The following is a 143,271-nucleotide window of genomic DNA, read 5'->3' as shown; positions in this document are numbered from 1 at the left end:
TGCCAACCAGAAGGTTGGCCGGATCCTAATAGACACCGGGAGCTCGTCTGACTTGATCAGTTATCAGTGCTTGACCAAGCTCAAGTACACATCCGGTACCATGCACCAGGCTCCTCACCCACTAGTTGGTTTTGGGGGTGGAGTAGTGCATCCGGTCGGAAGCATAGATCTTCCGATCCGGCTGGGTGAAAAGGGGCAAGGACGCCACATGGTAGTCAGGTTTTTGGTTGTGGAAGAGTTGTCCGCCTACAACATGATATTTGGCCGTCCTACCCTCAACGCATCTAAGGCTGTCATCATCCCGTCCCTCATGCTGGTCAAGTTTCAAAAGGATGATGGTACAGTCGGTGCCCTAAGCGGGGACCAGAAGACGGCAAGAGAGTGCTATCTCTCTGACGTCAAGACAACTATGGGTGCAGCCGGCAAGGGTGAGCCCATAGATATTGATAACTGCGACCCAGCAGTCCCGACTCCAAGGGCAGCCGGTAAGAAAAGAAAGGCGGACCAACTGGCATCCGTCAAAAAGGAGAAATAGCAATCACTAGCCGGGGAAAGGTCAGATGACCAACGACCTCAGCCGGCTGGTGACTGCCTTGATGTCATCCTAGATGACAGCCGTCCCGAAAGAACAGTCAAGGTCGGGACGGTAGCCTTCGAACGGTTGGGAGAAGGCTTGCTCCAGCTGCTGAAGGAATTCAAAGACATCTTTGCCTTTGAAGTGGAAGAGATGCCAGGCGTCAGCCCGGATCTTGCTGTCCACAAGCTAGCCGTAGATCCCAAAAAGCAGCCGGTTAGGCAGAAAAAGAGGGATCATGGTGGAGAAAGATCTCAAGCGGCAGCGGCTGAGGTCAAAAAGCTGTTGGATGCTGGGTTCATTAGGCAATGCTACTACCCGGATTGGGTGGCAAATGTCGTTCTAGTAAAGAAGCCGAACGGTACTTGGCGGATGTGTGTGGATTACACAGATCTGAACAAAGCATGCCCAAAAGATAGCTACCCGCTTCCAAAGATTGACAGCCTAGTCGACTCAACAGCCGGCCATGCGTTAATGAGCTTTATGGATGCTTATTCCGGCTTCCATCAAATACCCCTCTGGAAGAAAGATCAGGAGAAGACGGATTTCGTCACTGATCAGGGGTTATTCTGCTATACGGTGATGCCGTTTGGGTTGAAGAATGCACCGGCTACATTCCAGCGCATGATAAACACCGTTTTTATCAACCAGATTGGCAGGAATGTAGAGGCGTATATCGATGACATGATAGTCAAATCCAAGCTACAGACGGATCACCTAGCAGACCTGCGAGAAACCTTCACCACACTCAGGCGGCACCGGGTCATGCTTAACCCAAAGAAATGCGTATTTGGTGTTGAGTCTGGGAAGTTTCTCGGATTCTTGATTGACCAAAGAGGCATCGAAGCTAATCCGGAAAAAATACAGGCGGTAATTGACATGAAGTCTCCCCGCACTGTAAAAGAGGCCCAGAAGTTGACCGGTTGTCTGGCGGCATTGGGGAGGTTCCTCAGCCGGTCAGGTGACAAGTGCCTCTATTTCTTCCAGGCAATCAGGAAGAGGTCAAGGTTTGAATGGGGTGAAGAAGCAGAGGCGGCATTCCAGAGGCTTAAGCAGCACTTGCATTCTTTGCCAAGGCTAGTGAGCCCCCTACCCCGGGAGGTTCTGTACATGTACCTAGTCGTCTCTGATCACGCCCTTAGTGCCGTTCTCCTCGCTGAGAGAGACGGCATTCAGCTGCCGGTGTACTTCATCAGCCATGTCCTTAAAAATGCTGAGCTCCGGTACCCCATGATCGAAAAATTTGGGTTGGCCTTATTCGTAGCAGTCAAGCGGTTGAAGCCTTATTTTTTGGCACATCCGGTTGTGGTATACACAGATCAGCCGCTCAAGCGCACAATGACTGCTATAGAGTCATCCGGTAGAATGATCAAGTGGGCTGTTGAAATACAAGGCCTTGAGATAACTTTTGAACCCAGGCGGGCAGTGAAAGGTCAGGCGTTTGCCGACTTCATTGTCGAGATGACTAGGCCGGTGCAACCGGAAAACCCTGATCAGGTCTGGAAGTTAATTGTAGACGGCAGCTCTACGGTGAACGACTGTGGTGCAGGTGTTATCTGTCATTCCCCGGAAGGGGATAAGTTTGAATATGCACTACGGTTTAAGTTCCAAGCCTCCAACAATGAGGCAGAGTATGAAGCCCTGCTAGCCGGAATGCGCATGTGTAAGGCAGCCGGTGCAAGAAAGGTCGACGCCTGCTCAGATTCACAGCTGATCGTTAGCCAATACCTTGGTGACTACGAAGCCACCCATCCGGCTATGATCAAATATTTGCAGGCGGTCAAAGAGGAGGCTGGGTCCTTCGATGAATTTCATCTGCGACAGGTGCCCCGGTCTGAAAACAATCAGGCGGATGCCCTCTCAAAGTTGGCATCATCAGCCTCCTGTGATCCCATTGGAGTCCTGGACAGAAGTGCTACCTGGATGGATCCCATCCGGTCTTTTTTGACGGATGGTACCTTGCCGGATGACCCTTCAGAAGCATCAGCGCTCAAGAAGCGTGCTTCAAGTTTTGTTATGCATCAAGGGGAACTCCTCCGGAAGGGATACCTGCAGCCGTTTTTGAAATGTGTAACCCCGGATAGGGGGAGAGAAGTTTTGGAAGATCTGCATGCGGGGTTTTGTGCCTCGCATATTGGCGGCAGGTCCCTGGCCAGAAGAACCAGGCGGCAAGGGTACTTCTGGCCCACTCTTGAAGCGGATGCCATGGATCTAGTAAAGAGATGCGACAAGTGCCAAAAATTCGCTAAGTTGATACATCAACCGGCAACAGATCTCACGACAATCCATAGTCCGGTTCCGTTTGCTAAATGGGGCATGGACATTTTGGGACCTTATACGCCTGCGACAGGCGGCCGCCGCTACATTCTTGTAGCAGTAGACTACTTCACCAAATGGGTTGAGGCAGAGGCGGTAAAAGGGATTAAAACGAAAGATGTGATTTCTTTCATCTGGAGAAACGTCATCACCCGGTTCGGGGTTCCAATGTCCATGGTTTTCGACAACGGACCGCAGTTCGAAACGCCTGTCCTGAAGACCTGGTTGGGAGACCAAGGAATTTCCCATTGTTTTGCATCCGTTGGCCGTCCTCAGGCAAACGGTCAAGTTGAGGCTTTTGACAAGTTGATCTCAGACGGGATAAAGAAGAAAGTAGAAAGAGCCGGTGGACTATGGGCAGAGGAATTACCTCATGTCCTTTGGGCTATCCGGACAACCGAAAAGAGGGCAACCGGTGAGACCCCATTTCTCATGACATACGGCACTGAAGCAGTTCTTCCCATTGAACATTATGAGCCTACTCTACGCATTATGTTATATGATGAAGAGGCTAACTGGGAAGCCATGCGGTTGGCATTAGACGCTCTTCCAGAGCGAAGGGGGAATGCTGCCTTGCGTCATGAGATCTACCGTCTGCGTATGACTAGAGCCTACAACAAGCGGGTTCGTAAAAGACCTTTGAAAGAAGGAGATTTTTTGCTTCGCAAAATGGAGGCAACCGGTAGGGCCAATGAACAAGGCAAATTAACCCCAAATTGGGAGGGACCCTACCGGATCTTTGAAGAAGTACGAGACGGCACTTACCGCCTGGAAACTCCAGACGGAAGAAAGTTACCTAGAACTTGGAATGTAGATAACCTCAAAAAATACTACTTCTAAGTATTGTACATCTTTTGTAAATTTTCAAATGATGAGAATCATATTCAATTTTGTATACAGCCGCCATGTCTTGTGCCTACCACAAGCGGCACCAGTAACTAATTTTTGCATCCGGTGACACCCATACGGGTGAATTCATCGAAGAGAACATCTCCCATTTGGGTGGTAAATTGTTCTAAGCGATCACACAGGCGGACAAATCCGCCTGACGATCCCTCGCACCAAAAAAGGGCAGGCTAGCACCCCCAAACTTGCAGCCGGCCCACTTTTTGGAAGTACCACTAAAGGCTGTTTCCAAAATTCAGCCGGTACTCAATACCGCCGCCTGACTCTCTAAGAGCAGGCCTAAACATTTGGTCTAGGACATAATTCATTCAGGGGTATGCTTGCAAAAGCCCAACCGGTGAATGGACATCCTAATCTGGCGTGATTCTTTTGCGAAGTCCCGACCGGTAATTCAGTATAAACCGACTGGCTCCCGAATCTAATGTTGGCACTTAGTGTATATATTCGTGCTATATCATATGGATAGCAGCCTGGCTTGCAAAGACCCAGACCGCTATCCAGGGGCAATTACCCAGACGCCATCCGGTTTGGTTTTGGGTCGGAATTTCTTCGCCTAGTTTGCGAAGACCCAGACGGCAGTGTTACCGGTGGGGTCCTCTTGGCAACCCTTGCAAATTTCTTCGCCTAGTTTGCGAAGACCCAGACGGCAGTGTTACCGGTGGGGTCTTCTTGGCAACCCTAGCAAATTTCTTCGCCTAGTTTGCGAAGACCCAGACGGCAGTGTTACCGGTGGGGTCCTCTTGGTAACCCTTGCAAATTTCTTCGCCTAGTTTGCGAAGACCCAGACGGCAGTGTTACCGGTGGGGTCCTCTTGGCAACCTTTGCAAATTTCTTTGCCTAGTTTGCGAAGACCCAGACGGCAGTGTTACCGGTGGGGTCCTCTTGGCAACCCTTGCAAATTTCTTTGCTGTTTGCGAAGACCCAAGCGGTAGTGTTACCGGCGGGGTTCTTTTGGTTATCCTCGCAGAAATATGTAAAAAAAAAATAATAACAAGAATTCTAGTATTGAAGTGCAGAAACATAAAAAGCATTCAAAAGCCAAGTGTGAAAAACAGAGTGCATTCAAAAGCCGGCTCAGCCGGTGAAAATGTTAATATTCAGAATAAAAAATTATTACAGCCGAGTAGCTCCTCTCATCCGCCACTATTACAAGATAATGCAAGGCGCGCAGGCCGGGAGGTGGTTGCTACTCGAGGCGAACAGTGAACCGGTCCTCTTCCGGTTGGTTCAGGGTAGGATCAGGGTGAGCGGCTGCGTCGGCTTCAGGAACAACTTCTTCCTCTTCAGCAGCCTCCGCCTGCCTTCGCGCAATCTCCTCCCTAACCCAAGTATCATAGGGTCCGGGCCCCGGCTCATTCGCCTCTTCGGCCAGAATGGCAAGATCAGAATATTTGAAGGCGAGTTCCCAGGCGGTGAAGTCCGCCTCCGGGTGGATGAGGGAAAACGCCCGTCGCATCCGGTTTGCACAATCATGCTCATGCTCCTCAATGATCCTGTCCTGCTCCGCCTCCAAGGTGGCCTTGAAGTTCTTATTGGCAGCAGCCGCCTCTTTAATCAGGCGCTCATTCTCTTTGGCAAGGCGGCCATTTTCAGTCTCCGCCTTGCTCAGCCGTTGGAGGGGCTCTTTCTGTTTCTCCAACTTATCATTGGCGTCATCCAGGGACGCCTGCAGTTGGTTAACTTGGTTTTTCAGTTGATCAATCTGTTGTTGGAGGGCCTTGGTCTTCTCCGCCTGTTCCATGCGTATAGATTTAGTTTCTAAGCCATGCATGTACAAAGAGTATTCAGCAACACTATGGGCGTCATCAACAACCCGTTTGCTTCTCCTTACCTCTTCAGACTTGCGGGTATAAGCTCGTTTGAGCCCCTCTACGCGCAGCATAGCCTGCAAAAATACAGCCGGTTAATACTGCATATTCAACAAATGCATGTCAAGATAATTACCGAATGGTTGTTGGAGCATACGTCGGCCAGGTCGACCAGCACCCGGTCGGCATTAAAGGAGTTGATCCCAGGGATCGCCTCCTTCTCGTCCCTGGGGACGGCTCTCAGCATGGCCCGGGCGTATTGTGCCCCGTCCGGCCAGCGGGGAGAATTATCTGCACTAGAAACAGACGGTGAGAAAGTCGCATATGCTCTGCCTATAGATTGCCGGCTGATTGGAGAATCCCCCGGCTGAGATCGAGGCTGTGAATAAGACTTGACCCGCATGGGCAAGTCAAGCAGTGTAAGGTTGAAGTTACCTTGGTGGCCCGAACGGCCTTCAGATGGACCGGTTGCGGTCCTCAATGGGATGGCAGAAAGCACATCCGCAGCTCCAGGCCCGCCTGGGACCTTTATTGATTCGTCGCCGGTAGTTGGCCGGTCGGCTGTCTTCTGCACCTTGGATGCAGATTCTTGTTGGGTCGGCGGTGGCCTGACCTGTTTTTGAAGGGACCGGGGCATTTGCTTCCCGTCCTGAAAACGAGAAAATATAAGTTATGGAATAATGAGAAATTGAAGTCAATAAGAAGGACCAGGCGGTTATACCTTCCTCGCCGCCTGGGCAGCAAGTTTTTTCTCGAGATTGGCTTTCCGGATGTCGGAAGCCTTCCTAGCCGGTGTCATCTCGCTGGACAACATTTTCTTGGCTTCTTCTGCAAAGGCAGGCACTCGGTTAGAATAATAAACAAGCAAGGAAATAAAAGCATCCGATTCGAAAGAAACCGGCTGAGTTCCGAATACATACGTTTTTTAAACATGTTGCTTAGACCACAAGCGGACAAGAAGCATTCGTCCCTAAAAAATTCATGTTTGGGCACCCAGTTTCTAGGTACCCTTATTATCTCTCCGGACGAGAGGGTGTCAGGAACTAATTCAAAAAACCCGGAGTCAAGGATGGTCTCTCTATCATCCTCCGGGACAGGGGGCAGGCGGCACTTGGTTCCCAAGAGTTCTGGTTTCCGGTTGTAGATCCGGAATTCTCTGTTCTCTGCCGTAGTTGGGGCCTTAACCAAGTAGAACCGGTGCTTCCAGTCCGACCATTTGGATGGCTTGTCCAAGGTCATAAGGTATTTGGGCTGGGTGGTCAAGGTATACCAGGCTCTCCAGCCGCCTGGGCTCCTACTCAAGTAATGCATGTGGGCAAACGCCTCCCAGCCGGGGTTGAGGCCCTGCATCTCGCAGGCGGCGATATACCCTAAAATATTTACCCATGAGTTGGGGGTTAATTGCCAGAGACCTAGGCCATACCCCCTAAGTATGGCTTTTATTGTGTCGTGGAGAGGGAAGCGGACTCCGGCCAAGAAGGCCGCCTCGTAGCACCCGAACCAAGCGTTCGCGTTCGGTTGTTCATCCTTCCACCATATTGTTCCCAGAGCAAATGGGATTTTTATTGTGTAGTCACCCCCCAGCGGCCGCCGTTTGATAAAATCTGGCAGCGCAGCTCGCATGAGGTCGCGGTCCTTAGAGAAGACGACGATCATGAGAGGATCGTTCCTATTATCCCAAGAAGGCCTCTCCGCCTCCTCGCTATCCTCGGATTAGGTTAAGTAGCTGCTACTGCTACTTTGAACGCGACCGGCATCAGAGCCGGCTGGGGAGTTGGAGACCTCCTTATCAGAGCCTGCCTGCTCTCTGGTCTCATTGAGGGGAGCAGTCTCCTCATTTAAAATGCTATCACCCGGGGTGCTAGGAGTGCCCCCGGGTGAGCCTCTCTGCTCTACCTCTCCTTGCTCTACTTCTCCGCCTGAAGCTTGGACCTCAGGCGGCTGCTCATCTGAGCTCCCACTTCTGTAGTTGGGATCTCTGGCAGTAGACCGGATTCTGGCCATTGTGTCCTGCACAGACACAAAGTCGGTCGATATGGGTGTTGAAAAAGGGTTGTCCCAAAGAACAGAGGCGGCAGACCCAGTTCTAGACTCAGCCGTACTAATAAACCGGCTGAGTTCACAGCTAGGTTCCGGGTATGGGTATAAGGGGTCCATCTACTTATGGGACCAATGAATAAAAGTGCGAGTAAAAGACTCAAACGGAAATATATGAAAAAGCTAGAAAGAATAGAGACGGTACCTAGAAGAAAATCTGGAAATTCTTTGGGATGCTTGCGAAGACGCAGGCGGTTCAAAATCCGGCTGGGTTTCTCTGATTACCCTCGCGAAAACCTTTAGCTAGCTTGCAACGACCCAGACGGTCTGTAGACCAGTTGCTCTCAACAAATTTCAACTCCGAATGCTCTCAACTCTTAAATTGCCGGCTGCTCTCAAATTTTCAGAAATTTTGCAAAGTTTGTAAATGAGAGCTCGGGGGGCATCTTCTCCTGCTTATAGGATTTGTCCCGGAGGGTGAAGAGTCGTGACTCTTCGTCTTCTGCTTTTCCATCCTTCAAAAAAGAATCTGAAGAGTTAAAAAAAAAAAAAAAAAAAAAAAAAATCACCGGCGCCACGTGGCACCCTGCCACGTCAGCACTAGTGAGGGGCAAATGTTTGGGGTAAAAATACCCTAAACACGTGGCCCAATGGCCTAGTGACGCGTGGCACCCAGCCGTTGGTCAGCAGGGTTCCAATCCTCTGCTGACACGTGTCCTCTAAACCCTAAAAGGGGAACCATCCCTTCCCCACTATAAATAGTGGAAGGACCCTCATTAATGGGCATCTGAACATTCATTGCTTACATTGAATACTCCTCATAAAGACAAACACCTACCCCGAGCAATATTAATTGCGGAATTCTCCCATTACGCGAGAAGTAACTTCAACAATACGTGCATTCTACCTCCCGTATCTTTACTAACTTGATCGTCGGAGGCGGAGCTCCTACCCCCAGGAGTCTTCGTGATTTTGCAGGCACAGGCGTCGAAGGGAATTCTTGGAATTGTAACTCTCTCGCAGGACACATCAAAAAACCCCGAAACAGCAGTATTAGGTTTGGATGTAGCTGAGTTGTGTATTTTTTTTGCTGTTTTTGGTGATGCAAGTAGGACTAACTCTAGTAGAAGTTTATGATGTCCCTAGTAGGACTAGCAGTAGTAATGTTAAGTGTCAAAACATGGACCTAATGTCCATGTAATGCAGCAATAGCATAACATTTTGAGTATGTAAAAATTTCTTATGAAATTAATATATATGACTTATTTAAGTAATTTTGGCTTATTTAGTTGGTAAATGGACATTTGCTCGTAGCACATTCACACTGTTGTGACAGAAAATGCTTAATTAAATGGAATAAAATTGGTACTCATTGGACTGAAAATGCATAAAAACATTTTATAAACTGATAAGATCAGTAGCAATAAGTCATTGGCAACATTACACAAATCTCTGAGTTACTTAACACTAGTATTAATACTCGTTGGCATAGATGTTCAAGATAAGTCAAAATATAGTGCATTACACACTAGAATTTGTTACTAAACTATTACACTTGGACTTTAACTAGTGGACCCTTGGCTGAAGTTATAGGATAATGTTGTGGTGCTGAGATCTTGAGGTCCTGGTCCTCCACCTGTACATAAATATTCTTAAGTTAGTCAACACCAAAACAATTTAACTTCAAGTGTATACACACAACTCACACAATGACAGAAGCTTACATTTGTGTAATTGGAACCATCAGCGGTAACCAACACCCCAAAACCATGTGGCACCTGCCCTCTTCCTCTGCCACCGCTTGCTCTGTCACCTCTGGCACCTCTCCTAGTATTTTGACTCCCCTTTGCAGTACTATTTCCCCTCCCCCTGGTGCTTTCCCTTCCTCTGCCACTTCCCCTGCCCCTACTACTGGTTTCTCGACCTCTGCCCTTCACATTTCCTCTTCCTCCTCCTCTACTCACAACCCTTCCACCCTTACCTATCCTTGATGGCTGGGCTGTTGCTGTTAAATGGACAGAGGTGCCAGGCTGCTGTTGTGTTGCTGAATCATCCTGAAACCTAGGTCTGCCCCTAGGTCTTTTTGGAGGAGGTTCAACTGTGGTGGTTGTTCCTTTACTTGGCAGGATCTTTTGTTGTGCCCTTTACTTTTGTAGACACTACATGTCATCTCCATGCCATGTTTAGTGAGTTTTCCTGGTTTTTTGGGGTCTTCAAAGGGATCTCTTCTCCTGTTCTTCCTTGGTCTTCCAGGGCCTATTTTAATTAATGGTGGCTCCAACACCAAATTTCTTCTTGGCCAGTGTCTTTCATCGTACCCTCCACTAGGGGTATTGAGTTTGAATAAGACAGGAGGTACTTATTCTTCTTGTAGCAGTCATCAACAAACTCCTCTGCATTCCTATGTGAGAAGAACATTGCTGCAACAACATGGCAACATGGGATGCCACTCATATCCCATTTTCTGCAGGTGGAACTCTTCTTTTCCAGATCAACAGTCATGGTGTCCCAAAAGTAACTAACTTGGAACAATGTGTTGGTTGAAGGAAGTACATCACACTTGGCAGCCTCTTCTTTCTCCCACTCTAAATTCTTTTGTATCATAGGACAAATTGATGTTTTCCATTTCTCCATTTCTTGTTTCTTTATCATTAATCTCTTCTTAAGGAAGACCTAATGTCTTCTAGAATGTACAGTAAAAGTTTTTCTCTGGCATTTATAATGTATCCATTGAATGTCTCTGCCATGTTGCTTGTAATAACATCAGCCTTGACCTCTGTTTTCATAAAAGCTCTGTAGAATACATTAAGGTTACATGCTTTGAATGCTTCAGCAGGTGCTGGATTAGCTTTTGTTAATTTCTCTAATGCATCATCATAGTCAACTTAACTGTATGCCTTGGCACAGTTCCAAAACAAGAGCTTTAATTCATCCCCCTTGAAAGACTTGTGCCAATTAGCATATATATGTCTTGCACAATGTCTATGCTCAGCATTAGGGAGAATGACTCCCACTCCTATCAATATTGACTGACAAACAAAGCAAACACAACAACTATCTTAAAAAACAACAAATCAGAACATAGTACATGTAAACTATTAGCAAAGAAAGATATAGAGGTACCTGATGCTGATTAGAAACAATCACAACTCCAGATCCATCTCCTAGACCAAGGCTGTTGCTTACGTGTTTTAGGAACCATTCCCATGAACTGTTGTTTTTTCCCTCCACCACAGCCCAAGCAATTGGGTACATTTGATCATTACCATCTCTTCCTACAACAGACATCAATTGACCTCCTAGGAAGGTTTTCAAGAAACAAGCATCAACACAAATGATCTTTCTACACCCTTCCTTCTAACCCTTCTGCACACCCTCAAAACACATACAGTCTTTGAAAAGTCATAGGAGGTTTGTTTTTCTCCATGTAAGTGACCAAGTCCAAGTGTGTGTTAGGACTTGACCTTTTCACAGCTTATAGATATCTGCCTACTTTCCCATAGTGCTCCCTCATTGACCCATGTAGTTTCCTGTGAGCATGCCACTTCACTTTATAAGCAAAATCAGTCTTCACAATGACTCTATAAGCTCTCCTCACAGTCTCCACAATTTCCTTAGCAGGCCAGTGAGGCCTAGCCTTGAATACATCAAGCAACTGTTTTGCAAGCCAACTACATTTCAATTGTTTGTTCTTTTACATGTTTCTGATGCAAGTGTAGTCACCTACCACAGTTTTAACAACAAATGCAGTCCTTTTAGAATCCCAGGAAGCATAGTTACTAAAGGGACAACCCTCACTACACCTTACACCTATCCTTTGCTGCCTACTCTTCTTAGCCAACACAATGTGCAAGTTCCTGCCTTGAAACACTGCAAACTTGGCCACAGACTGCTTGTAATCCTCCCTACTTGTAAATCTTTGACCCACCCTCCACTGAAACACTGAGAAGTCTGCTTCCCCACTAACAACCCTCTTCTCTCCCTTCTTTGTTGAATGGTCTCATCTTCATCCCCACTTCCAATAGGTGTATGTATGTCTTCCCCATAATCCTCATATTCAAATTCAGGGTCACCATCCCCCTCTGCTTCAGTGTTCTCAAGCCCTGCTGATCCCACTTGTTGTGCAGTAAGCCTACCCTTATCAGCCTCAGCTTGCAGTTTATGAGCTAATTCAACTATACTACAGTTGAATCCCTTTACTCTCTCCCTGGCTACTTGTAATTCATCATCACTACTATCCACTCCATCTAATAACTCTGGATCTTGTAATTGTTCTAAGTCATTATTTTCAAAACCTCACCCAAAATTTGCTTCATAGATTCATAGTCACCTAATCAATCCTCAACAATTGGACTTCCTTGATTTACTTCATCAGCATACTAAAACAGATATTCATCATCATCTTCATCCACCCACTCATCTAACCCTATTTCATAATCAGCATCTGACTTATCCTCATCAGAACTAACACCATGCAGCAACAAATCTAAGGGAATGGGACAATAGGGTCTATTGTCCTCCCAGTAATAATCAGAAGGAACTTCAGATCTATGAAATTTTGGTGAAGGTTCAACTGTGTTTCTAGGTTCAGCTAGGGGTTTCTGTGTTTGACTGGGGTTTTCTGTTTACTGTTGTTGGTTTGGGATATTTTCACATGCTAAAGTGTTAGATGTAGAAGCAGGTTTTTTCTTTTTTTTGTCTGATGTGGGAGTAGGGACCAACACAAATATTGTCTTCCCTTCATCAGGGTGTTCAGCACATGATTCCTAAGTCAACCTAGGGGCTTTTCTTGGGGTCAATTTCTTGGGCCTTGTAGGTGGACTTGGTTGTGTTTTGGGCTTCTAATGTGTTGGGTTGTGTTTTTTGATCCAGACTGAGATACATGGACAGTGTTTAAGAATTGAAGCTCATTACCATCATGAACCAAATACAAATCCAGACATCTACTACTAAGCAAAAGTTCCCCCATTGTTCTAACCTCATCATCATTATACACACTCCTTAACTCATCAACAAAATCAAATCCAGGCATCAAGTAATAAATCTTGTACACATCAGCATAATTACCACATTTAGCTACTAATTCCTTTAAATAAAACCAACACAACTCATCAGCATCAATTGCAAAAGTCCTATGCTGCCCTCCTACATATTCCCATTCACCATTTTTCCCCTTCTTAAACAACCCCCCATGGTAAAATTTCAGACACACATTCTCCATAATTAACAAACGAATGCACGAAATTCACTAAAACTATTATATAAACCCTAATTATCACCACAAGCACAATAATTTAACTTAAATTCAACCATTCAACAAAATCGAAACTTAGGGTTTCTGAAATTACCTCGAAATTTCATGCATTCACCAAAATCGATTGAACCCAATTCACAATTATGCATATAAAGTTCCCAGCTTTGCGATTTGGGATTACCAGTTCTAATTGCGCTCTTAATTTTTTTTTAGGGGAATTCCCTTGAGTTTGTCTTTTTACCGGGAAATGTGGTGTTCGAAGAAAATTAGTTGAAGTAGAAGAGGGTTTAGGAGGGAAATGGGAAAGGTTAACCTTTCTAACAGGTAACCTGTAAAATTGTATATTAAAAGAAGATTACTTTCCAAAGTGGGTTTGTCTCGTAAAAATCAAAAGGTGGGTTTGTTATTGTCAGACCGGACAAAGGTGGGATTATTTATTTTCATTTTTCCAAAATAATTTCACTTTTGATTAAAATAAATTCAATTTAGTAAAAATAATAAATAAACAGTGAAAGCCAGCAATTTTAAGGACTATTGTTTGGTAATTAGCGGTTAGTATTGGTAAGAACTGATTACATTAGCTGATTTAACTAGCCAGTTGCATTAGCTATTTTGACTAGCTGATTGGTAAGAGCTTATTATGTAGAGTTGTTAGGTAAAATTAACTTATTAGTTGTAGTTGTTTGTTAGTTGAACACATGAAATGACAATTTAGGATATTAGTAATTTATTTTTACTTGACTAGGGTATATAAGTGAGAGGGTAAGAATGTAAATTAGAGTAACTTTTTAAGGATAAAATTATCATTTGATATCCATTGCTCAATAAGCTAATCTAAAAAGCTCTATTTTTTAGCGCTTTACAAATTAGTTGATTTGCCTTAATCAACTCATTTAAAAAGCTCTTTTACCAAACAACCAAATTAGATGATTTATGACTCTAACTTGGTCAACTAAACTCATTTTTGGTCAAAACTCTAACTATTAAACACGGTCTAAGTATAATTGAAAATCAGTAAAAATAAGTAATCAATAAAAAATAATTTTATTTCAGCAAAAATAATTTCACTTAAGCAAAAATAATTTCAATTAAGCAAAAATAAGGTAAAGAAATAAAACTTTAGTGAACTATTCCTAATATAATTAAAACCAACTTTTATTAAAAAAAATATACTAGTATAAAAAATAAAAAAATAAATAAAAAATAGACATCAATCTTAATGATCATGACGTGCACTACACAAACAAGGGGGACCCACTCATAATTCCACTCTTAAGTCCATACTCTTGAGTATTGACTTCTCTTGAATTACGTTGCACCTTCCCATACTTCATTTCAGCCTACTTTCAATAGAAGGGGTATTTTCGTCATTCCATAAATATTCTCTCTCCTCCCATCCCTCAAATCAAGGGGCAAAATTTGACCACTAGCACACCTAACTGGCAGAGCCCCTAGAATTCTGCAAGATCATAAATCCTACAAGGTCGGATTTACCCCTTCTCTTATCTTGCCACTGTAAAGTGTAAATTTTGGTCTAATCGTAGCTTGCTGGAAACTTCCTTCCCAAAAATAGAAAAGATTTCCTCCCATTTTCATTACTAAATTAGAATATCTCAATCCACCTTTTTCTTGTTTTGTGAAGGAATAATATAACAAACCACCTCTTTTTGTCTAGAACGTATCTATATTGACTATATAGTCGTATGAAAATCTTTTATGGACAAGCTTTTATTTTTGAATAATGGAAGTAAAATGAGTAAATTGTGGAGTAGAGTGAGGTGAGAAACTGATAATACAAAGTTAAGGTGTTAAAAATACAGGTTTAGATGAATTAAACAAAAATCCTACATGGATAAAAACTCCATTATTCACAGTTAAAATTAATGAGTACTTATATTTCCGAAATATTACAAACAAAAAGCCTTTTATGGGACTATAATGTTAGGATATGAATCTAACTTACTCTTTTTATTTGATGTTTGGATGAAGTATAAAAGAGATTGTGCCCCAAATATTGACGAAGAAACTATCAAGGTATGTCAAATTTTATAAATTCATTTATTTGAACTCATTTATAGTGAATTAACGAGCTCATTTTAAGTCGATCAAAATTAATGTGAATTATAAATTTATATATTGCCAACCAAACAAGTTTAGGAAAAATCTTAGAAATTTCAGTTGAAAAATCACTTTTCTTGAAATGTAATTTCCTACGAGATATAATTCCCATTGTTAACTAAACAAGGTCCTAGAGTTTATGTCCAAGAAAAAAAAGTTGGGTATTGGGAAGATATATCATGTATGAGCATTTGAACAACAATTGAATAAGGTACTATCATTAATAGTTGTAGTAGTTGGGATGAAACTTTCAAGTCAATGTATAAATTTGGTGCTGCCACTTAATGAGTTACTTTCTCGTTCTCAAATTACTTGTTCTCAAAATAGTGGATACAAATCACGCCTTTTTCTCAATTTCTCTAATATCTATATGTCTTAATTTATTATCTGTAGACAATTGTAAGCTTCCACTAGATTTCCCCTCTTGTTAAAGAATGTGTCAAAAATGAACATTGCACATAATATGGGAAAAAGGGAATGAATTAACCAATCACAAACAATTTAAAACTTGAGAAGTTACTCAACTCCATAGTTAAAAAAAACAGATAAAAACTCAGGGTTGTTTGAGTGACAAAATAAAATGGCGGAAGTGAAAATTCATGGGATTTTGTAATTTGAATAGTTATTTGGTTGACACAAAAAAGCAAAAATGTAGGAAGTAAATTACCTAGGCTCCTTGGTCATTCAAAATAATGGAAATTCCAACTTTCCATTGTCACAACTGTTCATTTGGGAAATAATTTCCCATAAAATACAACTTTCTATGGTTATTTATTTTCCGTGTCAACTAAATGAGATCTCATAATTTCCGACCTTGCTGTAATTACCACCGTAAAAACAGTAAAAAAATAAAATAAAAAAATACCCTTAGAATTGCTAGAATGACGGTCACCCAACCCACGTACGAACACCACCTCAATGAAATAACATTCTCTCTCCTCGTCATTGGTCATCCCCTTCTTTATATCACCCAAATCTAACGGCACTCATTCCTTATTCTAGACCCTTCCAATTTTCCATCTTTTTTATTTATTCCATCAAAAAAAAAAAAAAAAACAAAAACCTCTGATTAAGATTATTAACTTAAAGAAAAAACATTAAAACCCCTTTTAATTTTATTATTAAGGGTTTAACCATGGTTGAGTTAAGTAAACTAAACCTTTGAGTTTTTAGCGGTCCAGTGTTAAAAACAACTCCTGCTCTTCATTTTTGAAAGATAACGCGAAAGAGAGAGAAACTAAAAAAAATCGAAGCTCAAATTCATGATCGTTTGATTGATTTGATTCATTCAACTTTCTTGAATTTATAATTCTTTGATTCTTCTTCTTTTTTGGATTGATTGATTAATTTCTTACTTGAATTGATTTCCCAGATCTCTCTTTTATTATAAGGTCAGTTCTTTTGATTTTTTGCTGCTCCGTATTTTCTGGGATTTATAAATCTTTCATCTCAAGATTTTGACCTTGAAGATTTAATTTTTCAGCTGTGGGTTTTTCTGGGTTTTTGCTGTTTTTGTTGATTAATGTAAAAATCATGTTTTAAAATGTGGTAAAATGTTCAGGATTCAGTAGTAGTAGTTAAAGAATTATAAAGATAAGCTTTTGGATAGTTTATGTCGGGTTCGTATCGTGTTAGGGATTGCCAGCTCGGGGATTATTTAGATCTGTTAAATAAAGTGTGAAGTTTTATGTATACATTTATTTATGTATGTGTTGGAATATTTCTGGAGTGTTATGATTGATTATTGGTATATCTTTGTTTTCAGATAATCAAAGTATAGAGATCTTACTTAGTACGATGGGGATGTGAATGTAGTGATATTGCTGAAATTGAGCTAGTCAGTTTGGTGGATTGTGAAAAAAGAGGTGGATTTAGGGGTTTTGGTGGGTGATAAATTAATGATTGTGACCTTATTGTGCACCTTGAGTAGTAGTTTCCTGTTGAGGGATATAGAGTTAGGTGGTAGCTTGAGAGAGGAGAACGGGCTCTCTTTCGCGGTCACCGTGTTTGAAAGATTTGAGAGGCAATATGTCTAAGGTGGACAGCCCTGTTCAGACCCAGGCCCCTGTTGGGTTGTTTAAGAACCCATTGTTGAGGTCGGGTTCGGGTTCGGGGGAGTTCTATGGGAAAGTGTCTACCACGGGTAGGAGGAGGGTTTTTGTGCAGACGGACACAGGGTGTGTGTTGGGGATGGAGTTGGATCGGAGTGATAATGTTCATACTGTGAAGAGGAGGTTGCAGATTGCACTTAATGTTCCGACTGATGAGAGTTCTTTGACTTATGGGGATATGGTGTTGAAGAATGATCTTGATGCTATTAGGCATGATTCCCCTCTTCTTTTGACGAGGGGGAATATGCATCGGAGCTCATCCACCCCGTGTTTGTCTCCTCGAGGTGGGGATCTCCAGCAGAAGGATAAGAGTGGTCCGGTGGAGTTGTTGGGGCGGTCTGATCTGCATGAGGTTAACAAGCAGATGGTTAAGGAGATTGGCAAGGCGATTAAGAATGGTGTTGATCCAGTGCCTGTGACTGGTGGGCTTGGAGGTGCTTACTACTTTAGGAACATTAGAGGGGAGAGTGTTGCTATTGTGAAGCCCACTGATGAAGAGCCTTTTGCGCCAAACAATCCAAAAGGGTTTGTAGGCAGGGCTCTTGGGCAACCAGGTCTGAAGCGATCTGTCCGGGTTGGGGAGACAGGCATAAGGGAAGTAGCGGCGTATCTTCTTGATGCCCAGAATTTTGCAAGTGTACCTGCTACGGCTTTGGTGAAGATCACTCATTCTATCTTTAATGTCAATGATGGGGTGAATGGTAACAAACCTCACAAGAAGAAACTGGTCAGTAAGATCGCTTCTTGCCAGCAATATATCCCACATGATTTTGATGCCAGTGACCATGGAACCTCAAGCTTTCCCGTCTCATCTGTGCATAGGATTGGGATATTGGACATTAGGATTTTTAACACCGACAGGCATGCTGGCAACCTCCTTGTTAGAAAGCTTGATGGTGTGGGGAGATTTGGTCAAGTCGAGCTCATTCCCATTGACCATGGTCTTTGTCTGCCTGAAACTTTGGAGGATCCATACTTTGAATGGATTCACTGGCCACAGTCTTCTATCCCATTTTCTGAGGATGAGCTTGCATATATTGAGGGCCTTAATCCAGAAAAAGATTGTGAGATGCTTCGCGCTGAGCTTCCAATGATCCGTGAGGCATGCCTTCGTGTCTTGGTGCTCTGCACCATTTTCCTCAAAGAAGCTGCAGCCTTTGGCCTGTGTCTTGCCGAGATAGGTGAGATGATGAGTAGGGAATTCCGTAGTGGAGAGGAGGAACCTAGTGAACTTGAGCTTGTGTGCATTGAAGCGAGGAGACTGGTGGAAGAGAGGGAGTTGTTTGTGCCGGAGTCTGAAGCTGGTGAAGATGACTTTCTGTTTGACATTGATTGTGAGGACCCTGAGTGGGACTGTACTCCTAAGATGGGAAATGGAGAGGATTATTTCATCAGATCACCAGTCTTTGGTGTGAATGGTAGAAACCCTCTCTCAAAGCTGGAGGAAAGTCCGGAGGAGGAAGAGGAAAGTGAAGATGGTGACAATGATGGGGAGGTGGATGCGGAGGGGAATGGTTTTGCGGTATTTCCTGGTCCTCAAAAATTCCCATCTATGTCAATGATATCAATGTCCCTCAAGAATACTTGTTTAGCGGAAAAGAGTCAGAAATTTCCTGGGGCGAAAGCAGAGAATGGCTATTCGTCATCTGGTCATAGGAGTGCAAATGAGCAGCTCCCTGCTAGTGCTAGTTTTGTGAAGGTTGCTGACATGAACGAAGAGGAGTGGACACTCTTTCTTGAGAAGTTCCAAGAGCTGCTGCGCCCAGCATTTGCTGAGCGGAAGGCTGTGACCCTCGGGCAGAGGCAGAGACTGAGGCTCGGGACTTCGTGCCAGTTTTGAGATAGAGATACTTACAGCTATATGAGAGGGCTTAGCCAGTTGAGATAATAAGGATTTGTAGGTGTTGCGAGAGTGGAGGAGGATTGATAGGATTTATTAGGTCAGGGACACTTCCCAGGAAGTAGTGGTGGGTTGTGGCCTTGGGAGGGCAGCAGCAGTTTGGAAGTGCTGTAAATATTCTTTGAAGGCGGCAATGCTTCGGCGAAGTGGCTGTCTTAGTAGGATTTGTTTGTATTTTTTTGTTCTCTTCTTAGAAAGCCTTGAAGCTTTTGGTTTTAGATTTTTCTTTCACTCTTTGTGGGCTTGTTTGATAAATAATTTTGTAGAAAATGAGAAATCCGTCAAAAAAAGAACCAAAAAAAACAGAAAAAAAGAAAAAAAAAAAAAAGAAAAAGAAAATAGAAACTAATGTATATACCACTGAGACTGTTGTTTCTTGTGAAATTCCTCCATTCCACTTATTACCCTCTTTTTGCATCTCTGTAATTTTTGTACTTCTTTCTTTAATAACTTGTGGAAGTGTGATTACCTTACATACTGGTCCAGAGCTACTGTGCTGATTGCTGATTGTATGTTACGGTATTCATTATTCAATGGCGACATGATACGTACTGATCGGAGGTGATTGTAGAGCAAGTTTATTTTCTGACCGTCTTCTGTTTCTCTAGCTGATTTCAGCAGCTATAATATCAACAGAAACTTTGATAGACTGATAACTGAAGTTTTCTGTATGATTGAAGACTTGAATTCCATTGTTGACTTTTTTCTGATCACGGCATGTTGGTTACCGGTCATTTGGAAAATTTGACAGTTACAGGGCTTCTGGTTGAGCTGCTGAGGCAACTTGGAAAGGGTGTTCATCCTACACCCGAGTGTATACTTGTGCATGATACATCTTCACCCCTCCGTGTGCCACCTACAGGCGGGAAAACGATCATCTGATGTAGTTTAGCGATATAAAAACATTCCCTTTCAGCTAGTGTCATCAAGACCTGGCTGTAACCCACTGTTTTTTAAGGGTCACCATCATATATGCAATTACAATTCTATATGTAACAACTTACTTTTCTGCGGATGTGGATAAATGGCTTTTTCCTTATCCCATCCCTTCGCATTTTATGTCAATAATATTATTTTAATTTTGACGAAAACGACGTTTGCCATGTTCATTACATGTCTTTATGTCACGGTGGTTTAGATTTCACCAAACAGATGAACAATATAAATTCATAATTAAAAAACAAGGTTGGTATTTGCTGACATTATAAGCAAGAAAATCATATTTCCTCCGTTCTATTAATATTGCAACAAGGATGAAATTACGCATCTTAAACCACATTTTATATGCTAAATATCTATAATTGTGTAAGAGTAAAAATTATAAAAAATTGATATTGTGACAGTATTTTATGAGACGAATCCAACAAGATCCCATATGACGATATTTTGCTTAACGTATAAATTATATTATATGGCCAAACAAGAGTAATGAATAGTGTAAAAAAGTCATTGTTGCAATATTAATAGAACGGAGGAAGTATGAAGCTAACAACAAATCCAAATTTGGCCTTTCAGAATTCTTTGGCGCAGCCAATTTAGTGCTATATAGCTATATTTATAAATTATAATGCCTTTTCTAGTATTATTATTAGTTTATATGCCCCTTGATTTTGCATAAAATCTGTGGACCAAATAATGAGGGATTGTTCTGTTGAAAGTGTACCAATTCAGGTGGGGTTGTTTATTTTCTCTCTAACTAGGGTATGATGAAATTGCTGCTGATGATGCAAACTTTGTAATTCATTTTATTTTATAATCTAATTTTGGTAGCTCTTATCTTAGTATTGAATATTGATCACATCATTATTGGTTCTTAGCTCATGGTTTTCAGCACTATATAGCGGTTGAATCAACCAGGGAACTCTATAGTCGCGACTTATTGATTTGCTTGTGTTATAATATCACAAACAGATTTTATCGTCTTCATGTATTTGTATTGTTATTCGTACGAATTGTTGAGATGCAAATTCTTTTGATCAAGGAGTTCATTAGCTTCAACATTGCGAGTTTTAGATACTAATGATTTTGGATTAGGAAAGAAAGTGTCCAAGAAAAACATGCGTGCATTTTACCTTCCTTTGGTATCATTTTCTTGGAGTTATCCACATTAGAAAAAAACATCTTGGTGATTTCATTACAAGGCCCCTCTAATAAACCATCATGATCAAATGATATAATTTAAGAGTTGATTTTTCAATGGTGGTGACATATTATTATAGGTTAACTCTTTGAATTTTTATTTTAGACGAGTCCAAATAGTGGGCTTTTCAGTAAATCAAACAAAGTTTTAGGTGAGTTTTTATCTTATACAAGTACGGATTTAATATTTATTGACAAACAGGTAACCTTAAATTTATCATATTACTAGGTTAGTTCTCATGTCATGCACGGTAATTTTCAATAATCATTATTAAACTATCATTATTAGTATTTATAAACAATTCTAAAAATATAGTTGACAAATTTTGATCAAAATAAAAGATTATGAAAATTTTTGTTATATATAATGATGAAAATTATGTTAAGAATTTTTTATAGCTATATAAATATTTGTGTTAAAGATATGTCAAATCTTTTTTATTTTAAATAATATTGTATAAAGATTAGGAATTTTTTTATTTTTTTTAAAAAAAAAGCAAATTAGGGAATTATTTTTGTATAAGATTTATTATTTTAATATACTTTTATTCACCAAAAAAAAAACTAAAGATAAGCCAGGAGATGACACGTATAATTACTGATGTGTGTTTTAGTATATAGTTATTGATTGATGATTGATTGATTGGTTATCAAAAGTGAATTAAATGAGATTAGGCCCCTTTTCTCTTTCATAAATAAAAACTTTATCAAAGACTATGATCAATAACCAGTAAGGGTGCATTCTCTTTAACAAGAGTGAGTTTTTTTTTATTTTTTTATTTTTTTATTTTTTTAACCTCAATATTTAGCTAAACTAATTCAAACATATCTAGCACACTTTATGAATTTGTGAGCATATATGAACTTAATTAACTAATTATTTCGTCTAACTTATCTGATTCGAGCATACTTCATATTATTTTGTTTTAAATTATCAACATTTTTGTTCTAAAATAAGTGAAAAGAAGTGTTTAAAATATAGAGAACTTAAAAAGTCAAAGAGCCAAAACCATTGATAATTAAAGTTTTTCAATTATTCACGTGATAGTAAATTCTTGTATGAGACGGTATCACAATAACTTATTATGAGATTAGAGTAACTACCTACTTTAAAACGACTTTATGTGTCAATCTTACCGAAGACTACTCAAAACAGTCTAACATGACATGCAACACTAAACAAAGGAACTAGTGGAAATACAAAAAGTACTCATGTCATGTAATATTTGTGTAAGGTTATCTTGAACAAGATAAACATGTATATTTGGTGAAGGTCTTGATTTAGGAGGCAGATTCCCATCTACCCATCATCATCAAAGAAGGGTGAAGATGAAGGTGCAATGAAAGTGCATAATTTGAGAGAAAAACATGCAAGTAGTATTAAAAATTATTTATTTTGGTAAGATGGACCCTCACCAAGAACGTGGCAACCTAATCTTTGTACATGTTTGTTTTATTGTGTCAATTGTATGTATATATGCAAGTTGTAGCTTGGAGTAGGGCCGGGGGCCCGGAAGAATTGCACTTTATTGAAAAATTGGGATTCAAGATAAAATTATGGGTTAATTTACAAAGCTAAATACTGGACCATGGTCTTGTCTAATTGTCTAATTGGACACTTTTAATGTTCTCTTTCAAATCAAATTTAAAGTGTGTCAAAAAGTCATCATCTTAGGTTCTTATGATTAGTACAGTACAATAGTATTTTACAAAATTACAACTCATTTTTAGGGTTTAGCCAATGTTTAAATGATGATCGTCCATGTTAGAATAAAGACAATATGTCGATATTCCTCGTGTCTCATAAGATTGTCCCGTATTTCTATGTGAATGTACTGTATTGTTGTTTTTTTACTCATCCTTTCAGTGGTATAGTTTTTCATCTTAACAATATACGTGCATGTACAAAAAATGAAAGATAAAATTCATATGCTTTTAAATGAACCAACTCTTAAATAAAGGAAAATTTTCAGGACTATCTTATTAATCAAGCAGCGTGGGTACCTTGAAGAGCAAACGATCGGTCTAACAGCATACTTGATTGGGTTGGGCACTAGTAGAGGATGCGATAGACATCCCTTTGGTGGTGGACCAAATGTGATCATTTTCATTACTTGAACTAAAATAGTGATCCCATTTGAGTCCATATCAACGATGACTCACTTGTAAGTTTCAAATATATGTTGAAGAAATTTGTTAATTTTAGCTTAGGAAGAAGGATTATTATAAATAAGAAGATAATGCAAATATAATTATCATTGAATGGTATGTGATTTTTGAAGTTTGGAAGAAGCGTTTGATGTTTACCTTCAAAGTTCCAAGGGTTATGACAAGCAAAACCCCTGATAAAATAGCTGTTTTTTGACAACAATTATATCATAATTATTTTGCTATTTCATGCACATCAACAATGGACAATGGAGACTAATTTTAATTTATATTCAATTTTTTTTTTTTTTTTTTTTTTTTTTTGTATGAGTACAATATAACTTAAATTTCATGAATTTCATTATAACTCATCTTGAATCATGAATTTCATGTAAATATCTTTACCTTGTTATTTATCAATTCCACATCAAAGAAAATGAAATATTAGAAATATACGTTGAAACTATTCCAACAATATTTTATATAATAACTTTTTTTTTTTAATTTTTTTTAATATTACTAATAGAACATAGTATATAAAATTATGCATAATTGCATAAATCAAACTATAACAATTTTTATAAGACGGGAGAAACACATCCTAAACATTTACAAAATTAGTCATTGTTTATGTTTTGATATATAACTAATTTCCGATGCATTTTTGTACCCTAAAAAAACGTTATATGACACTCTTTGGAAGGCCTTATTATGATTGACTAGTCATACGCACATAAGAAAAGTCAGTGTTGAAAATTCTTTTCTTGTCTTTAGTTAGTTAAAAGTAACATCTATTAACATAGTCACACAGTCTACTAATGATGTAATTAAGGAATTTTACCTACTTAATTATTGTCCAACTTTAGAAAGATGAAAAAAGGACCGCAAAGCAAAAGCATGCTAATAAAGTAGTATTATGCATGAATGAATGTATTAAAAGATGTACCTACCTACAACTCTACAAGGTTACAACTGGATTATAGATAGTTAAGTTAGAAAAAAAAATCATAAAAAATGGAAAGAATTAGATCAAAGTTTAAGGAAGAGGAGAATAGTTTGAGTTAGGACTTAGGATATCTATCAATTCAATATTCCTTCTTAAAAGTAAAGTGGAAAACATATTAGTTGGTAATTGTCATAGATTCTTTTTTATTTTTTATTTTTTTTAGGTGTGCTTAATTATTGAAAGGGGGGAGAGTAGAAGTGGATGGTAATTAGTAGGAAATGGGATAATATACAATGATTGCTCTAAAGTTGTATTAGGAGTAAATATTTCTTCCATTATTCTTTTAATGAAAAATTGTCATTAATAATATAATCTTTGGCCCGTTTTTTTTTTTAAATAATACAACTTTTGAATTATACTTGAATATTACAACCTTTGGGGGTCTCTATTTTAAACAAGACAAAAAAACTTGTAATCGGTTAAACAAGTTGTCTATGACACATGTCTTCATATAATTGGTCTAAATTAATATTTTATTTATTTTTTAATAAATAAATATTTTTAATTAAAAAAGAAAAAAGAAAACCCTCAAGCCCTAACCAGCAGCCCCTTTCCCCGGCGACCCTCTTCCCCGTAGAACACCCAACCCCTTCCCCAAGCGACCACCTCCCTGTTGAATGTCTTCATATAATTGGTCTAAATTAACAATTTTTTTTAGGGGAGGGATGGCTTTTCAGGGGGTTGGGGGGAAGGGGGAGGGATGGTTTTTCGGGGTTGCTGGAGAAGGGGATAGGCGATTTTCGGGGTGATTTTCGCGGCTGCTGGAGAAGGGTGGTTTCCGCGGCTGTTTGGAATGTGGATTGCTAAACATCGCCCGCAAATCTCCACATAAAGCCCGCAAACTTATATTGAAGTTACAATATTGCCCTTGACCTTAAAAAAAAAAACACAACCTAAAAAAAAATCAAAGTACGGGGATGTCGAGACGGCAAGGCAAAGAGTTGGCGGCGGCTGCGGAGGAGGGAGGGTTGGCTCGTGGCGGCAAGGTGGTGGTGGCGCCAGGTCCGGCAGCCACGTCCACCGGCCTGGCGTCTGGGCAGGACGCCCAGCCACGGTAAGTGGCGTTTGGGACAGGCGCCAGTCACTGTGGCTGGGCGTCCTGCCCAGACGCCAGGCCGGTGGACGTGGCTGCCGGACCTGGCGCCACCACCAGCCATCGGCCGTCCTGGCCAGGCGCCCCACCACTAGCCGTGGTTGTTTTGTTATTTTTTTTTTTTTTTTTGTTTTTTTGTATAATATTTTTTTTGTTGGAATTTGAGATTTTTTTTTTTCTATTTTTGTGTAATATCATTTTTTTTTTGTTGGAAATTGATAATTTTTTTTTTTTTGTGTAATATTGTGTTTTTTTTTTTGTTGGAAATTGAGAAAAAAAAATTTCTTTTTTTTTTTAATATTTTGTTTTTTTTTGTTGGTAACTGAGAAAATTTTTTATTTTGAATTTTAAGCAAGTCAAATGTAAAAAAAAAAAAAAAAAAATTGGCCGGACCACCACCCTGGTACCGGCGCCTGGCCGGGACGCCGCCACCATGGCGGTGGCGCCTAGCCAGGACGCCTGTACCATGGTTGAGGCTTCCAGGCCAGGCGCCTTGACCATGGTACTGGCGTCCCGGCTAGGCGCCACCGCCATGGTGGCGGCGTCCCGGCCAGGCGCTTGTGACACGGTGGTGGCGGCTCCTCCGGACGCCAGCCGTCTTTTCCGATGACATTTGTCGTCCCCCGGATCTCCGGCCTCCCCGTACGACTCCACATTTTTCGGTGAGTGAAATTTTCGTTTTCAGAGAAAATTGACAAAGGGGAAAAACTATCAAATCATATTAATTTTGTGGGCTTTATGTAGTAATTTGTGGGCGAAGTTTAACTAATCCCGTTTGGAATAGGCGATTTTTGGTGGTGGGGCTGGGGTTAAGGGTTAGTGTCATGGATAACCTGTTTAATAGGTTACCAACCGGTTATGTCTTAAAATTAACACTCCCTAATCAAAAGGTTGTATTATTAAAAAAAAACAGGCCAAAGGTTGAATTATTTTTGACAATTTTTCCTTCTATTTTAAAGATTTTTCTTGTAAAAAAAAAAAAAAAAGATTTTTCTTACTTAAGCATCAAAAACTTAAGTAGTGGGCCGTTTGGTCATTTATTTGGGCCGTGAGCGTGATGGGAATGGGCTTTAAAAATTTTGGGTTTCGTTTGTGTAAATTTTGAATAAAAGGCAGTAGATTACTAGATTTTACTATTTATATTATCCATGTCAAAAATCAATGCCCTTGACTATAAGTCATATATGTCACTACGGATCATCATAAGATTCATAACTTATGGGGTCAATTCAGATATGGAGTTTTTGTTGACTTTTGCTCTACACAAAAGTTTGCTAGTTGGGAAAACATAATGCTATGATTTGTTATTTTCTAGCCCATTGGGCTTAATAATAATCTGCGTTTATGATTTTATAAAACGCATGGGAAATGGAAGAAGAGGAGAGATCGGACATTTTGACCTCTTTGAGCTACCTCAAACATCATATTGTACTTCCTCCGTTTTCTAATACTTATAACAACACTTTCCTAAATAGAAATGTCATAATACTTGCAACACACTAGAGTTGGTTAGTTTTTGTTGTTGTTGAAAGTTGTACTATAATCCTTATTTTGATCTCATAGCCCACTAAATTATACTAATAACAATCTCTCATCCCCATTTTAAATGTATTAAATGAGGCTTGCTTTTCTTAAATACCGTAAAAAAAAAAAAAAAAAAAAAAAAGAAAAAAAGAAAGAAGTGTGTGTTGGAAGTCGTAGATATTTTTGCATTGTTCACATTACTTTGACACGTTCTTTCAGTTTATAACTTTATATAATGAAAAGCCTTAATTTTATTTAAAAAATTGTTAGATTTTATCTCATTATAAATTTTTAAAATATTAACATTTTACATATCAATAATAAAAGGTATTATTGGTTAAAGGCATGCACTCACAAAGTCACAAGCTCACAATTTCATCATAAACGTGAAAATAAAAACGTTACAACTATTAAAAACGAATAAAGTAATTTACAAACTCTAATCAATGTGAAACTGTTTACAAAGTACAGTATGTTACAATATGCCAAGAAGATAGAAAATACAAGTGGGCTTGGGCTTAAATGGTTCTACAATTGGGTGGATTTACATGATGTACTCCCCCCGTTCTTTTATTGAGAGTCTATTTGGGGTTTTTCACGGGAATTAAGAAATTTAATGATTGGAAGTACAAATATGCATGTGGTATTGGAGAGAGATAGATAGAAAAAGTGGTTAAAAATTATTGATGAGAGGGAGAGAGAAAGTATTGGGAATTGATGTCAAAAAAAAAAAAAAAAAAAAAAAAAAAAAAAAAAAAGAGTAATGTTGTCAAAAAGTACAACATTTAAATGGAAATAGGCTCTTAATTTTGATTACCTCAAAATAGAATACACACTCTTAGTAAAAGGACAGAGGGAGTATAACTGAACATTTGTACTGCATGTGAATTCCGACATGGCTTGGGTTTGTCTAGACTCTAAAATTGATCAAGCATTTGTAAATCATCACTAGCTTATTATATACCCATGGCTTCTTGCCTTCTTCAATCAAATCATCAGCAGAATCATCACGATTTTGAAAACTAACAACAAAACGTTTAAATCAACTTTTGCGGTTTTCAATTTATTTAATTTTAAATTTTAAAAGAAAAAAAAAATAGACGAACGAGTACTAGATATAGTTTTTTTTGGTGTTCCACTCGGTTCACCGAACCTTTGAACGAATCTGGATTCGAGGATCAGTTCTGTGTGATTAGGTTCTAATCTCTTTCCAATTGTTATTGCGGGGATTTGAACACGCGGTTCTCTACCAAGTGTAGCCCCAATCACCACTACAACAACAATCAATTAGTACGAGTACTAGATATAGTAAAATTCTCATTCCCATCCTACACTTCCAACGTACCAAATCGTAAGGTAAATCTCAATATACTTATCAATTCTACGGAACGAAAGAACATTCTATTGTTCTTTATTTATCAAAAAACTTACTCCCTCAGATTAGTACAATTCTATTCAAAATAGGAAATCTGCCTTATAACAAAAAAGCATATTCCCTCAGATTCCCGCGCATTTTATTTATCGTTAATCACCTAATTACTTTCCTATAAATCCGTCAAAATTTAGCCCTTGGATTCAATTGTCACACATAATCCAACGATCCTCAGTATATGAAAAGATCCTACGGTACATTCTTTGAAGAACCCTTTAAAACTATAAATACCTCTCCAATTAACTTCTAGGGCATCACACAAAAAACAAATATCAATTCATCAAAGTTTCTTATTCTTTTCTAAGTAATTTTCTTGAGCAATGGAAGGATTAATGGTCGTTTTCGACTTCGATAAAACGATTATCGATTGTGATAGTGATGAATGGGTTGTTACTGAGTTAGGTTTTACACCACTCTTCAATAAACTACTACTCGTAGATACCATGCCTTTTAACACTATAATGGTTAGTATTTTTATTTAGGTTTAATTTAAATGTGTTTTGATCTATTTTCTTGGTTTTATTATATAGTTGACGCAGTTTACATATATTTTATTGATCATAACAGGATACATTGATGAAAGAAATGCATAAACAAGGAATTACAATTGATGATATTGTACAAGTCTTGAAACGAGTTCCGATTCATCCCCGTGTTGTTCCCGCGATCATATCTGCCCATGCTGCTGGGTATTTGAAACTATTCTTGTTTATGTCATCCGGAATTAATAGTCACGTTTGATATTTGATTGATACATTATAGTGTTAATAATTGAATTAGTGACATGACAACTAAATCTTGACCATGATAGTGTATTAATCGAGTTTTCTAGGTATTAATTAGGATACTTAGCTTAATTGTGATGACTAAATTAAATCTTGATCATTGTAGTACATTAACTAGGTGGTCTAGGTATTAATAAGAATTCTTGGGAGTTTATTTTTTCAGGTGTGATCTGAGGATTGTAAGTGACGCAAATACTTTCTTCATCGAGACCGTACTTGATCATCTTGGAGTAAAGGATTATTTCTCAGAGATTAACACGAATCCGGGTTATGTTGATCAAGAAGGGAGATTAAGGATATTACCGTTACATGATTTCACTAAATCTCCTCATGGATGTAGCAACCCTTGTCCTCCAAACATGTGCAAGGTAAATATATATACAAGTATTTTGTAATTTGTACCCATATATTATTTAATTTATGTTATCAAACCTTAATATATAAATTAATTACATGTTATGAATATTCATGTCTAATTTTATGTTATTGTTCAAAAAATTGTAGGGTTTAGTGATCAAAAGGTTACTACGTGAGCAAGAATCCAAGAAAATCATTTACTTAGGAGATGGTCTCGGAGATTATTGTCCTTCTTTAATGCTAAGAGAAAATGACCATGTTATGCCAAGGAAGAACTTTCCTGTTTATGACTTGATCTCAAGAAACCCAAACCTTATCAAGGCCAAGATCCATGAATGGGAAGACGGCCGTGATCTCGAACGAGTCCTATTGTCTATCATCCAAGGTATCATCTCTATTAGAGATGATAGTAATGTTGCTCAATTTTTTAACCATGAGATCTTGCCTGTTACTACTTCCCATCAAGCCTTGCCTCAGGCTCCCCGTATTCCTGTTTAGAAATTGGAAAGAATAGCTATTTTGTAATTTTTGTTTGATTGATCTTATAATAGGTTTATGTTGCTCAATTTAAGAATTGTATTAGTGATTGAAGATGTCTTTCGATATTATATATGACATACGTAGAACATGTTCTTGTCTTATTATGTTACAAGTCTAGTTCAAAATAGTTAATTATATATGTCGGATAGTTGGGTAGGCTTTATTAAGGTCGTGTATATAAGTTAGTTGAAAGACCGATATGACATTACTTTTTCTAGACTCATCCAGCTTGCTTAAGCATGAGGCACGCTGACATGTGGACGGTCTAACCCACCCGTGCCTAGCTCTAACTGGCCTGGAGTATATGGAGAGATATTTTGTTTATATCTTGTTACACTAACAAACGACAATATGCTATATGCATATATGCCTAAGATTTAACAATGATTGGCAAACAACTACCAATGATTGGCACAGCGGAACAACGCGTGAGAGAAGAATCGTACGTAGTCCTATTGGAATTGATCCACTACAATATAATTTGTTTTATAGATATTTTAAGAATATTATACATTAGTTTTCCACTCGTAAAAAAAAGGTTGGAGTTTGCATGCAGCTACTAGACTTAACTTGATTGATTAATTTTCCTCAAAAAAAAAAAAAAAAAAAAAAAAAAAAAAAAACTTGATTGATTAATGTTGACAATATATTTGTGATATAGTTTTTGGATTGTGTTAGTAGACTAGTATGTAGTAATAGTTGTTAGGAGTCGTCCAATGCAAATCCATTAATAATATTAGTTGGTCTTAGAAGTTTGCTAAATTATTCGCGACTTGCTGCTAGGACTGCTACTATTACCTTCTTATATGTATTATTATGCACAAACATCGTAACGGTTGACATAAAATTGCCTAAAACAGAAAGAAGTTCATAGAAAGTCGAAAATTGTAGGATCATATCGTTTGGTTGGCAAAACGAATAATTAATTAGGAGCATCCTATACGGAACGAAGTTTTAAGTAACACTAAGAAAATATATATAGCTAGAAATAAACATTAACACATGTATATTTCATATCTATACTATAAAAAAATTGATATTTTACACATCATGATGAATTAAATAATTAAACAGAATATCACATTAGTATGTTTTTCCTTAGATAAAAGTAATTAAATATTGGATTATTTGAATATGAATCTATAAAGGTTTCAATTAGGAACAACAAAGAAAGTGCCAAACTTGAATTCAATAGCTAGTCATTTTTAGATTTATTGAACTTTATTTAGGGACGTTTTTTTTTCTAATTTGAATTTGATTAAGGTTTTTCTAGATAGAACCAAACTTTAACTTAATTGTATTCCATACATAGTGAATGTGAATTAACTTAGTTGGTTAACCTTTTGAAGGTGATATTTAAGACCTAGGATATTGGATCAAATTTCTTCAACATCATATCACTGCCTTTTGTGGCTATCTCAGCACTAAAAAAAACCTGTACTCCATACGTAACAAATGAATATATTCCCTAGCTAGGCCAAGGATCCATATCTTTTTTTTGAAACAAACCAATTCATTTGTAAAAAGCCAGCATCTACAATAAAAATCTAAATTAACAAATACATAAAATTGAATCAAATAAGGGTTTCCTTTATCAAAGCTACTATCGTTCAATAAATCTTGCACTGTATGTGGTACATCTCTCGTACATATCACTAGAGTATACAACCTTTTCGGAGAGACAGTCTAACGAATTGTTGTAGCCATAAGGATGATTTTCATCTGATTCACTTGAACGTATTTGAAAATTTGACAACTGTTGCAATCCCGAACAAAACTTTACCAACAAACTGATAATAGAGCAAAAGATAATTACCTTTTTGATAAACTCTAGCACAAAAAAAAAACCCTAAACAAAAACAAACAACTAATAACTCCATCATAAGGAGACACTCTACCATAGGAAGATGGCCGAACATCTACACTGCATTGATCAACACATAAGTACATAACACACAATTTTATCACACATCCCCATATTAATACCAATTAGAGAAATATATGAAATGTTTATATAATAAAAAGAAGATTGAATTAGTATTTGGAGGTTTACAAAAAACACACAGTCCTCCCATTTTTCCATGTAACAGAAATATCTTAATCTCTTTGCTCTCGAAAATTTGTGCATGTATATAAAATTACAATAAAACTTACATAGTTAAATAAAAATCCCTCTCTTTAAAAAATTAAATACATATATATACAGATACAACTTAAACATGCCTCCAAGGATTTTCAGCAAGGCTAACACATTCATTATACCTAAAACAATCAATCAAATGATCGATGGTCATCCCAGCTGCTTGGATGAACGACTGAGTGATGACCGGTCCGACTAGCCGGAACCCTCGACGTACAAGATCCTTGCTTATGACTTCAGCTTTTGGAGTCCTTAATGGCACATTCCTTGGATATCTGTACTTGTTAATTATTGGTCTATAGTTGAAATATCCCCATATATAGCTGCAAAATGATCCATACTCCTTCATTACCTGCATAAATATTCAATTACATTGCATGAAATTAATTAGAAATTTGCATTTGAATAATTGTTGACATCAACATAAATCATATATTCCTATACCTCTTACGTAATCTAGACTTATTAATAGACAAAATTTATGTTAATTAACAAATTAAATAATAATGAGTACATCATATACATACATGAATCATATTATGAAAAATGTTGGTTAGTTTTAAAATTCATATATACCAATTGTTTTGAAGATAATGTAACTTTAACATATTTTTTCACCTAGAGGTCACAAAAAGTATAACTACGTGATTATCATTTTAGGACAGAGCGAGTATACATGCGTATTATTTATTTAAGCAATAGGGAAATGCATAAAGAGGTAAATCCAGTATTTGAAGATTTTTAATCCATTCCTTGTGCTTTCTTTTGAAGAACTTGCCTTCATTATTCCTTTGGCATTCTCCACAATGCACCTTGCTCTGCACTCAGGTAATCCCAGCTCCTTGTTCGACGATATCTCTATGATCTCGCTCTCCTCCATGTTAGCAACGAAGTTGATATCAAATCCTCCAAATGATTCTCTATAATATATACGTCATAATGAATAATACAAGTATAATGGTCAGATTAATTTTTCTAAGTAAATAAAAAAGATATATAACAAAAAACTTATGTATGAAAAGGAGCGTTTACCTCAGTTGGCCTCTTTTTTTCAGAATGTCAGTCCAATTGTGATCCATCAACATACCAGACATGGAGAGCAGCTCAAACAATTGACTATGAACAAAACATTAGTACATTTTCTCAAATATACTTTTAGATTAAATGATGTAAATTCCTATTATATAAACTAAAAGTGAAATATATATGTTCAAATACATAGTTCGTTGGTACGTACTTGTCATCATATACCGGTACTCCCCATTGTTCGTCATGGAAGGTTACATACGCGTTATCTGTTCGAACCCCAATAGACAAGAAAAAGAGAGCATTGCTTTAATTTATTCCTCTTTTACATATATAAGATAATCAAGGTCTTTGAAGAAAATGTTCTCTCTTTGTGATGTGATCAACTAGGGTTATTAGGCATTTAGGCCTGAATTTAACATAAAGGCCTCGATTTTCTCCTTATTCAAAGTGTTCTATTCTAAATTTTTAAGGTCAGGTGTGATCTGGTCTAGTCACAATTATTATTTATATAATTTTGTCTGATCTACTCTTTTTTGGGTGTGGTTGCGTTTAATTTGAATTAAACAAGAATAAGTAATAATTAAGAAGAATAAAGGGAAGAAAACAAAGGTTTAATATAAAGGTTTAATCCACACTTAATACGCAGAAAAAACCTAGAGCTAGCTAAAAACTTGATTCAATTCAATGCGCTCACTTAACTATATGGGCACAAGTCGAGCTTGAACTTGGTCTAGTTGAAGTAGCTCAATTAGCTAATTGGCTTCATGTATCATTGTCACAATATATGAAGTTGGTATAACATATATGCGAAGCTTCTGGGTGGTATTCATCATATCATACAAAATTAAATCTTAAAATTAATGATAACATAATTACTAGACAAGTAATTGATGATCAACTTAACAAACTCATCAAAACAGTACAATAGAATGCTTAAACTTAATGTAACTGGAGGTCTAAGATAATATTAATCATGTATTTATAAAAAGTGAAAGCATGCATTACTGTAAAAGAAGTTCCAATAGCCAGTTTTAAACAAGAAAAGTACGAAAATTATATTCCAACTACCACTATTTTGTTCAATTAAGTGTAAATATATATTTATCACAAGTTGAAATAAGATATAATCTTCTTACCACTATTTTTGGTTATCCAATGGCATCTCTTGACCTCACCATTATCATCACAAGGCTTCTTAGGACTAGACAATTGTTCAACCTTAGCACTAGCCACCACTGGAACGTCTTTCTTTTCAGGAGAGGTTGCCGTAACCTTTCGAAGTGATTCGAGTGATAACAAAATCTTTTGATCCAAAGGACATGAGTAATCCGTAAGGGAAGAATCCGTTGAGGTTTGAGACAATGATAATGAGATCGACGACACCGATAGTGAAGAGTTGCTCCTATGGATCCCAAGTGGATAGACCTTCTTGAAGTTTTTGAAGAAACTATTGTTATTTTGGTTTGGATTCTCTTTTGCCTTAAACCACCCTATTTTGCTACTCTTCTCTAGAACATTTTTCCTTACATTTCCTCGTGACATTTTTTTGTTACTTTTTTTTTTTTTTGACTCAATAATATTACAAAATGTATAAAATTTAACAAAGAAATAAAGACATTATAGAAAATAAATAAATATAGTTATATAACTTAGATTGGTTGTGATTTATAAAATATTTGCTTTTGTAACGGAAGGGGTCTTTATAAGAAAATTTGGCTACAAATTTGGTTGGTGAAGTGTGAGTTTCATTACATAGCCTTAAATTACTAATTTTTTCATCTTGGTTCACAAGCAAATAATCTAACTAGTGGGATGTATTAGTGCTTAACAAAATTTATTTTATATAGATTAGATGCTAATCATGATATTATATAATATATCTTTCACTTTTAATTAATTTGGTCCACCCTACCTAATTAGGAAATAAATTATAATAAAATAAAATGATTAAAGGTTGATGCTTAGATCATATATGCACTTATATTGCTATATCAAAGTTTTGACATCTAGCTAGCTACTATCATAATGAATGTAGAACGCATGAAATTTTCTTACATAAGTATTTAGTTTATTATTACTAATCTTTTTAATTAATTATATTTAAGCATATGGTATGAAAAGGGTCAATAAATCAAAATAAGGTGGTTGGAACATAGTTGTTATCGTTTTATTGGAATGATAATGATATATTATTTTATTTTCAGATATTCTTTATGATCATTCTTGTGAAACATCCATATATAGGTATTAGATTCCAATAATGCTTGATTTAGTAACTAGGAGTATTAGTTAGTAGATCTTTTTCAATTTAATTAATTCTGAGTAGTTTGTTTTAGTATTATTATAGCTTGTGGTGGCATTTATTATTTGGATTCACATACACAGTGGCAAGAACCCTAGATAGTCTATTTGTTTCTAGAACTTCAATTTTGAGCATTTCGATGAGAAAATAGGGGACAAATGAGTTAGGGCTGGTTGGCCAGAAACTAGTTTATATGACACTTTGAAGAAAATTTCTCTTACACATTCGCAATCTGATCCCTTTATATTGTTTTGGTGTTTCTTCATACAACTTTCTTCAACAAAAGTGGTAAAACCATCTCGAATAAAAAAATTTTTAGTGAGATTTATATAATATCTTAGACAATAGCTGGAGAAATCGATCATATCCGATCCATTGCAAACATATAAAGTCTACAATAAACAAATCTATCCAATAATAAAAAAGATCATTAACATAATTAAAACCTACTTCCTCCATTTTTTTAGTTTTTTTAGTTTACACGTTTCTTTTGTCACATTTGTCAATGCACAACTTCAACTATTCATATCTCTAATGATCGATAAGCAAAAATTATGAAAATTTGATATTTTGAAAATATATATCGTGACGAATCTAATAAGATCCACATGACTATATTTTTTATTATGTATAAAGCATAAATCACGGTCAAATAAGAGTGTGAATAGTGATAAAGTCAAAACGTGTCAACTTAAAAAAACGGAGGTAGTTTTTTTTTAAAAAAAAAAAAAAAAAAAAAAAAAAAGTCAAGTGGTAGTTTGCTTTTAATTAACGAGAATTTATTCTTTGCCGACATAACCAAAGTCTTGACAAGACTTAATTAGTCACTTTACCAACGTACAACTATATGGGAACGAACATTAATTCTTTGATTAAGATTAATAATCGCATAATAATGATTAGCAAGTAGTAACGTTATTAACTGTTCCCAATTTTCAGGTCCGATGGTTGCTTCATGGTAAGTTAAACTGTTAGAATTAAAGATTTCATTAACGGGGTCCACTAAAAACTTGGGTATTACTCTTATCTTGGAGATTTGAGGCAAACCTTTTGCCCGAATGAGACAAAGATATTCCATCTTTTAAACATTCTAATTTCCTCACATTTTTTAGGTTTTACTGCTTTTTCATCTTCAACCAACTTAATTAGCTTAGTTTTTTGATTGTCACAAACTTGTTCTTTTTCATGAAGCGTGAAACTTGGGATTTAGATCATGGATTAGTGCGCATACCTTTGAAATTAGTTGTCACATTTTTATACTTTTGAGGATAAGAAAATGATATGCTTTTACTCTTTTCGTTTTTAAATACTTGCTCCAATTCTTGGGCACGTATGCCGATGCTAATCTTTGATCAATAATATATTTAATTATCAATAAGTATAAATTCTAATAATTGAAAATTAATAATCTATTCATTGAGACGATTCCAACAATTACCTACATTACTATTCTTTTTTATTTATTTATTTATTATTTTTTTTTTATGTATAAATCACAAACATTGATCAAATTAAAGTAGGACAAATGAACAGTGCAAAAAGTAGAAATGGAGCAAATATTTAAAAATGGAGGGAGTACTGTTTTAGAATAAATGTTACACTTTTCTAAGACTAGGATCGGAGCAACTCCAATGGTTGTAGTTATGGACTTGCTTGCAATTTTCAAAAGTCCCTAACTATTAGCTTGATCATTGAAGCTAAAGAAATACAATTAGCTTGCCCAAGCTAATTTGCTTGAGAAAATATTTTCCAATATTTTATAAATTAATATATTAATATAATTAAAAAATTTAAGCTAATTGAGAAAGTTAAGCTCACTTAATTAGAAAGCCATTAGATAGCTAACCATTGGGGCACAAAATAGCTATAAAGAGAGTTAGCTTAAAATCCTAGCTATGTGGCATTCCAAACTTATTTGACAATTAGCTTACCATTAGAAATGTTCGTAACACTATGAAAGCATAAAAGGAAATAAGCAGATAAAGTGGAATGTTGTAAAAATAAAACAAAAAAAAATGTATATATGACTTGTTCTCATTAGCTTATCGAGTAATTACAAAACTTACGACTGGGTTTTTTGTATTTTTTTTTTAAATATAAGGTCATATTAGACCAAACCAGGTTATATCATACTCCGTAAACTTTTAAATTTAGTTTAAACTATCTTTAATTGAGTATGAATATAACTTATGGTAAGAAAATTATATAGTCAAAAAATACACAATACAACGAATATAGCAAGATCTTATTTGACTATGTTTTCTTCATACATTAGTGCAAAAATAAGATAAAAGTTTAATCAACCATTACATTAGACAAGGCCAAGTAAAAACTTATTAAAATCATACCAAAATACCTTATTTTGGTGAAGAGAGCAAGTTCAATACTACATTCATTTTCATTTGATCTTAACATTTATTATTTGAGTGGATTAAAAAATTAGTGAGTGGGAGTAAGAAAAAGGTATTAAAAAAGTAAAATTGTAAGAGAGACAATGTTTAAAAGTGGGTGAGTGTAAAAAAAATGTGGATAAAGCTTGAAAATGTGAAAATATTATTGGCTAAAAGGAAAATGAAAGAGTTAGTTAAAATAGAATAAAGTAAAATAATTAAGAGATTCTGAAAACATGCCAAAAAGGAAAGGTACTATGATCATTTACTATGGTAATCGAGGTAAAAATATATAAATAAATATATATATATATATATATATATATATATATATATATATATATATATATATATAGAGGAAGGCTCATGTAAGAACCCTCCTCTATATAAGAACCCAATCTTATATAAGAACCAATCTCAGCCGTTTATTAGTTTTGATCCAACAATCTAAAATGATCATTTAGTAATGGCATTTCTGTAATTCTTCTTTTATGTTCTAATTTTTTTTTTTTTTGCCCACTCCTATGTTCTAAATTTGGTCTGCTTATGTTCTAATTTTTTTTCCTATGTTCTAAATTTAGTCTACTTATGTTTTAAAGTTTTTTTTCTATGTTCTAAATTTTTTCTACGTATGTTCTAAAGTTTTTTTTTTTTTTTCTTATGTTCTAAATATTCTTTTACCTATGTTCTAAATTCTTTTGCCTATGTTCTAAATTCAGTCTATTTATGTTCTAAAGATTTTTTTTTTCCTATGTTCTAAACTTTTACTACCTATGTTCTAAAGTTTTTTTTTTCCTACGTTCTAAATATTCGTTTACATATGTTATATTTTTTTTTTCCTATGTTCTAAATTTAGTCTACTTATGTTCTAAAGTTTTTTTTTTCCTATGTTCTAAATTTAGTCTACTTATTTTCTGCTCATATAACTTAGTGCTAATTTAATTTGTTTTATTGGATTTTTTTTTTTAAAAAAAAAAACATTTGAAGTTTTTTTAGTTATTTATAAAGATAACCTATGTAGGAATTGAACCTACATCCTCTATGCATTTGCATAGTGCTCTTCCAATTGAGCTAATAGGTTTTATCATATGTTCTAAATATTATTTGAAAATGTTCTAAATATATGTATGTTCTAAACTATTTCCTATGTTCTACATTTTATTGTTTATGTTCTAAATTTTTCTGTCCATGTTCTAAATATATATCCTATATTCATATTTTTTTGTCTATGTTCTAAATTTATTTCCTATGTTCTAAACCTATGTTCTAAATTTTTTCCGTATGCTCTAAATTTTATCCTATGCTCTAAATTTTTTCTACCTATTTTCTAATTTTTTTTCCATACGTTCTAAATTTTTTCTATCTATGTTCTAAACTTTATCATATGTTCTAAATTTTTTCACCCTATGTTCTAAATTTTTAGTATATGTTCTAAACTTATTTTCTATGCTCTTATTTTTTTTTCCCAATATTCTAAATTTCCATTTTTTTTCCTATGATCTAATTTTTTTTCCCAATGTTCTAATTTTCTATGTTCTAAATTTTTACTAGGTTGCAAATCATTTTCTTATGTTCCAAATTTTTCCTATGTTCTAAAGTTGTTCGTATATTCTACACCTATGTTCTAGCTATGTTCTAAATTTTTTCTATATATGTTCTAAAATTTTCTCTCTATGTTCTAATTTTTTTGACTATGTTTTAAATATTTTTAATTTGGCCTATGTTCTAGTATTTTTTTTCCTATGTTCTAAATATATTCTGCCTATGTTCTAATATTTTTTTTTTCCTACGTTCTGTTCTAGATTAGTTTTCATACGTTCTAAATATTTCTGCCTATGTTTTAAATTCCTATGTTCTAAATTTTTTATTATGTTCTAAATTTTTTTAAATATGTTCTAAATTCCTATGTTCTAAAATTTTTTATATGTTCTAATTTTTTTTTATATATTCTAAATTTTTCTATATGTTCTAAACCCTATGTTCTAAAATTTATTCCTATGTTTAAGTTTTTTTTTTTTGCTTACGTTCTAATTTTTTATTCCAATGTTCTAAATTTAGTCTACTTATTTTCTAATTTTTTTTTTGCCTACTCCTATGTTCTAATTTTTTTTTTTTGCCTACTCCTATGTTCTAATTTTTTTTTTGCCTACTCCTACGCTCTAATGTTCCCGGCAATCCCTGTGAAAGTTGCCCCTTGCATGGGGATTGCCGGGAATAAAAGTTCTAGCGTACTCCAGAATGGGTGCAAATAGTTCCTCTTTCGACTTCATTACCAATTCACCACAATCACTCTTACTCTGGAAAACATTTATTAAAACAATCCATTCAAAGGTACATACACACAATCACTGCCTCTTAGAATAAGCAGTCACTAACTCCTCCACCAACATGTACCAATGAAGAACTGACCAACTCGAAAACCCCAGTTCCCACACAATAAATCATCACCACTGATGTTACAACACAGCAAAGAATGGCACATAACATCTCACTTAGCTATGAAAAATGACGCAATTTCTAAGATCATTTCTTCAAAGCACCTCCAAACAGTAGCCACCCTACCCATGTATAAATTTCAAAAAAAATAATAATAAAACTCAAATTGCAACCAAATAGCAAGTCAAGTTCATGGTATATGCAAATTCGAAACCACACAACGAGTTCGATAGGACATGAATTACAAACCACTAGGATCATACTTACTCAACAATAAAAGTTCAGTAACAAGTAATAACCAGTGCGTTCAAACTATAAACCTATAGGCGGCTGGTGTCCAACACGAGTACCAGGGTAACATAGCCTAAGGCGGCATTACTATAGTAGCAGCTTAATCTTAAATTCTGGAATTCAGTCAGCAATAACTCAATCATCCAACTAGCATTATAAATAAACCTCACTATTAATCTCATACACGCAAATCCGTGTAAATAGATAATCAAAAGCTACCTTTTCATGGATTGCATAATTACTTCAAAACTAAATGATCACAAAGAAACATGAGTAAATTATACGGAGTATTATCACAAAGAACACACAGTTTAAACCCAAGAAAACATCCAATTTTATTTATTAGTACCAACTTCGAAAGCTGATTACATTCCACGCTACTGTCATCCATGGATGCATTAAACTAGAACAAATTATATAGGAAATCAAGTTCAAACCACAAACATCAAACTGCAATAAAAAACTTCGAAAAACAGAAATTGAACTTCTAATTCATCAGCTGAATAGAACTCAAGGCTTAAAAACCATGGATCTTGATCCGTATAATACGAACAAAAAACCCTAGGTATAAACACCAACAAATTAACCTAAAATTATCAATAGAAAACAGAAATTGAAAACCTCGATAGAAAAAACCCTAGGATATCAAACAAGGAAGATGAATTAATGGAGGAGAGAGAGAAAGTACTCAGTACCGATTTCAATGGAGGAAGGAGCAGGAGAAAAGAGAGAAGGGAGACCAGAGAAGAGGCGTTTAGCGGGGTCCACACCTCGAAATTCAACGGCCAGTACGAGGTGGTCGATCGTACGGCGTCGCCGGTGGTTTTCTCTCTCTTCGAAGCTTTCCGCCGCTGCCGCCTCTCTCGCCTTCTCCACCGTATAACTCCGGCTTTAGGAGAGAGAAAATGAGAAAATCGGGAAGAAGAGAGAGAAAGTTAGAGGAGAGAGAAAAGGTTGGGAGGTGGGTAAGGGGTTGAAAAAGTTGGACACGTGTTTTAATCTTAACCGTCTAAAACAACTTGATCCTACGGTTGAGATGGATTTTTATATATCTAGGGTTCTTATATATCTAGGGGTTCTTACCGGATCCCTCCCCTATATATATATATATATATTTGGTGACGGAAAGGTGCTATGAGCCTATGATCATTTAGTATGGTAATCGAGGTAATAATATTGAAGTATTGTAAGAAAAAAAATAAGATAAGATTATATATATATATATATATATATATATATATATATATATATTGGAAGGAAACCGTTAAACGGGCAATGTTATTAAAAAAGATCAATTTCCGCCAAAGATATAAAGCTTTGGGGGAAATCATTAAGCCATACATTAAGTTTACTAGTAACGAATCTAGCTACTAAATGCGCTAAATTATTACCCGAAAAGATTAAACATTAAAGGAGCAACCGTATAAGAAAAAATTAAATTAAACAATGTGGATCATGAATTCAATTCCCAAAAGGAAAGGTGCTATGATCATTTATTATTTTTTACTGTCATGAAGTATAATTTTGCTTGAAAGTTACTCTAACAATAATATATAACACAACAGTACAACATGAACGGTCACGTAATGATAAAATAAAACAAACTTAGTGAAATATACATGAGAACATATATTTGACACGCCCTTTTACGATGAGCATGACTAGAGGTGTCCACCGTGCGAGTCGTGCGAGCTGGGTTAGGGTTAGGTGGGTCACGGGTTGGAGTTTCATGACACACGGCACGACACACGTAGGATAGGGGTGGGCCGGGTCGGAGAAGTTGGACACACCAGGGTTAGGTTCGTGGGTTAGACGAGTCGTGGGTGGGTCGAGTTGGTTCGTGGATTAGACGGGTCGTGGGTGGGTCAAGCTGGGTTCGTGGGTTAGACGGGTTGTGGGTGGGTCGAGCTGGGTTCGTGGGTTGGACGGGTCAAGGTGGGTTAGTTGGTTAGGGTAGGTCGAAGGGTGGGTTAGGGTGGGTTAGGGTCGGGTGGGTTCGTGGGTTAGGTGGGTTAGGGTCGAGTGGGTTCGTGGGTTAGGGTCGGGTGGGTTGTGTGGTGTTTTAATTTTTACAAAATTAACAATTTGATGACTTGCTCAGTTGCTCTAAATTAAGATGCCTACGCATCCTTATATTATAAAATAAGGAATCAAAGCCAACGTAGTTCTTATATTGTACTTCTTTTGGAATTTGGGGGGAGGGGGGGCTTGAACCTATCTTTAGAAAACTAAAATTTAATTTTGCAATTAAATTGTAATTTTCGAAAAATAAGTTGCCTACGTATCCCGAAAGAATCAAAGCCCACGTAGCTCTTAGCGTACCTGATTTAGACTTTTCTAGCCACCCATGTTTGTTGCATCATCATCCCCGGAAGCTGCATCATCCGTTGACGACTCCAATATCATCACAGGATCATCTTCATCGTTTTCGTCTTCCTTTAAACCTTGAGTTCTTTTTTCAGCTTGATCCCAATCTTTCTTACAAACACAAATTTTGAATGCTTTCCGGAGTTAAGCGAGATCTTTTTTCATCTAACACTCTTCTACTTGCACTAAAAGCAGACTCGGAAACAACGGATGAAGCGGGAACTGCAAGTATATCTTTTGCAATTCTCGCCAATATAGGGAAACTTTTTTTATGTTCTTGCCACCATTTTATAATTTGAAAGTTGTTGTTGGTCTCATGTTGATATGACAAATAATCATTAATAGCAAGTGTTGAAGAAGATGATGATGAGAATGATGTAGATGCTTTGTGTTTCTTTTTCATAACTTTATCAAGAAAACTAAATCTAGAATCGGAAGTGCTAGTAGTAGTTGGTGTTGCCAAATCAAAACCATAAATAGATGCATAATGATCATAAAGGTCTCCCAAAATAAATTTGCATTTGTTAATATATTCACTAACATCATAATCGATACTTAAACTTGTATAATAAAATTCTAAGAGATTTTCCAAACCTTCAGCTTTGACACCGGGGTCAAGAATAGCCGCAATTCCATAAATGACTGGAAATTCACTAAAATAAGTATGCCACCTACGTTTCATGCTATCAAGAACGGGACGAAGTCCATCAATCATCATATGCTCTTCGATGGTGTGAACAACTTTAACACACTCAATTATGACTAAATGAATGATAGACTCATAAATATAAGAGAAAATATGAGTTGCATTATCAAAAGCATTTAAAACATCACAAACAAAAGAAGCATTAGTCCAATGACTTTCGGTTATTAACTCAGTAGGATCAACACGAGTCTCATTGTAAAGTTGGGTCAAAATGTCACGATACTTTATAACATCACTCAACAACTTGAAAATAGAATTCCAACGGGTAGGGGTATCAATATACCATTGTCTTTTCTTAAGACCTTTCTCTTTACACATAGCTATGTACTTTCTTCTAACTGACTGAGTAATCCTAATCCATTTTATAACTGTTCTAATTGGGTTTAGAAATGGTTGCAACTCAGCGAGACCCTCTTGAACAGACAAATTCAAAATATGAGCACAACATCTAACATGCAAGAGACTACCACCCAACAACAAATGCAACTCAGAGTCATTTTTCAAATAGTCATTACACTTTGTGCTTGCAGTTGCATTATCAAGAGACAAAGAAAAAACTTTATTATTCAAGTGAAATTCTGTTAAACAATCCAAAATACGAACTTTGATGTTAAAACCGGTATGCCTTTCTTCCATAGCTTGAAAACATAGTATACGTTTTTGAATAAACCAATCATCATCCACCCAATGAGCAGTAATGCAGAGAAAAGGTTCGCCAAAACTAGAAGTCCATGTATCACTTGTAAAACTAACACGACCATCAAAAGTACGAAATAATTCAATCAAACCACTCCTATACTTATAATAAGAAGTTTGTGTATAACGTCTTAGGGTATTTCGGGGGACACGAGTAAATGCAGGTTGTAATGCAACTTTATTAAAATGCTCAACGTTTGCATTTTCATCGTAACTAAAAGGGTATTCATTAGCAATAACTAAAGTACTCATTTCATCAATCATTCTATCTTTATTATAAATGAAAGGTGTACCTCCGCCGGGTTGGTTCATGTATCCACCCAATTGTGTTTGGACGCCACCCACCGAAGGACGGGGGCCATTTTCGAACAAGTCGTGTTTATTTTGCAAATGCCGACTCAAGGTTTCGGTTCCATCTCCCGTTTTCCAATTATATGACTTGACATTTGCACCTAGCGCCTTGCAAACTAGGCATGTACACGTGAACCTCTTTGGTTGACCGGGTTGCCATCCCGGGGGTGTGACCTCAACTCGTTCAAAATGTTTCCACACCCAAGAAAAGTGTGCTCGACTTCTACTTTCACCGCCACCACCTTTCATAAATCAAATTATTGAAATTAATTTTAAACGCTATTCATGAAAATAAGCTTTTAAATTTTAAATATTTTAATTATAATTATTTAAACGCATCTTTCATGGTAATTAACTAATTGTAAATCATAGAAAATTGGAAACTAAACTAACTTTATAATCATTAATAATAGTTTTTATAAATATTCATAACAATAAAAATTTAATTAGAAATTACCTTGAGATGAAGGTTGAGATGTTGGTTGTGATGTTGGTTGCGATGGAGGTGGCATAGTTGAACTCGATGATTGGTAGGAGAAATGTTGTAGTGGAGACGTTTGAATATTTTGCCTATCTCCTAAACCATAATCTCCATATTCATTGACAAATTGGTTTAAATTTTCTGTATTAATTTCATACGAAAAATTTGCACTATCACTTCTTTGGCCACCACTTCGACCACCACTTTGACTCCTTCCCATTCCTCCTCTTGAGCCCATTTTTATTTTTTATTTTTATGATTACTAATTATAATATGGAGAAGAACTTTTTTTTTAGAATCTTAAGAATACTAATAATACTATTTAGGAGATTTTTTTTAACAAAAATAAAACTCTATATAACACTTGAGAATTTGAAAACAATTAAGAATTTTTGAGTAAGAGAGAAAGAAAGCTTGAGTTGTGTGGAAATTTGAGTGAAATGGGATTGGTATTTATAGGGAAAATTGAAGGGAAGATCATACACTAAAAAAACTAGCCGTTACATACAAAAAACTAGCCGTTTTTTTTAAAAATGGATGTTAGGCCGTGCGGGTTGGGCGGTCGTGCGAGTTGGGCAGGTTGGGTCGTGCAGGCCATGCGGGTTGGGTGGGTCATGCGTGCGGGTGGGCCATGCGGGCTGGGTTGTGCGAGGTGGGTTGGGTTAGGTAGGTTCATGGGCTAGGTGTGTCGAATTAAATGGGTCAAGACGGGTTGTGCGAGTTGGGTCGAATCAAACGGGTAAAACCGAGCTGGGTTGAAATGAGTTGTGTCGAAAATTTTGGACCCACGACACAACCCGGGTTAAATCCGAGCTGTGCCGGGCTGTGTCGGGTTGAAACCGAGTCGGACCCACGTGACCCACCAGCTGTGCGGGTTAGGATGGGCTGGGTCCAACCCGGCCCACTGGCCACCTCTAAGCATGACCCTTGCTTAGAGTCATCCAAATCAAAGTTGATTAGACCATAAGCCGAGTAGACAACCCATGACAGTTAGGCTTGACACTAGGCCGCATACTACCTCACCGGATGACTCTCACCAGTCACAGCAAAATGAGTGACTACAAACATGGTCCATAAGTCGGTGTCATCATTTTTCCCATGTAACACCAGTACCTTTGAAATTGCCGGGAATTCAACGGCTTCCTTAAACCCTAAACCCCAAATGCCCTCTTCCTTCTCTCTCTTCCTCTTTCTCTCTTCTCCGCCCCCATTTCTCCCTTCAACCTCTCACCATCTCCTCCTTCTTTCCGCCATTGATAACCTTCAAGCTCATCAATTTCCATGCTTTATCGTCTCCATCAATGTAGTCTCCGCCGCCTTCTTCCTCGCTGTCTCGCTAATTCCTTCACTTCCACTTCCGCCGCCATTATTTCCGACGAACTTCCCCCCAAAACCCTAATCCAAACCCCCAATAACACAGTCTCTGAAATCCTCTACAATTTACGACGTTTCGGCCTCCATCAATTTGTGTCTGGCGGTTATTTTCATGGCCTTTTTGGTTCCAAGTTGGATTCTGATACTGTTGATCAGATTATTGGTAGATTGAAGGTCGAAAGCCCGGGATCGGCTATCGGGTTTTATTCCCTTTTGAAGATTGATTATGGGTTTCGCCATTCGACCAAATGTGTGTTTATTGTGGCTCATATTCTTGCCGATATGCGCCAAATTTGGCATTTGCAGGATCTTATTAAGAAGATTATAGAAGATGAAGGTCAGTTGTTTTAATTTAATGAGTGATTATTTTGGAGCTTTATTTTGTTTGATCAATTAATTTATGTTGGAGATGTAAATTGATCTACGATTGATGATTTTACAGCTTTTAGCAATTCAATAGCTAATGTTCTTATTGCGATTGAATTTCATGTTGGAACATTGACATTTTTCCTGTTTTCGTGTCGGTTTCACGAGAATTTAAGCAATTGCTTTGCAATTCTATACTTGTCTGTATATAGCTCACATTAATCAGCTTTAAATGAATCCGAATCATATTTTGCTCCTATCTGTGCCTCTAAAAGTAGAATCAATCTTCTGTAAGCCTTGAGTTACTGCCAGAAAAAGGCAAATTACAGAGCGTGAGTTATGACTTTTATTTTTATGCTTTAGATTATATAACCATTTTGCCATTGGTTCTCACCAAACTGAATTTAAAGCCTGTCATGATCACTTTCAACACCGGTGTGGAGTTGTAACTTGCATGAGCAACTTGCATGAGCTATACAGTTCATTCTGTCTCTGTCGGGAGATTTTTGAATGACCATCTATTTAATTAAACTATCCGAACTCTTGGTGAAAATCTACTAGCGAAGAACGGTTGTTCTCACCTATCTTAATAACAAAAAAACTTGACTTGAATGATCCTGTATTAAGGGCTAAATAAGCGAAAGGCATGTCTCAGGTTGCTCTAAATATAGGAGTTATGACATAAGTAGATTATAAGATACACCCCCATGGAAATGACGCTCAAAATATGTCATAGTAATCATAGAACTGACCTCTTTGACACCCTCCTTGTAGCCATGTAAAAGATAGACTTCCTATATATACTTCATCTAAATATCTTGCATTGAATATCTTATTTAACATTTGGAAAGGTATTTATGGACTCCTCCCTCAAACAGTCATTCTTCAGAATTTGATTGTACTTGAACCTAATCTATCCACTAACAATGATCTATTCTTCCTTTCAAGCCAACTATCACTACGTTTTGCTTGTAGCATCTATTTACCCTACTGGAAAAAGCAAACACATTATTCTTCCTACTGAGGAGGGTTACCGCTGGGTTGCATTTTTGAATTACTAATAGTATAATCATCAATTCCCTATAACATCCTGACGAAGCAGTCTTTCTACTGAATTCCGTTGGTTGAATTCTTAGAGATAAGATTGCTTGCATTAAATTTTCCCGACCTTCCAATCTTCCAATAGTAACATTGCTATTAGGTTGTTATTTAGTGATGTAGTGATCCATCAGCTTATAGTGTTTATTGTTGTTATTTTCTGCTTAGAGAAGTGGCTTATGAATCTTACATTACTGTTTATGGGTTATTTCTGGTGTGATTAGGGTCAGGTTCTGCGCCTTTTACCTGTGATCTTCTTGATAACAGCTTCAGGGACTGGAATTCGACTAGTCTTGTCTGGGACATGGTGGCCTTTTGTTATTCAAAATGTGATATGGCCCATGACGCCCTTTTTGTTTTAGCAAAGATGAAGATTTTGAATATGCAACCATCAATATACACCTATAATAGCTTGTTGCAAAACATGAAACACACTGATATAATATGGAATGTATATGATGAAATAAAATCCAGAGATATACAGAGCAGATTTACAAATCCCATTTTTATAGATGGCCTTTGCAGGCAATCACTGCTTCACGAAGCAGTAAAATTTTGGCTAGAGACTGAACGAAAGGAGAGTGGGCCGTGCATTGTGTCATTCAACACCCTTATGTCTGGTTTTTGCAGAATGGGACTTGTTCATATTGCAAAGTCTTTCTTTTGCATGATGCTAAAGTATGGGATTCTCCCTGATATATACAGCTATAATATCCTTATTGACGGATTATGTATGGAAGGATCTATAGAAGAAGCTTTGATGTTTATAGATAACATGGAGAAGAATGGTGTTGATCCTGATATTGTGACTTATAATACTATTCTCAAAGGGTTTCATCAACTTGGCTTGGTTAGTGAGGCTGAGCAGATCATTCGGAATATGATGGTCAAGGGTTTGAAGCCTGATAATTTTACATATAAAGTATTGGTATGTGGATATTGCCAGGGTGGCAACTTGGATGAAGCACATAGACTGCTACATAAGATGGTTTGTCAGGGAATTCCACCAAGCATTATCCCCTATAGTATTGTGCTTGATGGTCTATGTAAGACGGTGCAATTTGACAAGGCAATTAAATTGCTTGAGGAGATGGAAGGCCTAGGGCTAAAACCGGATCTAGTTGTTTACTCTATACTTATACAAGGCCTTTGCAAGATAGGGGAAGTTGATAGAGCTATACAACTTTGCGGTGAGATGCAGTCAAGAAGAATTTTTCCAAATTTTGTCTCTCATGGAACAATTCTCTCGAACCTATGTGAGAAGGGGTTGATGCCAGAGGCAATAGTGTACTTTGAGACCCTGACAAGATGTGATTCATCTTTCAATGTTGTTTTGTATAATATAATGATTGATGGATTTGTGAAATTTGGTAATATTGGAGATGCTGTACAGTTATACACACAACTGTTGGAAAAGGGTATTGAGCCAACAATAATCACATTTAATTCTTTGATTCATGGTTTTTGTAGAAGTGGAAGACTAGTGGAGGCTAGAAGATGGTTTGAGACAATTAAGGTGCATGGACTTGTACCAAATTCAATAACCTACACCACACTTATGGATGGTTACTGTAAAGATGAAAATATAACCTCCATGCTCGAGCTGCTCCGGGAGATGATGGCAGAAAATGTAAACCCAACTCATGTCACATACACTGTTCTAATTAAAGGTCTCTGCAACCAAAGGATGTGGCAGGAATCTTTTCAAGTACTAGCAAATATGTACAGCAAGGGTCTAAAACCAGACCAAGTAACTTATAATACCATTATCCAATGTCTTTGCAAAGCTAAGGACTTGAGTACAGCATTATGGCTCCATGATGAGATGATAAGGGAGAATCTTCAGCCTAGTTCTGTCACTTATAATATTCTCTTGAATGGCCTCTGCTTATATGGTGGTTTAAAGGCTGCAGACAATTTAATGAGTTTTCTTCAACATCAGCAGATTAGTTTGTCAAAGGTTGCTTACATGACGTTGATAAAAGCACATTGTGTCAAGGGAGATACATCTGCTGCTATCGTAATTTTTCATTGCATGCTGCAAAATGGTTATCAAGTCTCCATCAAAGATTATAGTGCTATTATAAATAGGTTGTGCAAAAGGGGATTCTTAACTGAAGCAAAGCTTTTTCTTTGCATAATGTTATATGAGGGACTTTCACCTGATAAGATTCTCTATGAAGTATTGGATGAGACCTTTTTATAATATGATCTATGAGAAGCAAAGTTTTGTTTGCTCCTTTCTCTCAGAACGTTGAGAACTTGAGATGGTGTTGCAATGAGTTTTCATGTCAGGTATGCAGAACTTGCATTCATGTTTTTCTTTCTACTTTTGGTACATATAGCTTACAGTCTTACACTTTTCTTAATGCAACCACTGGCATGATCTGTCCAATATTTTCCCTCTCAAGTATAGATGGCTAGGTGATATCTTTTACAAGTTGGCTTTTGCATTTGATGTGAAAACTTATTTGCTTTGTAAAGTGTAAACCTTTCATTTATTCATTGGTTTGAACGCTGATTTGCAAACTGCATACATGCTCTGTTCTATAATTTAGAGAAAAAAAAAAAAAAAATACTGTTTGCCTCAGTGGCAATGGAAAGCGAATAATTTATGTGCTCCATAAACTAAGAGCATTAATGAACTAGCATTTTTAAAGTTTTTTTCATGCTTTTTTTGTAAGGTGTTATTTAACCTTTTTAATTGTTCCTTTTTTCTAAGGATAATTCTTGGCAACATATCTCATCACTGTTTTTTTTTTTTTTATTTTTATTTTTAAAGCTTATACCAACTCTTGTATTTTGAAAATTCATTGTTATGTTATGCACTTCAATACTTTTTCAGGGATATGGAGAAGCTGTACCATGACATTGACATTGACATTGTCACGAGACGTTCCTTGGAAAATTACAAATCCACTGTCATTATAATAATTTTCTGTCGCTCGATTCGCTCAATTATGCTGCTATAGAAAACTTAAGTCGTAAAAGATATCAAGGTTTCTCTAAATATTTTGGAAAGTTTAACAAGAATAATCCAACCTTTGCCCCCCGTTCTCCCAAAATAATCCAACCTTTCGATTAGCTCTGAATGATCCTAAGTTTACTACTTTTTCTCCCAGCAACCCAAGTAGGTCACCTTACCCTTTACAACCGGTTACCATCCACGTGCCACTTCCTAATTGGTCAATTTTTAATTTTTAATTCAAAAAAATTATTATTTTAAATTGTTTTTTTTTAATTTTTTTTTTATAAAAAAACTTCTCTTTCCTTCCTTACTTGTTTCTCTATCCTTTCCCGTCCTCCATTTTCACCTACCAAAACCACTCAACACACCATCCACGGGACCACCACCAACACCACCCCACCTACAACCACCTCAACACCACCAACATCACCACTAAACACAACATCCACGACCAACGCACAGCACAACCGCAAACAACACCCACAACATCAACAACCACCCACAACACAATCGAAAACAACACCCACAAATCAACGACGTATGACCATCCCCAATTTAACCCCAAATTCAATTGAGAGAGAGAAGAGAAGGAAAATGTTGGGGGTTGGGGTTTCGAATTCTGGTTAAGTAGGGCTGGGGTTTTGTGGTATGGGTTTCAGGGTATGGGTGGGGATGGATTGGTGGTTTCGTGGTATGGGTGGGGATGGGATTGGTGGTTTCGGCTAGGTGGGGTTGGTGATTTCGAGTCTGGGTAGGAGTGGGGGAAGGGTTTCGGGTTTGGGTGGGGTGGGGTGGGGTAGGGTAAGTGGCGGCGGAGGTGGCGGCGGCTAAGTTGCGAGCTGATTGCGAGGGGGTGGCACGTGGCGGGCTGGTTGACAGGGAGAGGAGGGGGTAGTGGGGCGGGTTGGTTGACAAGGAGAGGAGGGGGTAGGTTGACGGTGAGGTGAGGTGGTGGCGGGAAGGTTCAGAGAGGTGAGGGAGCCATTGTTAATGGCTAGAAGCTTGAAATGGAGTTGAAGAGGGGAGAAGGAAGGAGGGGAAAAATTAAGGAGAAAAAAAAGTTACCTAAAGTTAGGGTAACCGGTCAAATAGGCTTGGTATAAGAAAATAAGTAGTAAACTTAGGATTATTCAGGGTTAGGTTGGATTATTTTGGGAGAACGGGGCAAATTTCCTAATATTTTTTTCTCCCAGTTAAGGGTATATGGAGGAGATTTTACCTTTTCTTAACATTGATTTTCTTACCTGTCTTGACATGTTTATTTATTCATTCTGTTTTATTAAGCTGAATCTTTAGTGAGATTACTGGATAGACATTTATATTTTGGGTTGCATGGAGAATCCGTGGGTGGACATAGAGTGTGTAAACACCTTGGGCTAGTTTGGAATCTATAATTTCTAGCAATTAAGTACTACACACATTTTATTACTAAGTTTCACTACCGTTAGCAATAAGCAGTTTTGATAAAACAAAGAAGTGTTTGGTTCAATTGCAGATGTAGCAGTTAGCTCCTTAAGGGGCCAAAATGCTGATGTAAAAAGATGCTCACTAGAGCATTACTCTATAAGTTTGCACCATGGGTCTGATCTAAAATATTATCACTCCCTAGAGAATCTAAAATGCAACTTTCCATTAGCTATATATGATTTGACCCTGTCAAATGCTGAAGGCGACCCTGAAATCCTGAATGATAAGTGCCCTGAGAATTCTGGCTTTGTATCATTTAATTGGGATAAAGTTAGATTTTAATTCTTGATTATTATTGAGGCACTTTGAAGAGCATGATTGGCAGATTTCATGAAGGCATGAGGATTATCTATTTATCTTGGGCATCTTTCTGAAATTAGAAATTTGGATATATGTCAATCGGAACCTAATATAACCAATGTTAATATTAACCTAATATGAAATTTCAATTGTTACACAGTCTTGTCCTAGCCTTTGTGTATCATGCATTTGATGGATGAAGCCTGATATTCCTGGACAATGAACGCATATCATATTCCTGGTCATTCAGGATATAGCATTTTAGTTTGGTGTAATGTCTACAAAGTAGGGACGGATGTTATTATACAGGCTAGGATTTGTTGCCAATGTGATTGTTTGGGATCAAGTAAACATTCTGTAATTCTTAAGGATAGCCGTAAGGGGCAGTGTATCTAACGGTCTAACCCCACCAACATCATCTTAAGTGCTTTGAGTTAGCTGATATTTTGAAGAAATGTCCTTGATTCATATATAGATTATGTATGCTATTTTTCAGCATTTATATCATCCAGCCTAATCTTGAGAGCTTGTGAAGGTGTGAACTTTAGGAGGCAATCTAATTATTTGCCTGGTCATCATGCAGGAGAACTTATGCTTGCAAGACTGATGTGTTCAAGATATGAATACATATGGCTGCCATGAGAAGAGCAAATCATTAAAGTAGTTGTTGAAACCATTCTTCTGGTTTTACTTGGGACAATGTCCTGCAGAGACTACTATTAATAGCTGGACCTGTGCAATAGTAATGTAGAAATTGTGGAATGTGTTTTATGGTTATCAAGCTGATACTGTTTATAGTTACAAACTTACAACAACTACGGATGTTCAGTATGAGGCCATTGTGCTGGAATTCTTGGGTGTTCAAGATGTACCTTGGCTATCTTCTAAAAATAGGTAATCAAGTAATTCTAATCATATTAAGTTATTGAATTGTCATGTACTTTGTCACCGTCAGTCACTCACCATTTGACTTTGTTAATCATGTTGCAAAGCCATCACTGTAGGATCCAAATAGTTGGTACTTGATGGAATCTGATATCTAACCAGTGGTCAGTTGCATGAGCAACTAAATAAGATTCTATGGTGACTTCTAAATGTAGAATGATTGCACCAGTCCTATCATTCGCTGTGGCATTTGTCATGGTTCATGCATAAGATTTCATTTAGGGGTTCTGGTATGTTATACTGTCTCCATTTCCCAATATTGCAACAATTACCATTTTAGGTGTTTCACAAATATTGCAATATTCCCTTTTTTGCACATGCTTTCTTTCTCTCCCTGTCTTCTCATCACATGGGTTTAAGTCTTTATTTCTCTCAATCTCTCACCCCATCTTAAAATCCGTGCCTACCTCCCTTGTTGCAATTTTAGGGGAACTGAAGGAAAAATATAAATAGAGATTACTAATTTGGGTTTAATGTTTGGCTGGAAATGAATGGTGTTCTACACTTATACACAAACCAAAAGTGAAGTGCTCTAGATTATTATTATTTTTTTTTTCTTTCACATTGGTTTACACTTGATTTTATCTGCTTTCTTCTCACACCCACCTAACCAAGAGAAATTGCCTGGCTTGGTGGGCTTTGTATCTTATTACATTCTTTGTTTCTCTCCAGAATGAATGATGGAGTGTCCCACTGGTGGTCAAATATTCTTAATCAAATTTGATCTTACCCTATGTCAAATATGTAAATTCATGCTCTGAATAATTTAATGGGTTTCCTCAGGAATATGTAATATGTATATCTTTGGAGTTAGATGTTTCATTTGCGGAACAAGTAGAAGGCCACCTGTAATTCTGAGCCTCATGTTACTTCTGCAATCGAGCTCATTGAACTGCGCTCTGATCCAAATTTTCAGAAAGAGTTGATCTGCAGGTTAGTGTGCTCTTTTAAGACGTACGTTGTTGTCCATGTCTTGGCTCTTGATAAATGAGTTGGCTCTACCATGTACAACTGACATTTCTCAACAGTCCATTTCCCTTATGCAGTCACACGGAGAAAGTAAATGGTTTTAGAATCTTCCACCTTCATTTTCTCTTGTTTGACTTTTATTACCCCCTTAATGCATCACCTTTATTCAAAGCATGCCCATAGTGGCCTAGACAAACCTTGGAAAAATGTCATCGCCATCCTGATATTCAAAATGGCTTCACAATAAATATGCTTAATATATACCTTACTGCTTTGAGGAGCCTGTATATGAATTTCAATAGTAGTGTAGCTACGCTCTATGGAGCTTGAATATGTATGTTTCAATTGCACCACATAGCTTGTTTACTTCAATTTGTTAGTTGGTGTGTCTGGACAGAGTAGTTTCATTCGATTGCTTTAGGGAATGACTAATCAAATTAAAACTAATATAATCGTAGTAAGTTCTCTATTTTCGTATGTATTCTCGACCCCCAAGGAAAGTTTATTATGGGAGGAGAAAGGTAAGATGGACTTGTTTGGTGAATGACTTTTAGAAATCATTCCGATAGGGTATTTCCCTTTATCTTGTAAAAAATATCAATTGGTTAGTGTCTCTTCAATTCGTTCATAAGCTGGTTTTTCATCCAATAATGAATAGTATAGTTGATCTGTGAGCCTGTGAGGACCTGGTGCCTGGTGGGTGTCAGGTAGCTTGGCTTTGAGTTGGATATTGGAAATTGTATTACAGGTGCCTCTTTTTTATGAAATCAAATACGAATGAATGAAAATCCAAGTCAATGAAGAAACTTGTTTTTGATGCATGATTGTGTAAATTTCAGGTAGTAACTTCTCTGTGGAACAAGCTGTGCCACAAGAACTGAAGTCAAGAGATAGGTAAATATACTGTTATACGATCTTTATTTCTAATTGTGTCAAGTTCTGATTTGTGTCGAGGCTTCTAATAGCGTCAGATTAAGTTTCCGTAGATAAAAATATTCAATTAAAGTCGAGCTTATTGGCTGTCATTATGTGCACAGGAATATAGGATGTACACGTTTTATATAATTTCAAGATTTGAGGAAAATAGGATGTACATACTGGTCTAAACAAAAATGAAACTCTCATCTGAAGAGTAAATTGTGAGACAAATACTTGAAGTTACTCTTCGTTAAAACAGTGTCCACCTTAGCTGCTTTTATACAAGGTCAATAGGGTTGTCAATCGTCAGCTATCTGCATGTCGTTAATAAAACAATAATTTTTAGCATGCCTGAAAGCCTCAGCATCACACACGTGAATGATTTACATGTGTACAAAGATAATCCTTTGTGCTTACATCTACTCTGCAACAGCCGCAAAGGCTTTTTTTTTTCTTCTTAAAAATCTCTTGATCCTTCTTATAATAAATTGTAAAGGCTTATGACTGCTTATACTTAAGTTTTAAGAGGCTTATAACTGGTGACAGTTTTATTGTTCTTACCATAGCAGCCTCTTTTTTTAAGGTTTTGGTACTCCAAGCTGGTTCAATTCTCTCACCAGCTCATCAAGGCCAACTGCTGAACTTCCGCCTATTTTCACCGCCTCTAATGCCTTCTCTTTCATTGCCTTAGCCCTTACCTTCTGTGGTATCTGTTGACCAATTGACTCATATATGATTTGAGCTATTGAATCCGAGTTAGGCACCGTGTGTTTGCCTTCACATAGCTGAATTGCCAACCCTGCATAGTCTACTAACTGCTTGGCATTTTGGAACTGGTCTGCTTCCATTGGCCAAGCTAAGATCATCACTCCTGCCATTACACTCTCTAGTACTGAGTTCCACCCACAGTGACTCATGAACCCACCTACTGCTTTATGGTTCAGTATCTCAACTTGTGGTGCCCAACCTCTTAGCACCATACCCCGACCAGACACCCTCTCCTCAAACCCATCTGGGACCTGTTGACTTGAGACAGACTTGACCACCCATATGAACCGGGTCTTGCTTTGCTCTAAACCTAAAGCCAGTGCTCTGATTTGAGGTTCTGTCAGCAGCTTTTGACTTCCAAAACAGACATACAGCACACTATCACCAGGGCATGTATCAAGCCAGTTGAGCACATCATATGTGGTAGCTAAACCCGGATTAACCCTCTTGGATAAGCCTATTAAGCTTAACGGGCCAACGCTGTATACATGGCCATGACCCAGTTCCTTCTTTATGTGATCCAAATACTCCCCTTCTAAGGCGTAGAAAGAATTGAAAACATTTCCCCAGCTCTTGGAATTTTCATGCAGGCCTTCCTTAACAATCTCCCAATCAGGATCATCCTCCCTGAACTTCCTAAATATAGATGGTAATTGGTCTAGAGTAAAAGATGGCGACGATGGTAGATCTGAAAATTCAAAATTGTTTGAAATATTTTGTTTGCCCAAGTCCTGCCATGGATGGGTTAGTATACAGGTTAAAAATGCAGAAGATGTAAAGAATGCAATTCTAGGTATGTTTAGTTGTGTTGCCCAATGTTGGGTGCACCCGAGGAAGAAATCAGAGATAATAGCCTGAGGGGGCGAAGGGTGGGACCAGAACCATTGAATGACCTTTCCTTTTAGCTTGCAAAGTGCAGCTGTGACAGGCGCATTACCAGAATTTCCAATGTCTTTTATATTTTCTACCCCTAGAGGAAGTTTAGGATGAGGAGGAAAGGGTAAGACTAAGGGGTCAATGGAAGTTGGGTGGGTTGAGAGTAGTGGGGTTAAGGCAGGGAGGTTTTTTGGGGTGATCAAGACTGTAATTTTGATTCCTCTGAGAGCTAATTGGTGGGTCAGGTCTAGCAGGGCAGGCATGTGGCCTTGGGCTGGGTATGGAAAGACTAAAATATGGGTGGCAGAAGCAGCGGTAACAGTGTCGGCCATGTTTTTTTTTTTTGTTGTATATTACTATATGAGTAGAGGTTGATGAAGGAAATTCAACTACAGGTTTTTTAGAAACATTTTGGATTCTACGCTCTTGGGATGATATGATTCATCTACGAAAAGCCTTGCGCTGGCAAACTGATCAGTCTCCAATGCCCGAGCTAAAGCTATAAAGCTATAAAGCCAGCCGTAATGCTCTTTTGCAATGAGTTCCATCTTTGTGACTAACAAACCCACCTACAGCTTTGTGATTCAGTATTTCCACTTGTGTAGCCAACCCTCTAATTATCAAACCTTGGTCCGAGATGCACTCCTCAAATCCATTTAGAATGTTGTGGCTGGCTGCTGAGTTTGGTAGAGCCTCAATTTGGCGTTACTTTAGCATTTTCTGACTCCCAAAAATATTTACAAAACACTCCAATCTTGCCATTTGTCAAGCCAATTGAAAACAACACAACAATCTTTCTTTAGCCCTTAGTGCTGCATATATTATACCTCTTTAAATGTCTCTTTCAATTGGATATATGTATATAATAGAGATGGTAAGGTAAACCTACTGTAGCTGAATGGAAAATGCTTATTTGGTAGATCCAAGTCTCTGGTCTTTTTAAATTGAAGCTATACATCATAAAAAGACAACGCGGTTTATCTTTCTCAATTATTTTAAAATTTCCTACGGAGTTGTTAAGAGAAGGTTTATTCTATTGTTTTTATTTTTGGCCATGCATTAAATTAACTCGAAGCCTATTAATCAATTGAAGTTTGATATATGCTACCTCCGTTTTCTATTTTGTGCAGCAATTTGTAAAAACGGAAAGTACACATTATGTGCAACAAAGTAAAAATATCTATTTATGGTTTTTTTTTTGTAAAATTACTTTTCTGCCCTCACTTAAAATTTACTAAGTATACTTAAGACAATTAAATAGATTTCATTAAATTAACAGCACAACTTATTACACATAATGATTCCCACCAAAAATTAAATCATTCCCAAATCCCAACTATATTGAATTGCAGATTCTATTGCATTTTAGTTAATGCTTTTGAAGCATCTATAAAATGACATCACATAAGTGTATGTGTAAGAATTCCCGACTAACCATGTTTAAGAAATGTTTACTTCCTCAGGGCTCCGACATAAAGGCTTCCATACGACATACAAGCATGAAAGGTGCTGTTATAGTGTTATGGGTACTGCCAACAGAAGATTGTACACAAATCAAAGATTACATTTCTTCAGGTGATTCAGCTTGTTTACAAAGTAGATTCCTTTCTGAGGTTTTCTACAACCTCTTCTGATAAGAGCTATGAGCGTATGACGATTGTGAGTTCTTAAATTCTGATTCGTGTCAAGGCTTCTAACAGTTTTAGATTAATTTTCCGTTGATAAAAATATCCAATAATAGTAGAGTTATTGGCTGTCATTATGTGCATAGAATATACTCATATAGGATGTACAGGCTATAAAGAAATTTCAAGATCTATAGAACTTACACTTCTGTTTTATTCCCCTTATTTGCACCTATTTGCTTAAAGTCTAAGAAGTGAAGTATGGGGGATTTTAAAAATCCGCATGTGATTACAAAGGAGAGAGAGTGGGGTTCCAATATACTTTCCCTGTTCTTTTTAAATGTCTAATTATCAATAATGAAAAAATATAAAAAAAAAAGTTTTATTATAGCTATAAATTATAAAAGCTACTAGTAGTTAAAGTACAGTATGTAAATAGTGTTAAAAGTCAAAGCGTGTCAACTAAAAAAGACCGGAGAAAAATATTAAACGTTTATAAAACTTCAAAATAACTGTCTATAATTAAATAAAAAAGTTTGGTGTGCCAAAGCATTCCAAAAGTGTGAAAAGGTATCAAATTGAAAATGACGCAATTATCATGCAATGGCCAAAAGAGGCAGTATGAAGCAACACATTGACATTCACTATAGTATATACTATCTCCGTTAATTATTATATGCAACAAAGGCTTATTTTATATCTCACAAATAATACTCCTTTGTTGCACATAATAATTAACGGAGGTAGTACAGAAGTTGAACACATGCAAGAGTTAGTGTACATACAGCACTTAACAAAATTGAAACTCTCATTTGAAGAGTAAATTGTGAGAGACAAATTCTTGAAGTTACTCTTCTGTAGTATAGCTGTATATTATTCGCCTTAGCTGCTTTATGTAAGGTCGTTATAGGGATTGACAATCGTCAGCTATCTGCAAGTCATTAATAAAACAATATATTTGCATGTCATTAATAAAACAATATATTTTAGCACGCCTAAAAGTGAAAACCTCAGCATACACACCTGAATAGATTTACAAATTATAAATTAATTTTCACAAAGATAATCCTGTTTGCGTACATCAACTCTGCAACAGCAGCCGCAAAGGCTTTTTTTCTTAAATTAACTTTGGTTCTTATAATAAATTATTATAAAGGCTGTTGACTACTTATACTTCAGCTTTGAGAGGCTCATAACTGATGATGGTGTAACTATTCTTAATAAATTATTAAGACTTATGATTGCTTATTCTTCAGCTTAGAGAGGCTCATGACTGGTGATAGTGTAATTATTATTGCAGAAACTGCCTCTTTTCTCAACTCGTCTTTGGTACTCCAAGCTGGTTGAGTTCTTTCACCAGCTCATCTAGGCCAACTGCTGAACTTCTGCCATCTTTAACTGCCTCTAATGCCTTCTCCCTCATTGCCCTAGCCCTTGCCTTCTGTGGTATATCTTGACCAATTGACTCACATATGATTTGAGCCAATGAATTAGAGTCAGGCACCGTGTGTTCACCTTCACATAGTCGAATTGCCAACCCTGCATACTCAACTAACTGCTTGGCATTTTGGAACTGGTCTGCTTCCATTGGCCAAGCTAAAATCATCACTCCTGCTATAACACTCTCTAACAATGAATTCCACCCACAGTGACTCATGAACCCGCCTACTGCTTTATGGCTCAGTATTTCTGGTTGTGGAGCCCAACCTCTTAGCACCATACCCTGATCAGAAACCCGCTCCTCAAACCCATCTGGTACCTGTTGACTTGAGTCAGACTTGACCACCCATATGAACCGGGTCTTGCTTTGCTCCAAACCTAAAGCCAGAGCTCTGATTTGAGGCTCTGTCAGCAGCTTTTGACTTCCAAAACAGACATACAGCACACTACTATCAGGGCATGTATCAAGCCAGTTGAGCACATCATATCTGGTATCTAAACCTGGGTTAACCCTCTTGGATAAGCCTTTTAAGCTTAATGGGCCAACGGTGTAGACACGGCCATGACCCAGGTCCTTCTTCAAGTGATCCAAATAGTCCCCTTCCAAGGCGTAAAAAGAATTGAATACATATCCCCAACTCTTGGGGTTTGCACGCAGGCCTTCCTTAACAATCTCCCAGTCAGGATCACCCTCCTTGAACTTCCTAAATATAGAAGGTAACTGGTCAAGAGTGAAGGAAGGCGACGAGGGCAGATCTGGAAATTCAAAAATGCTTGAAATATTCTGTTTGTCCGAATGCTCCCATAGATGGGTAAGTATACAGGTCAAAAGTGCAGATACTGAATAGAATGCAATTCTTGGTATGTTGAGCTGTGTTGCCCAATGTTGGGTGCACCCAAGGAAGAAATCAGAGATTATAGCTTGAGGGGGCGAAGTGTGGGACCGGAACCACTGGATAACTTCCTCTTCTAGCTTGCTAAGTGCAGCAGTGATGGGCGCATTACCGGAATTTCCAATATCCTTTAGATTCTCTACCCCTAGAGGTACTTTAGGGTGAGGAGGTAAAGGTAAGACTAAGGTTTCTATGGAAGTTGAGTGGGCTGAAAGCAGTGGGGTTAAGGCAGGGAGGTTTTTTGGGGTGATCAAGACTGTAATTTTAAGCCCTCTGAGAGCTAATTGATGGGTCAGGTCTAGCAGGGCAGGCATGTGGCCTTGAGCTGGGTATGGAATGACTAAAATATGGGTCACGGCAGCGGCAGTAGCAGTGCCGGCCATGTTTTTTGCAGCGTTGTATATGACTATATGAGTAGAGGTCGATTAAGAAAATTCAACTACAGGAGTACAGGTTTATTGGGGAAGTTTTTGGATGACATGATGTACATGGACCCCTCCATGTTGATTTTTGAAACACCACTCTTCACATAATTCATTTTCTTGGCCTTATTGTTACTCTTAAATCTAAAAAGCAAATGACAGTAGTCCAATACTAGGAGCTGGAACCTTGTTGCCTTGGTGTACTGGTTCAACCATGGTGGCGCTTGTGGACATGTTGAGGGCTCGAGGCTTACCAATCCTTGTTCTGTTTCCTGCAGCGGGTGGTGGGGCGGGGACGGGGATAATAACCATATCCGCCATGGGTGATGGGGTGGGGTGGATTTTAGGTCGTACCCGCCCCATCCCTACTCTATCCCACCCGTCCCGCTCGTATCCACCCCATACCCATCTATATATTTTTAAAAAATAAAATTTTATAATTTTATACTATTTTATATAAAAAAAAAATATGTAAAATAAAGTAGTAAATATATTACAATGTAATATGTTTACATTTAGAAAAAAAAATTAAAAGGTGTAATATCAACAATGAATTTTTTTTTATTTTTTATTGTAATCTATATATGTAGTGTTGTCATATTTGGGAGGCGGGGATTAAGCGAGTCTTGGGTGAGAATTATGTGGGGGTGGATATCCAAGCAGGGGTGGGGCGGGGATGATTTTGGATTTGTACCCGCTGGGGCGAGGATGGGGATGAGTTTTGGACCCGCCGCGAGGATGGGGATGTGAATGAGGATGAGAATGTTAGGCGGATGGGGATGGAAAAGCCAACAACCGTCCCGCCTCGCCCCGCCCCATTGACATCTCTAATTTTGACACATTTTGAATTTTACATTATTCATATATACTGATTTTGATTATAGTTTTTGGACTGGCGATTTTTGAGTTCGGTCCAAGCAAAATTAGTTTGATTTTAGGGTCTTGAATTTTAAAATTTCAGTGGTCTTGGACCAGTGAATAAAATTTGATTTGTAAAGGACGTAGTAGGTGTCGGAGACGGGGTTGCTGTGGTGGTGCAGTGGCAAGAACGATTAACAAAGGGAAAAATTTGGTGTGTATCAATGGAAAGAGAGAGATGAGGATGAAGAGGATAGTTAGTTATTTAACGGGATTTTTAACTAAAAGCTTTCATTAATGCTGTTTATGTAAAAGATAATGATAATTAGAAAAAAAAAATCCATTAATAATTAGAAGTAAAATTACAACACTATCAATGAGAATTTCCCTAAATTAAATGCGAGTATACACTTATATTTGATGTAAAATAAATTATTGGACATGATAGGTTTTTTTTTTAGGTAAGAAGAAGGGGGTTCATTTGAGGTTTGGACTTGATAGGGTGCCATAATATAATGATATGGTATTGAGTTCGTATGACATACATTGTTCTTCCTTCAATAAATAGGTGAAGAGACTGATGATCAATGATTGGCAAATACATAGTATTTTTATTTAGGTAAGTAAAATTGTTTTACCGATTTGGGATGGAGATACAAAGAAACTTCGCACACACATCACAAATTCTTGAAAAAAAAAATGATATTCGTGGATTTCAAGTTCTTGATGCAATATTTTGGCTCAACTCTTTTACCAACTCATTCACATTAGATGACGAGCTGCCACCAAGTTTCACTGCCTCTAATGCCTTCTGTCTCATCACCTTAGCATTCTCCTTCTGCGGTATATTCTCGTTGATCGACACGCTAATGATCCGAGCCAATTCATCCGAGTCGGGCACCGTGTGTTCTCCTCCACAGAGATGAACAGCCAACCCTGCATACTCTACAAACTGCTTGGCATTGTGGAACTGATCAGCTGACATTGGCCAAGCTAAAACCAATACTCCAGCTATTATACTCTCTAGTAATGAGTTCCATCCACAATGACTCAAGAACCCACCCACTGCTTTGTGGTTTAGTATCTCAACCTGTGGTGCCCACCCTTTAATCACTAAACCTTGGTTCGAGACTCGCTCCTCAAACCCTTTTGAGAGCACTTGGCTACCTTCTGCCTTGATCACCCACACAAAGCGTGTCTTGCTTCGTTCTAACCCTAACGAAAGAGCCTCAATTTGGGGTTCTGATAGTAATTTTTGACTCCCAAAGCAGACATACAAAACACTCTCTTCCGGGCATCTATCAAGCCACTTGAGCACACCACAACCAGCATCAGAATCCGGGTTAACCCTCTTAGGTCCACAAATTGACCTTAATGGCCCAACACTGAACACCCGGTCATGACCCAAATCTTTTTTTACTTGATCTATATACTCCCCTTCTAAGGAATAGAAAGAATTGAAAACGTAACACCAACTTTTAGGATTTGTAAGAAAACATTCTTTGACAATCCTCCAATCAGAGTCATCCTCCCTATATTTTCTGTATAAACCAGGTTGTTGCTCCTTATGTAAGGAAGGGGATCGAGGAATGTCTTGCATTTGTACAATGTCTAAAGTACGAAACTTGGCCATGTTTGTCATTAAACGTTGAAAAAAACAAGTAAAGAATGCTCCTGAGGTGACGAAAGCAATTGTCGGTATGTTGAGTTTTTCTGCCCAATGTTGGGTGTACCCTAAGAAAATGTCGTAGATAATTGCTCGAGGAGGAGAAGGGTGGGATTGAAACCATTGTATAACTTCTCCTTCTAGTTTGCTAAGGGATGCAATGATGAGAGGTACTCCGGAATTTCCTATATCTTTAACATTTTCGATACCTAAAGGGAGTTTGGGGTGAAGAGGGAAGGGTAAGACTAATGTATGAATAGAATTTGGGTGAGTTGAGCGAAGTGGGATTATGATAGGTAGGTTTTTAGGAGTGACTAAAATGGTGATAATTAGCCCTTTGAGTGCTAGTTGGTGAATGAAGTCTAGGAAAGGAAGTATGTGGCCTTGTGCCGGGAATGGAAAGGCTAGTACCTGAATGTTGTTCATGGCGGGGGTGGTGGTGGTGGTGGCAACGATGGTGATAGAACAATGTATACTACAAGAGGGGGGGTGAATTATAGTGTATGTAGACTATGGTAAATTTTGCGGAATTAAATCTACTACTAAGAGAAAAGACACTGAGATAGGAAATGAATAAATTCACTATGTAAAAATGATTTACAATCACTAATACGTTGCCTAGACTCAAGTTCCGTGAGGAACTCAAGTTACCCAACTGTGATCCCTCAATCACAGTTTCTCACACTTTGTGATTCTACTCCGAATCACTTGTACAGTGTAAACAACTCTCTCAAGTCTCACACTTTACAACTCTCACAACCCAAACCCAATTACACAATGATTACAAGTATTTCCTAAAAAACTTAAGAGACTAAGGATGGAAGGAACTTCTCTTTTAAACACTTTGAAACTCTATGCTCAGAATACTTAAGATTGTTTTTCCACGCTTTCAAAACTTAACGTTGATCTGTTTTTATAAGGAGTTAAACCAAGCTTCCATCAAGTTCCCACTTCCCCCTTAATCCCACGTTCTCTTTGACTGAGAAGTTGGGATGTAGGCAGAGGAAATTTAGGTACACGATTTCCTTAGCTTGACTCCCAAGTTCAACGTTCTCCTTAATACTAGGAGCCAGTATTTACCAAGTCAAAAAAATCAGTTATTCAAAAAGATAATTATTTAATAAAAAAGATAATTATTTATTTATTAATTAAAAGATAAATAATTAATTAATTTAAAACTTATCTTTTTAAATTAATGAATTATTTATTTATTTATAAAATCTTTTTAAATCTTTTTCAAAGCTGATTTTTATCACTTCCTTAAATTAAGGGATATGAAAACTGTTTTAAAACTTTCGTTTAAAACTTTCTGAGTCAATCGTCAAGTTCCTTCGGGAACTTCAGGTTCCTTCAGGAACTTCGAGTTTCTTCTTAATTCCTTCCATTCCTTCCAACACTTTTGTTTCTTAAGCTCGTACACTGAGTAACTAAGTATATAGAGTTGTGAGGACATCTTGAAAGCTTGCATTCATCATCAAGTCTTCCAAACTCTGTTGTTCCTACTCCGGAACATATATTTGTGTACCTGAATCTTTCTGTTCAACCAAGACTCATAAACATCATTAGTCAGAGTTTGTTTTACGTAAGTCAATCATCAAAATATTAAGGTAGTCAATTCAACAATATTCCCCCTTTTTGATGATGACAAACAAAAACAAACTCGGTTAAACAAAACAAACATCCAAGCAATCAGAGTAACCAATACTTAAATAAAACAATTAAATTATTTAAAGCAATAAAATAAACTAAGGATAAAGAAGTCTGCATCATTCATGAAATTAATAAATTGTGAAATTTATACCTTTACTTAAATGATGAAGACTTGAAGGGAATCGGTTTGAGTCCAGCTTTCTGAGTTTGTTCTTCTCTTCCCCCTTTTGACATTATCAAAATGATAGAAAGAGCATGCTATATATAGTACTAAACTACGGAGGGAGTAGTAAATCTGAATTCATGAACGATTAAGCATGCGCACACAGTTCATATGCAACCAAAATGAGAATGTCAATTCCAAAGAGAAAACTGAGCCAGTTCCATTAGTACAAGCCGAAAGAAAAAAAAATTGTGCTAGATAAAACAGAAAATAAAAATTAAAACAAAACATCACTGTTCAATATAAATTGCAAAAGAGGCTAAGTGATGTAAGGTTAGGCTGAGGGTGTTGTGGAGGTTGTTTAGGTTTGGGCGAGGGTAGATATTCACGAAATGCAGTAAAGCCAAATGGAGAGAAACTAAGTAGGTCAGGATAAGGAACTTGGGGATGTTTCTTTTGAAAAAGGAACATGGTGGTTAGGAATTTCATTGGGATTTTTGTCCTCTGAGTCAGATTGATGAATTAAGTGTATGTGAATTTCATCCCTTCTTCGCCATCATATCCTTTGTCTCCTTCTGTTCCTCAATCTCCTTAAACTTTTTCCCTCATTACTTCCTCTGTATTTCGCTTTTTTTTTTTTTTTTTTTTTTTTGATACACCATCAACTTCCTCTTCTAACTCATCTTCTCCCTCACAAAGATCAGCCCCACTTTTGGCCTCATCTTCTTCAACAATATTTGATTCCCCCTCAGTTTGTTCCCTCGGGTTTTTAACAAAAAATGTTACACCATTTTCTACTTTATGACTCAAGGTGGATGATCATTAATGCAGGGAAATTAATTTGCATTGTATTGGCTAAGAAGAAGATAATTGAAGGTGGGTTTTGATTGGGTTGTTACGGTGGGGTTTTTATGGAGGTTTGGTGGTAATTTGAAGAGGTGAAGGTGGATGGTTTTGGTGAACTGATGGTTTTAGGTGACTTGAATTTAGGTGGAGTGAATGTGGGTTGAGTGTATGGGAAGAGAGGGAATTATGGAGTAGTGGTATTGATGTGATGTGACGGTTTAGGTTTATGGAGAAGTGGGTTTGGGTAAATTGTGGGTGATAATTTATTTTGCAATCATATCAAACAATAACTTAACAAAAATAAAAAATTAAACAAGGATAAAAAAAAATTTAAAGGATTAAAAAAGATAATGAAGATGAAAATAAGATAAAGAAAAAATAAGATAAGAACAAATATTTTTGTATTTTTGAATAGGAAGAATAATAATAAAAAAATAGAAAAAGATAACAATAAGAAAATTACAAAAATAAAAAGATAAATAAAAATGGAAAATAACAAAAGAAAATTTCCAGTAAATTACGTGAGGTGATCTACTAGTTGACATGTACAGAGGTTTGTAACTTTAGCAAAAGGAACTTGGAAACAACATGGCTCAATTTGTCTTCTTCATTGACATAATCATATGATCACACACAAAATAGAATTGCACACTCTTTCATTTCAAGATTCAAGATTATGTTTTTCACACCAAGGTTATATATAGCAATGCTCAGTCGTTTCACTAAGACATACCTTGGGGTTCTAAGAAGAACTGCTCAATTCAGCTTTATCATTCCGAGTTCCAATCGCATCTTTTCGAATTTTTCTCTACTCAAAGGCTTTGTTAGAATGTCAGCAATTTGATATTCAGTTTGTACAAATTCTAGTTTAATAGAACCTTTTTCCACATTGTCTTTTAGAAAATGATGCCTAACATGAATATGCTTTACACGTGAATGATGTACTGGATCTTTTGATATGCAAATAGCACTTGTATTATCACAGTATATTGGAACACATTCAAGAACTATGCCAAAATCACGTAATTGTTGTTTTATCCACAACAGTTGTGAGCAACATGCAGCAGCTGCTAAGTATTCTGCTTCTGCTGTGGATAGAGCAACTGTATTTTGTTTCTTGGAACTCCAAGAAACTAAACAAGATCCTAGGAATTGGACCATACCTGATGTACTTTTTCTATTCACCAAATCCCCAGCATAGTCGGCATCGGCAAATCCAGTAAGATCATATGTGTCACTTCTTGGGTAGAATAAACTCAAGTCGTCAGTTCCTTTGAGATATCTCAGTATTCTCTTGACGGCTGTTAGATGCGATTCTTTGGAGTTTGATTGGAACCTAGCACACAGACCAACACTAAAAGAAATGTCAGGTCTACTTGCAGTTAAGTATAGTAAGGAACCAATCATACCTCTGTACTTTGTCTGGTCCACACAAGTTCCTGAGGGATCTTCGTCTAACCTAGAGTTAGTTCCCATAGGAGTGTGGTTAGTCTTTGCGCTGTCAAGGTTATACTTTTTCAGGAGTTCCTTGACATATTTTTGCTGATGTATAAATATTCCTGATTCTGTTTGTTTGATTTGCAGTCCTAAAAAGAAATTGAGTTCCCCCATCATGCTCATTTGGAACTCACTGCACATCAAGTCAGCAAAGTACTTGCACAAAGATTCGTTAGTTGCACCAAATATAATATCATCAACATAGATCTGCACAACTAAGAGATTAGTTTCTTTAGATTTTAAAAACAAAGTTTTATCAATTTTTCCTCGTTTAAAATCATTTTCCAAAAGGAACTTGGACAGTCTTTCGTACCATGCTCTTGGAGCCTGTTTTAGCCCGTAGAGAGCCTTATCAAGTTTAAAAACATGGTTTGGAAAGTTTGGATTCTCGAATCCAGGGGGTTGACCGACGTAAACTATTTCTTTTAATAAACCATTCAAAAACGCACACTTTACGTCCATCTGATACAGTTTAAAACCCATAAAAGCAGCAAAAGATATTAAAATTCTAATAGCCTCAAGTCTAGCAGCAGGAGCAAATGTTTCCTCAAAATCAATACCTTCCTGTTGGTTATATCCCTTTACAACCAACCTAGCCTTATTTCTTACAATTGTACCATATTCATCAAGTTTGTTTCGAAAGACCCATTTTAAACCTATGACCTTTTTATCTAGTGGCTTAGGTTCAAGATGTCATACCTGATTTCTTTTGAATTCATTAAGTTCCTCTTGCATGGCTATAATCCTGTCAGGGTCTTCTAAGGCTTCTTTATGGTTGCGAGGTTCCAAAGTAGATAGAAAAGCATTGAAGGCACAGAAGTTCCTCATTTGCGATCTAGTCTGAGTTCCTTTGCATAAGTCACTAATAATTTTGTCCAGTGGGTGTGACTTTTGGTGCTTCCAAGGTTTGGGCTGGAAGGTTTGGATAGTAACTCGACTATTCTTATTTTCTGAGCCAGTTGCTTCTTCTTCAGTGATTTCCTCTTGTGTTATTGGTTCCTCGGCAGGTTCTTCAATCTGAGGCTGTTCTGTCGAAGGAACTTCAGTCAGTATGTCGAGTTCCTTCTCCGGATTTTCATGATTTTCATTTACTCGAGTTGGCTGCTTATTTGGAATTATTGCATCTTCTTCTTGTTCTTGAGAACGTACTAGACCAATTTCAAAGTCATAGTCCTCATGTTCCTGTGTACATGGAAGTGGATTAGTTTCATCAAATATAACACGCACACTTTCCTCAACACACATAGTACGTTGTTTGTAAACTCTATACGCTTTACTGTTAGTAGCATATCCAAGAAATACAGCTTCATCACTTCTTTCATCAAATTTCCCTATGTTTCTTTTACCATTATTATGCACAAAACATTTACAACCGAATGCTTTAAGATGAGATATGTTCGGTTTTCTGCCTTTCATCAGTTCATAGGGTGTCTTATTTAATATAGGCCTTAGCATGACACGATTTATAATATAACTGGATGTATTCACGGCTTCTGCCCAGAAGTTCCTTGGAAGATCGCTGGCTATTAACAAGGTTCGAGCCATGTCTTCTAAGGTTCTGTTCTTCCTTTCCACAACTCCATTTTGCTGTGGAGTTCTTGGAGCTGAGAAATTATGACTTAAGCCTTGTTCCCTGTCATGATCGGATCTAAGGTGTATCAGTTTATGACCTGTGGACTTTTGAATTCTCCTGGAAAATGTAACAAACTCGTCAAAAGTCTCATCCTTACTAGACATAAAAATAACCCATGTAAATCTAGAATAATCATCAACAATTACCAAGACGTACTTCTTTCCACTTCTACTTTGAATTCTCATAGGACCACATAAATCCATATGACTTAACTCTAAGGGTTTCGTGGAACTCACCATCTTCTTGGATTTAAAGGATGTCCTGACCTGCTTTCCTTTCACACAAGCGTCACAAATTTTGTCACATAGGAACTTGATTGAAGGAAGTCCCTCTACCAAGTTCCTTGTTCTTAACTTATCAATCAAAGAGAAACTTGCATGACCAAAACGTTTATGCCACAGTAAAGGATCATCCTCAATGACACTGAGGCAAGTTAAGTTGTTCCTCGGAACTGTATTGAGATCCACTGTATAAGTGTTTCCTTTCCGAGTTCCTTCCAGCAAAACTTTCCCAGTGTCATTCTGAATGATGCTACATTTTTCAGAATCAAAACTTACAGAGTTTCCTTTATCACAAAATTGTGATATGATTAATAAGCTATTTTTGAGGCCCTCGACTAAAAAAACATTATCAATAGCTTGGGAACTTGACCTTCCAACTTTTCCTACGGCAACAATGCTGCCTTTCTTGTTATCACCAAAGGTCACTGTTCCTCTTGTATAGGCCGTCAGTGAGAGAAATCTTGATTTATCTCCTGTCATGTGCTTGGAACAACCACTATCGAGGTACCATTGGTTGTTCCCCCTCACTACGACCTGCAAAAGAAACTAAGGGTTAGATTCAGGAACCCCATCTTTCATGGGTTCCTGCGTTGACACATTAGACTCAACTTTCTTTTGCCATACATAGTTCATGTTTTTAGCAGACTTGAGTTTCTTCCTTTTACATTCAGTGTCTTTGTGTCCTGACTTGCCACAGAAGGAACACACAGTCTCACTAGGGAGTTCCACGTACTTTTTATTTTTACCACTGTTCTTCTTTTTGTGGTTGAAACCCAAACCCTCTGTCCTTCTGGTTTGAGCTTCAGATATCCACTTTGGAACTCCCATGTGGATTGCACTTTTGTTGTTTCTAGCTCTTTCTAAATCCTTTTCAAGGGATTCATTTTTGTCTTTAGTAACCTGCAATTCTTTTTTCAAATTTTCAAGATCATCATTAAAGGTTACTAAAGGCAATTGAAGAGCATTATTAGAATCAATGTTAGTGCATAACAATTTATACTGAGTCAATTCAACATTTAACATGATATTTTCATTTTTGACTCTTTCCAATGTTTCCTTTAGCATAGAGTTTCTATCTAGCAAATCAAAGAATCTTCCCTGAACATCTGTTCTTGAACTATTCAAATATTTCATATGATCCTTATAGATTTCTAGAGCTTTTTCATTTTGTCCAAGTTTAAGACATATTTCTTTATATTCATCCAAAGTTTCTATGAGCAAAGAAATTAATTTGTCTTTTGACAGGGATTTCAGAAATTTAGGTTCGAGATTTACCTCCTCTGACTTTTTAGCAGACTCACTGTGTTTAGCCATCAAACACAGGTTTGCCGTCTCTTCTTCCGTGGATTCTTCTTCATCCTCGGAACTTGTGTCTCCCCACGCAGCTATCATGGCTTTCCTGTAATCAGATTTTGAAAAGTTTGGAGTATTAGATTTTCCGTGTTCCTTCATTTTGCCTTTTCCTTTTTCTGATTCCCAGAGAGGGCATTCCTTGATGAAGTGATCTGTGTTCCCACATTTGTGGCATCCTCCAGTTTCCTTGGAATATTGGTTTTTCAAGAAGTTCCTTTTCTTTTGGTCACCAAACCTTTTGTTGCGGTACATCTTTTTTAGCTTCCTGACTAGCATGGCAGCTTCTTCCTCTCCAGATTCGGAATCCTCTTCACTTGGTTGGACAACCTTTAGAGCAATTCCTCGGCTCTTTGAACTTTCTTGGCTTTTGTTTGATAGGTGAAGCTCATGAGTTATTAAGGAACCTGCAAGTTGTTCAAGGTTGAAAGTTGTAAAGTCCTTTGATTCCTGCAAAGCTGCCACTTTGGATCTCCACCGTTCATCTTCAGGAAGACTCCTTAGAATTTTGCGTACCTTTTCATCCATAGGAATAACTCTACCAAGAGAAACTAATTCATTAGTAATATTTTTAAAACGAGTAAACATTTCTTGAATAGTTTCTTTTGAACCCATTTCAAAACGTTCATATTTAGAAATCAGTATATCAATTTTAGAACGTTTAACTTCATGAGTTCCTTCGTGGGTTATTTCTAGTAAATCCCATATTTCTTTTGCTGTTTTACATCCCATAACACGAGTGTGTTCATCTGGCCCTAAACCCCAAACTAGGAGTTTTTTAGCAGTAGCATTAATCTCTTTCTTCTCAAAGTCGCTTCTATCGTATTCAGAAATAGGTTTAGGAATTACCTCGTTTTATGCATTGGTCTTTGTTACCTCGTAATCTCCTACCTCGATAACTCGCCAGACTTGATAATTCTCGGACTGTATGAACATCTCCATCCTCGTCTTCCAATAGGCGTAGTACTTCCCATTGAAGAGTGGAGGTCTTTGTGTAGAATAACCTTCAGCTAGTCTCTCGTCCTTAGACATTGTTCCTCCAGGAACTTGTCTCGACAGGGCTTCTTGCTTTTCCGAGTTCCTTGCTCTGATACCAATTGATAGAACAATGTATACTACAAGAGGGGGGGGGGTGAATTGTAGTGTATGTAGACTATGGTAAATTTTGCGGAATTAAATCTACTACTAAGAGAAAAGACATTGAGATAGGCAATGAATAAATTCACTATGTAAAAATGATTTACAATCACTAATACGTTGCCTAGACTCAAGTTCCGTGAGGAACTCAAGTTACCCAACTGTGATCCCTCAATCACAGTTTCTCACACTTTGTGATTCTACTCCGAATCACTTGTACAGTGTAAACAACTCTCTCAAGTCTCACACTTTACAACTCTCACAACCCAAACCCAATTACACAATGATTACAAGTATTTCCTAAAGAACTTAAGAGACTAAGGATGGAAGGAACTTCTCTTTTAAACACTTTGAAACTCTATGCTCAGAATACTTAAGATTGTTTTTTCACGCTTTCAAAACTTAACGTTGATCTGTTTTTATAAGGAGTTAAACCAAGCTTCCATCAAGTTCCCACTTCCCCCTTAATCCCACGTTCTCTTTGACTGAGAAGTTGGGATGTAGGCAGAGGAAATTTAGGAACATGATTTCCTTAGCTTGACTCCCAAGTTCAACGTTCTCCTTAATACTAGGAGCCAGTATTTACCAAGTCAAAAAAATCAGTTATTCAAAAAGATAATTATTTAATAAAAAAGATAATTATTTATTTATTAATTAAAAGATAAATATTTAATTAATTTAAAACTTATCTTTTTAAATTAATGAATTATTTATTTATTTATAAAATCTTTTTAAATCTTTTTCAAAACTGATTTTTATCACTTCCTTAAATTAAGGGATATGAAAACTGTTTTAAAACTTTCGTTTAAAACTTTCTGAGTCAATCGTCAAGTTCCTTCGGGAACTTCGAGTTTCTTCTTAATTCCTTCCATTCCTTCCAACACTTTTGTTTCTTAAGCTCGTACACTGAGTAACTAAGTATATAGAGTTGTGAGGACATCTTGAAAGCTTGCATTCATCATCAAGTCTTCCAAACTCTGTTGTTCCTACTCCGGAACATGTATTTGTGTACCTGAATCTTTTTGTTCAACCAAGACTCATAAACATCATTAGTCAGAGTTTGTTTTACGTAAGTCAATCATCAAAATATTAAGGTAGTCAATTCAACAGATGGGGAACGAGGGTGTTGACATGGCGTTTGGTGGTGGTTGTGTATGGATATAAATGAGTGGCAAATGGATGGTAGATGGGGTGACTAAAACCAGTGAATGTATGGTTCTACTTATAATGCAATGCAAATTGTGTCAATATTGATTTCTTGTACGTCTGTAGAACACCAAGTAACAAACGATAATTAATTAATGATGGTCCGTATCTTACTTTGCTAACGTCTTGAATTTTGGCAACCCGGTGTTTAAATTCTCCATCCTTTAAAGATTACACCGCTTGATTATTCATAATTTTCAACTCATCTTAATGCATAAACTAGGCTCCTGGTCCGTGTAATACACGAGTTGTTTATAGAGGGATTTTAATTCAAAGTGAGACTTCAAAAAAAAGATCGAAGATGGAGAGACTAGAATTAAAGAGAGAAAATGAAAAGGTTGAATTGAAGATGGGTGATGAAGATGAAGTGTACCTGGGAAATGAAATATAAGTTTAATGAAAGAGTTAAAAGGATAGTGTAATAAAAAAAATTCAAAATGTAAGAAAGACATGTGAGACATTAGATTGGAAAAGAAGACAGAGAAGTGTAATAGGATGGGGACATGTGTCTTTTCCAGTTTGAATTTTTAACTAAACATTATTAAAATTTGATATTATAAGTATATATAGAAGCGAATTTAGCAATATTTCACATGACTATTTTTTTCCTTATGAATTAGTGGTTAATGGTGATCAAACTTCCTAAAATTTGACTTAAAAAATTTCACTGGGACATACAATTTTAGAAGGATGGAGAGAGTATTGTACAATGAGTTGTTATAAAGTTTTTTTTAATAAGTAATAAAGGGTCAGGATCCGCACCATATTAAATGTAATTAATTAGTATTTATAGTCATCAATTAACTACCCCAATTCTTAATCAATTCTCTCATGTATTAGCACGTGACTACATGAGCAATCTATATTATTATTAGAACTTCAAGATAAGGAGTGTTATATCGCCATGTGTCATTTTTTCTTTTGTGTTATTGCGCCACATCATTCCAAGCTTGCCACATAATCGAAGTCTTCTTGGAAAACTCTTCATTGGTTTAACCTCCATGTATTAATGTTTAATTTAATTGAAAAACTCTCCATATGTATAACCACTACTTTATTTAAATTCCCTTCTTGGTAATTGCACGATAATGTAATTTGATTGAAAAGCTTTTCATATGTGTAACCACCCTATTTAAATTCCCCTTGAAATCCTTAGTAATTGTACAATAATATAATTTGTAAAAAATTAATCATTACTCCATTTTTTGTGCATTAATTCATAAAATTATAGTTACAGAGTACGAGCAATAATTAATAGTATATATATATATTGACATCAAAATGATAAAGATTTGATTTATCATTTGTTCTATATTAACAAAAGAAAAATAAATTTATAGTCAAACCAACTAGCTCACAAAAACAACTAACTGCGTACTTAAGATCTCATCTTAAAAAAAAAATACACACTATTTAAGCTCTCGGTGTCGAACAAGGCCAAAGTATAGTTTGATAAAGTAATAAATTTATAATGAACCGGGAATCGCCCGAGCCAATAACTAGTTTATATTCTATATATGGTTGAGCGTTATTATTCTATCTTAAAACTCATAAAGTCATGTGCCATGTGTATTGTATATAATCTATACTAGACGTTTCTAAAAACGTTTATGTGGCAAGTTAACCCTTTCCATTACGCCATGTCACTTACTCAACCTCTCATTATTTCACATCACCACTCAATTATTTTTTGTCATTAGGTTAGGCATTTATTTTCATTATTTAATTCTGTTACAATTTTCACTAATAGACAATTAAAAATATTAATAGTCAAAGTTACATCTCGGCAAATGTACCGATCAAACTGGTGCATTAAAATAAAAAAGAACTTATTTTCCGTTTCCATAAAAGATATATAAGAAAGAAATAGCAAAAACAAAAAGTAGGAAGATAAAAAGATATAGGAGGGAGTACATTGTTACTCCCTCTGTAACTAAAAGAATGACCCTTTTGGCCCAATTTTAGTCCCAAAATGTTTATCCCATTTTTGTATTAAATACCCTCCTATTTGCAATAATATTTGTGCAAAATTAGCTTCCCTATGTAAATTTTTCTTTTTTCTATGTACTTCTATTACTTTCTCTCTATACTTTTTTGCAAACCCCATATAAATTTATTTTTTCAATGTACTTTTATTATTTAGCTTCTCCATACATTTACACTTCCAACTTAAGTTTCTTAATACCCATGAAAACTCTCCAAAAATGGTCGTTCTTTTAGGTACGGAGGGAGTAATTTTCTCTTTACCAAATACGTGAAGAGATTATTGATCAATGATTGGCAAATACATGCAATTTTTTGTTTTTTGCTTTTGGTTAGGGATGTAGGTATAATGGAACTTCTTACACACAAGACAGAACACAAATTCTTAAAAATAGAAGTGAATGATATTCATTGAGTTTCAAGTATTTGAATTTGATGCAACATTTTGGCTCAACTCTTTCACCAACTCATTAAGATCAGTTAATGAACTCCCACCAACATTCCTTGCTTCTAAAGCCTTTTGCCTCATCACCTTAACATTCTCCTTCTGTGGTACATTCTCACTGATCGACATCGACTTATCGATGATCCGAGCCAATTCATTCGAGTCGGGTACCGTGTGTTCACCTTCACATAGACGAAACGCCAACCCTGCATACTCTACAACCAACTTGGCATTTTGGAACTGATCAGCTTCCATTGGCCAAGCTAAAACCATCACCCCGGCTAGTACACTCTCTAGTATCGAGTTCCATCCACAATGACTCACAAACCCGCCTATTGCTTCATGGTTTAAAATCTCAACTTGTGGGGCCCACCCCTTTATCACTAAACCCTGGTCAGAGACTCGCTCCTCGAACCCTTGTGGGACCCATTGGCTACCCTCTACCTTGACCACCCACACAAACCGTGTCTTGCTTCGTTCTAGCCCTAGTGCAAGAGCCTCGATTTGCGGTTGTGTTAGTAGTTTCTGACTCCCGAAACAAACATACAAAACACTCTCATCCGGGCATTTATCAAGCCACTTGAGTACACCATAACCAACATCCGAATCCGGGTTAACCCTCTTGTTAACACCTAGTGATGAGGTTAATGGACCTACACTAAATACTCTATCATGACCCAAATCGATTTTTAATTGATCTATATATTCCCCTTCTAAGTCATAGAAAGAATTGACAACATAACACCAACTCTTAGGATTTGTAAGAATACATTCTTTAATGATTTGCCAATCAGAATCATCCTCCTTATATTTTTCAAATAAAGAAGGGTATTGATCCTTATGAAAGGAAGGGCATCTAGGAATATCTTGCATTTGTACAGCGTCTAAATTACGAAACTCGTTCATGTTTGTCATTAGACGTTGAAAAAAACAAGTTGAAAATGCCCCTGAGGTGCAAAATGTAATTGTTGGTATGTTGAGCGTTTTAGCCCAAAGTTGGGTGTATCCAAAGAAAAAGTCGTAGATAATTGCTCGAGGAGGAGAAGGGTGGGATTGAAACCATTGTATAACTTCTCCTTCTAGTTTGCTAAGGGATGCAATGATGGGAGGTATTCCGAAATTTCCTATATCTTTAACATTTTCGATACCTAAAGGGAGTTTGGGGTGAAGAGGGAAGGGTAAGACTAATGTATGAATAGAGTTTGGGTGAGTTGAGTGGAGTTGGTTTATGATAGGTAGGTTTTTAGGGGTGACTATAATGGTGATATTTAGCCCTTTGAGTGCTAGTTGGTGAATGAAGTCTAGGAAAGGAAGCATGTGGCCTTGTGCTGGGAATGGAAAGGCTAGTACGTGAGTGGTGTTCGAGTTGGGGGTGGTGGTGGTGACGGCGGAGAAAGAGGGAGATGACATGGCTTTTGGTGGTGGTTGTGAATGAGTAGCTAATGTATGGTAGATGGGGTGACTAAAACCACTAAATGTAAGGTTTTTACTTATAATGCAAATGACTTAAATTGTCACGCCATTCCTTTTTGCTTAAATAAATATTGATTTTTTGCACGTTTGTAGAACACCAAGCGACATATGATATTTGATGGTCTCAATATCTACATATATAAATTTTCTAAATATTGGTGTCATGGTTGTTGGTTGTTAAATTCACTGTTTTTAAAATATTACATAATTTGACTTTTCTGTTGAACAATTTTCTTCACTTTCTATCTTTATGGAACTTCGTTTGGACTAACATTTGATGGTATGCGTATCGTTGATTGCTTGGTACCTAGGTTGCCTTCACTTTGCTATATTTGAGCTTACTACCCCCTTCGTAGCGTAGTGAGAGTGTAGCATACTGTTCTTTTGTTCTTTTGATAATGTCAAAAGGGAAAGAACAAACTTCATGGAGGCTAACGTGTTGCCGGGGCTAAACAAATCTCATGAGGTATTTTATTTTTCAAGTGTTTTTGCTAAGTTCCAAGTTAATAAGTTCTTTAAATTATTCTTTTCAGTCTTAGTCAGATAATAAATTTAAGTTCTTCGTTAGAGCCAGAAAAAAAAAAAAAAATGGGTGTATCTCTATTCTCTGGCTCACACTCTCACATCTTTTTCTATTCTTATTCACGTTACATACCTCTTAAAGAATACTCTATTTAGGATGGTCAACTCTAACCTACAAGGATACTCTACGTATACTCCATATAAATACTCCGTACTCCATTACTCCCTCTATCTCTTTATTTTTAATTTATACGAGTATTATACTATTATATTATTTTTTGGGTTAAGGTTTTAAAACTTTGACTATAATTTTTCATTAATTTGTTAGATTTTTTTCCTTTTTTTTTTAAAAAACTAGTTAGATTTTTTTCATTGTACAATATTTCTTTTTTTAATATTACATTTTTATAATTTTACGTGTATAAAAATATAAATATGTTATGTTAATCCTGTAAAAACTCAAATGAGACGAAAAAATAAGAACATAAAGAATATTTACTAATTCAATTAGGATTTGGACCTTATTTATGTATTGATATTAGCCCCTTCATAACTTTGGTAAAAAAAAATTAACTTTACATCTTCTAAAACCGACAACGACAAGTATACTAGTAATTAGTAAATCAAGTGGTACTACACTACTACTCCTACTATCCTACTCGTATAACCTTCCGGACACTTTTATTAAAAAATTAGTGAAATAAACCTTTGGATATTTTGCTTAAGTTGAAATTTTATTGTTGTACATTGCAACCAATCAGTCATTTGTCAATATTAATTAAATCACATTTGTCAAAATAAGATTTGTACACGCGGAATGAAATGGGAGGAACACGATTTATTGATTATATGAGTACTTAGTACATTGCTCTTATGACCTTGAAAATATTAAAAATTTATATTACTTCGTATATGAAAACCAATAGCAATACAAGTTGTTTTTAATACGCGTAATAATTATTTTGAAATCGATAGGTAATACTTATCTAAAAACATTTAACATTTGATTATTTTTTTTTTTTTTTTTTATTACTGAGTTGGTTAAAAAAAAAAACTAGTCAAACTAGAATGAATAGTTAAAAAAATAAAAATAAAAAAAGTTAAAGCTACTCTATAAAATTATTAATGGAAGGAACGACTAGAGTAGTGCAAGTGTGCAACACATTGGATAACATGAAACTTAAGGAGGTTAATTAAGGAAATACACTCAAACTCCTTAATAGTATTCCCTTGTTAATTTTTTTTTAAATGCACTCTCTCTGTTTCAAAATACATGTTTTATTCTAATCGGTTTATTGTTAATGCAAAACTTTAACATATGAAGTATGTATTACAACTTCTGAGTATGAAGTTATTTGAAGCTAACATCTCATAAGACTATATTTTTTCTTAATTATAAATAATAATGTTAGTCATACGGAGATAAAATTATTTTTAAGACCATTTTAAGAATTGTGAAAAGTTAAATGTGGAAAAATATTAAGGACGAAGGAAGTGATACATTAATTAATTAATTAAGGTTTATACTTTTTTTTGTTAAATAAATTAAGATTTGTACTGATCTACGGAGTATGTACTATGTACGGATATTAGCCTTTTCATAACTTTGGTAAAACTAATTGAGCATCATCCATATAAGAGAATGCAATAATTCAGTTATATCATACTAGTCTTATTAACTAATTTCATGCATAATTTAAGCCTCATTGATGTTCAAAAGCATGAATTCAACTTCACATATAAACTGAATTGCGCAATAAGTAAGCTCGTTCATTGTCTGTAAGAAAGACAAAATAAGCCAATCGAAATTAGTTAAGTTCTAATACTACTGACCACAACTAACTCCTAAGGTTTGACAATTACATATTACTCCCAAACACACATCAAGTCCATTACAAAAAGGATTAGAATAGATGAAAATTGACAAATTCTTTCCTAATCTAGTTTGCTAAACCGCCTTTGTTGTTCTCCCTTGGTCCCTTTCATTTATCTCCTTCCTTGAGCATCCCTAATGATTGAACATTACTTTTAGCATCAAACTGAATCTGATTTTGCAATTTTGCAAAAGCAATCATATGTATAGGAAAAACATATTGATACATATGTTGCACTTCTTCAAGTGGAAAGTGTACCTATATTATAGAGGAAAAAAATATATTCTATCGTTACAAATCTATAATTAAATAGACTTAATATTGATAACAATAATTAAATGAAAAGTAAAAATTCACTTACATTTGTGAGTTGGAAGGTGTGTCGATACATATCTCGTAAACGAGTCAATCCTTGCTCTAATATCAAGTGTTCTAATCTCAACTGAGGAGGTGCTCCAATTATACGAGGAGTTGCTCCCATTAAATTTGAACGCCGCCAACTAGGATATGTAGTCTGATGTCTGTTTGAAAATTTGTCACATTTTTTCAAAAAGTCAGAGTCAGCCATCATTTGCGCATGTATTAGGATTGCATTTTTTGAATTACTAATAATGTCACGAAAATTTCTAGTTGTCGGCCTTGACATCTTGTAATTTTCAGCATCCGCAAACGCATCTTCAGCATCAGGATAGGTTAAACATCGACCACTCTCCAAAGCATCATACAACTCAATGATATACTCGATTCTCATTCTATCATTCCAAAAAATCACATTTCTGAAAACCATATTAGCGTCTCTGTGAATAAACAAAAAGACAAATTAAATCAACTAGACTTAGAATCAAAATCAAGTGTATATAAATGTCATTTAACAGTGAACTTTTCATTTCATTTTTAAATGAATAGACAATAATGAACTTTCGCTATAAACCGATCATGGCATAATGGTCATTATCTAATAATAAAATTTTACAAAAATTAAGTGTATACTTTAATTAGCATACGTAGCATATATTATATTATCATTTAACATACAACATGAATAATTAATAAACACAAGCTAGATCACCAAGGAAATATAAATATAAATAAATAAAATATGAATAACTCGTTTTACTCACCCAAGTAGATCACTATGATTAGTTGTAATCAACCAATCACCAAAGGCTTTCAGTTCAGAATATATGGTAGCTGAACCCCTTGCCTTAAATAACCCTATGCTTTTGAAAAATTTGGACAACTCACTTGCTTCAAACATCCAATCATGATGTGCCTCTAATAAAAACAAATTAAAAATGAATGAAAAAATAAATCAATCTTATATTATATTATTGAATCTACAAGAAAGAAAGATGTACTAATATGTACCTCTTTTTTCATAATTAGTGAAAACAACTTTGTTGTCTGCATCAATGTACATGTGCTTTGAATCTAGTATTGGCCTAAAAGCTTTGTCCTTGAATGTTACAACATTCTTGACAATACTTAACATAAGTTTTTTAAAACTCACACTAGAATACAAACGCGCATTGAAGGATTTGTTCAAGTGTGTGAGAACCTTCAATTTTGGAAAAAACCAATTCGCATCAAATTCTGAGATTGGTTTGCCATCAACTACCTTAACCATTACTATATCCGGGTTGTTAGAACCCTCAAAAGTAAATGGAAAAAGAATAGTAGGAAACCACTCATTGTTCTCCATTTCTCTCAAACAATGATGGAGAGACTCCATTGATTCCCATTCACTTAATCTTATTTGCTTGTATTGCAGTACATTATCACCACAACTAATGGAAATTCAATCTTCGGCGACTTGTGCTCTGTAATCATCGGGAAAATCCATAACCTAAATAGTGCATACAACTTTATTACTATTTCCAATCAATACATTTCAAATTAAGAAAAAAACAGTGATAAATTTATAAAACTAATGAAAGATGATAAAGGAGAATTGATGTGAACGTACAAATTCAAACTAAACACAAGCTGGTAATACAGAATTAATACATAAGACAAAAGATAAAATCGCAAAATTTCAATAGATATATCATATCCATGATTTCGAGAACACAAATGAAAAGAAAAGTATTACTAATGCTGAAAAAATCCGACAAACCAATTTAGCATCAACTGCTGAAACCATGAAAAATTCTCGAGTTAGACAATAAAGTTTGAATACATAAGGGAAAATTTATATTAAATATTTTTGAAGTGATATCTTACTATGGAGTAGAAATTATAATGAAGTTATATAAAAAAAGATAATGTATTTGTGAAAATAATATAATGGCTACTCCAAATATCTTAATTTTTCCAATCTTATGCCTATCATGTGAGACATATCTCCTTGTTCATTAGTTACAAATTCAATGTCTAAATATTGGTGCCTAAATATTGTTCATTAGTCTTATGGGTTATGGAACTAGAAAGACATGGAAAACTCAAAGGTGATACATATGAAGAAAAATAAACTCTTTCAAAATCGTTAGAGTAATTTGATAAACATATAAAGCAACAAGAACAATTAGATGCTTTTTCTAGTAATTATTTTGGTTGTGTAAAAATTTCATACACCTATTCTTTCTATCTAGTCATCACTATCAAACTTACCTTAAAACATATCACTTTACCATGAAAATACTTATATAACTAATAAAACCCTATAAACAATATGTGTCAATTGACTTCATTTACTCGCGACAATCTAACCACTTTACATTTCTTACACGGCATCAATTTTTCCTTAGCTTCAAGGGAAGCTCCTTAGCAAACTCAACAAATTTCATACATATGAAATATCGGGTAGTGCAATCCAACTTGTATAAGCTTAATAGTTATCTGGAAAATCCATGAATAAAATACATGCAAAGAAAAATACATGATAAAGAAGAATTGATGAACAAGTTAAACTTAGCACAAACTGGTTACACAATTATTAAAGAATAATTACAAAAGTTCAGAAGATATATCTTATATATGCTTCTAAGAACAGATGTGAAAGTCGAATGATGTGAAAGACGAATTTCTTACAGAGAAAGAGAAAGTGAAGAATAACCGATGATTAAGTAAAAGACTCCAACAACGATCAATAGTTCTCTGAAATAAGAGAAAGACTATAATTAAACAATCTCAAGCAAAAAAAATCAACTAACCATTTTACATTTCATACATTGGCAATGATGGCATCGATCGTCACTTAGCTTCAAGGGAGGTTCCTTAGATGTTTTTGTAATTATTTTGGTTGTGTAAAAACTCCATACACCTAATCTTTCTAAGTTAATAGTACCATGCATTGTCTTTTTTCCATCTCCTTTGAATTCCTCAAAGTAAAAATTCCTTGACTATTAAACCAACCATGAGTATCAAACATACACTCAAGCATATCCTATAACATGAAAATATATGATCTTATACGACTAATAAAACCCTTTAAACAATATGTGTCTTTTGACTTCATTTACTCTTTACCAACTAACCATTTTACATTTCATACATGGCATTGATCGTCACTTACATTCTGGGAGGTTCCTTAGAATACTCAATAAATTTCATGCATATGAAATATTAGGTAGTGCAATTCAACTTGTATATGAGGGTTAATTACCAGGTAAATACATGCAAAGGAAATACCATGATCACGAAGAATTGATGAACAAATTTCAACTAAACACAAGTTCGTATTATAGAACCCAGAAAAAAATATGAAACCGCAAAAGTTGAGAAGACATATGTTATATATGTTTTTATTATGAACAAATGTGAAAGAGGAATTTCTTACCTAAAGTGAAGAAGTATTTGATGAATTAAGTAAGAGATTCGAGGAGCAATCGGGCAGAAGAGGGTTCTGAAACAAGAGAGTCTATAATTAGACAATCTGAGACAAAAAAGTTTGAATAAAGAGGAAGGGGAAATGACTAATTTAATTCCTTGAACACCAAGTTACATAATATAAAGTACAACCTCAACGTGCTGGGCTTTATATATGTATCGTGCGGAACCATAAGTTAGAATCATCAAAAAAGCTAGGTGTAAATTGTCACAAAGCTAGTATATAACAAGCTCTTACAAAATGTATATTATATATGATGACTAGAATAAGAAGCTCTTGTAAAATGTATAACATATAAGACTATTAGTTACAAACTAAGTGCTTAAACAGTGCCTCCATTTTCTGAGTATAGAACAAGAATGACATTGAAAACTCAATAGTATTCCATAGAAGAAAAATAAAGTACATGCTTTCAGGATAAATAAAGTAATTAGATAAACATTTGAAGCAACAAGAATAATTAGATGCTTTTGTAAATGTTTTGGTTGTGTAAAAACTCCAAACACACATTCTTTCTAAGTTAATAGTACAATGCACTCTCTTTTTTCCATCTCCTTTGAATTCCTCACAATATACAAAAAATCTTTGACTGATATACGAGTCACCATTATCAAACATACACTCAACCCCCCTAACATGAAAATACCAGATCTTCAATGACTAATAACAATCTTTAAACAATACGTGTCTTTTGACTTCATTTACTTGCGACCAACCAACCACTTTACATTTCTTACATGGCATCAATCTTCCCTTAGATTCAATGTAGGTTCTTTTGAAAACTCAACAAATTTCATACATATGACATATCGGGGTAGTACAATTCAACTTGTATATGCTTGATAATCATTATGAAAATCCATTACCATAATACATGCAAAGGTATTAATAGAATGATAAACAAGAATTGATGAACAAATTTAAACTAAACACAAGTTGGTATTACCGAATTAAGAAAGAATATGAAATTTCTGAAGTTGAGAAGATATATCCTATATATGCTTTTATGAACAAGTGTGAAAGAAAAATTTTCTTACATAAAGTGAAGAAGTAATTGATGAATTCAATAAGAAATTCACAAACAATCAGGCACACAAGTTCAACACTAACAGTTCTGTGAAACAAGAAGTAGCCTATTATTTGACACAGATAAAAAAGTTTGAATAGTTTGAATAGAGAGGAAGATGGAAAGACTAATTCATTCCTTGAGCACCAAGGCTCCGTTTGTTTTTGATGGAAAACCTTTTTTGTGGAAAATATGTTTTCAAGGAAAACCATTTTCAATGGAATACGTTTTTGTAGAAAACATTTTCCATTCTTTGTTTGATTATGGAAAAATTTAAGGAGAAAAAAGAAATGGGAGTTAATAGAAGAGGAACGATGGAAAGATAAAGCAAGGGGAGTAAAAGAATAGATCAGACTTGAAAATTTGGCATTTGCTTTTCAAAGGAAAATTGTTTTCCTTTTCCGGAGGGCAATTTTTCACCTTTGGAAAATGGCTCTCCTTCCTTTGCCAAAACAAACAAAGGAAAATGGAAAGGTTATGGAAAATTATTATATAGGAAAACGTTTTCCTCCCAAACAAACGGAGCACAAGTTATATAACAAAAAGTACAACCTCTTGTTTATGTGCAGGGCTATATATATATGTGTGTATCGTGAGGAATGGTAAGTTAGAATCATGTAGAAAGCTAACATGTACATTCTTTAAAAGCATATATAATTATATAAAGCTCTTACAAGATGTATATTATACATGATGACTAGAATAACAAGCTCTCACTAGATGTATGACAAATAAGACTCTTTGTGCATTAGTTACAAACTAAGTGCCTAGACTATACTGTTGGTTCATCCATTTTCTGAGTATAGAACTAGTAAGACATGGAAAACTCAAAGTAGTCCATATAAGGAAAAATAAAGTACATGTTCTCAGGATAGTTATAGTAATTTGATAAACATTAGAAGCAACAAAAACAATTAGATGCTTTTTCATAAACTTTGTAATTATTTTGGTTGTGTAAAAACTCCATTCACCTTTTTTATTCATTTCATAATCCTTCCATCTTATTGATTTTGCAACATAGAAAAAAAAAATCTCATACAATTTGCATGGGACGAAGGTAGTAAGGGCTTGTTCTCTTCAACTTAATTTCAGTCCAGTTCAACTCCAATCAGTTCAATTCCTAATGTCCGCCTCTCATAAAATATTCAGTTCAGTTCAGGTCAGCTCCAATCAATTCAGTTCAATTCAACTCCAATTAGTTCTGTTTAGGGTAAAAATACCCTTGACGTGTGGACTAAACATAGTCTGAGGAGAGCCAAAAGTGAACCTACCAGGACTCGACACGACACGTGGCAGGCAGATATTCAAATGGGCTTGGTGGCCTTCAAGGCCCAATACCCGAGGCAGCCTGTTAGTCATAGGTCTCCGTAACCTAGGATGGGCATGAATCCAGAGACCCTATGAAAGGGAGATGTTTTACCTTGGAAACACACATTGAATAACATACACACATTCAACTCAAAAACAGAGAGTTAAACACTCGGATATTGAGGCTGTCTGAGACAGCCGGATGATCACTCCTCTCCTAAGAGGAACCTGATCCCATTTACATTCTGCACTTTTTACATCCGTACACGTTCTAACTTGATCGTCAGAGGCGGAGCTCCCACCCCCCCGAGCCTCCGTTGTTTTGCAGGTACAGTCGTCCGTAGTCCATGGTGTTGTAACTTTCCCGCAGGACATTGAAAAAACCCCAAAACATTTGGCGCCGTCTGCGGGGAGAATACTACTAAGATGGCTTCACAGCAGTCTGTACCGCCTGCTCATAAGAAACGGCCTACGGTCGAAGTCGAGGACCAAGTGCCTCCTCCCCATCCTAAATGTCTGAGTCGACTTCAACGTCGACCTACCCAGACAGCTTTTAGAATACTTCAATGAGATATTCGCAATCAAGCAGAGAGAGTCAGTCAGGCGGCTTGTCCGTCCACACTTGCCCTCGGATAATCCATTCGGCTCCGTATGCGCCTCAACAGTCATACATGCCGTATGGACAACCATACATGCCGTATAGACAACCATACATGTAGCTGGCCCTCTTTGGGGGTCAAGCGGCAAAAAACGTCCAACATTAGGACTAGCAGCTCTGTCTGCTGAAACTTGGGGAACAACCTTCTGCGATCTCCAAGGAAATAACCTTCTGGTGCGAAAGCGTTAGACGACCAAGTACTACAGGCGTCATGAGGCCAACTGTCAAGCACAACAGGCGTCATGAGGCCAAATGTCAAGTACTACAGGCATCATGAGGACGAATGTCAAGAGTCAGACAGTCAAGAAAATTATCTGACTAGGGCAGCTTGGTACCCATTGTCGTTCAAACAGCTCTCTTGTAAGCATTAGACACAAACGGCTCTAAAAAGCCAAGAAGTCGAGATGTGAGCAAGACGTCAGACCATATTGCCGAGTGTGATGCCGAGAGCTTGCTTACCATGTGAACAAGGTGGGACAACTACCTGGTCAAAAGCTTGTCTAAGTATGATTTTCAAGAGCAACCAGCATACCCCCAACCACAAAATTGATGAGTCGACCAAATTAGCCAACCACACTAATCTCTTACTGAGCCGACCACGCATGACTACTTTCGTGAGATGCTTTTATATACCAACAATGAGCTTTCAACCCCACATATACAAGCGGCAACTATGTGCCGAGGTCGATATGAGGAGTTTAATGCCTTTCGCTGCTGCTTGATTATGTACTAGGCGGCAAAGTTCACTGAGAACTTCCATGGCAGAATACACACTCAAACGGCGTAAAAGCCGAGAAAAATGGGCAAGCTTTTTCTCGCAAGTATTGCTGGTTGGAGCAAGTAGGCGAGCTCTTTCCATAACTTAGCCAGGGGTCAGGCGGCAACCGTATGTAATAAGTCAGGCGGTAGCCGTATGTAACTGAATTGCACGGTTGAACAACATGAACGCCTAGCATATTGCTTAGTATATATTATACAAAGGTCAAATGGTATTAAAGCCCGACTATGTACAAGCGGCTCTCATGCGTGAGCAGGGGCTGCCTGGTATCCTTGGGCGTCCAAGTGCTCTATTGTAAGCATAGGGCGCAAGCGGACTTGATTTGAAAGCATGCAGCCGGTCAAATACCTTGGCTGAATCAATGGACTCATCCGGCACTATCCTTGTCGAGAGGGGCTCCAACAATTTAGGCTCGGTATTCAGTGGCTGAGTCACTACAAAAACTAAGCAAGATGTGCCTCTTGCATGAATGAAGGTGCGCTTGTGCGTGTGTTAGCATAGGCGGCAAAATTAAACCAAACGGTAATCAAGCCAAGCAATGAAGCAAGGGTCAGCCAGCACTTAGTGGCCGGATGACCATGAGGATTGCGTATGCAGCCGGCATGAGAAAAGCACAAGGCTATAGCGAGGTTGTGATACATCCGGCTACAACATTGAAGCCGGCTGTGAGTGCTTGAGTTATGTGATGCATCCAGCTAACTTACCACCGAGCATCCGGCCGACTTATAACCAGGCATCCGGCCAGGTTGCTAAGCCGGTTGTATGTATGCGAGCTGAGCCATGAGCTGTCTGGATGGGTGGCGCGTGTGCTACAACATTGAAGCCGGCTGAGGGTGCATGTGTTAACGCCATGATCAGCTATAACCAGGCATCCGGCACGAATAGTTCGGCTGTGTGTATACGAGTTAAGCCATGAATAGTCCGAGTGGCCAACACTATCAAGCAAAGTCTCGTGACTATAAAAACAGCCGGCATTATCACGAGTATGTGACTTTGAAGCTTTTGTGTGGGGCAAGCTATACAAACGGGGTGACATACAAACGGCAACCGGGTTGAGTATCAAGGCAAAATGCCATGAATAGACCTTTAATATTTGCCGAGTGGTGTCACGATGATACAACACGTGTGCGGCTTGAGTGAATCGGGAAATACAAGTTCCTTAACTCTGCAAATGCAGCCGGCACTATCCCTGCCGAGAGCATGCTAACAAGCCAATCCCCGAGCATCCGACCAACTAATAATCAGGCAGCCGACCAGGTTGCAAAGCCGGCTGTATGTATACGAAAGAAGCCATCCGGATGGCTAAGCATTTGAGAACAACCGGCCTTACCATGCATAAGTGAGGCGGCCTGGTGTGAACACAAGCGTGGAATGATTGTTGAATGCCGGATGATTGTTCAATGCAAGCGGCATCCGAGTTGGCCGAGTGTATAATTTTGAATGCAAGCTCATGAAATGGCATGGGTAATGACCGAGTGTGTGGCTGGACGCCTTGCCGTATGGGTAGAGCTTGAAGTTTGCCGCATGTATATCGCTTGAAGTCTTGCCGCATGTATATGGGTTGACAGCCCCCTAGCCCTTGAATTTGAACCTGAAACTAGCGGTGAGCATTACCGGGTACCCGGTACATTTCAGAGGACCCTATCCTGGAACCGGTTGTACCGGGTAGCCAAATCTTGGACCCGGTCCCGGAATCGGTTGTACCAGGTAGCCAAATTTCGGAATTGGTCCAGATTCTTCAACGGATATTCAAATGGGCTTGGTGACCTTCAAGGCCCAAGTCCCTAGGCAGCCTATTAGTCCTAGGTCTCTGTAACCTAGGATGGGCATAAATCCAAAGACCCTATAAAAGGGAGATGTTTGCCCTTGGAAACACACATTGAATAACATACACACATTTAACTCAAAAACAGAGATTGAAACACTCGGATATTGAGGCTGTCTGAGACAGCCGAATGATCACTCCTCTCCTAAGAGGAACATGATCCCATTTACATTCCGCACTTTTTACATTCGTACACGTTCTAACTTGATCGTCGGAGGTGGAGCTCCCACCCCCCGGAGTCTCCGTTGTTTTGCATGTACAGGCATCCGGAGTCCAGTCTTAGTGTTGTAACTCTCCCGCAAAACATCCAAAAAACCCCAAAACAAGTTCAACTCAGTTCAGCTCAATAAATCAGAACATGCCCTAATACTCTGCACTCTCTTTTTCCCATCTCCTTTCTATTTCTCATAGTGTCCAGAAGATCTTTGACTAACAACAGAGTCATCACTATCAAACATAACACTGACATATTCCTTTTTATAAGAAAACCAAATCTCATACAACTAATAAGACACTTTAAACAATTGGAAAAATGAAAAATGGATTTTAAAAATCTCATCTTTGGGTAGTCTTCCGAAATTAATCCAACCTTAACTTAATAACTCATAAATCCAACTTATTACACCCATATTTACATCTAGGTCCTTTACCCTTTTTTACCTGTTGTAGTAGGTAAGTAACCGATTTTCGTTGACTTAATGCAATTTGACCATCACCCCACATGAAACCCACCATTGCAAACTAATTAAAAACCTCACGAACTACTGCCACCCTAAATCAGGACAGCCACTAATCAACTAAAACCACACCACCCCGCCCCCCCCCCCCAAAACCCCATGCAGTGCAGCCACCCTTAAACCACGGCAACCACCAACCACTTAAACCACACCACCCACCTAAAACTATAATCACCGTAAACCATCTCAGCCACCAACCCACTAAAACCACACCACTTGCCTAAAACCTCAACCACCACAACTACACCACCCGCCTAAAACCCCAACCACCGCAACCACCCCAAACCACTGCAACCAACAACGTTAAAACCCCAACCACCATAGCCACTAGTCACCAACCCTTTACAACCACCACTCATCTAAAACTCCAAGCCCAACCACCATAGCCACTAGTCACCAACCCTTTACAACCACCACTCATCTAAAACTCCAAGCCCAACCACCGCTGACCCATCCAAAATATCGACAATGACTGTCACATTACCACCCACCTAAATTTTCACCACCATTGCCACTAACCACAACCTCTTCACCATCACCTAAATTGAAGGTGTTAGATAGAACCTTTTTTTTTTTTTTTTTTTTTTGTGAATTGATTTTAGAATTTGTTAAATATCAATCAATTATAAAAAACTAAACATCAAAGTCATCAATTGGAGAAAGCTACTTGATAATTTTCTCGCTTCTAATAATCGACTCACAACCTTTAGACCACTTTACATTTCTTAAATGGTATCAATCGCTCCTTAGCCTATACGGGAGGTTTCTTAGCAAACTCAACAAATTTCATGCAACTAATGACATATTGGTATTGCAATCCAAATTTGATTCATGCATCATATAGACAAACCAAACAGATTACATTACATCCAGTAAGATATAAATCTAAATCATTCAATTTATTCTTGATATAATTAACTTCATTCCTAAAAGTCATTAACAAGTGTACTTATTTCAAGAAAAAAAAAAGTGCTATCTAGGAGAATAAAAGTAATTTCTCTAATATAACATGAAAGTATTGCCTTAAGATGAGAACTTTTAACTTCCTATCAAATCAATCAAAGCCTAAGTCCTATAAGTGGAGTTGGCTACATGAACCAAAAGTGATTATTCTAGATAATTATACACAAAGATCTTTTAACTTCCTATCCAGCTATCTCCTACATAAGACTAGGATGTACCACAAACCACAATCATACACAAGACTACTAACTTCACCTTATAGAAATCTGCACTCAAAAGGGAATTTCTAAAAGGTATACAAAAATATCTTAATGGAGAGCGATTATGTTTCTGCATTTTTCACAAGTGATAGTGACTTGCATCAAAAAAACAAGGGATAGTGACTTGTTTACCATAGTGCCAACTGCCAAGACATATTTAAAATTCCATTTTTTTCATTCTACTATATATTTTTTTCATTTTTCTTTGATTTTTGGTACTCAAAAAATCGAATAAATTTTGCAAATTTCATATTAATTTTTTAAAATTAAAGAAAAAAACATAGAAAAATGCAATATCATAGTGCAACATCAAAGTTAACCTTAATGTCTAATATTTATAGAGCATTCAAAAATGTCTGGAATGAACTATGAAGTACTAGTGTAGAACTTGAATCAAATAAGGTTACTAGTAATTTTGCATCAACACATGAACACAACTGCATTATCAAAAATAGTTGACCATAAAATAAAATTAAAAAAGATAGATGAAAAAAAGAGAGAGAGAAAATGCGAAAATAATAATTAACATTACAAAAATAATTAACCACAAAATCTCCACCACTCTCCCCCAGCTGCAACCCAGATCCCCACCCCTCCCTGCCGGCACCACCCCACCTCCACCCGTAGCCGGAGCTCACACCGCCCCTCTCTTTTCTTCAAGATTCATGAAGCAAACGAAGTAATTAAATTGAACATCAATAATTCAAACCGAAGTAATTAAATTCAGAAAAATCAATAATCAACCTTAATTCTTCAGCAATAATATTAACAATCTCCCGCTTGCAAATCTTGTTATAATACTGATCAATCCGAATAAGAAAGAAAGCAGCAACAATCAACAAATCAGCCGATATACTTCGAAATCACTATAGAATCTAATAATTGAAGGTAATTTGAAATTTTAAATGAAACATGTTTAAACAAAATTGATTTTAAATCGTGAAGAACATTGAATTATCAAGTAGAACAACAAATACAAAGGAACCATTGCACCACAAACTAACTTGCAACAACTGAAATTTCCTCTCGTTGTAGTACCAAACTACCAATATTATCCAGAAAAATATAATATCCTCACGCAATTATATTTGTAATATTTCCGAATGAAGAGAATATCAAAATAAGGAATTAATTGCTTCTGAAATTCAAAAAGTGGGGAAGAGAAATATATTTGAGACCTAAAACTGAATTGGGGTAGAAAGAATGGAAGAGAGATGAAATGCAGAAATCCAATTGAAAATTGAAGAAAAAGAAACAGAAATAACGCTTTAGATCGTTGGGAAAGAGAAATAACACTTCGAAAGGAAGAATTTAATGTATAAATAAACCTGCAAATTGGAAGGGAATGAAGCGTCGTGCCGAATACCTGAGAAGCTGAGAAAGTGGCTTCAATGGAGAACTCTGAGAAGCGGCTTCAATGGAGAACTCTGAGTGCGCTTCAATGGAGGAGAGAGAAAGGTGGGCGGAAGAACAGAGGAGAAGAGAGAGAAAATGGAAGTGACGGCTAACCCTTAACTTTTTTATTTTAATTCTTAAATTATTAGGATCTAATTGAAACTCTATAAAAGCCCTACAAAATAAGACTCTAAAAGTCTTGTCCATTAAAAAATTAAAGGGTAAACCCTTTAGTATTAGGCCCGACCCTTTTGCCATTGGGTAGCCCTACCCAATAACCATCCCTAATCGTACCTCACCACCACCACTCGTCAGTCGTCACCTCTTTCTCTCTCCTCCCTCCGCCTTCAACATATCAAAAACCCTCAAATCATCGAAGTTCTCGGTTTCATCAATCATGTCTTTGCTCTTTAATTCGGTCGGTGGGACTAGTAATGTCATCCCCACATAACAAATTAACAAAGTGTAGATATGGGATTCTTTTATTCAACTTTTTTAATTGAATTATTGGAACTTTGATTGCAGCATCATATTTGTCATCCTTCGTCATCGTCGTCTACTTTTTCTAGTACGGAGTATTTGAAAATTGAGATCTAAAGCCCCTAAAGCTAGTAGCAGTTATTGGGCTGTTGATAGTATTATGTGTTGTTGAAATCAACAAATTGGAAATCATGCGAGTTATAGATCTGAATTTTAGTTTTCTTTTGAGGTGAGTTAAGGGTTTAGGGTTAACGAATTGTGTATGAATTCAATTTGGGGTTTCTTATTTTTTTCCTATTGAGTCAGTATGATGTTTGTTATTTATTTGAGTAATTAATTGGGTTTTGAAAGTAAGCTGATTTTTCTTTAATACTCCGGTAACAAATTTGTGGGTATTGAAATTATAATTTGATTAGTCTTTAATGCAACGGAAGCTGATAAAATGATTTATTCTTTAGCTTGTATTAAAGTTCTTTCTTGTTTGATGATTGCAATTTGTTGTTAGAAATAGAGAAAACATGTGTTAGAAAGCAAGCAAATTTACAAAGTGAGAAAATTTTACAGTGACTAAAGAAGCTGTTAAAAAGTGAGCAAATTTGCTAACTATTAAGCTGCTGCTGTACGTGCTGAAGGGTTTAATAATGTGATTATATAATGTGAAGAGGGTTGTGCTCATTTCATCCCGCTTTGCTATACGATACCGAGATGATGTGCAACAAGTGTCTCCATTAAATGAATCACATTGGAGTGATCCTTGATTATTGCAAGCGCTACCATGTATGCTAACTCTTTCCATAAATGCTAAGGTAATTGTGTTAGTCATTTCGATTTGCTTATCAGTGTTCTGTCCTTTATTTGTCTTTGTGGATGTACTTATGGTATGCATATGCAAAAGAAAATGGTCTTGATCTAGTGGCAGTGAATCCATCGTTTGTGGTTGGTCCGTTGCTCACTTCGCAGCCAACAAGCACACACTGACACTGTAATCCGTATAGCCTACCGTTAATTTTGTGCTTCCTGTGTGTAACAGGTGCTCATGGAGAGTATTTCAAACAGGTTATCGGAATTGTACACATAAATGACGTAGTTGCTGCTCACATCATGGCAATGGAGGATAGCAAAGCATCCAGAAGGTTAATTTGCTCGAGTGCAGTGGCTCAATGGTCAGATATCGTGAAGATGCTTAAGGATAAGGATCCTATGTATCCATTTGAAAGCAAGCAAGTTCACAATTGGAAGTAATCTGACAGAATTGGACAGAACTATTGTATTATTTCCTTCAAGCTTTCATAATAATTTTTATATATCATGGTTATTTTAGGCCGGACAACAAGGAAGGAGATGACAATCCACATAGCATGGATACTAGCAAGATGATGCAGCTAGGATTAGCTGGTTTTAAAAGTATCCCAGATATGTTGGATGATTGCATCAGGAGCTTCCAAGAAAAAGGATTTCTGTGATACCTATGACATTTATTTGATATGAATGAAGGGTGATGAAACACATTTGAATTATCATGATAAACTTTTCTTTTCATTTTGTTTGGCTAAGTACTTGGTTTTCCCCCCATTGAAATTGTGTCATGATCAATCTGTATTTCTTGTATTACTTGTTCTTAGGCTCATGTAGTTAAGATTCTTAAATTTGCAAATGACCTATTTGAACTTCCATCCATAGTTAGAAAAGGGTGGTACAAAACCAACATGTTTTCTAAGTAGACACAGTAATTTAGGGAATGAAAATATATCATACGACTATAAGAGTGTATATATATAGTAGTGGTCAATAATTTCTGTATAGTTGTCAATTGTGTCTTACTAATGGTCAAAATAATCATGGTAGTTATCAATATTTTCATTGTATTTATCAATTTTTTTAGTAGTAGTCAATATTTTTGAAAATTTTCTTCTGGCCTATAATAGGAGATTAGGAGTGCCCATTACTTGTTATCACCATTATCAGGGTGGTTGGGGTTAGATCGGATGTCGATTTTGAAAACTCAGCAAAACACAATTGTCATCACAGTACACTGTTTAAACCATCTGTGAGGTCGCGTTCTAATTCATAGAACTGAATATGATTCCAAAACGAACCATTTTATTCATAGCCTTTTTCAGCTCGTGTACTGTATCGTCGCGTGTTTCTGTCATTCTTACATTCCCAAAAATATTAACACTTGTGTACTCGATATGAAATCGATCAAAATGAAACGGATGTATGCCGTCCTAATACTAGAGGCATCCGGAAAGGGTTCAAGCACAATGATGACTCCTATGTTCACTCATAATGTGTATATAAATTAGGGTCATATCTTGTACAGTAGTCTTTTATCAAAATTGATTTTATATATGTCAATAATTTTTATATAGTTGTCAATTTTGTCAAAATAGTAGTAATGATATTTTGACAAAGTTATTGTGGCCCAAAATTTGTAATCTAGTAATGAAATTAAGAATCTTAGTAATGAAAATAATAATAATTTCAAATTAAATTAAATACGAGGACAACAATAATAATAATAATTTTAAATCACAAATTTCTAATAAAAATTATAGCTAACTAAATTATGTAAGAAATATTAACATATCAAATCACAAATTTCTATATAGAATAATATCATACTATAGAGATACTTATCCCACACTATACAGCCCGTGCAATAAAAGTGCGGTAATTTAATCAACCAGGGGTATTTAGGAATTTATACATATTGTATAACAGAATAATAAAAATTATTAAAAAAATCTAATATATCTAAATCTAAATTTAATTTAGAAAATTAAATAAAAATAAAACAATTATTTTGTAATGTAGTCTACTTGCTCTATACTCTAATGAAGTGTGCATTTAATATTAGGGTCAAAATAAATTGTAGCGAGAATGTGTAAATGGGAAAAAAAAAATAAGGGACATCAAGATAATACTATCAATTGAGCAAGAAGACCCGAACCTAGAAATCAAAATAATACTAGAACCTCTTGACAACTGAAATCAGAAAAGTACATGCAACCCAATTACCAAAAGAAATTAGATCACCACTTCACCATAAGGCATCTCTTAATATTTTACAAAAACAAATATTAACAAATCTAAACAGCTTATAATTTACATATATTTAATTTCCCATAAACACCAAATGCCTTCAATTTCACCTTGTCCTCGTCAAAGGGATATTGCTTGTATAGAGGAAAGACCATCACTTAAAGTTTAAGCAGTGAAGGGGTACCACCAGATTCCATTATTTGCCTCAAGACGTTCCTTAAAAACCTTAATACTATCATCCCCAAAATACCAATCATTCGAGATCATCAAATTCTTTGGTTCCATCACATTGCATATAGCTGGAAAAAAACCTTAAAAGTATCAATCATCAGACAATATATTCAATTTACTACATTTGTTTCATAATAATCGTGCCATTAGAGACATAAAAGAACAGAGAATGAGTTCGCAAGTACCAGTCTTGAAGTGGTTGAAGTATTCTTGCAATTCTTTGACCTTAAGATAAGAATGAAAAATTAGAAACAGATTCGTAGGAACTATATAACATGCTTAGCATAGGACACTGGAAGGTAAAACATCAAGAAATCCAGGCTGATGAGATTTACCTCCTCAGCAGAAAAGCCAAATTTGCCAAAAACGACCGCAAAGGCAAGATGATTTACACCAGGGATCACATATTCTGCACGCCAAGAATATGAAACAGCATGAACATCTTCATTAATTTATAAACAAATATTTAAGTTCAATAAAGGCAGACATTCAAAATTTTAAAGCAAGAGGATGCGTAAAAACAAAGATCAGAACCACTAAAAAAAAAAACGGATCAGAAACCATACCAGCTCTTGCCAATCTTAACACAATGTCATATATGAAATATGGGGGATGATCTTCAGCACCCACCCTCGAGGCTAATTCATCCTTCAATGCAGTACGGAGCCCTGAAGCATCACCCAAGAGAGAATTTGCTTTACATATTCATGAGTAACAGAATCAATCAAGAACATAATAGTAATCATCTAGCCAAAGTCAATATCAGAACAAGTACCACATCCTCTCTCATCAAAAGCCCACAAGAAATGGTCCCTGTTGATAAAACGACTCCCTTCTGCCTTACGACGAAGTTCAGCAATACTAATCAAATCAAAAACAGTCAGAGGTGGAGGAACCGTATAACGAAGTTCAACAATTTCTTTCATTTCAAATTCATTATGGAGCAATAAACTAAATGGCATAGACGATGTCGTCAATCTATCTGTGACCTGCAACAAAACAAATCAATAATAGTTAGAAATTTCTCACTCAAAAAAGAGCATGTATTTCCATGGTTGTAATATTAGCGAATTAACCATTAAATAACCACAAGTGCAGAATTAAAGGGTTGATGCCATAAAGCATATAATCTAGCGAGGTTTAGCAAACACACCATTTTTTTTTTTTTACCCTAATAAGTTTCATCAAGTCAGATTTAATAAGCCAATCCAACTCTTCATGGGCAGAAGAGTGCATGTTTAGCTCCACTAAATCCAGTATCGCATCAGCCTCTAAGCTGTACAAGGCCTTGACATCAACACACTCCACAGCTTTGGCAAGCAAAAATTCTTGACACTTCTCACTCAACTTATCCCTAAATATCTCCAACAGTAAAAAAGTATATTCATCAACCTGCTCCAAGAAAAAAAAAAACACATTGTGAACAGCTTTAAACTTCATTTCATGATAAACTAAAAGCAATTTCGGCGAAATGAACTAGAAGTGATGAGATGACTAAGCATCAAAATGGATGCCGTTATGGTGCATATTTATCTAAATAAATGTATGAAACTCCTTTTTTCAGTATGAATGAAGAGTTCTAAGAGATCTCTTAGCTTAGGATTTTGTGTGTTCACGCATTATTGAGGGAGGTTTATGAGAACGAAGAACAATATACTCCCCACCGTCCCTTAACCTTTGGTACATTTAATTTTAGCAGTCTACAAAATACCATTTTCCCAAAAACATGTTTGACCAATAATATCTTTGACTTTGTGTTACAAATAAATTCCGTTTTGAGAGTTAAAGTTAGTAAACTTTGACCGACTTTTTTGGCATATCTATAATGTATAAAATAATCCAGTAAGATTTTGTTAGATTCGTCTACATGTAAGTTTATTAATATCAACTTTTTCTAATTTTTTAAATTATACAATTTGAGTTGTTAAAGGTCAAAGATGACTCTTGAATACCGTACAAAATGATATGGAGCAAGTAAAAAGAAACGCAGCGATTAAAAGTTATAATATGGTACTACACTACAACAAATCCAATAACATTTCGCACAATAATCTCCGTATTAGGCATGAATGGGAAATTGGTCAAACTTCAAAAAAGTGTCACCACAACTATAGAAATGTAGCAAGCATTAAGGGAGGGAGGGATTAGTTACAAATAGGAAACTCGCATTCGACATTTTGTACTCCCTCTATTTCAAACTGTTTGCCACACTTTAAAATGACTTCGCTTACATTAAGAACGGGAGTAGGGCATTAGTCATATTCCTTACCATCAATCTCTGATACTGCTTCGCCTTTTTGATTGCTTCCTCAATGTCATCATCAATAGGACTCTATAATAAATTAATAACAAACAAGGTAAACATATTAATGTCAAACAGAACAGAAACAACTTGTAGACAGCAGAAAAGCAAAGAAAACATTGCTACCTTCTCAATTTCCAGGCCACGGGCAATGTAGTCCTGTGGCAAACAATAAGAAAAGAAGTTAGTAAACAAACATACATGGGCTAAGGCTGCTATGGCAAAAGGCAGACAATTAAATCTTCAAATCCTCATATAATGCATTTGATTTGCGATCTACCATTAAGTCATAGTCCACTGAAGCATTTAACAAAAGTATTTATATCTCCCTTTGTTCCTTGTTATTAACCACACATTAACCAAAAAGCTATGAAAGGATAGATAAAATCATAAAAAGATGGATAGATAAGAAGATCAAGACAATATGGAACTAAAGAGGATTAATTGTAACTTGATGCATTTAAAAAACCAAACTGTGGATACAATCCTACACCTTGTTCAGTGGCTAGACAAGCTGGCCAAACTGTTACGCCTAAATTTCAACATGTTATGCTTCCTACCCTTTGCTAAATATAATGACACAACCTAACAATTCCTCTTTACTACCCCCGATTACCTTCTTTAATTCGCTATTCATTACAAAGTCTCTCACATTTTATAGATAGAGTAACATGATCCAACACACCAAGATATGAATGAGGATACAGAGAGAGGAAACAAGAGGAGGCGGGGGGGGGGGGGGGGGTAAGTGCACGTACCTCGAAAGGCTTCATATAAGCACACGAGTTACTGTTGTAAAACTGCACATCAAATGTAATCATCAGAAAGAACAGAATTATCACACAGAAATTGCAACTAGATGAATCAATACTTGAAAGCTGTACCATTAGCATATAAGCAACATTACATTCGTTCAAAAGAGAGTACCCATCCCAATTAATATTTGTATTCGCTATCCACTTGCAAACTTCATAGAATGAATCTCCCTGTGAAATAACAAATTCATAAAGATTAATTAATTAACTAAACTTTCAAGAAAGAATGAAAGATATACAGTAGCACACTACTTTCCCATTACTTCCTAATTAGGCTGTAAAAATGATGAAGATTGCAAAGAAATTGATGCAAAAGGTGTGAGCAGAACTGAAATCTTGCGTGAAATTCAATTGTTTAATTTTGAGCATATGATTTCATACAAACAAATAGGATTGCCACAAAGAATGTTTAGCTATTGTTCAGACAGGTGAACAAAATCTAGAGTTTCTTGCATAGCAAGGGTATTGCTTAGTGAAGGGGTAAAAAAGAACACAAACACAAAGCAGGGGTCACATGTAGTATATGAATAATCACAGAGAAAATTTAAATGATTTTTCCTCCTCGTGTCCTTTGCAAATGGAAGCAAAAAAAAAAAAAAAAAAGGCTACATGGTCATTGCTAGTTTCTAATTCCAGTGTTATACAAAATGAACAAAAGATGAAAGTAGTGGCATCAATAATTACAAACCTTCTGCGCAAACCGTTCAAGTTCTTCCCAAAACTTGTTCTGTTGGTCATAAAGCATGCGAGAATGACCTAACTCGTACAGTTCCTCCTACCATGTGGCATCAATGTGGCATTAGCAATTGTTTCGTAAAGGAATGTTTGGTGGTTTGTTATAAGATAAGACGGGATAAAAGAAAAAGTGTAAATGCAAAACTAGAATGATAGATCCTAAAAATAAAGAAGTATAAGTGTATAACATGGAGAGGGGAGGACAGGAGGAAATCCATAAAACAGACAAGTGATAATTACTTTACAGAGAGTAGCTACCTTGTCAAAGAGCAAGTAAGCGAGTACGGCAACTCCATCAAGCAGACTACGGTAAAGTTGATCAGATAGTTGCTTGCACAATTCCAGAGAAGAGGAGCAAAAACGCCAGATTATTCCTTTTAATGCACTTTCCTCAGTTGCTTTCAAATGAGCTAGTTCTTCCTTGGTGAGGCTCTGCCACACCACCCATGAAGGATGTGAGTTAGTTCATAGGCTTAAGCTAGTTGGATTTATAATAATAGACTACTTTGAGAATCTATATCATTACAAATTAATTAGTTATTCACAAGGGCTAAATACCCGGCGTAGGTAAAAAATAAGATTCTCTAATGATAGAATTGAACCAAATACTAAGCTAACAGAATTGTCCCATCCTCTGCTACTCTCTCTCTCTGTTCTACCACCAATCCACCACCACCACCACCATTGGGACTGATTCAGAGAACAAACGCTTAAATGTTTGGGATTTGTTGTTGAAATAAAAAGCAAAAGTTGAAATTTTTTTAGGGTTCAAGTTGTAATTTCAAATTAAGATCCAAAAACTACCAAGCAAACAAACAATCAAGGATGTGAATTCCCCAATTCTGGAAATTTAAACAAACGAAATGAAACACTAGCATAAAGAAATTACTAACAAAGCTCCTTAAAAACCCTAACCGATTTCATTTTCAAATTAATTAATATTGAATTAAAATTCAAAACTAAAAAGAGATGGGAGATAAAACTGAGGAAGTAACAGATGAATAGAAATATAAAAGGTAAAAGTCAGTACCTGAATTTCAAGTCTGGGCTTCTTCGGCAAAGGTTCATACTTCGGCATCGGTTCATGTTCATGCAATCTGATTGTTGGAAGACTTGGAACTCAAACTTTTACTCAGAATTATAAACCCTAAGTTTTGCCCCAAATTAATATTTTGGATGAAAAATAACAATTTCAGGTGTCAAACAGCCCCATGAACATAGATGCTCTAACGCTTTATACCCTTTCTATTTCTTGTCGTCATCTGAACAAATTGATTGTAAACATGACGTTTTTTCTCTTTTTTGGTTTTTTTTTTTTTTTTTAGTAAGGAGGATAATTTTTTGGAAATTAGAGGCAATTATATAAGAAAATCTATAAATATTATTAAAAGACGCTCCTTTCCTTGGAATTCGCCATGTGTCATCACATAAGATTTGCATGAGTAATTAATGCATACTTAATAAAATAATAGAAAATTAGAAAATATGCTTAATAAAATATGTGTAATTTTGAATATAAAGGAGAATAAATAAATAAATAAAATTAAAAGGCTTTCTTTGCAACGAATTTACAAGGAATAAATTGTATCATTTTTTTTACAAGTAATAAATGATAACGAGAAAGTAATGAAGAAAATTCTATTAAAAATAGATTCAGTCATGAAATCGTTAAAAATAACATATTTGTTAATTGTTATAAACTTGTGAGGTTATTAAACAGAGATAAAATGAGGACACAACAAATTTTAGGAGCGATTCATGTAAAAAATTGACAAGAAATTATAATAGATGATGAGATAGTTGAGATGTATTAATCAAAATTTTATTTAATCAAGACTTTTATAAACAATATAGAGTAGAACATATTTTATTGTCAGTGACCAAGGGCGTCGCCCGGGCTGATATACCAGTTATAGTCCATAGATTCCTGAACATTATTGTGTGTCGTAGCGTCTTAGGTGTGTGCAATAGGCATAGGACACGTTTTTTCTTTTCTTTTTTTTTATTTTATATATTCACTGTTTTTTAACTCGGTCCTATTTCTCAGCGATTAGAAATAATAATAATAATAATAATAATAATAATAACAATAATAATAATAATAATAATAATAAGGGCTTATTATAACGGCTTGAGTTATGCTCATTATATTCATAAATATATTGTTGTTGTTGTTAAAAAGAGTGCTTGTGTGCTACTATTATAAATATTAAATATATTTTTATATTTTGTGGCAAGGTACTAAATATTTATAATATTGATTAGATGATTAAACACAGAAATTATTTATTTGATTGCACAAATGATTATGTGCTTGTCTCTATGGTGATAATGCTGGGGTTTTATAATTTTATAGTAACGAGAATTGATTAAAAGGTAACAAAATACGGTTACCTGGTTGTTTGACTTATTAATGTCAAAAGTATAAAACAAATTCATCTCAAGTATGTGACATGGTGATTATCCCGCCCCAATAGTTACTTACGCTACGCACATAGAGCTTACCGCATCCCCCTCGATCCTGGGTTCGAAACCCGCTGCACGCTTAAATAACTTTATGAGGAATGCTAGAATCACTCAGTCTTACTTTTATTTTCATTCTCTATTTGACATGTGACATAGAAGTTATATTTAAAAATAGTATGGTCGGATTCAGAATTGTCTTATTTTTCCGATGTCATATGTCAAATAGAGAATGAGAAGAGTGTTTTGGGAGTGATATGAACCACATTCAATGCAAACATCATACACCTACGTAACACCTAGAATTATTGAATTTCTGCTTTCTATTCGTATAGAATCATACACCTACTTAACACCTTTACCAACCTTTATACTTGGTATAATTTCTTTAGCACAAAACAAACCTGTTACATTCATCCTCTTGTGAAATCCAAATAACAAGGTCATAAAAAAGAAAAAAAATCCAAAGAACACAACAGGTTGGAGAGGAGTCAAGGCCATATGAACTACATCAGAGGAAACTCATTCCATTTTCTTCTTAGGTGAGTAAAGAACACAAGTTTGCTCTGCACAGTCCTGCAGAGCTAAAAACTCCATCAGCATTCGACATATTACCAAAACAAAGATCAACTGTCAACAAACTGATCTGAGAAGTTCCTCTGCTAGCCCAAACTACGTTCTAAGTTTCTATTACAGAATACACAATGAAACTACATTAAGATTTCTATCTCCATACATGTTCCTTTGGTATGCTCTTTTGACACAATTCTTTTATGTGCCTTAGAAAGTGCATAATAGGCAGATTTAGTTTTGGAGGTGTAGGAACATAGAAGTCTGTTTAGCTGCAATGTAGCAAAAAGGATCCAAAGCATCTAAATGTGTACACGTTAGACACTCAGACCCCTATATGCACCACTCTAGGTAACTAACAACACAACCCCTAGAGAGTTCCCGCAAACAACTTCCTCCAATGGCCATAACATACCTTCAACTTTGCAAAACCTAATTGCTTGGATTACTCATTGCTTAAAGCAGTCATCCAATGATTCCAAGCATTACTCATTGCGTGTAGAAAAACGATTACCAGCATTTATTAGCTTGGATGAAACCCGATCTCCAAGATCAACAAAATCATTCAAATTTCACAAACTCAGCCTCTCCAAGACGTACTTTTGGTTTCCAAAGATTCTATGAGTAAAACCTAATGGCAGACCGAGTTGCAAACTCATGTTCCATAGAAGTCAAGTAGTCAACAACATAATTTGATAATATACCCATCAAAACTTCTTTAAAAAAGCATATTAATAGATATTCCCTATAATTTTGCATCCCTTGGTTATGAAGACCCATTAGATACATTGATAGGCAACACAGAAAAATGAAGACAAAAAAAGAGCAGTAGCATAGTGCAAACACAAATCTCATTGCTCAAAAGGCTTGGAAATAGGAATCTATTAATAAGACAGCGATGTAGAGTGTAGGCACTCATACAACATATGCAGCCAAATAAATAAATGAATAAAAAAAAGGTGGAGACAAAGTAATAACGGAATTACCTGCTAGCAAGGTCAACACCAGAAAGGCGCTTCACAGTGCTCAGACTTTCAATGCACATAAGAATAAGAGTGTAAGCATGACTACACCAATCCTTATTTGATATTTAAGTAAGCACTTATAAGTATATGTATTTTACTAATAAGACAGGTATATCAGAAAGAAATTCCTACAGATGAAAAATTTATCATTCATCAAAAAAAGGAGAAAAAAACCTATAAGAAAAGCGCTTCTCTTTTTGTAATTCAATAAAGTAGTACATCTTCCTTTTCAAGTCCTCACTTCCCAACCTCAAGGAAGAAGGTGACAATGAAAGGCCAATATTAAGAAATAGAGAACAACATTGTACTGAAATCAAAACACTCACACCCAAGAACAAAATTATCCAATGTCGAGAAGACAAATCTAACAGCTTACCATTGTGCAAAAAAAGAACATGTTACCTGGTACTGGATGCCTTAAGAGATTGAGAAAGGGTGTACAAAAGTTGTGTCCAACATCCCTCCGCATCCTAAGATTTCATCAATTGTAGCACATCAGTGAAAGCAAACTTTAAATAGTAGGAAAATGCCATGATATAGTTGGACAGCTAAGATTTAACCTGTTGCATGAAAGAACCATTATGCAGCTGGTCAAACTGAGGGGACTTTTTACGTAATACCTGAAACCATCAGATGAAAAAATGAGTACTGCCATGTCACAAGCACATAGCATAACACACAAGGTAACTTATCTTTATCTCGCTCATACGCTATAAATACCATATAAAACCATGATACTTCATTACCCTACTATTTTCTTTTTTACCTTAGCCTATTGTCAGATAAATTCACATAAACAACAACATTTGCTACCAATTGGGGTTGTTGAAATAGAATAAAACACATCAGATTCCTTTAAATGGAAAGATATCAAATTAAAACTTTAATTACCCAAACACTTAATAATCACAAATAACAGAAGACACCAGCAATAACATATTTTTTGACGGGAACTACGTATTAGCATCCAATATAGCCAGTAGTGTTAGAGAAATATCCAGATTATCAATCTCAACCATTTCATGAAACCATAAAGGATCGAACATAATATATGTAGAATATTATAATGCTACAAAGTGATATGGGCACACCATCCAAAATTGCATAGGTGCCACATGATTGGCATTTTTATCAAGCTCACTAAACAAATCTTTGGTTGCTACTGTCAAAAGATGAGAAGTCTGATCTAACTCATTGTTCCTTCCAGACTGTGAATACCTGCTCAACAATAAAAGGAAGATGTCACAGTGATGAAAAGAAGATATAAATGCAATGATATTATAAATCATGCAGCTCTGATAAAAGTGCAAAATCATAAAACAAAAGGAAAACATACTCCAATAAAGCAGACTTCAGCTCAGGAACTGAATGTAAGCATTGTATAGTGGAGTTCATGTAGCATGTATTTCATAAATTAAATATTCCAGCAGAATGACCCTGCAAACATAAGAACATTACATCACATAGTCAGATATATTAGTATTAATAAAGGTATCTATGTCCTTATGTTATCAATTATAGCTAAAATAAAAAAGATGTATAATGCAATCTTTGCTCATTGTTAAAGGGTGTTAATGTGACAAACTCATTTGGAGGAGAAATGAAAGTTCTCAAATCTCAAGGTACAAGGATGAAAATAAGCCATCAAAATACTTATAAAGCACAGGATAGGCTGTCCTCATACAGATTGCCTAAGCATATGGACATCATTCACACTTAAAACCTCAGGCAAGGTATGGTCACACTGTCACAAATCAAGAGCAAAAAAGACTAATATTTCTTACCCAAAGGTTACACCCATCCACATCCACGCCAACCAAATAAAAAAGAATGTCAGGCTGATAAGGGGAAGACGGGAACAAAGCTTTAACCAAACAATCTCCATATTCATCAGATGAATCCATTTCATGCCAATGAAATTTCCCAAAGCTCTTTTTACAGTATTTGATGTGTGATATGAACCCAAACAAATAACCAACACAGAACCGAGAAAAAACAGTAATAATGGAAGATTATAGAAGAAAAGACAAGGATATGAATGTATTAAAGAGAGGAAGTCACTCGGTAATACAAGCTATGCCCCAATTCAAGAAGGGGAAATGTCCAATTGTGCAAGCACAAGATACTTTTCTGAATGAAATCTACTGCCACAGTGTACTCCCTATTTGTTGAGAAAACTCTTAGATTCTCTAACAGACTAACACACGCAGCAAGCAAGTAACAAATGCAAAATAACAAACTCTGATTAATAACAAACTCTGGTTAAAAGACTTATTTGCTCTTTTGTAGCTTCCTCCTCGATTAAGTGAATAATATTGGCGGATTGCCACCTTGATTCATAGCAATGTGTCCGTGGACAGGAGCCAGGTCAAGTAAATAAGCCAGCAACTCATCATCTGAAGCACTTCCAATATGCAAAAATGAAACAAAACGGTCAATTTAGTTTAAGCACAAAACTCGACAGGAAAAGGTGTCAAGATACTCAGAAGTTCATATGTCAATGTCATGGTGATCTTGTTGCCAGCAAACTCAACTGGTCAAGCATCATCTCAGCATATCGCATCGAACCATTGGACTTGGAAGCAATGAACACCAAATCAACCTGATTAAACAAAAAAGTAGCCTGATAAAATAAAGAAATCGTACCTCAAAAAAGAAAATAAAAAACAACCCAAAAAAAAAAAAAAAAAAACCCAGATCAAAAGGTTACCAAGCAATTGTAGGTAACAAATTTCCAACCACCCCATGAAAAAATAGATGCTGCAAAATAGATTAAAACAGATTAATACTCCATCAATTGAGCAACGAAAGCATAAAAAAATGAAAAGATCAAACAAATTACTATGAAAAACAGGTTTAATAAGATAAGAGACATCCAATCACAGTTGTAATCAAATTTGATGAGTAGCCATAGCATGGGGACATCCAATTAGGCTGATTTAAGGGAAAATAAGGTAAACTTTAGGCTGATCTAAGCAACAAAATGTAAGGTAATTCAAAAAATTAGCATGATTTAAAAAAGAAACACAAACAACTAGCACCTATCTAGCATTCTCCTGTATGTTTTCCAACTTTATTAATTCTGAATAGATCGACCAACTTGTTGCTATTCTTCTTCCTCATCATTATATTTATAGTAAAAGAAAGGCATGTCTTCTTCCACAATTCTCAGAAAATCAAATTTCCTACACCTACAACCAACCAAGCAACACTTCACTTCCACAATTCCCAAGAAGCCTAATTTCCCATGGAAATAACTTCGGCTCCCAAGCAAACAACATCTTTGTTTTCCTACATCATAGGTAAATACTTGGTCAGTTGGTCTAAACCCCAAACAAATAAATATAATCTATAAATTTATTACCCAATAGTGTGGGGTTTCCATAGTGGATGCAATGAAAGTCTTAATGCTGCCAAAACTGTGGAGTTAATAGTTTGCAAATGGGGTCATGTAATGAGCATATTTCTGCACAAAATTAATAATGAAAAATCAAGTTTTTAGGGACATATTTCCGCACAAGTTTAATAGCTTGCATTTCACCTCAAATGTTTCAAAGGCCAAAAGTAAAGATAGGTGTAGCAATACCTTACATGTATTTGCATGAACTAGGTCTCTTCAAGGGGATGATAAGTTACAATTACCAAAGACATGAAATTGTACCTTACATGCGTATGTTCTATGCTATGTCTATCTATAGCAGATATAAAAAACAAATAAAATGAAATCACCTCCTGCCAAAGAATGGTTTCATTAATTCCCTTTCCACCATGCTATCCTCAACACATCTCAACTACTGATAGTCCGTTGAAAAGCCATACTGGTCATCTCTTCATAAAATGTACAACACATGATGAAATCTTCATGAAGGTCAGCCTGCCCATAAGCAATGTCCAAGCATTCAAATTTCAGTTTAAGAATAGAATTTCAAAATCATCCCGTGGCACACATTGATCTTCAGTGCACCTATTGCTTTTCTCTTATCATCTAAACTGTAATACTCGCTCAGGTCCCCCACATGACAGTCCTTTCCTAATGACAACTTTGCCTATTTTCCTATCAACACTTTAGGACCTGTATACAATGAAATGCAGAGACTATTATTTCAATGTATCCTCATGAAGCATACTAATCTAATAGTCAGTTGCGCACACAGAGGGCACATATTGATCTCCCTACAGTTCTATTTGGTCGAGTTCAGAACTCCAATAAACCCCAGTCACTTACTAAACCCAACCAATAGTTTAGACCTCTCAGGATCCAAGACCAATGGTTTTGTTTTTTTTTAGGTAAGCAGTTTTTACAATTGCAACCCCGTGCCTTCCTCGGATGTCAAAAGTTAATAGCAAACATAAGGAGCAACACTTCGGTAGGATAGGAGCATGGTTAGATATGTCAATTGGAAACTAAAGTTACATGTCTACAGATACCATCAAAAGGGTTACGACACATAAGTGGACCTGCATACCAAAAAAAACTACACTCCACATCAAGTCCAAAACTGACAACCACTTAAGTTAGTTCCAGAAACAGAGACCGGACATCCCTTATAAGCATTCTTAAACCATAAAAAATGATCAAATACCCCAGATTATCACCATGTTCATTTTCCTAGTGCACAAAAGAGCATAGTTACACTGATACAAAACCATTTAAGACATGCCACTGCCGCCTATGAAACCATTCCCAATGTGCAATCGATTGATTCTTTATAATTTAAAGCTTGGCAAATGACAACTATTAAACTAAATGGCTTAGCAACTCTGATCCTGCAATGGCAATGGAAGAGAGCCAACCAACTACAATACATTCTGTCCAACGAGGAATTGACTATCATGAATCAGCAAAATTTAATTCCTAAGAAAGTTGACAATTGTGAACAGTGAACCAGTCAAATGAAGCAACCTTACCATTTGTGTGTAAGTATTCCGCACCTAAAGAACATTTTCTACCTTCTTCACTTGCACTCCTTTTGAAAGTTACTATCTTGCAAATCTGCAATCACAGAACTATAATTTCTTAGTGAGTTTGAAGCAATGTTAATTATAGGTATAAATCATGTAAACTATTTTGCATACCATGTCATCGAACTCAGGCCTGGCTATAAGTTATTTCTGGTAAAACCACAACCATCAATAACCAATTGCTCCACTGGATTTATAAATGCTACATGACATGGTTTGAACACTTCCTTACCACCATTGGTTCATCTTCCATTTATTCATCATCTCCATAGGAACTCCGCCTTTTCCTATTTATTTCATAGCCAGCATCATTACTAACAGTATTGGTATCTTCTTCGCCATCGTTACAAGGTGGGTGAATGCTGCATATTGAGAACTTTTGAGCCACATAACCAGTCTTCATTGAAATTTTCCCATCAAATTTTCCCAATTGAGCATCATCCATATAAGAGAATGTAATAATTCAGTTATATAATACTAGTCTTATTAACTAATTTATGCAAAATTTAAGCCTCATTGATGTTCAAAAGCATGAATTCAACTTCACATATAGACTGAATTGCGCAATAAGTAAGCTCGTTCATTGTCTGAATGAAAGGCAAAATAATCCAACCAAAATTAATTAAGTTCTAATACTACTGACCACAACTAACTCCTAAGGTTTGACAATTATATATTACTCCCAAACACACATCAAGTCCATTACAAAAAGAATTAGAATAGATGAAAATTGACAAATTCTTTCCTAATCTAGTTTGCTAAACCGCCTTTGTTGTTCTCCCTTGGTCCCTTTCATTTATCTTCTTCATTGAGCATCCCTAATGATTAAACATTGCTTTTAGCATCAAACTGAATCTGATTTTGCAATTTTGCAAAAGCAATCATATGTATAGGAAAAACATATTGATACATATGTTGCACTTCTTCAAGTGGACATTGTACCTATATTATAGAGGAAAAAAAAATATATTCTATCGTTACAAATTTATAATTATATAGACTTAATATTGATAGCAATAATTAAATGAAAAGTAAAAATTCACTTACATTTGTGAGTTGAAAGGCGTGTCGATACATGTCTCGTAAACGAGTCAATCCTTGCTCTAATCTCAACTTCTCTAATCTCAACTGAGGAGTTGCTCCAATTATATGAGGAGTTGCTCCCATTAAATTTGAACGCCGCCAACTAGGATATGTAGTCCGAAGTCCTCGAAAAAATTTGTCACATTTTTCCAAAAAGTCATCGCCAGCCTTCATTTGTGCATGTATCAGGATTGGATTTTTTGAATTACTAATAATATTACGAAAATTTCTAGTTGTCGACCTTGACATCTTGTAATTTTTAGCATCCGCAAACGCATCTTCAGCATCAGGATAGATTAAACATCGACCACTCTTCAAAGCATCATACAACTCAATGATATACTCGATTCTCATTCTATCATTCCAAAAAATCATATTTCTACCTAACATTTTAAATTTAGATGAATCACTAGGTTAGGAAAACACATTACAAATAAAATAAAAAATAAGGGAAGTGGTGGCAGATAGAACCCCTAGTCTTTGCTAAGATCATTATAAACTAAACCATTAAGTCACGTTTGATATATACACATAAATATACTGCATTATAAATTAATTATACTTATTTGCGGCCCCAACCAGAATTGGACTCTGTGCAGCCACACAGGCTGCACCGGATAAGAGTCGGCTCTGTACTAGGTAAGGGAGAGATTATTATAATTAGTGTAGTTGTATGTAGTATATTGTGTTTTTTTTGTTTAACAATTATAGCTTTGTTTAATTATAAAATTGTTTTAATTATGAAATTGTTTTAATTCATACGGTTTTTGAGCAACCGGAACCGTGATAATGAGTTCATTATAAGATAATGATCTCCAACAAATTTAGCATTTTTTATTAGTGAATTCAAATCAACATAAAAACAAATTATATTAAAATTATTCATAAATTAACAAATTACGTAAAACTATATAAACACACACACACATATATATAGATCCGGTGAGAACCACCCTTTTTGTGAGAATCCACACCTTATGTGAGGACAAATCTTAGCTGCTAGATTAGATGAAATCCAACAGCTGAAATTATAACTTTAAGCCTACCTAACTAACAAATTTTGAAATCCACACCTTATATTGCCCTATGCTTTTGAAAAATTTGGACAACTCACTTGCTTCAAACATCCAATCATGATGTGCTTCTAAAAAAACAAATTAAAAATGAATGAAAAAATAAATCAATCTTATATTATATTATTGAATCTAAAAGAAAGAAATATGTACTAATATGTACCTCATTTTTCATAATTAGTGAAAACAAATTTATTGTCCGCATCAATGTACATGTGCTAAGAATCTAGTATTGGCCTAAAAGCTTTGTCCTTGAATGTTACAACATTCTTGACAATACTTAACATAAGTTTTTTAAAACTCACACTAGCATACAAACACGCATTGAAGGTAATGAAGGATTTGTTCGCCAAATTGAAGTCTGTGCGTGAACCTCTTCAGTGTTGGAAAAACCAATTCGCATCAAATTTTGAGATTGGTTTGCCATCAACTACCTTAACCATTACTATATTCAGGTTGTTAGAACCCTCAAAAGTAAATGGAAAAAGAATAGTAGGAAATCACTCATTGCTCTCCATTTCTCTCAAACAATGATGGAGAGACTCCATTGATTGCATTTCAGTTAATCTTATGTGCTTGTATTGCAGTACATTATCACCACAACTAATGGAAATTCTATCTTCGGCGACTTGTGCTCTGTAATCATCGGGAAAATCCATAACCTAAATAATGTATAAAACTTTATTACTATTTCCAATCAATACATTTCAAATCAAGAAAAAAACAGTGATAAATTAATAAAACTAATGAAAGATGATAAAGGAGAATTGATGTGAACGTACAAATTCAAACTAAAAACAAGCTGGTAATACAGAATTAATACATAAGACAAAAGATAAAATCGCAAAATTTCAGTAGATATATCATATCCATGATTTCAAGAACACAAATGAAAAAGGAAAGTATTACTATTGCAGAAAAAATCCGACAAACCAATTCAACATCAATTGCTGAAACCATAAAAAATTCTCGAGTTAGACAATAAAGTTTGAATACATAAGGGAAAATTTATATTAATATTTTTGAAGTGATATCTTACAATGGAGTAGAAATTATAATGAAGTTACATAAAAAAAAAAAAAAAAAAAAAAAAAAAAAAAAAAAGATAATGTATTTGTGAAAATAATATAATGGCTACTCCAAATAACTTAATTTTTACAATCTTATGCCTATCATGTGAGACATATCTCCTTGTTCATTAGTTACAAAAATTCAATGTCTAAATATTGGTGCCTAAATATTGATCATTAGTCTTATAGATTATGGAACTAGAAAGACATGGAAAACTCAAAGGTGATACATATGAAGAAAAATAAATCTTTCAAATTCGTTAGAGTAATTTGATAAACATATAAAGCAACAAGAACAATTAGATGCTTTTTCTAGTAATTATATCGGTTGTGTAAAAATTTCATACGCCTATTCTTTCTATCTAGTCATCACTATCAAACTTACCTTAAAACATATCCCTTTACCATGAAAATACTTATATAACTATTAAAACCCTATAAACAATATGTGTCAATTGACTTAATTGACTTCATTTACTCGTGACAATCTAACCACTTTACATTTCTTACACAACATCAATTTTTCCTTAGCTTCAAGGGAAGTTCCTTAGCAAACTCAACAAATTTCATGCATATGAAATATCGGGTAGTGCAATCCAACTTGTATAAGCTTAATAGTTATCAGGAAAATCCTTGAATAAAATACATGCAAAGGAAAATACATGATAAAGAAGAATTGATGAACAAATTAAACTTAGCACAAACTGGTTACACAATTATTAAAGAATATGAAACTACAAAAGTTCAGAAGATATATCTTATATATGCTTCTAAGAACAGATGTGAAAGTCAAATGATGTGAAAGACAAATTTCTTACAGAGAAAGAGAAAGTGAAGAATAACTGACGAATTATGTAAGAGACTCCAACAACGATCAATAGTTCTCTGAAATAAGAGAAAGACTATAATTAAACAATCTCAAGCAAAAAAAAATCAACTAACCATTTTACATTTCATACATGGCAATGATGGCATCGATCGTCACTTAGCTTCAAGGGAGGTTCCTTAGATGCTTTTGTAATTATTTTGGTTGTGTAAAAACTCCATACACCTAATCTTTCTAAGCTCCTTTGAATTCCTCAAAGTGTACAAAAAAATCCTTGACTATTAAACCAACCATGAGTATCAAACATACACTCAAGCATATCCTATAACATGAAAATATATGATCTTATACGATTAATAAAACCCTTTAAACAATATGTGTCTTTTGACTTCATTTACTCTTTACCAACTAACCATTTTACATTTCATACATGGCATTGATCGTCACTTACATTCAAGGGAGGTTCCTTAGAATACTCAATAAATTTCATGTGAGAAATGTTTATTTGGTGAGAAGGGTGAGAAGCACTTCTAGCCCTTTGATCAAGTTAATCTAACGGATATCATTAGACGCGTGTGTAGATCTTCGTGGTCCCCTCTCCCCCTTTTCTCACACCCTCTGTCTTTTCTATGTCAATTAAAGGCAGGAGCCCATTTCATTTCTATTCTTCCTGAAGAGTCAAGACAAAACAATAACTTCCTATTTAGTATTTTTTGTTGTCTACCGGTTTGATGTATGGTTATTCAATATAACTAACATTCTTGGGTAATCAATGTATATCTAATTGTTAATCGATGTATCTAGATCCTTATTTCTCTTTTTCTTCCCTATTTCTAGTTGCTGAGTGAAATTTTGAAGTCCCACATCCGCCTGAAATGTCTGGAAGTTCCCCTAGGCTTTTGAATTTTTCAGGCGGAAGTCTGGGTTTCCGATTTTTTTTTTTTTAAATTCAGAAATAATTAAAACACAACCACACCTGCTCGCCGCCACTGACGCCGCCCCCACGACCACCGTATGTTAGCATTATGCGTCGCCGGTCCGCCATTGTCGGATTCAACCTTGGATGGGTGGTGTTCGTTGTTCTTTGTTTGATTTTCAAAGTTTGGGGTTTTTTTTGAAAAAAAAATTCTGATTTTTTTTTTAATTTCTGACATTTTTTTTAGAGTGAGAAAATTTTAGAGAGAGATTGTGTAGGTTGTGAAATGACTTGTGAGTTTCGTAAGTTAGTTTCACGAGTATTTATATACGAGGGGCAAATTAGGAAATTTAAGTAAAAATGCGAGCGTCACCTTGTAATTTGCGAACGACGTTTAACAACACCCCTTGTAATTTGTAAATCGGAATATAATTAAATAAAGACATTAACGATCAATGACTCGAGTTGAAAAGTGTGAAAAGACAAATAGGTACCCTCTATATTTTAAGTGACAAACTTTTTTAGATCGATTGTTTTTTTTTTTAATTTAATTGATATGCTTTCTATATGTGTGAACTATCAATTTCAAGCGGGTTGTATTGGTTTTGGGATGAAAGCAGGTGGTTTGGGGGTGTTTCATAGTTGGTCAACGCCGGAGAAATTAAGTCAACGGTGGAAATCAGTCCAAAGATAGTCTTTTCAACATATTACCTTTTAATAATACTTACAACATTTTTTTATTAGGTAATCTATCACAAAATATAGGTTTTGTTAGGTAGTAGTATGACAAAAAAATCAAATTATATCTCTCTCACTCTTTGATCCTCCACTTAAATTATTTATCTCCTCTCCTAGTTGGCACTCAATCATACATTATTTATAATTTCTCCCCCCCTCACATCCTTTAATTTTTTTATAAACTATTAACTCATTATCACATTTTTACAATATTTAAATCTTGAACAAACTCGATATTATACCTTTTTTTTTTAAAGAATCGATATTATTAAAAATGTATAATATCCGAGTCGTGATCATTTATCATATACGAAGTATTATAATTGTCACCTTCATACCAATTCAATGAGACAAATTAAATTTTCCCTTACACACATAAGAAATTCCCAAGATTATATATTGCTTCAAATTGGTTCATTACTACCGTCCAACCCTCACTCCTAGTAAAATTTTCCCCTTAATTTAGGTTCATCCGTTCATGTCATTAGCATAGTGTTTCAACCTTGAAATACTGAATTGTTGTACTTGTATATGTTATGGCATGACACACGGTTTAGGGTAATTAAGTTGGGAAAGATTTGATCACTACTTTCAAAGGACACCCACCGATTTCCTCTCTTAAGCACTTCTCTTTCACACTTTGCTTCATGAGTTTAGATCCAATGCACTTAATTAATAATCAATTGGTTAAATATAGTATTAAAATTTGGTTAACTTTATAAAAACTCTAACCTATCTCTTTTCTCATCTCTCCTAAACCCTAATCTTCGATCCATTTTTAAAGTATTTTATATAAGAGACTTTCATCGGATTTTACCAGTGGCCCGACCCAATATTTGAGTGTTTAAAGTTTAGTTTAGTTTATTTATTTATTTATTTTTATTTATTTTTTTCTATTTGTTTGTTTTTAAGTTATTAATAGTTCCTCCTTTTGAGAGAAACTTGTCTTCTTTTCACAAAAAAAAAAAAAAAAAAAAAAAAAAAAAAAAAAAAAAACTAAACTCGTCTTCCTTGAAAGGAAAGGTTTCCAACCTGCTTCTAAAAAATAAAGTTTTTTCAATCTCTCTCGAAAGAGCTATAAGGCGTTCTCTGCGATTGATATATAGTCACAAGTTATGCAGGGTTACGATTGATGTTAATTGCTCGAATTCAGATTACGAAGTTATCACAAGAATTTTCTTCCTCCCAAAATTACGAACCAGCAATGGATCAACTCATAAAATTGTATGAGACAAAAAATCGAGAATTTGATAAATTGTTATATTTATGTATTTGGATTCTTATCCTTCACTTTGTCAAATACGAAGTATATGTTTTCTTTATCGTTAATTGCCAATTGAAGATGTCATATGACACTTTGAGGCTTTTTACAAAATTGTATTTTAATCAATAAAATTTGGTAAACTTAAAGAACAAGTATATATAGAAGGGAATTAGTAAAAGTATTATGTAATCAATAAGAACATGATTTTTTTGACACGGAGTTTAAATAAGTGTCAAGAATGAATTTTTCTTGTGTTGTATTGCTGTATTCTCAAGTCTACATACAACCTAGATAAACATATATGGCCTTAACACATTGGTCCATTAACTAATGTACAATATTAGTCTTAATGTCTGACAATAAGCTAAGTAAAATTAATTAAAGTTTACCAAAAATAGTGACAAAATTTGAGAGGGATAGCAGCTCAAGTCCGGTTTCAATAGAGGTTGGGATCGATTCTCATCACTCACCCTTGTGGCTATCTAAACACCAAAAAAAAAAAATTGTGACAAAATCTCGTTTTAAAAGTGACTAGTTTAATTTAATTACTGTATGAAGCAAAATGATGCATTCGCGGCACTTTTTTTTTTTTTTTAATGTTTGTTTCAATTGGTTGAAATCGATTTTAATTAATGAATTACTCTGTAAGTTTTAATAATGTGATCCTAAACCTTAAATAGAAGTTAAATAGTAAATCAATAATAATATATAAATTCTAATCAGTAAATATATTTTAAATGTTGTATAATAATAAAATAAAGAAAGCAAGGCCATAATTAAGGAAAATTAAATCAAACTAAATTATTTTAGTTCTAAGTAATGACAAGAAACAAATCGAGGATAAAGGTTAGATGAAGGATCTATCTTAATTAAGTTGAGTTAGTGTAAATGAGGTTTTATTAAACATGGTTCTAGAGTTGGGTATGGGCTGAAACAAAGGTTGAAAATCAACTTTTAGTTTGATCGCGATCGAGCCCATTACGAACCTACCACAAAGGCACGTTAGTAGGCTAGGGGCGGTGCATTGACAACATTTTTAAAAACTAGATGAGCCTTATATAGATTGATGGACTCATCCTGTATGTGTACGTACTGTTAGCTTAGCTCGTAGATATATATATAGTTAAGATTTATTTGGTACAATTAGGTGTAATACAACTTAGTACGTGGGTTAGATTTGCGTGCAACCCAATTTAAAGTTTGTTAATTTTGCCGGGAATGCTGGTAATGTACAATCGAGGCACGCACTTACGTTAATGTTTTGCCAATTTCGAGCTTAATTTGATTTATTAAGGACTAAAATGACCCTTAAAATCTTAACAGAATATTTTTTGGCACGTAAATCGATGAAAAAATTAAATTGGGTTGCAATTTACAATTTATTAGTACTTTTGGGCTGTAATTTGCAATTTTTTTTTTAAATGACTGCAATTTGCAAAAAAACAAACTTTAAATGGCTGCAAATGACAAATTTTCCGTTAGATAATGTATGAAAGATCAGCACAATGCAAGCTGCACTTGGTAGTGTTGGTATGGCACTATTATATGGACCTGCAATACATTGATCTGACTCGCTTTAATCCATTTACAAATTAAAGCAACCCGTTGTTAATTTGCACCAATTTATTCTAACCACCCATCCAATTAACCCCTAAGGAAATTGAAGAGGAACTTTCAAATGTGAAACCACAAGGATCAAACCTTGGCCTCCTACCTAATCCAAGAGCTTGACCAATTGCTATAAGCCCCTTCAAATTTTTACAATCACAATACATATTTACCCACATATACACTATCTACCATACACGTTTAATCACATATTGACCAACTTTTTCTTTTTTTTATAATTGACCAACCATGGGAAGGCAAACCGCACACACATACAATTCTAGTATACGATGTTTTTTCGGTGGGACAAAATTTTACATGTTAACAACTCTCATGCATTGATGTTATGTTCATTTGCTTCTATTCTTCTTTAGGGGACAATCCACGTCAATTATTTTTATTAAACCAATAGAATTATAGATAAAAATATTTATATATTTTCTCAATTCGTTAACCAATGAAATAATAAATAATAAAATACATGTAATTACAAAAATACTCATGATTATGTTGGTGTGAAAAAGACTTGGCAAACCCAAGTAAGTTAGCTTTTGTTCTCGTCGAGTGCATGGCGGCAGACAAGCGCAAAACACCAATGCCTTTCGTTTTACGTTATGTAATCTCCTTCACACAAATCAATTTACCTCCTTTTAGCTTAGTTAAATGAACTAATACGGTTATTAATTACTATTCACTAAACTATTGGTAGTGTAGTACTTAAAATGTACTTTATTATTAATTTTTAAATAGTTGCCACTTTTACTATTGTTTTGCTTTATAGTAATTGTCGCTTTTTAACAATAATATTTTTTTTAATTTATGTAAACTTCTTGTGAGCAGGGTTCTCCTGCAACTTCATCGGGATTGTGCCTTCTATAACCGGTAAATTTGCTTTAAAAATTAGTTCGATAACTATATTTATGGGGGAATAATTACATTAACCCTAAATGGCATGCATGCGGTTTCAAAATAAATAAATAAATAAATAATGGCATGCATGCAAGTATCTTGGAGTGATTGTTTTTTCTATTCATAAAAGGCTCGCTAGAAAATAATGACATAAACGAAATTTAATCTTAAATTTAATTAAGGAAAAATACATTTTAATAATATCAACTATTGGTGATTTACTTTTAATAATCCCAACTAAGGTTTATCATCTAATAATCCCAACTATGTTAAGAGTTTGCCTCCAGCAGTCCCAATCGGTCAACGTTGAGTCAACGACCTGTTATAATAGGTAACCATGACACGTGTCAACACGTAATTGGTACAAAATTAATAAATTAAAAAAATAAAGAAAAATTTGGGTTGACCATGACACGTGTCGACACTATCGGTGTGTTGAGCAGCGAATTGGTGTTCGTTTGCTGCTGAAATTTGGGTTGGTGGTGGCGTAATTGGAGGTTGTTGTGGTTGGTGATGTTGAGGGGTTGCGTGGGTTGGTTCGGTGAGTGAGGTTAGGGGTAGCAGGAAGTTGATGTTGTTGGTGCGGTGAGTGAGCCAGTGAGGTTAGGTGCAACAACAAATTGATGGTTGCGAGATGCGGTGTTTGGAGCGTCCGGGTGTGGTAAGTTAGCAGCTTGTGGTGAGAGGGTGGTTGGGGCTAGTATGGTCTCAATTGTTGCGGTAGTGGAGCGAAGGTGTGTGGCTGGTTGTGTGTTGTTGTTGGTGGAGTTGCGGTGTAGGTTAGGGGTTGATGTGGTGTAGGATACTAATTTAGGAGGTGGGGTGGATTGTGGCTGGTGGATTTTGTTTCTATTTTTTTTTTACTTTTTCAATTTTTTTTTAATTTAAACCAATCTCGTGCTGACACGTGGTTTTAAAAAAACATAAAAAAAAAACCCCTTTAGCAGGTTACCGATCATTGGGACCATTGAAGGCAAACTCATAGTATTGTTGGGATTATTAGATAATAAACCTTAGTTGGGATTATTAAAAGTAAATCGCCAATAGTTGGGATTATTAAAGTGTATTTTTCCTTTAATTAATTACTATATTACCTACAAGACTTTAAATTTATCTTTTCAGTAATTATATATTGAGAAGGTATTGGGTGCGGTAAGCCACACCAAACAATTCGTGCGTTAAGTATACTACCTCCGGAACATATTATATGCAACTTTGGAGCTCTTACGGAACCCAAGACAAAATTTTATAATAGTTAATTAATGATTAAAAGTATGTAATTAAGTGTAGGAGAGAAAATGGAGATGATTAACCACCACCACCAACAATAGTCACCCCATTAGGCTACCACCATAGCCTAACCGCAGCCTCATCGGCACCACCTCCACTCACCTCTGATCCACATCAAAACTAACCCGAAACCACCACCACTCACCTTGAACCACCGCAAAACTGACCCGAAACCACCACCACTCACCCTGAACCACCGCAAAACCACCCGAATCACTCTAAACCACCCCTGAACAAGCCCGAAACCACCCCTGAACCAGCCCGATATACTCGAACCACCCCTGGACCACCTCGATCTACTCGAACCACCCCTCGACCAGCCCGATCTACTCGAACCACCCCTAAACCAGCCCGATCTACTCGAACCACCCATGAACCACCACGATCTACTCGACCTCCCCTGAACCAGCCTGAAACCAACCGTCGAACCCACCCCTAAAACCCCTTAAACTAGTCGAAAACTTCCACCACTCACCCCGATCTACTCAAACCTACCCCTAAAACATCGTAAACCACCCAATACAAGCCCAACCACTCCTAATTAAACCATCAGATTTAAAGATTTGATTAAAAAAAGAAGAAAGAGAAGATATGATAAAGAGACAGAGAGAGAACGAGAGCGCGAGAGAGAAAGAGAGAGAGAGCATGCACGACGTCGAAGGGCCGGTGACGTTGAAGGTGGTGGTGGCCGGTGACGTTGATGGTGGTGGTCAGAGGAGTTGTGAAAGATGAACATGGATGGAACTTGAATGGATTTTTGAGTTTAGGTTGATCGTTGATTGGATTTTGTTATGGGTAGTGAATTGTATTTGGTGAGAAAAATTATGTTAGTTAAGTTAACTTATTATTTTAATGAACTCTGATTTAGTTGTTTAATTGTGTTTATGATATATTGAAAAAGAGTATTTGAGATTTACAAAAATTTACTAAAAAAGGAAAGGATGGGAAAGTTGCATCTAATATGAAATTTCCGTTTTTAGCAAAAGTTGCATATAATATGTTCCGGAGGTAGTATATGATATGCATTATTTGATATAGGGTATGTATTATTTGATACAGAATATGTACAACTTGTTGAAGGATATGTGTTATTTGATAGAAGATATGTACAGTTTGTTGTAGGATATGTGTTATTTTTTATAGGATATGTAGTATTTGATAGAGGATACGTACAATTTATCTTTGATAGAGGATACGTACAGTTTTTTAGAGGATATGAATCATAGGATATGTAGTATTTGATGGAGGATATGTAGTATTTGATAGAGGATATGTACAACTTGTTGGAGGATATGTGTTACTTAATAGAGGATACGTAAAGTTTGTTGGAGGATATATATCTTCATTTGACTGATATGCTTCATCTGTTACCTGATATGTTCAATGTATTAGTTGATATCTATCTTTTGTTGGCTGATATGTTCCTTTTGTTGGATGATATGCTTCATTTGTTAGCTGATATGTTTCTTTTGTTAGCTGATATACATAATATCACATCCCGTTGTAGAGGATATATCATCCAACTTATTATAGATGATATTATCTAGACAATAGAATTTATTTTATAAAAATAATTAAAAGGTCAACTATGGCGGAACCACTATTGAAGGTCCCGTACTAAGCTCATGGGTATAACATAACATGCTCATTTCTCAACCAAAATACATGCATTTGTTATCAAAACGCTCACAATTTAACATACAATCACATAGGACAATCAATTTCAATAATTATACATCACACAAGAAAGTCCCAAATCGATTTTTTTGGGCGTTATTCGAATATTCGAGAATCTCAAGCAATTATCAATCCAATTCAAGCATAAATCATGGACAAATATAATCAACAATCAAAGAGTTTCTCGCCGTCGACGATACCACCGCCGTTGATGGGAGCGATCATTGGTATAAACAAAAACCCGCTGGACTGACAAAATATTTGGTCAGGCTGGACTGACGCAATAGTTTGTGTTATATATTTTACATTGACTGTATTTGTCTAATATGAAACGGAGGGAGGAGTAATGAGGAGATTTGTCATTCTCTGCCTCACTTGAAGTGCACCGGCTTCCTCCCCTTGGTTTGAATTGTTATAGGCACATAGAATCCGTCAAAACAATTTATTCTGTCAACAAATTTCTTGCCTCGTGATTTTCTTTGATCTATTGGTAAATACAATTAGACACATGCTTTTCACGAAGCTTCATGCAAAGCTACATTGATATGATCTATTAAAGTGCCATTTGTATCAATTTGTTTTTAAATTGTAAAGGACCATCTATGCACTCATTGTTAATTTTGTTTATACAAATAATCTAAAACTAGTGTAATATAATCCACTCTACGATCTCGGTTATGTAAAGTTTTATTGGCTCATAAATTGTGCATTTACGTAGTTTAATTAATGAGACCTAGTCCATGGGCAATGGATTTATAAACTTAGAATTAAAAGTAGTATTTCTAATGTGACTTATCTAATGATAAATTGATAACCCAAAAGCTAGCTAGGTTTCTTTTCAAGTTAAGAAATCCAAATAATACCATAAATTGTTCTCTACGCTAATAGGAATAAACTAATAGTGGTCAAGACTTGTAAGCAGCAAGTCATGATAGATCAAACTGTTTCAGTTTACACCATGGATTGGTCTCAGGCTCCTAGATTGCATGGATGTGCTGCGCCAAACAAATATAGGGGTGAGATGGCCGAACATGCCATTTTTGACACAAACTTGCTGATAGAGCTTGTATAGGCAGCTCTTTGTGAAACAGTCATAACTTTAGCATTTTTTGTCAAAAAAACAAGCTTGTGATTTGTCTCGGAAAGTTATCGAGCTAAGCTTTTTACCTCCAACAAACTTGAATTACATTAAAATCATAAGTATTTTGAGATACATATGCATTTGGAATCATCCATTTTTATCATCCATATATGTTGGATATTAAGGCACAATCAACAATTTAACAACGTAATAATTTATGTATCTATTATTATTTTTGAATTAGTTGTTGGCATATAACATAAAGAGGTTATTATATTCTATATATACTTCAAACGGTTTAATTTATACCCGAACTCATTGAAAAACTATATTCAATTAATTATTTCATAATTCGTAAAATTCATCATTAATTATCTAACATTTCTTACTCAATATATCTAGCTTGTCAATAAATCACACACCGATTTCTAAGTTTTATCATTAGGTGAGATATTTAGCAATGTATACCAAAGAAGCAATAAGCCTCATTTAATTTAATTTATTGACTTTGGGATGATAGTTCAACAATTACTTCGTACATTGGGAAGGCTAAATAAAGAAAAGGAAGCAAACAACAAGAAAATCTAGCTCTAATCCAATCTATCCCAATAGAGTTCGATCACGAGGCAGAGTTTCATGAAAAACAATGTATTTTACATATTATACTTCATACTATATACGAAATGTGTAGATAAATTTATGGACGTACTATATACTAAATTGGAGAGATCAATATATATTTTATATTTAATTTATAGAATAACGTGAGAAAGAAGTAAATACGCATGTATATAGAGAATTGTAGTTCATATAGCTAAGACTTTGACGTTAATTAAATAAACAAAATAAAATAAATTTACTACATTGAATCCATCAAATTATTATTTTGAACCTAGGTTGTAACAATTTTAGGACCTCTATAAAATCTTCTTCTGGTATTCTCTAATACTATTATTATTCTTTCACCTTTGTGTAGTTGAAAGAACAAACATGCCCATTTTAATTTTCTGCAAGCACAAGATGATGCATGTTTTTCCTCCCTATTTACTTTCACTACTTCTCATCTGCTTCTTTGTTGGCACCACCGCGAAGATCACAACTTCAATCTCTCACAATGGTACGTCGTTTAATTTAGTTTTTGTATGGATTTTTTTTTCTTTGTTGGTATATATGAAATTGCATGCATGGTACTTTGGGAGTTAACAAGCTTTTTAATTCATATAATTAATACCAAATAGGTTTCTTCAAAAATAAATAACAAAGAGGTACGGTTTAGATATATAGTCAATAGTAAGGTCGTGATTTTATCAATAATTAAGTGAGTTTAGGCTAAATAGCTAACTATTAGCCTTAGCCACCAAACATTGAATAGAAAACAAATTATTTTCTCTTTTAAGCACGTACTCAACTTCAACACATACTAAACTAATGATGTTATTTTATTTTTATATTTATGTTGTCTCAGATATCTAGCATACATGTTAATCTTTAGGTAATTTACTAAGAGATCCGGCAATTTATATCATTGTATTAACAATCTCTTACAAAATAATAGGAGTAATATTCATCACTAGTACATAAGGAAGACTAGGGACGATATTATATGTTTTATGTTTACGGAGAGCCACAAAAGATAACTGGTATAAGAGGTAATTAATCTTGTGCGTGCTAGACTTATCATGTACCACACTCAATACTTTAATCAACTAAGATAGCTGACATCATATGTGGAGATAGGAGCATAGAGAGTACATTAGTACGTACACGGGGCTTCAACCCCTACTAACTAGCTATATGATCTCTATGATGTATTTATAGCAACAATTTGGTTTGAACTAGCTAGTAGTAGAGTTAAATAATCCATATAGGTGATCGATGAGGAAATGCAATGTATATATAGTATCATTCCTAACAGGCCAAAAAGTTTTTTTTTTTTTTTTTTTTTTTTTTTGGTTGTTAAAACCTTATTTTAAGAAGTCTGATCCATCAACAAGTCGATAATTAAACTAGCTACTATATTAAAATACATATTTAGCTTGATATGTAACGTACTTTGTATCATTGATACTAGTCATACTACTGTTATTGACATATTTATTTGATATTTTTTCTTAATTATTACTTTAAATTGTCGACTGATTGGATGCAAATTTGATGTCCATTGCTTAGGAGGAGTTGCTTCCAGAAAAGACATTACAACTCTTTCTTATGCAAAGGTATAGTTTCAATTAATTTCATCCTCATGCATGCACCTAAAAATATTAATTTAGCGTACAATATTTACAATTTTCTTATTTATTACAAAATACATCATGTAAATGAAAGAGAAATGTACATGTACCGTCATTCATGGCATAAAATACAAAATAGATCATTACATACATGATTCAACATAGATATGCACGTATGTACGACAAATTCGTTATCATTATTATCATTTCTTGTCCGATACGTACTTGAATATGACAACCAAACTCGAGTCTGTGCAACATAGCCCGTACATGTATAGATTTGATTGGTTCACAATGAGATATGTACAAAGCTCTTAAATGACATGTTTTATACAGGTAACACCAATGATAATAACTAGCACCTCTACTAATAAGCGAAACAAGCATGAAGGAGAGACGATAAGCTGGATGATAAATCGTACAAGAAAGTTGAATCAAGTAAACATGGAAGTAGTAGAGACGACTCCAAATAATAAGAAGTCATCTACAAAAAACAATGTAGTTGTTACAAAATGCGACGATGTATCTTCATCAAAATCAGTATCCTCGTCGGTTAAAGAAGGTTCAAGTAATGAAAAATGTCAAAAACTTGGAAGAAAACTTATACCAAGAAAACAAGATATGGATACTTTTGTAGCTTACGCTGATTATCGTGGACCGCAACGCCATCCGCCAAGGAACAATTAATCATATTAATCAAAGATGAATTACTTAATTATAATACAATTAAGCTTGAACTCCATATATTTTTGTTTTGGTTGCACCATTAAAAATGGTGTTATATAATTGTAATGTTTTAACTTATTATCGTTTGTTTGTACTTTGATTATCTTTTGTTTGTTGTAGTGTTTGTAATCTTATATAGTATACCTATGTCTTTAAGTAACAAAAATGGTCATCAAGACCTAAGTTTTCTTAAATTCTACCATTTTTTAGTTATATGCGGGTAAACTTTAACAATAAAAAAAATTACCCGACCTATTAAAATGGTCGATCAATCTTAGCTTTGAAATTCGCGGAAACAATAAACCCTATCATGACCAAAGAACACAAACCTCAATATAATAAAAAAAAAAAAAAAAAAAAGGAAAAAAGAGAAGCTTTTAATCAAAGGGAGAAAAGGGGGAGTTAGGGGCTTAGGGTTCTTTAGAAGTCATATCAATTTCACAAAAAAAGAAGATTTAAAATGTGGTTTCTAATGAAATTTCTGTAAAATTTTTGAATTTTATTATCATACTTATGCCAGTAATGACAAGATAAAAAGTATTATTCCGTATTTTTAATCGTATAATAAGTGGATCAATTCATTTCATACTCCATTCTGTCCAAAAAATACAAGGTCTAAACTACTCTTTCAAAATTTCTAAGTCACACAGCTAATGGATCGGATAATAAATAATGAGATTGGTGTTGTCCACTCTTGGATAAGTTAAGTCCCACTCCCACCCTCTTAATCATTCCTCCACCACAACTAGTACTAATAGAATTATTATCGCTTTGTCCCCGTTTATCTCTTGAAAATGATCACATTGGCATTTAGATAAAGTACTGATTTTGAAAGCAAATGGACTTGAATATATAATCTTCCCATCATACTAGAATCATTCTTATGTAAATTTTTTTATTTCTTCTTTTCACACTTTGTTGTAATTATAGTAGTTAGAAATGGCTAAGACATTTTCACTTGGCCTCCAATGATAAACTATAGGCATTAATTGCATTAAGGCTTTTTTTAAAAAAAAAACAATAATAAATTAAAATAAAATGAATGACAATATAAAATTGAATTTAATTAATAATATATTAAATCTGATAAACGGGCCTAGGCCAGACCCGTCACGAGTGTCCATTTTACAAGTCTAAGGAAGTTCCACCTCAACGCAAATTATTCTTTGGATCATAGTCCATCTAGAATAGTTGCACCACGCCTATACTTTTGAATATTTAGTAAAAAAATCTGAACAATTGCAAATTTTGAACATTTAGTAAAAAAAAATCCGAACATCGAAAATTTTGAACATTTAGTAAAATATCATAGTCCGTCTAGAATAGTTGCACCACACCTATACTTTTGAACATTTAGTAAAAATATTTGAATAATTGCAACTTTTGAACATTTAGTAAAAAAAATTCCAAACATTGAAAATTTTGAAGATTTGGTAAAAATATCTGAACAATCGCAATGTACCACGCCTATACTTTTTGAACAATTAGTAAAAAAAACCTGAACAATTGCAAATTTTGAACATTTAGTAAAAAAAATCCGAACACCACAAATTTTGAACATTCAATAAAAATATCTGAACAATCGCAATGTACTACGCCTATACTTTTGAACATTTAGTAAGAAAATCTGAGCAATTGCAAATTTTGAACATTTAGTAAAAAATCTGAACATCGCAAATTTTGAACATTTAGTAAAAATATCTGAACAATCGCAATGTACCACGCCTATACTTTTGAACATTTAATAAAAAAATTTGAACAATTACCTGTGATCTAGCTATTCTAGATGAATTAGGGTGCACAATAAACTTATTACCACCTTAAAACCATATGATAATGAGGGGAGTAACCCTTTAGCCACAAAATCATAAATCAATTTATTTTTATAATCTTAACCCAAGACATCATTCGAGTCCAAGTCATTTCCCTCCCTCTCTTTTGTATTTCTGATTTGCTAAATATGGTCAGGGTGGGCCACTTTATATTCCATAATCTCCATGTTTAGCCATACATTATTACTACCTGGTTTGTATGTTAGTAGCAGATCATTGGTTAGCAATGCTTTGTATTTTAATTATGATATATACCAAGTAATAAATTACTAGTATGTATAATAGGACTATATTTGGGTTTTTCACAAGTGTGCTAGTGCGTATATACAGAATAGTTGTAGTATGTACAATAGGACTATATTTGGGTTTTTTACAAGTGTGCTAGTGCGTATATACAAAATAGTTGTCCCACATCGAAAGAGTGTGGGAGTTTATTATGGTGATTTATTAACAACAAGATGTGTGAGATACATTTCCGAATATCATATGAGTTAAGAAATCTCACGCATTTTATGTGTTAAAGCCTACACGACTTTTGATTCATGACCGTCGAATTTCATAATCTCCGTCTCACTTTTGTTTAAAAGCCATATCATCCATGATTAAGCATGTATGTGTATAGAAAAAGATTAAAGTTTTAATCAATGTAATGCCAATAACATTAACATCCATGTTAATAATTTGAACTCACCCCCAAAAAGAAGTCATTATTGTCATATTAATTATATTAATTATATATATTAAGTATATATATATAATATACTTTCTCCGTTCTTTTTTACTTTAACCCGTTTTGACTTTTACACTATTCACTGCCTTTCCTTTGACCATTTTTTATGAATTATATACTTCCTCCGTTAATGGTTATGTGCAACATTTGTACCGGTTGCAGAGGCCGAGGCAAAAGTTTTTAAACATGCTTATTGAAATATGAGGGGCATATACTTAAACACTAATCCAATTATTAAAAAAAATCCACAATTAATTAAAACCACAACAACCAATCCCAGAACCCAGAATCTCCACCACCACCGTCCAACCCATCGTAAACCGCCACTACCACCACCACCAAACCCACTGAAAACCCACACACCCACTGAAAACTTCCGTAAACCACCACCACCAGCGAATACCACCAAAACCCAACGAAAACAACCACCAAAATCCACCAACAACAACCACCAAAACCCCAAAAGCCCCAATTAAACGACCACCACCACGAATTGCTGAATTAATTACAATTAAACCACCACCACGAAACCGAACACCACGCCACCCACTACGCTACGCAACCCAACACCACGCCACCAACCACCTTCGAAATCAACCACCACAAAACCTTGAACTAAACCCAGACCCACAATCACCGACATCTAGATCCACACCCGAGACCCACAAAACCTAGATGAAGGAGGAATGAGATTGCATATTTGACGAAGTTCGAGGGCAGCGTGGGTAGGGGAAAGAGAGGGGAGTCGACGTTGCCGGGGAATCGATCCGTTTAGGGTGGTTTTAAGGGTGGTGTTTAGGGTTAGGGTGCCGGCAGCCGACACGGAGGGGAAGGGGTGGCTGTCGGGAAAGAAGATGATGAGAGATGATGATGATGAACTGCAGATTGAAGAAATGAGAGATGATGAGAGATGAAGATGGAGGAGAAAGGTGTGGTGGGGAGATGAAGCTGCCAAGATATCTGATTTTTTTGGAGGATAAGCTTACATAATTAAGTTAGATTAGGGTTGTAGATAGGTGTAGTATTATGTGCTAATAATTTTTTAGTAAGGGTATTTTGATCATTTTGATATAAAAATGTTACTAAAATAGGAAAGAAATAAGTTTGTTGCAAATAATAGTTAACACTCGTTTTTGGTAAATGTTGCAGATAACCGAGGAATTATAAGTTACAACATATTCATATGAGATCTTGTTAGATTTGTCTTTATAAGTACTATCAAAAGTAATTTTTATAATTTTTACTTATGAAGAAATAAAGTTATTGTTAGTTAAAATATAAAATAAGAAGGATGAGAAGCAATCTAACCATCCAAATCTAATAATCATACGATCACAATCATCTCATATCAAAAGCGCGAGATCGTCAGCTACAACTATGTCCGTCTTCGATTCTTCCGCATCTGGTTATTTTTACACGCTCCTCCACTCCTCTGTCAATTCATTATCGTTTATTTTGTTCCCCAATCCATAGTAGTTTCTCTCTCTTATCAATAATTGTTAAATTAAAGCAAATTTCTGCAACTATTACTCTACTAGTCTACTTCTACTTCTAAATGTCAGAGACTAAATGAATTGAACAAGTTGATATTGAACACTACTTCTTCATAGTGCAAAATGAAACGAATAATACTGTAGTATACTAGTAACTATAAATTAATAAATATAATCATTGAATATTTCCAAATCTCATACCTTTATCAGATTATATGTTTGAAATTCATGAACATTTAATTTTAAAAATATGAAGATCCAAAATCAATAAATCTCATTGAGAATTGATGACTGATGAGAGTAGATATGGTCATCTTGAGTAATTGATGTTATAGGAGAGAAATTGCACATTCCTATAATTAATGCACATTTATTTATTAAATTATGCACATTGTGTTTAAAAACTTTGCATATTCAATCTAAAATCTATGCATATATCTAGTTAAGAAAAAACATATGCACATCGAATAATAAAAATATGCACATTTTGTGTAACAAAAATGCACATTTGATTGTGGAGTTGGATTATATATATATATAGAGGGTCGGGATCTAATGAGAAGGATTTTAAGACGAGAAGGATGAGAAGGAATCTTAGCCATACAAATCATTTAATCCAATGGATCATGTAAAAGCTGGAAACAAGCCCAGATTTAGTTTTTACAAGTAATATTTTTTTTCAATCTAACCAAAGAGGAATTGAAAAGCCCGATACTACTGCCACCATCCATTAACAACTCCATATGCTGCTTCCTTTTTCCATAAACACAACAACATATCTTGTGTATTTTTCACTCCTTAAATTTTCCACTACTTTTCAAAGATTTGTTTAACTTTTGGTATTTATCAAGAGCCATAATTTCGTAATTGCTAGATTTCTTACTCTTATAATTCTTATTCTAATCTGGATAAAGTTATCGAACTAATGTCGTCAATGGCGCTACAACAAAGAGGTATAGAGTAACTAAATGAATTTACAATTGTAATTAAATGAATACACAATTATAATTAATTGATATACTTGTTAAATTGGTGTATCTAATTCAAAAGGATGCACATTCACATTAACACACCTGCAACAACAGAGGATGAGAGAGAGAACGGGAGGTTGAATGGAAGGGTCTCATATGTAAATGAGTAATTGGAGTTAAAATTATGCATATGCTAAAGTTAATTTATGCATATTTAGTTTAAAAGTTATGCACAATCATTAATTTGAGGTTTCGTGAAATCTTTCGATTGAACACATGTAGCATCTTAATGTAAATAGAGGATGAGGGGAAAGAGAAGTAGCGTCTCTTAGTTGAATGAATTTGATATTATGCATATTTAGAAGTAAGATTATGCACATCTTATTCAAAATTTATGCACATCGTATTTAAGTCAAAAAAATATTTGCACATTTAGTTTAAAAAATTTGCAAATTTAGTACAAAAATTATGCACATAGAATACTCATTTTAAGGAACTTCACATTTGACCCTATATATATATATATATATATATATATATATATATATATATATATATATATATATATATATATATATATATATATATATATATATTTGTTTTTTTTTTTTGAATAACTACAGAAATATAGATTAAATTTTTACTATAATTGCTCCTTTGATATGTATTTAAGGAAGAATATGCTTTTACATTAATTTTCCAAAAATAACTGGAAAATTTTCATAAAATTTATACTCCGTATAATTAATACACAATTATTCACTTTAGCTAAGTCATCATTATAAAAATACATGTCATCATCATATTGTGTCCCACGACTCCCACTAAACCTGGGCTCGGGTCGGGTTGGCCCGCGTGTCGCCCGGCACGGCCCACTGTTTGACGCAGCCCGGCACGGCCCGAACTCCAGCACGCCACGGCACGAAAGTTGAACTTCGTGCCACGGGTCGTGCCACAGACAGGGTTATGAATTCCCAGGCACGGCCCGGCACGAGCACGACCAGGGCCCGCCGTGCTGGCACGCAGGCACGGCCCGCGGGCCAACGGTCATATAACCGTTTAAAAGCAACGGCTAGTTGCATAATTAGCCAAAAAAACGGCTACTTAACGGCTATATTTTTGCCAATTTGCTCCCCAAAAATTCTATAAATACCCACCTCCATTTCATTCCCAAATCACAAAATCACAATCTCTTCTTCTTATCTCTTATATTCTCTAAATCTCTAATAATCCTTATTTTCTTAAATTCTCTAATTATTCTCTTAAATTCTCTAATTATTTTCCTAATATCGGAAAAAATTAAAAAGTTCGTAATCGTAATTAGTGGAGCGTTGAAGCACGGTTGTAAGATCTAAACTAATCTTAAATTTATTATTGTTATTATTAGAATAATCTTGTTTAATTATTATTGTTGTTAATTGTTATTATTGTTGTTATAATTGTTGTTATTAATTATTATTATTGTTACAATTGTTGTTATTATTTATTTTTGTTGTTATTGTTATAGTTGTTGTTATTAATTAATTATTATTATTGATATTTTTATTGTTAAAATTGTTGTTATTAATTATTATTATTATAGTTAACCACTTTTTATTAAAAAATTAATTGTTAATTATGGCATCGAACAACCCATCATCTAGGTCTAGGGCGAAAGGCCGACTTACCCGTAGTAGTAGTTCTAGGGAACCACCAAGTACAACGAGCCCCCAAATTTCGAGTCAAACCAATGACCCCATTTACTTCCCCCCGGGCTATGAGCCATATAATATGTCGGGATTTCCAGCACCACCACTAAACCAATTTCCACCACCACCAAACCAATTTCCACCACCACCACCAAACCAATTTCCACCATCAAACCAATATCAAAATCCACAACAATTCCCACAATTCGGTGAATTCCCACCTAATTATATCGGTGATCAACAAAACTATTGTTCTAGCCAAGGTAGCCAAGAAAGTACCCGAATTCCCTCCGGTTCTACCCCTTCTACTGCCACTACTAATGCAGATACACATCATGAATGGTTAACCGAAAGTGAGATGATACTTTTGAAAAACCGAAGGAGTGAGGTATGGCGTTATTTTGTCCTAGATAAAGAGGGTCAACAATATGAAAAATGTAAAACATGTAATGGTGTATTCACGACATTTACCAAAAACGGGACGGGACACTTAACTAGACACATGAAAGCTTGTGCAAAACCAGCTAGTGATCCAACCCAGCCCAAAATTTCCCAATTCCATCCATACGGCTTTACATACAACTATGAGAGGGATAGGGATGAACTAGGAAAAATGATAGTACACGCCGAACAACCTTTTCTTTTCTCGGAAAGGGACGCATTCAACACCTACATTAACAAAGCACTACAACCCCAACATAAAAGAATCTCTAGGAAAACCGTTCGTTCCGCCGCAATGAAAAATTTCCTAGAGTACAAAGTCCGGTTACAAGCCGAATTGAGTAACCTTAATTGTAGAGTATCTTTAACAGCCGATTCTTGGGATAGTGGTTATAAATATCACTATTTATGTGTGACTTGCCATTGGGTAGATGATCAATGGTTGTTACAAAAAAGAATAATACATTTCAAAATGCTGGAATACCCACACACCGGCATTAACATTGCTCACCATTTAATGCAAGCAATAGACGAATACAACCTTCGAGATAATATGATGTCTATGACTTTTGATAATGCAACCTCTATGACATACACAGCTAATCTTATCAAACAAAACTTAACCGATGTACTATTAGACGGTGAAGCTCTTCATACTAGATGTGTTTGCCATGTACTTAACTTATGTGTACAGGATGGAGTTCGGGCAATTGGCCCATACTACAGCAAAACCAGAGATGTTATTATGTCTATTAATAGCTCTAACATGAGATACCAAGAGTGGAAGAGTTTTTTAAAGCAACAAAAGATAAGGGTAATAAAAATTAGAACCGATTGCCCAACTAGGTGGAATTCCACCTATGACATGTTAACAAAGGCAATTGAGTACAAGGGCCCGTTAACATTATTTTACAACCAAAAATTTCCACAAAATGCTTTGTATGATGATGATTGGAATAACTGTGAAAGATATATGCAATTTTTACAGTTATTATATAACATGACGTATTGTTTTTCTACTGTTTACAATCCTTGTGCTCAAAACTTTCTTTCTAATGCATGCTTACTCGCCCAACTTTTCGCTGATCATTGCCATCAAAGTGATTATGATCAGTATCTTCCAGCAATGGAAACAAAGTGGCGTAAATATTATAGTGAAATTCCTTTGATTTATATTTTTGCTTCCATATTAGATCCTAGGAAAAAGTATGAAAACACATTTATGTTAGTTGACATTTACTTTCAATGCATGTTTCTTGACGATGATGTAGAAAACTATAAGACTAATGTGAAGGATCAGTTTTTTGCTTTATATAGAGTCTATGAAGCCAAATATGGCACCGTTCCTCGCTCAGGGCCTTCCCAACCATCCAAAAACGTAAGTAAGAAGGCCAAACATTTATTTTCACAAGCTACTAACTTGATTTCAAGGTTTTCAGGTGATTCATCAATCAGGAGAACGCAAAGCGACGTCTCGGAGTTGCAGATGTACCTGAGTTACGACTTCACCAAAGGCATGGACGACGATGAGATAAACAGCCTCGACCTCCTTGCATGGTGGAAACAACAAAGCTCGAAGCATCCAACTTTGGCGGCAATGGCACGAGACATTCTTGCTATCCAAGTTTCCTCCGTCGCCTCCGAACGAGCTTTCAGCGCATCCGGAAGGGTTTTAGACGATAGAAGAACAAGTCTAAAACCCGAAACACTAGAAATGTGCGTGTGTTTCAAAGATTGGTTGGATGCAGAAAATCGCTCACAAGACCGTTCTTACGACCACAACGACAACGAAGAAGGAACCTCCGCTTTCGGTTCGGGTTCGGCTAGTTCCCAATCTATGCAACTAGCCGATGACCTTGAAGGCGGAGGCGAAGACGAAGACGAAGACGAAGACGAGCAAGAAGAAGGAGAAGAAGAATAGACAATTATTGTATATTGTACAATTTTAATCATTATCAAATATCAATTTTATCAGTTTCCAATTTTTGTTTAATACCATCATTGTATGATTTTTATCATTGTTATCATTGTACAATTTTCTCAACTCAAGTAATAATAATATAAAGCACGCATTATTCACATCCAAAGTCCAATTTGCCTTTTTTCCCCGTTTTGTTACAATTTGTAAATTCATATTAAAAAAATAAAATTATACCAATTACTAATACAAAATTATATTTAATAAATCATAAACATTAAATTTTAAAGTAATAGTATAAAGTAAATATATAAATATAAATATTGAATATACAAAATTATAAAACATAAATATTCAACTTATAATTATAAAATTCATAACTTAATAACTTATAAACTTATAAAAGTTATAAGTTATAACCTTATAAAACTTATAATTATAATTTTATAACTTATATACATTATAAACTTATAATGTTGTCACTTAAAATAAAAAAAAAAAAAAAAAAAAAAATTGGAAACTGCCAGTCTGCCACCAGCCCGCAGCCCAGCCCGCAGGCCGGCACGGTACGAGCCCGCCAGGCACGAGGGTCATGCCGTGCCGTGGGCTAGCCTGTGAGAATGGCCGGCACGGCACGACACGAATTCATGGGCACGCCGGCACGACCGGCACGGCACGAACCAGCCCGTTGCCCGCCAGGCACGGCCCGCGGCGGCACAGCCCGGCACGATGCCCAGGTTTAACTCCCACCCCCTTATTATTAACATATTAAATACTTCGTAGTTATTCCTCTAGATATTTGATCATTATGTAGCACTCCATTCACAATAAGTCCATTTTTTAAAATTCGAGTAAATTAGAAAATACGATAGAAGTGCTGTTCTTCTTCATAGTTCCAACCCTTAACCTATTGATACAATATCTCATTTCAACTCTAAGAATGTTATCTAGGTGTAAGGAGATAGGAGAGTCGGTCAATAGAAGTGTTACGTAATTATGAAATGAACGTGGACTTTGTCCTTAATGGAAATTATTTATTTAGATTTAAAAAATATTATTTTATTTGTGCACCAAAAAAAATAAAAAAATAAAAAATAAATCTAAGTACTAATTATTAGAAATATGATGTTTTTTTTTTTAAATATGCCAAATATACACATGAAATTGCTATATCTAAAGGGTGGGAGTAGGCAATATATCATATTCAAAATCATAATTTTCACCAAAAAAAATATTCAAAATCATAATTCTATGGACCTCACATACAAATGGTAGGTATTAATTAATCAAATTTAAACAAGGATAAAGAGGGAAAAGTGTTACAAATTGCATAAAGTTGCTTAAAACAAATTTGCATAAAATCTTCTATTGCCTTCTTAAAACCGATAATCACTCTCACTAACAATTATACCAATCATTCTGCTTTGTCCTTCCAATAAACAAACAAAATTTCAAAAAAAAAAAAAAAAAAAAAATCCAAAATTATTGCTCTATATACAGCCAATTTTTCCACTTAACAGTTGTTATTTTCCTATCTAACACAAATTATGTGATAATATCAAACTCATTTGTCCTAATCAAATTTTAATTTTTTTTGAAAAAAAATTATGGGGTCTGCAACATCATCAATGGCATCAAAATTTGCCTTTTATCCTCCAGATCCACCAACATATAGAATTATAAGTGACGAAACAACTAAAAAACCGGCTCTTTCGAATGTTCTTAGGAGGGAAAATGTTGATGTGTTGAAGTTGTGCACAAAAAGAGGCAATCAAATTGTTGCTGTTTTTATTAAGAACCCTTCTGCTACATTAACTGTCCTGTATTCTCATGGTAATGCTGCTGATTTAGGCCAGATTTTTAACATCTTCTCTGAGCTTAGTGCTCATCTTGATGTTAATCTTATGGGGTTAGTGTCACATTTATATTATAAACCTTATACTATACAGTTATGTTCCAATTTTATTTAGTTGTTACACATTTTACAGGTATGATTACTCTGGTTATGGTCAATCTTCTGGGAAGGTATGTAATGTCTAATGTAATTATTATAAGTTTATAATTATGAACCTGTTAGATAAATTAATTACAGCTTTTGTGCTTCTATATTTGCTAATTATTGAATGTTAATCATGCTTAAACTTTTGTTTTTGGTAAATGTTTGAATAGCCAAGTGAGCAGGATACATATGCAGATATAGAAGCAGCATATAAATGTCTAGGAGAAAAGTATGGAGTAAAAGATGAAAACCTTATATTATATGGACAGTCTGTAGGGAGCGGTCCAACTCTCGAGCTAGCGATACGTGTTCCTCGTCTGAGGGCTGTAATCCTACATAGTGCCATCCTCTCAGGCATCCGTGTTATGTATCCTGTCAAACGAAGTTACTGGTTTGACATTTATAAGGTCTATTGTTCTCTTATGCTCATTCCATTGCAGCATTACTACTAACATGACAGATATTGGCCACTGTTTACGAGTCTCAGAGATTAACCTGTCATTGCTCGAAGTTTTGAATCGTAATTCTAACTTTTGTGTTATTTGTGTGTATAAATTATGATGCAGAACATAGACAAAGTTCCTCTAGTCAATTGTCCTGTTTTAGTTATCCATGTAAGTACTAAGTTTCGAGTATTTGGATCATAAGTTTCTGATAAATTATGAATTTCGACAGTTCAGTCTGACAGTACATTTGTTTTCGGAGTTTTTAAGGGAACAGCAGATGAAGTGGTGGATTACTCACATGGTAAAAAATTATGGGAACTATGCAAGGAAAAGTATGAACCTTTATGGGTGATAGGAGGAAATCACTGCAATTTGGAGCTTTATCCAGAGTACTTGAGGCATCTTACTAAGTTCATTTCAGCGATTCAGAAACTACCGCCTTCCCAAGATATAATACTAGAATCTGAGCAAATTAATGCAGATTTGTCGGAATCAGGTGGTGATGTAAAAGGAATTAGTTTTCGGTCTAGTACAGACCAAAGTGAAAAGTCTTCTTCTCGACTAATCAATGAGCACCGTGACAAGTCTAGAACAAGTGTTGATGATAAGGAGAAGCCCAGGGCAAGCAGTGATAGGAAAGAAAGAGCAAGGAGGAGCATTGACAAACAAAGCAAAACCAGAAATAGTACAGATCAAGCTGAGAAGCCGAGGAGAAGCTTTGATAGGTAAGCTAGCTAATGCTTAAGATCAAGTAGTGCAGTACTATCTAAAAAAAGTTCTATGCAAAAGATATACAACTACTTCATATTTTCTAAATTTGTGCTGTGTGATTCTGACAGGTTTGGAGACATGGTGAGATCGGTTGGGTTATGCAATGTTGATTGTTTTAAGCAAACAGCAACCGCAGTTTGATTAAGGTGGATCATAGGACATGCAGACTGCAATGTTAGTACTAAATCTCATAACTCATCGTCAAAATTCATTCTGTTCTAAGTTATTCTGATTCCGTATAAGGAAAAGAAACAAAGAATCTGATGTGCAAACGCTGAAGCTATACTGCGCCTAATTGGTGAAAATTATCATTGAAGAGTATACTTAAGTGTTGGTGTAAAGAAATGCTTAAAGGCAATTCTTGGCTGTGATAGTTGATCGAGTTGTTCACTTTTAACATGATTATGCAATAAGAGTGTAGAAAAGTCCTATTTTCCTCATAGCCCTTAGCTGTGGCTAGTCTCTTCTGTGTGCAGTTTCTGAGTGTCAGCTGCATGATAATGACCAGGACAAATTTTAGATTTTTCCATCATTCGAAAGATGCTCAAATTCACAGGTGAAACTTCATAATCTAGATGCTTTTTAATTTAAGCTATATGATAGAGTTCTCTCTGACAATTATTGAACCATCAATAAGTTTATATATGTGATTGAACTTGTGCATATAAGAATGTTAAATTTAAAGAAACATGATGGCTGCTTTCGACTTTAAATATGATTATCACGAACTCAACATACATGATAAATATCATCCATATAAACGGTACAAAAGTTACCTTAATCAAAAGACCAGGGTAGCTTCCTGCAACATTATGTATGTTTACATCATGTTAATACGAACAAACTAACAGTAGAGATACTTTTAAAGAAAACTTATCAGTACCACTGAAAGCTAAGGAATATCATTACATCAATTAGCTGTATAACGTAGGAACACAATTTCCTCCCACACAAAAAGCTCATGATGTGACGACCTCCATGTCCATTTCCTTCCCCTGCTCGATACTTTTAAGGATTTCCTACATAATTCAATCCAACATTCAGAAAAATCCACATACATTTATAGATTTTTCCAAAACGCCAATTCTGAATTAAAAACTAACAATGAGCTTCTGTTGAAGTCTAAACTTGCCAAACAATACATATAAGCATCCCACATTGAGTAAAGAAGAGAAAGTTAAACACTAGGTTAAGGAGCTACTCTTTCTATTGCAAATGGTTTTGGGATGAAACCCCCTTGAATTTGTGAAGTGGTGTGATGACCTTAGCTTGACCTCAACCTTAGCAAGGCTTTCGAAAAGGGTGTCACGTGACTCAAAACTTTCTTAGGGAATGTTTTTTAACTATCCGTCCATTTTTTCAATTGCAATAAGTCAAAGGTAATATGTGAATAGTGCAAAATTTCTAATGTAGGCGTGTAGCATTTTAAAAAATGGATGGAGTATGTTATATATAGATGTTTGCAAACGCACAGCACAGCAATAATACATAAACAAAGTTAGTATAAGAATTAAGAAGGGTGTATAAAGTCAATATAATGCAAGTATTGAGAAATGAAGGAATATTATATGCAAGCTTTTGAGCATTCTAGAGAACGATTTAAATTGGAAAACGCAATAGAAAGATTGTTCTTTAGATTGTAGCCCAGAAAATTGTAAGAACATTAGAAAACATTTAAATTGGAAAACGCAATGAAAATAGCACTGTCAAATTTCAAACCGAAACTATTTTACTTTGGAAAATGGGGGGTTGCCGGGGGTGGGGCTTGGGGAGGGGTTGCCGAAGGTGGTGGAATTTGGAAAATGGGCTGCCCAAGCTTTTAATTTTTCAACCAATCATATGTTGCCACGTGTCTTACCTAACCTGTAACATCAGATTAATAATCGGCTGGGACAAAAAAAAAAAAATAAAAAAAAAGCGAATACCCTCTAAAGGTGGATTTATTCAATGATGATTAAAAGTTGGGATTATTTAAAGTGAATGGAACAAAGTTAATTTTTCCTTTAAATAATTCTATTTTATTTTCTTATCTAGGGAGTAATATTTTCTATTCTTGCTTTTGTTAATTGATACAAGTTACGGGTGCATCAAATGAGTATCAAATTAGAGATTTTACAAAAATACATTAGATGGTTGATTCCAAAAGTTTGAAAGATAAATAGACTCACAATCGATTAAAAATGTCGTTTTATTTTTTAGTCTTCTTATTTTCTACCAGTAGTATAAAATAAATTTAACTTTTTTAATTCTTAATTCATCTGAGTCTAATTGAAATTACTTTAACTCATATAAAATCTTACATCAAAACAATTCAATGAAATTATAGGTCCTCAATTGAATCTTCTAATAATCAAATGTCAAAATTTCAATATTTTAGAATTAGGCAAACATACCGAAGTGACAAAACTAAGTTCAAAGCAATGGAATCAATTGACCCATTTACTATAAAATAAAAAATCATGTGTAACATAATATACCTACACTTTTATATAATTTGTTAATTTGTAAAAAATATTAATATAATTTGTTAAATGTAAGAACTTTATGTGAAATTCTCTTTGATAACACTCTATTTTTTAATTTTCTTAGTGATGAATTATAAACAAACTTATTATATTTGGTAAACTTGTATTATTGGTTACCAAATATAATAACAATTTGAACTAAAATCTTAATTTATTTTTTCAACAATTTGATTATTTTAGAAATATTTTTTTTTTTTAAAAAAATTACCCCTTCCACCACCAATCTGCCAGCAACCCAACCATTGACGCCGTCCCATCCCTCTCCCATGGTCAGCAACCACCCCTCCCCATGCCGACTACCCCGTCCCCCTCCCTTTCCCCCCACTCCCAACACCCTTACCACGAAACAACCACTCATTTCTCACCTACATACCGCGAAATGCGCCTCCATTTCCTAAACCCCCACCTGATTTGTTATTTTTGTAAGAATACTACAAGAGGGGATGAATTGTAGTATAGGGAAATTAGAAAACTTTTTGCGCAAATATAAAAAATAAGCTAAAGGAACTCAAAGTCACACAGAGTGATTTTAGCGTGGAAAACTTATTGGCCCTAACAAGAAGAAAACCACGACCCCTTGGAATTTTAGGAAGGATTCTTTACTAGAATAGGGCAAACAACCTATTACAAGATAAAGACTATATCTCCAAGTTTTTTAAAACTCATACTGGCATACAAACGCAGAATGAAGATAATGAAGGATTTGTTCGCCAAATTGAAGTATGTGCGAACCTTCAGTGTTGGAATAAACTCATTCGCATCAAATTCTGAGATTGGTTTGCCATCAACCACCTTAACCATTACTATATTCGAGTTGTTAGAACCCTTAAAAGTAAATGGAAAAAGAATAGTAGGGAACCACTCATTGCTCTCCATTTCTCTCAAACAATGGAGAGACTTCATTGATTCTCGTTCAGGTAATCTTATTTGCTTGTATTGCAGTACATTATCACCACAACTAATGGAAATTCTATCTTCGACGACTTGTTCTATGTAATCATCGGGAAAATCCATAACCTAAATAGTGCATAAAAATTTATTACATATTACTCCCAAACATATTACTCCCAAACACACATCAAGTCCATTACAAAAAGGATTAGAGTAGATGAAAAATGACAAATTCTTTCCTAATCTAGTTTGCTAAACCGCCTTTGTTGTTCTCCCTTGGTCCCTTTCATTTATCTCCTTCCTTGAGCATCCCTAATGATTGAACATTGCTTTTAGCATCAAACTAAATTTGATTTTACAATTTTGCAAAAACAATCATATGTATTGGAAAAACATACTGATACATATGTTACACTTCTTCAAATGGACATTGTACTTATATTATAGAGGAAAAAATATATTCTATCGTTATAAATCTATAACTAAATAGACTTAATATTGATAACAATAATTAAATGAAAAGTAAAAAATTCTCATGCATTTGTGAGTTGGAAGGCGTGTCGATACATGTCTCGTAAACGAGTCAATCCTTGCTCTAATATCAACTGCTCTAATCTCAACTAAAGAGTTGCTCCAATTATATGAGGAGTTGCTCCCATTAAATTTGAACGCCGCCAACTAGGATATGTAGTCCGAAGTCCTCGAAAAAATTTGTCACATTTTTCCATAAAGTCATCGTCAGCCTTCATTATATATATATGTGTGTGTATAGTCTCACGTAATTTGTTAATTTATAAATAATTTTAATATAATTTGTTTTTATGTTGATTTGAATTCACTAATAAAAAATGCTAAATTTTCACTAATATATATTTATGTTTTTTAAAACTCACACTGGCATACAAACGCACATTGAAGGTAATGAAAGATTTGTTCGCCAAATTGAAGTATGTGCGAACCTTCAGTGTTGGAAAAAACTCATTCGCATCAAATTCTGAGATTGGTTTGCCATCAACTACCTTATAACCATTACTATATTCGGGTTGTTAGAACCCTCAAAAGTAAATGGAAAAAGATTAGTAGGAAACCACTCATTGCTCTCCATTTCTCTCAAACAATGATGGAGAGACTTCATTGATTCTCGTTCAGTTAATCTTATTTGCTTGTATTGCAGTACATTATCACCACAACTAATGGAAATTCTATCTTCGACGACTTGTTCTTTGTAATCATCGAGAAAATCCATAACCTAAAAAGTGCAAACAACTTTATTACTATTTCCAATCAATACATTTCAAATCAAGAAAAAAACAATGGTAAATATATAAAACTAATGAAAGATGATAAAGGAGAATTGATGTGAACGTACAAATTCAA

General features: G+C 35.5%; 14 protein-coding genes and 1 long non-coding RNA gene across 24 annotated transcripts; 6 read left to right on the top strand and 9 right to left on the bottom strand.

The window, feature by feature from the left end:
• The first annotated feature begins 16,123 nt into the window (after positions 1–16,123).
• Positions 16,124–19,441, top strand: LOC110686064 (phosphatidylinositol 4-kinase gamma 7-like). Its single transcript, XM_021862646.1, has 2 exons — positions 16,124–16,404; positions 16,779–19,441. The coding sequence occupies exon 2, from the start codon at positions 17,042–17,044 to the stop codon at positions 18,962–18,964; it is 1,923 nt and encodes a 640-aa protein (XP_021718338.1). The 5' UTR covers positions 16,124–16,404; positions 16,779–17,041; the 3' UTR covers positions 18,965–19,441.
• Positions 19,442–27,136: 7,695 nt separating this feature from the next.
• LOC110685699 (inorganic pyrophosphatase 2-like) lies at positions 27,137–30,006 on the top strand. The gene is made up of 4 exons (XM_021862226.1): positions 27,137–28,830; positions 28,934–29,055; positions 29,315–29,519; positions 29,656–30,006. The coding sequence occupies exons 1-4, from the start codon at positions 28,687–28,689 to the stop codon at positions 30,004–30,006; spliced, it is 822 nt and encodes a 273-aa protein (XP_021717918.1). The 5' UTR covers positions 27,137–28,686.
• A 2,031-nt stretch (positions 30,007–32,037) lies between these two features.
• Positions 32,038–35,009, bottom strand: LOC110686063 (DNA-3-methyladenine glycosylase-like). Its single transcript, XM_021862645.1, has 5 exons — positions 34,354–35,009; positions 33,426–33,483; positions 33,221–33,304; positions 32,967–33,108; positions 32,038–32,540 (listed from the first exon to the last, which is right to left on the bottom strand). Exons 1-5 carry the CDS (start codon positions 34,757–34,759, stop codon positions 32,262–32,264), a joined length of 969 nt encoding a protein of 322 aa, XP_021718337.1. The 5' UTR covers positions 34,760–35,009; the 3' UTR covers positions 32,038–32,261.
• An 11,252-nt stretch (positions 35,010–46,261) lies between these two features.
• On the top strand, positions 46,262–59,127 carry LOC110686059 (putative pentatricopeptide repeat-containing protein At1g13630). Its single transcript, XM_021862640.1, has 6 exons — positions 46,262–46,948; positions 48,300–50,370; positions 53,394–53,704; positions 54,539–54,688; positions 55,564–55,618; positions 58,750–59,127. Exons 1-2 carry the CDS (start codon positions 46,519–46,521, stop codon positions 50,279–50,281), a joined length of 2,412 nt encoding a protein of 803 aa, XP_021718332.1. The 5' UTR covers positions 46,262–46,518; the 3' UTR covers positions 50,282–50,370; positions 53,394–53,704; positions 54,539–54,688; positions 55,564–55,618; positions 58,750–59,127.
• Positions 55,626–58,095, bottom strand: LOC110686062 (UDP-glycosyltransferase 89A2-like). Its single transcript, XM_021862644.1, has one exon. It carries the CDS (start codon positions 57,616–57,618, stop codon positions 56,221–56,223), a length of 1,398 nt encoding a protein of 465 aa, XP_021718336.1. The 5' UTR covers positions 57,619–58,095; the 3' UTR covers positions 55,626–56,220.
• A 786-nt stretch (positions 59,128–59,913) lies between the features above and the next one.
• LOC110686060 (UDP-glycosyltransferase 89A2-like) lies at positions 59,914–61,750 on the bottom strand. The gene has a single exon (XM_021862641.1). The coding sequence runs from the start codon at positions 61,625–61,627 to the stop codon at positions 60,227–60,229; it is 1,401 nt and encodes a 466-aa protein (XP_021718333.1). The 5' UTR covers positions 61,628–61,750; the 3' UTR covers positions 59,914–60,226.
• Positions 61,751–63,239: 1,489 nt separating this feature from the next.
• On the bottom strand, positions 63,240–64,157 carry LOC110685698 (UDP-glycosyltransferase 89A2-like). Its single transcript, XM_021862225.1, has one exon. It carries the CDS (start codon positions 64,155–64,157, stop codon positions 63,240–63,242), a length of 918 nt encoding a protein of 305 aa, XP_021717917.1.
• Positions 64,158–70,806: 6,649 nt separating this feature from the next.
• On the bottom strand, positions 70,807–72,642 carry LOC110685697 (coiled-coil domain-containing protein 186-like). The gene is made up of 2 exons (XM_021862224.1): positions 72,545–72,642; positions 70,807–72,427 (listed from the first exon to the last, which is right to left on the bottom strand). Exons 1-2 carry the CDS (start codon positions 72,640–72,642, stop codon positions 70,807–70,809), a joined length of 1,719 nt encoding a protein of 572 aa, XP_021717916.1.
• A 3,543-nt stretch (positions 72,643–76,185) lies between these two features.
• Positions 76,186–77,897, bottom strand: LOC110685640 (UDP-glycosyltransferase 89A2-like). Its single transcript, XM_021862177.1, has one exon. It carries the CDS (start codon positions 77,789–77,791, stop codon positions 76,355–76,357), a length of 1,437 nt encoding a protein of 478 aa, XP_021717869.1. The 5' UTR covers positions 77,792–77,897; the 3' UTR covers positions 76,186–76,354.
• Positions 77,898–80,088: 2,191 nt separating this feature from the next.
• Positions 80,089–93,196, bottom strand: LOC110686057. Of its 10 annotated transcripts, none has more exons than XM_021862632.1 (8): positions 93,003–93,196; positions 92,419–92,474; positions 84,029–84,094; positions 83,281–83,346; positions 81,619–82,070; positions 81,372–81,525; positions 80,612–81,047; positions 80,089–80,508 (listed from the first exon to the last, which is right to left on the bottom strand). In XM_021862632.1, the coding sequence occupies exons 5-8, from the start codon at positions 81,980–81,982 to the stop codon at positions 80,359–80,361; spliced, it is 1,104 nt and encodes a 367-aa protein (XP_021718324.1). In that variant the 5' UTR covers positions 81,983–82,070; positions 83,281–83,346; positions 84,029–84,094; positions 92,419–92,474; positions 93,003–93,196; the 3' UTR covers positions 80,089–80,358. The 10 variants fall into 10 exon arrangements, with proteins under 10 accessions (XP_021718324.1, XP_021718326.1, XP_021718322.1 ...); XM_021862634.1 differs by having other exon boundaries at positions 93,041–93,156; XM_021862630.1 differs by having other exon boundaries at positions 81,619–82,096; positions 92,419–93,196.
• Positions 93,197–93,284: 88 nt separating this feature from the next.
• LOC110686058 lies at positions 93,285–95,076 on the top strand. The gene is made up of 2 exons (XR_002504143.1): positions 93,285–94,355; positions 94,580–95,076. It is a non-coding gene; the product is annotated as an uncharacterized LOC110686058 (long non-coding RNA).
• Positions 95,077–96,384: 1,308 nt separating this feature from the next.
• LOC110686055 lies at positions 96,385–102,031 on the bottom strand. The gene is made up of 12 exons (XM_021862628.1): positions 101,708–102,031; positions 100,936–101,109; positions 100,631–100,717; positions 100,012–100,113; positions 99,886–99,927; positions 99,254–99,286; positions 99,095–99,157; positions 97,601–97,814; positions 97,392–97,493; positions 97,161–97,234; positions 97,011–97,050; positions 96,385–96,893 (listed from the first exon to the last, which is right to left on the bottom strand). The coding sequence occupies exons 1-12, from the start codon at positions 101,753–101,755 to the stop codon at positions 96,760–96,762; spliced, it is 1,113 nt and encodes a 370-aa protein (XP_021718320.1). The 5' UTR covers positions 101,756–102,031; the 3' UTR covers positions 96,385–96,759.
• A 1,392-nt stretch (positions 102,032–103,423) lies between these two features.
• LOC110686054 (ubiquitin carboxyl-terminal hydrolase 6-like) lies at positions 103,424–107,993 on the bottom strand. The gene is made up of 5 exons (XM_021862627.1): positions 107,777–107,993; positions 106,072–107,495; positions 105,827–105,953; positions 105,296–105,355; positions 103,424–105,205 (listed from the first exon to the last, which is right to left on the bottom strand). Exons 2-5 carry the CDS (start codon positions 106,128–106,130, stop codon positions 105,134–105,136), a joined length of 318 nt encoding a protein of 105 aa, XP_021718319.1. The 5' UTR covers positions 106,131–107,495; positions 107,777–107,993; the 3' UTR covers positions 103,424–105,133.
• Positions 107,994–124,213: 16,220 nt separating this feature from the next.
• LOC110685639 lies at positions 124,214–127,331 on the top strand. Its single transcript, XM_021862176.1, has 3 exons — positions 124,214–124,349; positions 125,402–125,448; positions 125,800–127,331. The coding sequence occupies exons 1-3, from the start codon at positions 124,223–124,225 to the stop codon at positions 126,148–126,150; spliced, it is 525 nt and encodes a 174-aa protein (XP_021717868.1). The 5' UTR covers positions 124,214–124,222; the 3' UTR covers positions 126,151–127,331.
• Positions 127,332–136,338: 9,007 nt separating this feature from the next.
• On the top strand, positions 136,339–138,920 carry LOC110686053 (protein ABHD17B-like). The gene is made up of 6 exons (XM_021862626.1): positions 136,339–137,171; positions 137,251–137,287; positions 137,432–137,668; positions 137,828–137,875; positions 137,975–138,432; positions 138,547–138,920. Exons 1-6 carry the CDS (start codon positions 136,870–136,872, stop codon positions 138,617–138,619), a joined length of 1,155 nt encoding a protein of 384 aa, XP_021718318.1. The 5' UTR covers positions 136,339–136,869; the 3' UTR covers positions 138,620–138,920.
• The last annotated feature ends 4,351 nt before the right edge of the window (positions 138,921–143,271 follow it).

This window comes from Chenopodium quinoa, unplaced genomic scaffold (assembly GCF_001683475.1).
Source record: "Chenopodium quinoa cultivar QQ74 unplaced genomic scaffold, ASM168347v1, whole genome shotgun sequence".
NCBI classification, from domain to species: Eukaryota; Viridiplantae; Streptophyta; class Magnoliopsida; order Caryophyllales; family Amaranthaceae; genus Chenopodium; species Chenopodium quinoa.
The sequence above is the reverse complement of the archived record's forward strand: the minus strand, read 5'-3'. Positions and strand labels throughout refer to the sequence as shown.

What these genes read in the sequence shown, in the direction of transcription:
- LOC110686064 (XM_021862646.1), top strand. Translation starts at nt 17,042, where the DNA reads ATGTCTAAGGTGGACAGCCCTGTTCAGACCCAGGCCCCTGTTGGGTTG.
- LOC110685699 (XM_021862226.1), top strand. Translation starts at nt 28,687, where the DNA reads ATGGAAGGATTAATGGTCGTTTTCGACTTCGATAAAACGATTATCGAT. An exon ending in TGCCTTTTAACACTATAATG is followed by an intron (nt 28,831 to 28,933) that starts GTTAGTATTTTT and finishes TGATCATAACAG; the next exon opens with GATACATTGATGAAAGAAAT. An exon ending in ATATCTGCCCATGCTGCTGG is followed by an intron (nt 29,056 to 29,314) that starts GTATTTGAAACT and finishes TTATTTTTTCAG; the next exon opens with GTGTGATCTGAGGATTGTAA.
- LOC110686063 (XM_021862645.1), bottom strand. Translation starts at nt 34,759, where the DNA reads ATGTCACGAGGAAATGTAAGGAAAAATGTTCTAGAGAAGAGTAGCAAA. An exon ending in AAAAAAAGAGGCCAACTGAG is followed by an intron (nt 33,109 to 33,220) that starts GTAAACGCTCCT and finishes TATATATTATAG; the next exon opens with AGAATCATTTGGAGGATTTG. An exon ending in ATGCCAAAGGAATAATGAAG is followed by an intron (nt 32,541 to 32,966) that starts GCAAGTTCTTCA and finishes ATATTTATGCAG; the next exon opens with GTAATGAAGGAGTATGGATC.
- LOC110686059 (XM_021862640.1), top strand. Translation starts at nt 46,519, where the DNA reads ATGCTTTATCGTCTCCATCAATGTAGTCTCCGCCGCCTTCTTCCTCGC. An exon ending in GAAGATTATAGAAGATGAAG is followed by an intron (nt 46,949 to 48,299) that starts GTCAGTTGTTTT and finishes TGGTGTGATTAG; the next exon opens with GGTCAGGTTCTGCGCCTTTT.
- LOC110686062 (XM_021862644.1), bottom strand. Translation starts at nt 57,618, where the DNA reads ATGGCCGACACTGTTACCGCTGCTTCTGCCACCCATATTTTAGTCTTT.
- LOC110686060 (XM_021862641.1), bottom strand. Translation starts at nt 61,627, where the DNA reads ATGGCCGGCACTGCTACTGCCGCTGCCGTGACCCATATTTTAGTCATT.
- LOC110685698 (XM_021862225.1), bottom strand. Translation starts at nt 64,157, where the DNA reads ATGGCCAAGTTTCGTACTTTAGACATTGTACAAATGCAAGACATTCCT.
- LOC110685697 (XM_021862224.1), bottom strand. Translation starts at nt 72,642, where the DNA reads ATGTCTAAGGACGAGAGACTAGCTGAAGGTTATTCTACACAAAGACCT. An exon ending in TGGAAGACGAGGATGGAGAT is followed by an intron (nt 72,428 to 72,544) that starts GTTCATACAGTC and finishes TGAATACGATAG; the next exon opens with AAGCGACTTTGAGAAGAAAG.
- LOC110685640 (XM_021862177.1), bottom strand. Translation starts at nt 77,791, where the DNA reads ATGTCATCTCCCTCTTTCTCCGCCGTCACCACCACCACCCCCAACTCG.
- LOC110686057 (XM_021862630.1), bottom strand. Translation starts at nt 81,982, where the DNA reads ATGGAGTCTCTCCATCATTGTTTGAGAGAAATGGAGAACAATGAGTGG. An exon ending in CACTAATTATGAAAAAAGAG is followed by an intron (nt 81,526 to 81,618) that starts GTACATATTAGT and finishes TGTTTTTATTAG; the next exon opens with AGGCACATCATGATTGGATG. An exon ending in AATCATAGTGATCTACTTGG is followed by an intron (nt 81,048 to 81,371) that starts GTGAGTAAAACG and finishes GTTTATTCACAG; the next exon opens with AGACGCTAATATGGTTTTCA.
- LOC110686055 (XM_021862628.1), bottom strand. Translation starts at nt 101,755, where the DNA reads ATGCCGAAGTATGAACCTTTGCCGAAGAAGCCCAGACTTGAAATTCAG. An exon ending in ATGTTGCTTATATGCTAATG is followed by an intron (nt 99,928 to 100,011) that starts GTACAGCTTTCA and finishes TTTGATGTGCAG; the next exon opens with TTTTACAACAGTAACTCGTG. An exon ending in GTTAAGATTGGCAAGAGCTG is followed by an intron (nt 97,235 to 97,391) that starts GTATGGTTTCTG and finishes CTTGGCGTGCAG; the next exon opens with AATATGTGATCCCTGGTGTA.
- LOC110686054 (XM_021862627.1), bottom strand. Translation starts at nt 106,130, where the DNA reads ATGAACTCCACTATACAATGCTTACATTCAGTTCCTGAGCTGAAGTCT. An exon ending in CACCTATGCAATTTTGGATG is followed by an intron (nt 105,356 to 105,826) that starts GTGTGCCCATAT and finishes TGATGGTTTCAG; the next exon opens with GTATTACGTAAAAAGTCCCC. An exon ending in ATGGTTCTTTCATGCAACAG is followed by an intron (nt 105,206 to 105,295) that starts GTTAAATCTTAG and finishes ATGAAATCTTAG; the next exon opens with GATGCGGAGGGATGTTGGAC.
- LOC110685639 (XM_021862176.1), top strand. Translation starts at nt 124,223, where the DNA reads ATGCCCATTTTAATTTTCTGCAAGCACAAGATGATGCATGTTTTTCCT. An exon ending in AACTTCAATCTCTCACAATG is followed by an intron (nt 124,350 to 125,401) that starts GTACGTCGTTTA and finishes TCCATTGCTTAG; the next exon opens with GAGGAGTTGCTTCCAGAAAA. An exon ending in CAACTCTTTCTTATGCAAAG is followed by an intron (nt 125,449 to 125,799) that starts GTATAGTTTCAA and finishes TGTTTTATACAG; the next exon opens with GTAACACCAATGATAATAAC.
- LOC110686053 (XM_021862626.1), top strand. Translation starts at nt 136,870, where the DNA reads ATGGGGTCTGCAACATCATCAATGGCATCAAAATTTGCCTTTTATCCT. An exon ending in CTTGATGTTAATCTTATGGG is followed by an intron (nt 137,172 to 137,250) that starts GTTAGTGTCACA and finishes CACATTTTACAG; the next exon opens with GTATGATTACTCTGGTTATG. An exon ending in ATGGTCAATCTTCTGGGAAG is followed by an intron (nt 137,288 to 137,431) that starts GTATGTAATGTC and finishes ATGTTTGAATAG; the next exon opens with CCAAGTGAGCAGGATACATA.